Here is a 109097-nt window from a genome sequence, read left to right on the forward strand (position 1 = left end):
TGATTGAGGAGTAATACCTAAGCACATTGTTTTCTGGATCTTTGTCAACAGACTTTGTTTTATTTGCCTCTACCTCCAGGGCATAGAGTAGGCACTTAATAAAATTTGATAAATGAATGAATAAACCTATAGGTCTTTTTCAACATTCTTACAAATTTATTTTCTTTTTTTTTTTTTTTTTTTTTTTTTTTTTTTTTTTTTTTTTTTTTTTTTTTTTTTTTTTTTTTTTTTTTGAGACAGAGTCTCGCTTTGTTGCCCAGGCTAGAGTGAGTGCCCTGGCGTCAGCCTAGCTCACAGCAACCTCAAACTCCTGGGCTCCAGTGATCCTTCTGCCTCAGCCTCCCGGGTAGCTGGGACTACAGGCATGCACCACCATGCCCGGCTAATTTTTATATATATATATCAGTTGGCCAATTAATTTCTTTCTATTTATAGTAGAGACGGGGTCTTGCTCTTGCTCAGGCTGGTTTTGAACTCCTGACCTTGAGCAATCCGCCCGCCTCGGCCTCCCAAGAGCTAGGATTACAGGCGTGAGCCACAGCGCCCGGCCTACAAATTTATTTTCTTAGTCTTAACTTAGTCCACATTTTAATCAGTGATTTCATTGAAGATATATTTTTAAAAGGGATTACCACTTATTGTAACTGCACACATATTGAAACAATGTGTTCATGGATAGATAAAATACAATGGACGAAAAAGACATAGGTTAATATGAATATTACAAAATTTAGTATCACTAAATGTGTATTCAAAGCATGCACAAATGAAAAATAGAAGGGCTTTCAGCTTGAAATAATTTACTTTTTAAAAAGACATGACAGTGGCCAGGCGCGGTGGCTCACGCCTGTAATCCTAGCACTCTGGGAGGCTGAGGCAGGTGGATTGTTTGAGCTCAGGAGTTCGAGACCAGTCTGAGCAAGAGCTAGACCTCATCTCTACTAAAAAAAAAGAAACTAGCTGGACAACTAAAAATATATAGAAAAAATTAGCCGGGCATGGTGGCACATGCCTGTAGTCCCCACTACTCAGGAGGCTGAGGCAGAAGGATCGCTTGAGCCTAGGAGTTTGAGGTTGCTATGAGTAAAAAGAAGACCAGCCTAAGCAACATAACAAGACCCATCTCTACAAAAATAGCAAAATTAGCTGGGCATGGTAGAGTGCATCTGTTGTCCCAGCTACTCAGGAGACTGAGACAGGGGGATCATTTGAGCCCAGGAATTTGAGGCTATAGTGCACTATGATCATGCTTGTGAATAGCCACTGCACTCAGCCTGGGTAACACAGCAAGACCCATCTCTATAAATAAATAAAAGACCATGAAAGCACTAATTAAAAAAAAAATTTTTTTAAGCTGGAGTGTCCATTTAATAGCAAAGAAGAATTCAGAGCAAAAAAATTATCAGGAATAAAAAGGGTCATTACCATTACATAAAGAAAAAAGGTTCATTAATCAAAAATATATAATAATCCTAAATGGGTATACAACAATGGGTAAACAACAAAGTTTGAAAATACATAAAGCAAAAATTAACAAAATTGGAAGGGGAAGTGGACAAACTCACAATCATAGTTGGAAACTTCAACTCTCCTCTTTCGGTAGTCAATAGAACAAGTAGACAGAAAATCAGCAAGAATATAGAACTGACCAACACCATTAAGGAACTATATCTAATTGACATTTATAGAATGTTCTACCCAACAACAACATAATATAGTCTTTTCATGTGCACATGGAATATTCACCAAGATAGAGTATATACTGGGCTGTAAAATAAACCTTACCCAATATAAAAGAATTGAAATCATAAAAAGTTTTCTGACCATAAGAGAATTAAACTAAAAAGCAACAATAGCAAGCAAAAATTTCAAACACTTTGCAATTAAACAATAGACCTTTAAATATAATCAATGAATCAAAGAGTAAGTCGCAAGGAAAATTAGACAATGTTTTGAATTGAATGAAAATTAAAATACAAAATGTATAAATTTGTGGTATAGGCCGGACACAGTGGCTCATGCCTGTAATCCTAGCACTCTGGGTGGCCGAGGCGGATGGATCGATTGAGCTCAGGAGTTTGAGACCAGCCTGAGCAAGAACGAGACCTCATCTCCACTAAAAATAGAAAGAAATTAGCTGGACAACTAAAACTATATATAGAAAAAATTAGCCAGGCATGGTGGCGTATGCCTGTAGTCCCAGCTACTCAGGAGGCTGAGGCAGAAGGATTGCTTGAGCCCAGGAGATTGAGGTTGCTGTGAGCTAGGCTGACACCATGGCACTCTAGCCCAGGCAACAGAGTGAGACTCTGTCAAAAAAAAAAAGAAACATCTGGAGTGCAGTAGCTGTTCACTGGTTCACTGCAGTGAAACTCCTGGGCTCAACTGAGCCTTGCATCTCAGCCTTGCGTGTAGCTGGGACCATAGGCATGTACCACCACACCCAGCTCAAAAGCTAGTTCTTTGAAAGATCAATAAAATTGATCATGTATATGACATTCTTGAAAAGGCCAAACTACAGTGATGGAAAACAGATTAGTAGATTCCAAGGGCTAGGGATCACTGCAGGGTATGATTACAAAGATGTAGCAGGATGGAGTGATAGAATTTTGGGGGTGATAGAACTTGTTCTGTGTGCTGATTGTGGTGGTGGTTACACAAACCTATACTTGTGTTAAGACTCAGACACTAAAAATGTTGATTTTACTGTATTTTATTTTTTAAAACTATATAAACTTTTTAAAAAGATATGACAGTTTTTGTTGACCACAGCTCAGTATATGCCAAAAGTATGATTTAACCACAAAAAGAAACAGCTTGAGCTGCATTAATGGAAGTATTAAATCCAGACCAAAGAAAATTGTAGACCCATCGAATACTAAACTGATCAGACTGCATCTGTCGTATTCTGTACTGTTGGGGACATTGATAGAATCAACATCTGGGCAGCTGTGCACACTGGCTCATGACTGGCACTTTTGGGAGGCTGAGGTGGAAGGATGGCTTGAGGCCAGGAGTTCATGCTGAAGCTGACCAAAAGCGATACCCCTTCTCTACAAAAATAGAAAAATTAGCCTGTCATGGTGGCATGTACCTGTAGACCTTCAGGAAGCTGAGGCAGAAGGATCTCTAGAGCCCAGGAGTCTGAGGTTGCAGTCAGCTCTGATGACACCACTGCACTCTAGCCCAAGCAACAGAGCAAAACCCTGATTCAAAACAAAACAAAACAAAAGAATCAATACCATCTAGAAGAAGGTGCCAAAATGGTTAGAAGATGATAGAGGATTGGGAATATTTAGCCTGGAGAAGAGAAGAACTGACATGGTAACTCCCCTACTATATTAGAAAAATTGCACAGTAGTTTACTGAGCCTTATTTTGTATTACTTTTAAGGGAAGAACTGGGTCCCCTAGGGAGTTGTAACAAGAAGGCAAACCTTGAGTCACTAGAAAGAAGCTTTCTAATAATTCAAGTTGGGAATAAATAAAATGACCTGCCTAGATAAACAGTGAGCTTCTCATCATTGGAAATCATTGAAAATGTTCAAGCAGATGTTAAATAACCATTTATCAAGGTTATTGCCATATGGATTACTTCACTGAGTAGGAGACTAATCTATTTAACCCTAAGGTCTCTTCCAACTCTCCCTCCTATATTCTAAGTTATAAATGATGTTGTAAATCACCCTCACCCTGTATGTATCTCCAACTCCCTACAATTCATTATATTGTACCTTATATACAGGGTACTTACAAAATCTCCATGGACTCCTGCTGACACTGACCATCCCAAAATAGCTTTCAAGGCTGCTTTAATGATTTCCAACCAGCAACAGGGAAGAAGATATGCAGAAGGACATGTGAAATAACTAAAATCTGTGCACAGAATGGATAGATAACTTTTAGCCAGGATATTTTTGAGAATTTCTGACTCTGCTCTATGTTTGATGAGTTATTGTATCAGACCCAAAATGAACTATGGTGAGATTTAAGACCTATATTTAACTTCTTTCCACAAAGTCTAAACATTAAAAAGAAAAATAATGTAAAAATTTATTTTTTTAAATTAAAAAAAGACCTATATTGACTTCCTTGATCTTAAAAATTACCAATATGCTAAAATAAATACCCTTATTCTTTCCTGTACTTTTCAAATCTTTGAATCTCACTGTTTATATTTTCCTCTCCAGTTTTCTCGGTATGAATTATCTAGGCCTGAACCTTTCAAAAGTCTAGCTACGAATTAGGAGCAGGAGTCACTATTTAAGATCACTGTGGGCAAGATCAGGGCAGGAAGCAGGCTTAGCAGACATCAAGTTAACAAGGGTTGGGACAACAGGCTATGGAGATTAGTTTTGTCTGGCAGTACATAAGAGTCAGTGCAACTGATTGGTGTTGGGATATCTGAAGTTGGAACAGCAATATATAAGCTGTAGGTCAGGCACAGATTAGACAGGAAATTGATCAAAGGTCACATGACACCCCAATGATTCCAAGAGAGCAAAGTTGCACTGCTCAAGTCCAAGGCCATAATGATGCCTTTCTGCATCAGAGCCCACAGGCCTACCCAGTCAACTTCATTCCCTTGATGGAGCTCTGATTCTAAATCATTTACATTGGATGCAACTTCACCCTTTTCCGGGTGTTCATGAAGATATTATAGTTTCCTTTATCCATCCTTAAATTTAAATATACTCCAGAGGAGTATATTTTCTTTCTTTTCCCAACTCTGACCCAGGTGCGGCTCCAGGGTTTTTTGCTGATGTCACTCTGTAGAAGTGGACTTAATATTCTATTCCTCAGTGTTGGAAAGGGGGTCCTCCTTCTCTCGGTTGATATCTAGGCCCTCTGAGGCAGAAGAAATAGGATAATCTTAAATATCAGTTAACTAATGATACATATGTGTATATTTATGTATATTTCACAAAAAAGAAAAGAAATACATCAAAACGTCAACAGTTACTTCTCCTGAGTGGTGGAATGAATTGTATTTTTTTTTTAAACAGAGTCTCACTCTGTTGCCTGGGCTAGAGTGCCATGGCATCAGCCTAGTAGACAGCAAGCTCAAACACCTAGGCTTAAGTAATCCTGCCTCAGCCTCCTGAGTAGCTGGGACTACAGGCATGTTCCACCATGCCCATCTAATTTTTTCTAAATATTTTTAGTTGTCCAGCTAATTTCTTTCTGTTTTTAGTAGAGACGGGGGCTCTCGCTCTTGCTGAGGCTGATCTCAAACTCCAGACCTCGAGCGATCCACCTGCCTCGGCCTCACCAGAGTGCTAGGATTATAGACGTGAGCCACTGCGCTCAGCTAAGGCCAAGAATTTGAGAGCTTGTTTGGAGGTTCTAGCAGGGGAATGCAGTTACTCATTACCCTTGACCAAAGAATGGTCCTCCTCTATTGGGGAAGGCCTGAATTGGATTTTTAAAAGACTTTTCTCATTTCATTTTTTATATTTTATATGTGATTGTGTATTATTTTCAAGAAAAATATAAATGCTGTAAGTGAAAATATCTTATGTTTGTATGGTACATTATTATTTTCAAATTTATAAGCATAACTTTTCTCAGTGAATTCTTTGTATATTTTGAATATGTCATTTATCAGATGTGTTTTGCAAATATTTTCTCTCAGTCTATGGCTTGTCTTTTCATCCTCTTAACAGTGTCTTGCAGAATAAAAGTCTTAATTTTAATAAAGTCCAACTTATCCATTTTTTCTTTCATGGATTGTACTTTGGGTGTTGCTTCTAAAAACTCATCACCACCAAATGATTCTCTCATATAATTCTCTGTTATAATTCTGTTTATATCAGATAAATAATTCACTATTAAATCTCCAACTTCCAGATGAGGAAACAAAGACTAGAAGATTAACTAAAATGACTAAGCCCAGACATGCAGCAAGTAAGAGATTTGGAGCTGAATTATGTTCCAATGCTCTTTTCACTATATAATGTTGCAATGCCATCTAATCCTATTCTTCTTGCCTTTTTTTTTTTTTTCTGTTTTCTTTTGTCCTTTAAAGTTGCTTTCTAAATGTAGGACAAGCATGTTTTGTCAAAAGAAATGGCAACTTCTGGAGAAAAAAGGCTTAATGAAGCTAGTACAAAATTGATCATAGCGGCATTATTAGAAACATGCTCTAAGAGGCCGAGTGCCATACTCATGGCTATAATCTCAGCACTTTGGGAGGTTGAGGCAGGAGAATTGCTTGAGGCCAGGAATCTGAGACCACCCTGGGCAACATAGTGAGACTCCCATCTCTACAAAAACAATTTAAACACTAGCCAGACATGTTGGTATGCTCCTGTAGTCCTGAAAAAGCCAGGGCTCATTTCCCTAGAAATACACATACACACATTTTTCATACAATCTTAGGGTTTCTGGAATGCCATAGCTGCTCCCCAACATAAATATATGCAGAATTAGTTTAGCACTTCGTCCTCTGGGGAAAATATAAAATAATATAGGGAAATAATAATTATGAAAGCACCAGTGTAGATCCTTTTGTAGTTCATAAGTATGATGATTGGATTTTAATGCTTATGTGTGAGATATGCCTCCCTCAAACCTTGTTGCGATGTCGGCATATTACCCGTCTGACTAGGGAAAAAAAAAAAAGAAAGCACCAGTGTCTTTCCTATGCATAGTAGGCACTTCATAAATTCTTTATATTTAATCCAAAATATGATTAATTTGATTAATAGTAATTTTTTGCTTTCAAATAGAGAATCCATACCCACTCTGCATATATTCACTATTTTAAGAATTGGCCACAGGATGTCACTATTGTTCTAAGGAAAAGCTTGAACAGCCGGCAATACCCCCCCACCCCCTACCTCCCCCACGCCCCCCCCATGCCCCCTTTAATTTAAAAGAACTAAGCAATACCTGTGTGGTGAGGAAAGGAGGGGGAGGGCATTACTTTTGTATCCTGAGAGCTTGTTTTTGTTTTTTTAATAAATGTAATATTAACATAATTCATTATATTTGAATGTTCTACAAAAAATATTACATCAACCTAATATTTCAGAGTTGCTCTTGGTGAAAGAAAAAAAAAAAAGCACTCTGAGTTCAGAGACTTCCTTCTAACCCAGAAAATCCATGGGGAGTCTCAGTCATTCATTTACTCATTCATCAAAGATTTATTAAATGCCCTCTATGTGATAGGCACTGTGGAATCACAGTGTGCCAAGAGATTTGGGCACATCTGGTCACTCTCGCAGTAGGTTTGTAGTTAGGTCCCAGCTTAGGGTAGCAATATCACAGGGATTTGGTCTAAGATCCCTGTAGAAAACCTGGTCCCTCTAAACAGGCTCTTCTAGTTACTCTACCTGAAAAACAAACGTCATAATAATCCTATGTTAAATAGTGCTGCCTGGGGTAGTGCCCATCCATCACTGCTAAAGTGAGTAGCGAACAGTCATCTGTAGAATGGCTGCCTGGCCTGTGGCACCCTCCTTCTGGGCACCACTGAAGACATATCAACAGTCACACCAACAGTTTTGTTTTATAACAGTGTTTCTGAGCTATAATTCACATTCCATAAAATTCATCCTTTTAAAGCATACATACAAGTCAGTGGTTTTGGGCATATTCAGAGAATTGTGCCGTTGTCGCCACTGTCTAACTCCAGAACATTTTTATTACTTCAAAAAGAAACCCCATACTCACTAGCAGACACATCCTACTCCCACCCTTTCCCCAGTCCCTGACTACCACCAATCTACTTTCTGTCTCAGAGGATTTGTTTTTTCTGGACTCATGTAAATGGAATCATATAATATGCAGTGTTTTTAAATGGCAAACAAAAGTAATTCTGTCATGTAAGTCAATAATTCTTTTTTTTTAGACAGAGTCTCACTCTGTCACCCAGGCTAGAGTGCCATGGTGTCAGCCTAGCTCACAGCAACCTCAAACTCCTGGGCTCAAGCAATCCTCCTGCCTCAGCCTCCCAATTAGCTGGGACTACACATTATGACTCACACCAAGAGCATCAGCCTGGCTAATTTTTCTATTTTTAGTAAAGATGGGGTCTTGCTCTTGCTCAGGGTAGTCTTAAACTCCTGAGCTCAAGCTATCATCCTGCCTCAGCCTTCCACAGTGCTAGGATTACAGGCATGAGCCACTGTGCCCGGCAGTAAGTCAGTAATTCTGTCATAACTACCATGGCTTGATTGGGTGGGTTTCTGCTTCCAGAAAAGGACCTTCAGAGTAAGGCCTAATATATAAATCTGTAAATCCTAATAATATAGATCATGGACTCCCTTCGGGATTTTTTTTTTTGTTGTTTACTTGTCTAAGCAACATAGGTATTATGTGTACATTTAGGGGTAAACAAAAGAATCAAAAGAAAAAAAGAAACAATACAGGCAAATTGAAGTGAGGTTGGCTTTACTCAGGATCAAAGTGGCTGAAATTAATCATCTTCTAAAATCATTACTTTTGAAGTATGTTCTATGGAGTGTGGAGTCTGTTCGGGTATAGTGCTTGTATCTATTATCCTATATTCTGAAGTAGGAGACAATAAAAATGATCTACAAGCTTCTACTAGTCTATCTGAATTAATCATTAGATAAAATCCCAAGTTCTCCACCCAGGTACACAGGGTAGAGCAAGCTGACAATAGCTGACCTGGTGGTGGAAAGCAGTATCCACAGAGAGAAACCGGACTAGCCATCTTCCTCCCACCAATCCTTCAAGATAAGGACTATTAAAATTAAAAAATGAGACTCAATGGGATTGAATAACTTAACCAAGGAAGGTTACATCTCTGCTATGTGGGATTGTTTTTTTGTGAAATTGTTGCTTGGATGTGGGATTGTTAAGTAATGGCTAAAAGCAGAATCAGGAGACAAACTTTCTGGGTTCAAATCCTTATTTCTATAGCACACTACTTGTGTGAACTAGGACAAGTTCCTCAATCTCTTTGTTCTTTAAGCCACCTCTATAAGGAAGGGATACTAATAATACCTACTTTATAGTGTGGTTTTGAGGTCCAAATAAGTTAATACCTAAAGTGCTTAGAACAGTGCCTAGCATATGGAAAGCCCTATCTGTATAAGTATTAATTATTGCTATTTTTTTTTTTTTTTTTTGAGACAGAGTCTCACTTTGTTGCCCAGGCTAGAGTGAGTGCCGTGGCATCAGCCTAGCTCACAGCAACCTCAAACTCCTGGGCTCAAGCAATCCTGCCTCAGCCTCCCGAGTAGCTGGGACTACAGGCATGCGCCACCATGTCCAGCTAATTTTTTCTCTATATATTAGTTAGCCAATTAATTTCTATTTATAGTAGAGACGGGGTCTCGCTCTTGTTCAGGCTGGTTTCGAACTTCTGACCTCGAGCGATCTGCCCACCTCGGCCTCCCAGAGTGCTAGGATTACAGGTGTGAGCCACCATGCCCAGCCTACTATTGCTATTATTAAAGTCCAGGTTTGCCTGAATTTGAAGTGTTTGATTGTGCCTCTCTATGCTTACCCTATATTCTTGCAGGTTAAAAATCCTGAGTACTTGCCATATTAAAAATGGTGCCTGGGAAGGACTGTGGCCTGAGCTGAACTGGCAGTGCTGCAAAATGTGGCCTCTCAGTCAGTGTGCAGGCCTGGCACAGTGAGTACACAGGTGGTGCCCCCCTGTTCACACTCTCCATGATGCCTGCTGCATCTTGTTCCTCCATCCACTATGCACAAATATCACAGCTCTGACATGCATCGCAATATCCGTGCATTATAAGGATGGAGGAGGAGGGTTTGAAGAGCTGCTGTCTCTGGCTACAGCTCTATTACATCAATATAGAAACAGACTAGTAAAGTTTCTCCATTTTCCAAAAATGAGAAGCAAAACCAGGCCAATGAAGTGATAACAAAAACTAGTAGACCAGGTGCAGTGGCTCACACCTGTAATCCTAGCACTCAGGGAAGCTGAAGTAGGAGCATCACTTGAGCTCAGGAGTTCCAGACCAGCCTGAGCAAGAGCAAGACCCCCATCTCTACAAAAAATAGAAAAATTAGCCAGGTATGGTGGCACACTGCCATAGTTTCAGCTACTCGGAAGGCTGAGGCAGGAGGATCTCTTGAGCCCAGGAATTTGAGTTGCAGTGAGTTATGATGATGCTACTACACTCTTGTTGGGGTGACAGAGCGAGACTCTGTCTCAGAAAAAAAAACTAATGGCCAAAAGGGTATTTTCCTGTCCATGTGCCAAAGAAATAGGGGCAATTAAGCTGATTTATGGCAACAGTGATGATGTCAACAATATCTTTATTTTAAGAGGACTAAGTCCTTTAAGTCTTAGGTCCTACAAGTCTGCCCAGATACCCAGGAGAAGGAAGCAGGAGTTGGGGGACTGGTTCTCCGAAACATAAATAAAGAAGGCAAACTTGGCCGGGCGCGGTGGCTCACGCCTGTAATCCTAGCTCTTGGGAGGCCGAGGCGGGCGGATTGCTCAAGGTCAGGAGTTCAAAACCAGCCTGAGCAAGAGCGAGACCCTGTCTCTACTATAAATAGAAAGAAATTAATTGGCCAACTGATATATATATAAAAAAAAATTAGCCGGGCATGGTGGCGCATGCCTGTAGTCCCAGCTACTCGGGAGGCTGAGGCAGAAGGATCGCTCAAGCCCAGGAGTTTGAGGTTGCTGTGAGCTAGGCTGACGCCACGGCACTCACTCTAGCCTGGACAACAAAGCAAGACTCTGTCTCAAAAAAAAAAAAAAAAAAAAAAAAAGAAGGCAAACTTGACTTTTAAGGTTTTTTTTTTTTTTTTTTTTAGACAGAGTCTTGCTTTGTTGCCCAGGCTAGAGTGAGTGCCGTGGCATCAGCCTAGCTCACAGCAACCTCAAACTCCTGGGCTCAAGCAATCCTACTGCCTCAGCTTCCCAAGTAGCTGGGACTACAGGCACATGCCACCATGCCCGGCTAATTTTTTCTATATATATTAGTTGGCCAATTAATTTCTTTCTATTTATAGTAGAGATGGGGTCTCGCTGTTTCTCAGGCTGGTTTTGAACTCCTGACCTGGAGCAATCTGCCCGCCTCGGCTTCCCAGAGTGCTAGGATTACAGGCATGAGCCATCGCTCCTGGCCTAAGTTTTCTTAATAAAATATATTATCTCTATATTTGCAAAACTTTCTGCTTGCCTCCCTGGAATTGTTTTAGAGAAGAATTAGTAGTCAATAAATAAGCAAATCCCTGCTGTTTGTGGCCTTGGAGCTGCCGTGCAGGGTTGATCACATAAGCAGAAGCTCATTAACAATCCCATACCTACAATTTCCAGCACTTGCCATTGTGACTATATTTTGGAAATCTCTGTTGTTTCTATAAATACCTAGAGCATCTCTCTCCTTGTTCTCAATTTTGGCTATACATTAGAATCACATAGGGAGTTTAAAAAACCATTGGTGCCTAGGCCCCCAGAGAGTCTGTTTCCACGGGTCTGGGATGTAGCCTGAGCATCAGGAATGCCAAACGCTCCTGAGTCATAGGCAACCAAGTTGAGAGCCGGAGCTTGGCTGACAGTTACATGGGTCTCTGGTCCTGTCTCAGTTTCAGCTGTTCTAGAGGATGGCTGCCCGTATTTTGAGGTCACCCTTGAAGTCCTTTCACTACTAAGTGAATTTTAATTTTCTGTATGGCCCATGGCTTATATTTTATGTCAGATCATCCCAACCTGAGCCTTCAGGGCAGGTCTCCTAAATTATCACGAGTTAGTGAGAGTTACCTCTCTCACAACCTCAGCTGAAATGAACCCTGAAAGATACCTAGGTGTCTTAGTCAGTTAGTACTACAACAAATTACTATAGACTGAGTTACTTAAACAACAAAGATTTATTTCTCACAGTTCTAGAGGCTGGAAAATCCGATATCAATGTGTTAGCAGATTTGGTATCTGCTGGCGCCTACTTCCAGGTTTGTAGACAACATCTTCTCCTTGTATCCTCACATGATGGAGACAGAAAGTTTGGTCCCTTCATCCCTTCATAACAGCATTCATCCCATCCACGAGGACTCCGTCCCATGACCTAGTTACCTTCCAAAGGCCACTTCCCAATACCATCACATTAGGGTTTAAGATTTCAACATATGAATTTGGGAGGGGGTGGTCATTGGGGGAACATTCAGTCCATAACACCAAGTAATAGAGATTAATTAAAGGATAAGTTTGACTATAAACTTAGAAAAGAAACTTGGTTCTGGTAATATGTGGATTGTTTAAAAATTATATTCAATTCTTTTGTTTTTCTTCTTACTAGACTAGGCTAGAATTATATTATTTCAGTACAGGGTCCTATATAAATATGTAGTGTGACTAAAGTTTGTAATTTAACTCTAAAGCAGTGTATTTCCTTTTTTGCTGTCATAGAAAGATGGAAATCAAAAGGAAACTACCAACCAAAGAAAGAACATCTTAGAAGATGATTGGGCCAATGAAAATGAATACTGAATTGAGCATTGAGCAGTTATTTCCATTCCACAACAGACACTTACAAAGCAGCATAAGTGGCTGGCACTGTGCCAAGAAATGCCCCCTGGGATGACCATCTAGTGAAGGATCAGATAATTTCAACATACCGTGGTCAGTGCTCCACTAGAAAGAAGTGACAGAGCAGGAACCTTGAACTCAAAAGGGAGAATGGTGGAGGGCAGGGAAGTCTCCTTGTGGAGGAAATGCGTTAGCTAAGTTTTAAAAGATAAGTGTTCTCCAAGTGAGGTAAATTATTGAGGTTTAGGAAATAGGGCCTCACTTAATCATACTCCAACTTCCTCTAGGTTCTGAATCAATCAAGAAATTGACCCATGGGTCAACTAGGGATCAAAATCTTAGCTTTACTGTTGTTACCTTGGCATTACTCTGAGTGACCAAGACTTTGCCAGGAGGCTGGAGCACAGTGGTGTGACCCCAGCTCTCTACAACCTTGAACTCCTGAGCTCAAGCGATACTACTGCCTCAGCCTCTGAAGTAACTGGGACAACAAGATGTGCACCACCACACCCAACTAATTTTTTTTTTTTGGTAGAAATAGGAGTCTCACTGTGTTGTCCAGACTGGTCTTGAACTCCTGGCCTCAAGGAATCCTACTGTCTCAGCCTCTCAAAGTGCTTTCTGGTCATACTTCCTGAAATCTATGGTTATGTAGACAAAGCAGTTTGTTTAGTATGTCCAAATTATTCATTATTATTCACCAAGTAAAGCAACTCATAGGAGTCGTTAAAGGACCTATAAGGAGAACATATTTTTATTTCTCACAAATTGTAATTGAAGAGAAACAGAACTTCTTTGTTTTTATTTGAACTCATACCAGAATCAATTCTGAGCTGTGTAGTCTATTTGGCACACACTGATTTATGGACATTCATATTTATAATCAATCTTTTTTTTTTTTTTTTTTTTTTTTGAGACAGAGTCTCGCTTTGTTGCCCAGGCTAGAGTGAGTGCCATGGCATCAGCCTAGCTCACAGCAACCTCAAACTCCTGGCTCAAGCAATCCTCCTGCCTCAGCCTCCCGAGTAGCTGGGACTACAGGCATGCGCCACCATGCCCGGCTAATTTTTTGTATATATATTAGTTGGCCAATTAATTTCTTTCTATTTTATAGTAGAGACGGGGTCTCGCTCTTGCTCAGGCTGGTTTCGAACTCCTGACCTCGAGCAATCCGCCCGCCTCGGCCTCCCAGAGAGCTAGGATTACAGGCGTGAGCCACCGCGCCCGGCCTATAATCAATCTTGATCCTAAAAGCTAAATGGGAGATGTCTAGACCAGCTTCTTCTGGAGCCTAGAGGCAATACAATTACAGAATTGTTCAATAAAAATTTAAGAACTATTGCTGCAGCATATATATATATGCATAATATATATATATATGAAATATTGATCTCTGTCAACCACATGTAAATTTCTGTGGCTGGCCACCTTAGACCCAAAGGCAATCAAAGGCACAGTAGTAAAGTCATCTCTATTAGAGTATATAAAATTAGGAGCCATGAAATGTATCTCCTCTTTCTAATTTCTATAGGAGAGAAACATTCACACAGTCTTTCTGTTTATAGTAGATTTACTTAAAGTTTTGTGAGATGAGTGGGGTTTACATCACACAATCCTACAGGTAACATAAAACTGAGAATTAGTTTTTCATGCCATTTAAATGACCTTCTGCCATGAAGTTGCATTTCCACTTCTGAACCTCCCACCTGGTTTCTCAGCTCTCCTTTCCCTTTTTTCTTCCTCTCCCCTCACAATATAAGTATCCTAAAGCTAGCTACATAAGCTGGCAACATTCTGGAAAGCATTTTTCATGCTGCTTGCTTTTTTATTAGTACACATAGTATTATAGCTTACAAAATGGATTTTCTAAGCTTTAATAGTTATGTTATAATCAGTAAATGCTAGAAATTCCAAGAAATAGACAACTTTTTTCTTCTTAGTATGACCTCTCTAATCTTTAAAATTTAACCTGGTGGTTAATGTACCGGAAATAGTTCCAACATCATCAGATTGTTTTTGTGTTTTGGATTTGGATGAAAGAACAGTAACAATTAAACTCATTCCATTCATAATGCTTATGTTTAATGCTGTGAGAGGTTGCACTTTTATCAGCCCATTGAGCACTGAAGCTCAATTTGAGTGTACAAATCATATTATAAGACAAAATAATAATCCTTTAAATGTGTTGCTATGTACTATGATGGTGTGTTATTAACATAACTTTGGGCACCTATGGGTTGAAAATGTTTGTAAAAATGTTTTATAAAAATGATTAATAATGGAATATAAATAATTATAGACATTTTCCTTGTTCTTTTTTCTACAGAAGATATGTAGGAGCTATGATGTAGAGCTATGATGTAGATTGACTTAGATCAAGGCCATGTTATGTGTGTAGTACAATGGTACTTCAACATGGATATGAATGATTGTACTTAGTTTTGGTGGAATGGCTGCCACATAAATGCCTATCATTTTGTCAGTGGAGATCAACATATAAAGACCTGTTCATTTTTTAAATGGAGGTTGGGTTAATGTTATAAATGTGAATTTAGGAGTATTATTTGACGGTCTGAAAGGTTTCGATTGGAGAGGAGGATCTATCCAGGCAGAGGACTGCATAAAGAAAAGCACAAGGCATATACTGGGAATCAGAGCTTTAATAGTTCAGGATACCTGGCCATTGGTAAATAGTGAAATGTAAGACTAGAATTCTGTGGTAACCTGGCTTGATAATGATAAGGATAAAGATAATTATAAAGAGAAATTAGCCTGTTACAGGTTAAGGAAGAGACATTAAAGGTATGGTGAATGGAAGTAGAGTGATTCACTTAGTAGTCATTGGTTTGTTTCTTATTTGACCAGATTGAAAGTCAATAGGGCTATTGACATTGGGAAGAGGAGGCCTGGTTCTTCTCCTTAAAACATCATCAACAACAACAAAGCATCAAAACACAGGGGCTACAGCTACCACAAGGAGAACTAGGTATCTTGGAAGAAAGATACAAGGCAAAAAGTAGACAACCTTCTTCTCTTCCCCATCTTACCCTATGTACACCTCCTCTACATAACCAACAACTTTTTATAGAAAATGAACATTTTTTTACAGCATGGCACACTATTCTTAACAACATATTAACATATTAATTGCTGATGAGTTTAGTCACAAATTGAGAATTTTTGTGTGTATAGCATTCCTTTTTCAATGATTTAAGAAAACAGGGCGACTTCTGGGGCCCCCCTCTCTTGGGGCCCTAGAACCTCGTCCAAAAAAAAAATAATAATAAAAAAAAAAAAAAGAAAACACATTTCTCAATGCTGCAACCTCTCTGATATCCAGGAATACAACCATAGAACATCTTGTACATAAGTCACAATGTTTCATTCTATTTTGCATATGCTTGAAGTCTTTAAATGGATCCCACGATTTCTTTTTTTTTTTTTTCTTTTTGAGTCTCAGTTTGTTGCCCAGGCTAGAGTGAGTGTCGGTGGTGTCAGCCTAGCTCACAGCAACCTAAATCTCCTGGGCTCAAGCAATCCTTCTGCCTCAGCCTCCCGAGTAGCTAGGACTACAGGCATGTGCCACCATGCCCGGCTAATTTTTTGTATATATATTTTCAGTTGGTCAATTAATTTCTTTCCATTTTTAGTAGAGACAGGGTCTCACTCAGGCTTGTTTCACACTCCTGACCTCGAGCAATCTTCCCGCCTCAGCCTCCCAGCGTGCTAGGATGACAGGCATGAGCCACGACGCCTGGCCTTAAAAACATCATTGAGGACTCTAAAGAGCTTTTGTTTATATGGCTCATATCTGTGAATATTTAATGAGATTTCTTTATTAATTTAAAAGTAACAATAACTCATTATTTATTAACATATATAACATTTTTAAAATAATATTTTCAAAAAATTGTGAGAAGAGTAACAGTGCTTTACATTTTTACAAATCTTTTTAATGTCTGGCTTAATAAAAGGTAGCTGGATTCACATATATGCTTCCACATATCATATAACCTCTGTAAAACTCCACTGTACATTTATGAGTGAATGAGTGTTAAAAAGGCAAATAATGTCTTCACATTATTATGACTATAGATTGACCTCGTGGGTCCCCTGAAGAGATCTTGCCAACCCCCAGAAGACGCTAGTTCACTCTTTGTGAACTATTGATTTAAAGAATTGTCATGTGTTGAGAGAAGAAAAGCACCTTGATTCATTCGAAAAGCATTTATTGGGTCCTCCTCTGTGCTAGGCATTGCTCAAAGCAATGAACTATTATAGATAGATCAGGTGCCTGTCCTCAGGTTGTTCTCAGAAGGGGATACAAAGATGAGGGGCAGCCACAGTTGACATTTGATTTGAGACTAAAGTGACCAACAGCAGGCCATGCAGAGATCTGGGGAAAGAAACAGCGTTCCAAATAAAGAAAGGGGGCCCTCCAAAGGCTCTGAGCCCTGCCTGCCTGGAGTACAGACAGAAGGAGGAAACGGGGCTTGAGGACGGAGAGGTGGGCAGGGCCAAATCGGGCGGGACTCAGGTAAGGAATTGGAAGTTTTAAGTTTGAATTTCTTGACGGTGCAAAGAAATGGTGGGAAGGGTGGAATGACTAAAGAATGTCTGTGTGGAGGCCAGGAAGGTCGCCCGGAGGTCATGCACACTGTCCTCGGCCCGGGCGGCGGCCGCTCTGAGGCTCCCTCCCTTCCCAATCCCTGCTTCGCGGCTCAAATCGCCTTAATGACGCGGAAGGGCTGGGGGAAGCGCGCGCGCGCTATCTCGCGGAAGCTTGGGTCTCAGCGCCCGCCGTACACGTCGTGACAGAGGCGGCCCGTTGCCGTGGAGCCGGCGAGACGCGGCTGGGCCTCCCGGCTGTGGAGAGCGCCGGCCGCGGGCCTCAGTCACCATGTCGGTGCTGGACGCGCTTTGGGAAGACCGGGATGTCCGCTTCGACGTGTCCTCGCAGTGAGTTTCCAAGGTTCCGCCTGGCCCTGCAGCCGGTAGAAGGCGCCGCGGTGCGAGTTCGAGACCCCGGGGAGTTGGGGGGGGGAGCCTGCACCCCCACAGCTCACGGCCCTGGCCAGCGTGGGAGGAGCTTTGCGCCAGACGTCTGGCCTCGGGAGACCCCAGACTGGCGGGGCCCTCGCGTCCTTTCTGAGGCCGGCGCCACAGCACGAACGCATTTAGATTACATAGTTGCGGCCCCGTGCTGTCTTCAGCCCCATCCTGGCCCAAGAAGCCCATCAGAAATGCGAAACTGAATATGCCTGAGACCAGCCTGGGCTAGGGTCCAGTCCACTCAAGTGGGCTTGGGAGTTCAGTTTTGTGTGGTGGTAGGAATGTAGGGCAGGACTCAGGAAGCTAGGGTTCTAAAACTAGGTCTAGAATAATGACACATCTTGTGGGTCTTTGGACAAATGATTTCATCATTCTAAGCTGGAGTGTTCTTGTCTGTAAAATGAGGGAGGTGAGAATAAGCAGTCTTCAAAATTCCTAACTATGCAAACTTTATGTTAGTACTAAGTCTTCATCTAGTTATTCATGTAAACCACCAAGAAGGAGGAGACCTCTTTTGGAACCTCTCAAAGAGAAGCTTTATTTTTAGAAAATATCATACTTTAAAAGAGAAGACGGTTAGAAATCTGCCCCAAAATCCAGGGAGAAATATGCCCATTGGGATATTAAGTGATGGAATCGGTAAAGCTAAGGTTCTTGGATTAATGGTGTGGAGCTTCTTAGCTACTTCTCACGGTTCCTTATTATGGACAGCACTTCCTTAGATGGAAAAATGAAATACTGATGCATCTCCCAGGCTTGGTTGTGCCTGGATCTAATACTAACATCATGTTAGATCCTTTAAGAAGTTAGGGAAAGGGGCCGGGCGCGGTGGCTCACGTCTGTAATCCTAGCAACTCTGAGAGGCCAAGGTGGGCGAATAGCTAGAGATCAGGAGTTCGAAAGCAGTCTGAGCAAGAGCGAGACCCTGTCTCTACTATAAATAGAAAGAAATTAATTGGCCAACTAATATATATAGAAAAAATTAGCCGGGCATGGTGGCGCATGCCTGTAGTCCCTGCTACTCAGGAGTTGGAGGCTGGAAGAGTTGGAGCCCAGGAGTTGGAGGTTGCTGTGAGCTAGGCTGATGCCATGGCACTTAGCCTGGGCAACAAAGCGAGACTCTGTCTCAAAAAAAAAAGAAGTTAGAGAAAAGAATTTGTAAAATTACAAGCCATAGTTATGTATTACATACATTCAATGACTTTTTTCTGCCATTCTTGGAGGGTTTTAATCCAAACAAAAGTGTATTTCATGAACATTTTTGGTTTATTAAATATTTATCAAATGTTTATTATGTGCTAGTTCTGCGTCCCCAATCCCCAGACCGCAGAGCTCAACCACCACCCCATGAAAAATTGTCTTGCATAAAACTGGTCCCTGGTGTTTAAAAGGTTAGAGACCGCTGTGCTAATTACTGTGCTGATAGCTAGAGAAATAAAAATAATAGGAAATGATACTCATACCCTCCCCCTATTCTAGTGTAGGATATACACATAGACAATGGTAATAAATGTGGTAAGTACCATTCCATTCTGAAAACATGAACAAAAAGTTGGGGACCAGTTTATTCTGCGTGGGGGAGGGCTCAAAAAATATTATTTGAGTTGGTCCCTGAAGGATGGACGTAATCTTGTCAGCATAGACAGGAGGAGGGTATTGCAGGGAGGGAAAAAAGAAAGAATTAAACAAACATTAGAAGCAGAGTCAGGGAGATAGATATAACTTCATTGGCTAGAAGGCAGGACCTCTGTTAGGGAGAGGTTGAAAGTACAAACAGAACGTTAGCCAGATTGTGAAATTTTCAGCTGAGGATTTTTTTTTTTTTGAGACATAGTCTCACTCTGTTGTCCTGGCTAGAGTGCCATGGCATCAGCCTAGCTCACAGCAACCTCCAACTCCTGGAGTCAAGCAATCCTTCTGCCTCAGCCTTCTGAGTAGCTGGGACTACAGGCATGTGCCACCATGCCTGGCTAATTTTTTCTATATATTGTTATTTGGCCAATTAATTTCTTTCTAATTTTATTAGAGACGAGGTCTCCCTCTTGCTCAGGCTGGTCTTGAACTCCTGAGCTCAAAGGATCCCCCTGCCTTGGCCTCCCAAAGTGCTAGGATTATAGGCGTGAGCCACCACACCTGGCCCCAGCTAAGGATTTTAGTCTTCAACTTCTAGGTAGCAGGATGACATGGAAGGCTTTTAAGCAGAGAAGTGATATGGTCATGTCTGTATTTTCAACAGGTGATTGAGTTGGCTCTGTGGAGAATGTATTAGAAGGCTCTACGAGATATTTTGCTAGTTTTTTTCAACACAATGGAATGTATTCTATCAGTCAGCAAGCTATTCTTCTTTCTTTATTTCCTTTTGTCTCCTGTATCTATTTATTTGTCAAGTCCCAAAGATGCTTTTCATGCAGCTCTTCTTTAACCTTGCCTTCCATAACTACCTGATGTCCTTTCTTTTACTCAGAAACCTCTGGGCTTCTCCACTGTCCACAGGATAAGGCCTATACCCATAAGACTGGCATACAAGGTTCTCTATAATCTGGTTCCTCCCTAGTTATCCAACAGTATTTTTCTCACTCTCTCAATATGGACTTTCTTCCCTAGTCTTCTCACATGCCCTTATTATATCTTGTTTCTGGTCTTTAATCATGGGCTCTCCTTTCTTTCCTTTTTATTTCCCCAAATCCTACCCCTCCTTCTAGTCTGGCTCACTGCAAGTGGCCCTGGTCACTCTGGGCCCCACTGATCTCTAGGTTCTTGAGGTTCTTGAAGATCTTATTTTTAAGTACATGAGCATTTGATACAGTATCATTTATACTCTTGGCTGTTTTATATGCATATGTCTCTTTTCTCTCTAGATAGATTGTAAGCAAGTATAGTTGTAGCTATAAAATTAAAACCTTTAAATTTATTTTAGGCAAATGAAAACAAGACCTGGAGAAGTCCTTATTGATTGTTTAGATTCAATTGAAGACACCAAAGGAAATAATGGGGATAGAGGTGAGTATATTTTTTAATACATTATATATTTTTGGTTTGATTTACAAATGTTGAATCATATTAGCTGGAGAATATATGAAATATAATTTCATATATTATATGTAAAATTATATGTAAATATAATTTTGAGAATGGGAGAGTTAAATCCACGTAAGACTTTTCTCAGACTTAAACAGAAGAAAGAATAATTATTAAACCTGTAGCCAGAAAACACAGGTCCTCCCTCAACTTTGGTCCTTCCATAAATCCTGGTTCTAACATCACCTTTATCCAGTGTAACTGTTAAAATTCCAGGAGTTGGCTGGGCATGGTGGCTCATGCCTCTAATCCCAGCACTTTGGGAGGCAAAAGCAGGAGGATCATTTGAGGCCAAGAGTTTGAGAGCTTGTTTGGAGGTTCTAGCAGGGGAACGCAGCTACTCATATACCCTTGACTGAAGAACAGTCCTCCTCTATTGATAGGGAGGGACGCACTTGGATCAGTGAGGGAGGAAGGGGACACCTGCCTAGCTAGCCAGATCAGCTGAATCAATCCTGGTGATCAATGAGGTGACAGATGTCACAGCCAGATGCCCCTCACATCTGAGGCCAAGAGTTTGAAACGAGCCTAAGCAACATAGCGAGACCCCATTTCTACCAAACCAAAACAAAACAAAACAAAGCCCACTTTTTAAACCCACTCTAGGACCCCTGTTTGCAAGAGGCCTGGGTTAGTTCTGATCCTTGGATCTATGTCCTTAAAAAAGGATATGGGGTAGTAAAACATAAATAGGTCAGTTTAAGAAATCCAGGAGAATTACACAATTGCCTAAGATTGACACCTAGAGATGGACATGTCGACCACAAATTTGGTGCTGTAGTTTGAAGGCTATTTGTAGGTCCAGTACTGGAAGTCCTGTGAGACTTTTCTGTCACTGAAGACTAGCACAGCTGGACTCTAGAGTCCCTCTCAAACCAAATTCCCCAAGGCTGGACCTTTAAAGTCTAGACTACATACAGCAGCTGTCTATGGAGCCAGTGGCCAGCAATCAGCAAGGTCTTGGAAGCATCATTATTGTTCTTCAAGGAAAAAAATTGGGAGATGAGGAGTGGCAGCTTATATCCAAAAAGTTTTTGGTGGAGGAGAGGACGTTTTATGAGAGAGGCACATAAACCTTTTATTACAAGAGGAGTAAGTGGGGGAAAGTAGCAGAACTCACTTGAGTAAGGGAGATCAGTAAATCCTAGAGAAGGAACAGTAACCTATATTGGCAGGACATGGTCACTTCAGCTTTTTGAGTAGTCGCTTGCTCTCTCAGCCTTTATGCTGGTCTGCTCTGGAGTGTTATACAAGTAGTAGATCCTGTTATAAGCCTTTCTTTTCTTTTCTTTTCTTTTCTTTTTTTGCTCCTAAGCCTTTCTTTTCTGAGGGGAACCTGTTACCACGAGCTACAGACAGATCCTGTTAATGGCTAGGGCCTGTCCTTAAAGGAATGCTTAGATCACATTTCTGAAATGCTTCCTGGTGTTGATCATGCCCGAGTGAGAGTGGATTACAAAGATCTAGTAGCAAATAAGAAGTCTTAGTTTGTGCATTTGATAATTCCACTGTCAAGATAGCTGTATCGGAAATCTGAAATAACTTGAGGAAGCCAAGAGAAAACTTGGTTATTCTCATACTGATTGGTAAGAACTCTTATGTAATAGTCCATCCACTAGTCCAAACAAAGACCATGGGTAATAGAACATTTTTCAATTCATCAAATACTCATTGAGTGTAGGATCTTGTACTAGTACTTTGGAATAGGAGGAGCAAAAAGCCTCCCTAGACAAAAATCTGTATCACAATGCCTGAAATCCTACTATTAATAAAAATAACTTTCTATTTTTACAAATAACTTTCCACACAGACCTCAGAAAGCTTTGGACAAATGAAATTTTACAGGAGTGTGCAAAGCTTCTAGTTGATAGGTGGTAGAGAAGGGAATACTGCCTTCTAGCTGTCTCCCTCCTCTCCTTTCCAGCAGTTTGAAAATGACCAAGTTAAGGCATTGCCAAGTTCAGGGGCCCCTGTGTTAGAACTATAAATACCCCAGAAGATTAGCACACATTTAATCCTTCTTCAACTGTAAGTACCCTGACTTGAAATTTTCAGATTAACTTTGCACACTAAAGCCATGTGAGAAGGAAACAGGGACAGCCATATTGCAGTGTTTGGGAGATTAGTAGAAACAGGGACAGCTATATTTTCATGTTTGAGAGGACAGAGAGAAAAGTTCATGCCAAGAACACTTGGTTTGGAGCTGTAGGATGGGGTCCTTAACCAGCACAGAGGCAGCATAAGAATCCTAGAGAATTGTAGGAGATATACTAAGAGCAAAAAAAAAAAAAAAGGTAAACAGAGTTAGTCAGTGGTTTTATAAGGCAAACTGTCTATAATTTCTCCTGGGACCTTCTGATAGAAAAATATTAAAAAATCAATAGATGTCCTGAGCTCATATCCCAGTTGTAGAGATAAATATTGTTTTTTTTTTTTTTTTGAGACAGAGTCTCACTTTGTTGCCCAGGCTAGAGTGAGTGCTATGGCATCAGCCTAGCTCACAGCAACCTCAGTCTCTTGGGCTCAAGCCATCCTACTGCCTCAGCCTCCCAGGTAGCTGGAACTACAGGCATGTACCACCATGCCCGGCTAGTTTTTTGTGTATATATTTTTTTTAGTTGGTCAATTAATTTCTTTCTATTTTTAGTGGAGATGGAGTCTCACTCTTGCTCAGGCTGGTCTTGAACCCCTGAGTTCAAACAATCCACCCACCTCGGCCTCCCAAAGTGTTAGGATTACAGGTGTGAGCCACCACGGCTGGCCTAGATAAATATTGCATAGGTAAACTAGCATAAGAAATATTGCATAAGGCCGGGCGCTGTGGCTCACGCCTGTAATCCTAGCTCTTGGGAGGCCGAGGCGGGCGGATTGCTCAAGGTCAGGAGTTCAAAACCAGCCTGAGCGAGACCCCGTCTCTACTATAAATAGAAAGAAATTAATTGGCCAACTGATATATATATAAAAAATTAGCCGGGCATGGTGGCACATGCCTGTAGTCCCAGTTACCCGGGAGGCTGAGGCAGAAGGATCACTCGAGCCCAGGAGTTTGAGGTTGCTGTGAGCTAGGCTGACGCCACGGCACTCACTCTAGCCCGGGCAACAAAGTGAGACTCTGTCTCAAAAAAAAAAAAAAAAAAAAAGAAATATTGCATAGGTAAACTAGCATAAGACAAACATAAACCAATGTGTCTGTAATAAAAAAAAATAAATCATACAAATGAGTTTGTAAAGGATTAAGATATTTTTAAAAATAGATGTTAATGTTGTACATGTTTACTATTTGCCAGTAACTGTCCTGAATCATTTAATATATCATTATAATATATAATAATATATCATTATAATATATAATCTCATCTAATAATAAAAATAATATAAAATACAGAATAGATACTATTGTGTTTTTTTTCAAATGAAGAGACTGAAGAACAGAGAGGTTATTTAACTTTTCCAAGGTCACATAGCTAAGTAATGAACCAGTCTACCTACATTGCTTTCTAAACTGCCTGGGTCACAATCCTTAAAAATTTTCAATTCTCCCCAATTCCAATCCTAAACCCTACCCCCAACTCCAATACCCCCATTACTAATAGATCTAACTCTGGATTTGTTTATCTAGTATTGAAGAACTTCTAGTTTGTCCACAAACAACTTTTCTTGCTCATGCTGCTGTCTTCCATGTGTCCCTCCAGGTCTAGTGCCCTTCTCCACCGTTTTCCCCTTGCCCTGGGAAGATGACTTCTATAGAATACATCAAAGGGTTCCTTGTACACTCTGCCTTCCATTTTTAAGAGCCACGGCAGAAGATCAAAGGGAGGCAGAAGCATGAAGTCTGGTATTTATTCCACTAGTTCTTTCCCAGTGAGAGGCTGGCTATGTCTCTCTCCTCCCTCAAAACAGTCAGCTGCAGAGGACTGTTGTTCTTTCCAGATTTTGTTAACTGCTCCCTCTTGTCTTTCTGGTCCTAGGGCAGTAGCAGGTCTGCCGACTCACCTATGGTTCCTAACACCATCCATACTTTTACAGTAAGGCCTGGCTGGGCGCAGTGGCTCATGCCTGTAATGCTAGCACTCTGGAAGGCTGAGGCGGGCGGATTGCTCGAGGTCAGGAGTTCGAAACCAGCCTGAGAAAGAGCGAGGCCCCATCTCTACTATAAATAGAAAGAAATTAATTGGCCAACTAATATATATAGAAAAAATTAGCTGGGCATGGTGGCACATGCCTGTAGTCCCAGCTACTCGGGAGGCTGAGGCAGGAGGATTGCTTGAGCCCAGGAGTTTGAGGTTGCTGTGAGCTAGGCTGATGCCACGGCACTCACTCTAGCCTGGGCAACAAAGTGAAACTCTGTCTCAAAAAAAAAATAAAAATAAAAATAAAAAAACAATAAGACCTTTTGCAAATGACCTCAGTTATCCTGATTTGAACGTGCCATCTGTTTTCTGTTGGATCCATAGTCTAATAGGTGCAATACCAGTCTTCTATGATCTTGTGTGAACCTTACACTCCAGCCATGCTGGGTTACTTATTTATTGTCAAACATATTCTGTGATTTTTCACAATCTCCCTTGAGAATTATTTTCTTCTTTTTTTTTTTTTTTTTTTTTTTTTTATGATTCTTAACCTTCCAAGTAATTTTCTTCTTTTTAGAAACTTCATTTCTATCACATCTAACTCCAGTATTCATGCAGGCCTAATTTCTCTGATTTTAGACATTCTAGAGGTTTTCAGGGAGGAAAGAATATGACTTGGTTGTAGATTACTCATCAAAAGAATTCTAAGGCTGGCCAGGCGCAGTGGCTCATGCCTGTAATCCTAGCTCTCTGGGAGGCCAAGGCAAGCCGATTGCTCAAGGTCAGGAGTTCAAAACCAGTCTGAGCAAGAGCGAGACCCCATCTCTACTATAAATAGAAAGAAATTAATTGGCCAACTAATATATATAGAAAAAATTAGCTGGGCATGGTGGCACATGCCTGTAGTCCCAGCTACTGGGGAGGCTGAGGCAGGAGGATTGCTTGAGCCCAGGAGTTGGAAGTTGCTGTGAGCTAGACTGATGCCACAGCACTCACTCTATCCTTGGCAACAAAGTGAGACTCTTGTCTCAAAAAAAAAAAAAAGAAGAATTCTATGGCTATAATTTGTTAGAGAAATAATGTGTTATATTTAAGTGAGTTTATTATTTCAAGATACTTCAAAGCTATCTTAATATGCTAATTGTATTATATATTTCTAATATACCTAGTTTACCATGCTCAGATTCATTTGACTTTTTCTTTTCCTTGGAGCATCTGTAAAGGGTTACTGCTGCACAGGACACACTCTGAGAAATGAAGTATCTAACTTTGTACTTCACTGTAAGAACATCAGTATGATGCTGTAATGAAAAGTACAAAGCTGGGTGCAGTGGCACATGCTTGTCAATCCCAGCTACTTGGGAGGCTGAGAATCACTTGAGCCTGAAATTCAAGGCCAGCCTGGGTAACATAGTGATACCTCATCTCAAAAAGAAAGAGAGAGAGGGAGAGTGGGAGAGGGAGAGAGAGGAAGAAGAGAAGAGAAAGAAAGATTGAAGAGAGAGGAAAAGAAAGAAAGAAAAGTACAATGCCTTAAATAAATAGACTTCAGCTTGGCCATAACTTCATATGAGCAAAAACAGGTTGCTCACAGCAAAATTGGGTATATAAGTATGTGGCTTTTTAAAGTGAGAACTACTAAGAGAGCACTCATATGGTAGAGATTAATATGTATGTGATAGTACTTTGAAAAGTGTGATTTCAGCCGGGCACGATGGCTCACGTCTGTAATCCCAGTACTTTGGGAGGCCAAGGCCTCCAAGGATTGCTTGAGGCCAAGAGTTCCAGACCAGCCTGAGCAACATGGTGAGTCCCTATCTCTACAAATATTTTAAAAAATTAGCTGGTATGGCCAGGCGCTGTGGCTCTCGCCTGTAATCCTAGCTCTTGGGAGGCCGAGGCTGGCGGATTGCTCAAGGTCAGGAGTTCAAAAGCAGCCTGAGCAACAGCGAGACCCCGTCTCTACTATAAATAGAAAGAAATTAATTGGCCAACTGATATATATATAAAAAATTAGCCGGGCATGGTGGCGCATGCCTGTAGTCCCAGCTACTCGGGAGGCTGAGGCAGAAGGATCACTCGAGCCCAGGAGGAGTTTGAGGTTGCTGTGAGCTAGGCTGACGCCACGGCACTCACTCTAGCCTGGACAACAAAGCGAGACTCTGTCTCAAAAAAAAAAATTAAAAAATTAAAAAAATTAGCTGGTATGGTGGCACACACCTATAGCCCTAGCTATTCAGCAGGCTGAGGCAGGAGAAACACTTGAGCCCAGGAGTTTGAGGGTACAGTGAGGTATCATGGCGCCATTGCACTCCAGCCTGGGCAACAGAGTAAGACCTTGTCTCAAAAAAAAAAAAAAAAAGTGTGATTTCAATGAATGGCTTTGTAATTATCCCATATTCATTTTCATTTGTACACATATGACTTCCTGGAACCCCAGAACAGCTTCTACTAAGACAAAAATCTAGTACATAATTCTCTCATCAGTCAGTTTGAGTTAAAGCCAAAGTATTGGCAAAGAATACCTGTATCCCTTCTAAAACTGTCAGATTTTGTTTCTATGTGATTCTGAATCATGTATTGTATCCCTTACATAGAGTAGATATGCACAATACATATTTTCAGTTAATAAGTATAAGAAAAATATCTATGAATGTTGCTGCTGACACTGAGCCAGAAGTTCCATATCCACCTCATTCAATACTGGAAAAATAGGTCCCTACTTAAGCTAACCTATTTTTTATTTGTTTGCTTTTAGGTAGACTCTTAGTAACAAATTTAAGAATTATCTGGCACTCTTTGGCATTACCCAGAGTCAATCTTTGTAAGTATCATTTTTAGATAATTCTAAAGAAAAAATCCTATGTCAAGTGAACTTCAATGGTGGCTTTTTATACCAAAAAGCTATACCATGAAATATGTGGAAATCTTAAATTGATTAAAAAAACTTTAGAAATCCAAGACTAGCCACAGACTACATCACAGCGCAAAAGAAATCATTACTTTTAGTCAGTTCATTTTATGTCTTGGATATATGTGAGATTAGGGCTTTACCTTGAATAGTTTTTGTTTTTTGCTTATCTTTGACAATGTGCTATAACTTGTTTCAAGTGATCCCAAAGAAGGAAGACCTAAACTCTAATAAAGTAAAATCTTTCATTGTGTTAAATTTTGTTTCACTTATTTTTAAAAACTCTTTTAGATTATTCAGCTAGACTTATAGTAGTGCTAAAATTTTCAGTAAATAATGCTGTATAGGTTGTAGAGAAGCAAACTTCCTTTTTCTTTGTTCAGAGGCAGAATTGACTCGTTAGTTCTTTTAATTATTTAACTTAAATGTGTAGTTATTTCATAAAAATTTTTAAATTTCCATATATGTTTAATTTTTAAAACTGTTAAAAATTCTGTATGTAGGGTTTTTTTAGAAAAATATTTTTTCTCAGTTTACTGTGTCCTGTTCTTTAAATTCTTGCTTTTGGATTTTAGCTATCGGCTACAACTGCGTATTGAATATTACAACAAGGACTGCTAACTCGGTAAGTCTAAAATATCTTATTGAAATATATATTTAGTAAATAAACATTAGATATTTGAGGTTGATGTTTGTTTTAACTATAAATGAGAAATTGCTCTTAAAATCTGAACTTTTAAATAAATTTGTCCTTACAGAAATTACGAGGCCAAACCGAAGCTCTTTATATACTAACAAAATGTAACAGCACTCGTTTTGAATTTATATTTACAAATCTGGTTCCAGGAAGTCCTAGACTTTTTACTTCTGTGATCGCAGTACACAGGTATAGTAACCCTTTGTGGGTCATGGAATATTTTTAGATTGTTCTATGATATAAACGTTTAGAGCAGGCATCCTCAAACTACGGCCCGTGGGCCACATGCGGGTGTTTTTGCCCATTTGTTTTTTTACTTCAAAATAAGATATGTGCAGTGTGCATAGGAATTTGTTTAATTCTATAAGTTTTGTTTTAATTCTATAAGTTTTGTTTAAACTATAGTCTGGCCCTCCAACCGTCTGAGGGACAGTGAACTGGCCCCCTGTTTAAAAAGTTTGAGGGCCCCTGGTTTAGAGGATAAAATTTAGAAGTGTGGTACTATCTTCATCCAAGCTCTATTTCAAATATCCTGAAGATATTTAGAAGAACACATTTCATTATCATTTAATAAGCACTTCGAAGGTATTTATAAAACACATAAAACTACTGAAGATTCATAAAAATTTCTATTGAAGATTGGATTAAATTAGCTGCCTGGGTAGGTAAAGTGAAATAAAGAATTCATTCAACGTAGATAATTGAATTGGATAATTCAGTTAATTAATTTAAAATACTGTTTTTTAGCAGTAGAAAGCATGTTTGGGTGTTTTCTCTGATAAGTTGTTTTATTGTTTTGTTTTATGAGTTTTTTGATGTTGTTGTTTGCTAAATTCTTCTCTTTTCACTACCTCTGTTCTCTTTTTAAAAAAACAACCCTTAGTGCTATGATTTTTTTAAAAGCTTTGCTAAGATGATGGGATATATATGTAATTGTTTAATTTGTATTTCTTTTATTACTAGTGAAGTTGAAATTATTCATGTATTTCATAGATTTTGTTTTTTGGTTTTGTATTGTAAATTTCTTAATTACACTCTTATCTGTCATATATGTCTTAGGTTCCTAGTTTGTTATTTGATTTTTAATTTTATTGATGATGTTTTGATCTACATAATGGTTTAATTTTTTATTGAGATATAATTCACATGACAGAATTTCACATAACATAAAATTTGCCATTTTGAAGTACTTTAGAAGTTTAGAAGTTGGTAGTTTTAGTATATTCACAAGACTGTGTAACTATTGCCACTGTTCAATCCCAGAATATTTCTATCACCCCCCCAAATAAATCCCATACCCATAGTAGTCATTCTGTATTACCTCCTCCCCATAGCTTCAGTAGATTACTGAGATAAAATGTGTATATACTGCAATAAAATGACAAAGTCTACAAAAAACTGTAATCACTAAAACTTATTAATAAGAAAAATATAGCCAAGTGCAGTAGTGCACACCCATAGCTCCAGCTACTTGGGAGGCTGAGGCAGGAGAATCACTTGAGCCCAGGAGTTCAAGTCTAGCTTGGGAAATGTGGCAAGACCTTATCTCTATAAAAAATTTTTTTCATCCCCTTAGGGCTACTAAAAATTTTTTTAATTAAAAAAATATATAAAAATCTACCATGATAATTATTTGAGTGATATACATCAATACTAACAACTGTTTATTTTAGTAGATAAGTAAACATAACCTAAAAAAACACATTTTCAGTTTTGGTCGGTCTTTTGTTCTTTTTTTGTAGAGCATATGAAACTTCTAAAATGTATCGTGATTTTAAATTGAGAAGTGCACTAATTCAAAACAAGCAACTAAGATTATTACCACGAGAACATGTATATGATAAAATCAATGGAGTATGGAATTTATCCAGTGATCAGGTATTGTGCAAAGAACTAGTGAACCTTTAAGGAAAGAGTTTTGGTAATCATTTTTCCATTCATCATTGGATTTATATGGTCATTCAACTCTAATTGTTAAAATTAGCATTATAGCTCTTGATATGAGTTAATATTCTGATTTTTATATTTTTATGGTTTTGTGCTTTTTTTTTTTTTATCACTTTTTGTTATGTATAGAATTTAGGGCTAAACCTTAGATATCATTTAATTCAGTCTTCCTTCACTTATAGATGAGAAACTCAAGCCCCAGATAGTTAAAGTGACCTCACATGTAGTTCATCCAAGAATCATGCTTTTCCCCTTGTATTATGCTGCCCTCTACCTCTTGATAAACTTATGCTGATGGGGGAGAACCATGATGTGTATAGTAACAGAAGCCTTATAAATCCAGTCTTTAGGGAACTAAACATATAACTCATTTGGACTCAAATCCATTATTATAACTTCTTATTCACTCTTGAAATTATAACTAGTTGTAGTTCAACCTCTGTGGAAAACAATATGAAGATACCTTAAAGCCATACAAGTAGATCTACCATTTGATCCAGCAATTCCACTACTGGGCATCTACCCAAAAGAACAAAAGTCACTTTATGAAAAAGACACCTGCACTCGAATGTTTATAGCAACACAATTCACAATTGCAAAGTTGTAGAAACAACCCAAATGCCCATCAATACGTGCGTGGGTTAATAAAATGTGGTATATATATATATACCATGGAGTACTATTCAGCTTTAAGAAACAATGGTGTTCCAAGTGGTCATGTTTCCAGAAAAAAAAAAAAGAAAAAAAAGAGAAAGAAAAAAAAAAAAAAAAAAGAAACAATGGTGATATAGCACCTCTTGTATTTTCCTGGATAGAGCTGGAACCCATTCTACTAAGTGAAGTATCTCAAGAATAGAAAAACAAGCACCACATGTGCTCACCAGCAAATTGGTATTAATGGATCAATACCTAAGTGGACATATAGGAAAAACATTTATCGGGTGCCGGGCAGGTGGGAGGGGGGAGGAGGGGATGGGTATATACAAACACAATGAGTGAGATGTGCAACATTTGAGGGATGGTCACGCTTGAAGCTCTTACTCGAGGGGGGAGGGAGGGCATGGGCAATATACGTAACTTTAACATTTGTACTCCCATAATATACTGAAATAAAAAAAAATAAAAAAGAAATTATGACTAGTTGAAACCTGTAAGCAATTAACAGAATAAGAAACATATCAATTTCTAGAGAAAAATTTATCCTTACTGTGTGTTACAACCTAGGTTAGACTCATAACCACTGTGGTAAAACTATATCATTTGAACAAAGAGCTTCTTGCTAGGTATTGAATCATAAACAAATTATAAATGAACTTTGTTCATTTGAAAAGTTCTAGTTTTAAACTATGATAAAGGTTCTGTAAAATTTAGACAGCTCCCCACCTGAATAACTCTCTCTCATCCTTTAGGTTAGTGATTAACAATTTTTTCTCTATAAAGGGCCAGATAGTAAATACTTTAGGCTTTTGCAGGCCATGCAGTTTCCCTGGCAGCTACTCAGTCTGGCCATTATAGTGTGAAACCAGCCATAGACAATATGTAAACAAGTGAGCATGAATGTGTTTCAATAATACACTGAAATTTTCATTCAAAACAACTTTTAAAAATTTTAATTTTGTTTTTAAAATTTTTTTTGATTTTTAAAAATATTTTTAATTTTTATTTTTTTAGTAGAGACAAGGTTTCACTCTTGCTCAGGTTGGTCTTAAACTCCTGAGCTCAAATGATCTGCTCTCCTCGGCCTGCCAGAGTGCTAGGATTACAGGCATAAGCCACCATGCCCGGCCTTAAAATTTTTTTAATTGACAAAAATTGTATCTTTCTCATATGCAACATGATATTTTGAAAGATGTATACCTTGTAGAATAAATACATTGAACTAATTAACATACACATTACCACAAATGCTTATTTTTTGTGGTGAGAACACTTAAAAATCTCTCATCAAAAATCAGCCTTGGCAAGTGGGGGAAAAAAAAAAGTAAAAAAAAATAAGTAAAACTAAAATAAAATCTCTTAGCAACTTTCAAGAATATAATACATTGTTATTAACTATAGTCATCATGTACAATAGATCTGTTGAATTTATTACTTCTAACTGAAATTTTGTATCCTTTGATCAACATCTCCCTAATCCTAACCCCTCAACCTTCACCTGCCCTCCACCACCCAGTGCTTTTGGATTCCACATATAAGTGAGATCATGTAGTAGATGTCACTTTCTGAAAGATTCCTTCTGTGTGTTCCTTATGCACCTTGTACTTAACAATTACACTCCAAATTAGTATTACTCTAAAATATATAGGTTGTCTCTAAACCCACTTTAGATTGTAGGGTTTATAAGGGTAGGTATGGAGTTACTCTATTCATAGATAGATCTTTACCACCTAGCATAGCACCTAGCATTTTTGATTGATTAATTAATTAAGGAGATATTACAGGATTATCAGATATATCATTTTATTTAAAATAAGAATGTTATTGTCAACCTAATTTGTATTTATTGAAAAATAATAAATAAAACATGCTCTCCTATTGCTTTAAAAAAGTCTTAAAGAGTTTTATAAGTTGTTCTCTTTTTTTAAATAAGAGAAAATAGTGAGAAAAAAATTATTCCTTGCTTGGATGTGGTGGTATGCACCTATAGTCCCAGCTACTCAGAGGCTGAGGCAAGGATTGCTTGAGCCCAGGAGTTTGAAGTTACTGTGAGCTAGGCTGACACCATGGCACTCTAGCTCAGGTAACAGAGCAAGACTCTGTCTCAAAAAAAAATTAAAAGAATTATTCCTGGCCAGGCACAGTGGGGCTCACACCTGTATATAATCCTAGCACTCTTGGAGGCTGAGGCTGAAGGATTGCTTGAGCTTGGGAGTTCCACACCAGCCTGAGCAAGAGGGAGATCCCATCTCTACTAAAAATAGAAAAATTGTTTGGGCATCATGGCACACTCCTGTAGTCCCAGCTACTCGAGAGGCTGAGGCAAGAGGACAGCTTGAGCCCAGGAGTTTGACATTGCAGTGAGCTACGGTGATGCCACTGCACTCTACCCAGGGTGATAGAGCAAGACTCGGTCTCAAAAAAAAATTATTCCTTATAAAGTTACACTGTATTGATTAATGAGCAGGGAATAATGGGGTTAAATTTTTTTGTTGTATAACAATTTCTTGCAAGATGAGAGTGGAAGAGAAATACATAAGTAGATTTGTTTATAACTGGGGAATAGGAGTAGGATGGTCATCCCAGAAGAAGGCTTTTAGAGGTTCTGGGTTTGATTGGGAATATTAATTCCCAATCTTATGCCCAACCTCAAAGTATAAAATTCTTCTGGATATGTGTGTGGTGGGCTAGGGGAGAAATGGAGGTAGAGAATGATAGATAAATGGTAGAGGCAGGTAATTTTGGTGCCATGTTATTAGGTCTTAAAGATTTTTTGAGAACATTTAGCTATCATCCTGAGATAATTTTGAATAAATGTCGAGGGCTCATATAACTGGAGAACAGTTTTGCTCTATGTGTTAAGTGTTGAAGAGCCATAACATATGTCTTGTGGATTGAAGGGGGTTATTACATGTGCCACAACTCCTTTGCTTTGACTTATCCCAGGTTTTGAATAATAATTATAGTAAGATCTAACATTTGTAAAACGCTTACTATGTGCCAGGCACTGTGCTAAGAGCTTTATTTATATGAGTTATTTAATCAAATCTCCATTTTATATTTGACAAAATATACCAAGAAGAAATTTCTACATAGTAGTTACTGATGGTTTAATGATTAGGCAGTTTGACTTCAGAGTCCAGACTCTCAGTCATCTATCTAACTGCACTGCCATCCAATGAATGATGAAATCATTAATACTCCATAATACTTAATTCTGGTATTATCTGCTGCTGTAATTATCAGATTTATTCTGGTGTTTAGGAAATGAAGAATAGGTATCCAAACAAATGATCACTGATGTATCTTTCTTTACTGTCTTTTACAGGGAAATTTAGGAACCTTTTTTATTACCAATGTGAGAATTGTGTGGCATGCAAATATGAATGACAGTTTTAATGTCAGTATACCGTATCTGCAAATTGTAAGTACATGCATTTTGACCTTTTTAAAAAGTAGAATAAATAATTTCTATTCAACAGTTAATACTAGTTTATAATAAGCAGTTAATAATTTGTGTTCAATAGTAATTTGAGGATTAGATAAGTTCTCTCTCTCCTTTTTTCTTTTTTTTTTTTTCTTTTTTTTTTGTGCCAGTCAAATTTAGCAGTGGGGGGTTGAATACCAACTTCAGTGACACTAATGTTAATAAGTTCTGGTAACCACTACCATCGGACCAGCCATCTCTCTCCTTTATTGAGTGGCAGCAGTTATTAGCTGAGAACATATTTTAAAGATGTAGATAAGTTAATATGAAATATCCAAACATAGAAAAGATCTAATTGTACTTATATTCAAGGGAAAGAGCACTATTATCAACTTGCTATTAGGAGAGAAATATACCGTATTCTAAAAATTTAAGTAGTTATCATACGAGTAAGGTGTCTCTTAGATTCCATCTGAAGGCCTTTAGCTATAAAAAGTTTTTTGTAACCTTTTCATGAGGCAGGTATTTGGTGGTTCCTTGGCATGGCTTTAGCACACTGATCCACACAATTTCTCCTGGCTTTCTTGCCACTTTCTACCCCAAACTCTTTTAAAAACTAGAATGAATTCATTAATTGTGTGAATGAACTGCTTTCATTGTTTTTAGATACAGAATATAATACAAGCTGGATTCATATGATAGGTTTAGTGAAAGGAATCAAGATTATTTTTAGTGATAATACTTTTAGCTTAAGTTCAATTAAAACTATTAAAATCCAAAATAAGAACTGACTACAGCTGAGACCAATTTGTTTTGGAAGTAGGTAAAGATAGTTCTTTTTACTCAGCTGCTGCTATGATAAATAATGTGATTCAGTGAAACAAATAGTAAACTACAATGCACTAAAGAATTTCATTTTTTAAATTTTTTTTTGTTTTTTTTGGATGTTTTGCAGATGTAAAGAATTTCATTTTATATAAAGAAACTACTTGCAGAATTCTAATACAAATTAGAGGGAACATAAAAATAGTTCATGAAAATCCTGTGAGGTTATCCTATGATAAATGCCTTTACTGTAGAATATATAGTCTTAAGACTAAGCAGTTTTATTTATAGTTATTGAATAAATATGATATATGTGATATCTGGAAAATGTCATTTTTTTGAAAAATAGAATTGTTGGCCTATGATAAAGATAATTCTTTGTAAAATATTCCTAAGCCCATCTTTTGCTAAATTATTTGATTTCTAGGTTTCTTTAAAATATGTGATCATTCATTCATTCATTTGCCATATATTCAGCACCTACTCTGTACTAGGTACTAGAGATACAATCATGAAAATCATGATCCAGTACACAATTCCTGCCATCAAGGAGCTTTCAGTCTGGTGGAGAAAAGCAACACATTAAATAGAAAGTCATAGAATCTCATAGGAAGAGAATTATCTCTGGCCATCTAAAGAAATGTAAGAATTTATAATCAAGGCTGGGAAGATGTGACAGAGTCTACATAGGTGTTTGACAAATTGGTGTTTGTATTGTTCACTGCTTTTTTTATATGAGATTTACATGTGTTACAGCTTTCCTAACCTAACTTCTATTATGCTGAATAATTACTGAGTAGTAAACAACCTTGTGCTGTTCTGTTCTTCAAATAGGATACTTTTTGTTATTTAAGAATAGAGTTGCCTCTCTCCTATGTTTTACCTGTAACAAAAAGAAAAAAGAAAAAAAAAAAAAAGAATAGAGTTGCCAATTATTGCTCTGGAATGAATTCAGCTTGTCCCAAACAACTTGCAACCTGATATGATCACAGTCTGTCACTGCAGCAGTCATATTCTAACTTCAGCTCTACAACCCAGTACCCTGACTCCACTCCTATAGATATGTATCAGATTCTTGCTGGTTTCTGTCTTATCAGCCTGTATCAACCATAGTCACCTTGTTAGATTGTCTGTTGACAGCCAGAGTGCCAGTGTTCTATGCTTCTCAAGAGGGATTGTGTATACTCTTGGTGGGGTATAAAGCAATGTAGATGAAATGCCAGGTTTTCATAAAAATTACCATGAGAACCTTTCCCTCTCTATTCTTTCTTCTCTCTTCTCAATCTTTCTCTCTCTCTCAACTTGTAATACCCACTATCTGGAAGTGTGATATCACTCGCCGGCCTACCTTTCTCTGGGCTGTAAGTCTGCTGGTCATAATGTTAGGTCCCACATGGTTCTTCCCCATCCTGCTAGCAGATACATTTTGTGTCACTTTCTACAGGCCCTACCTGCCATTTTCTATTCCTACCTTTTCCCAGGCCAATGGTATCACCACCCCATCTCCTGCTGACCAAGCTTACTTTTCATGTCATATTTACCAGTTGATGTGAGTTACACTTGATCTATCTCAACCTTCCTTGATGCCCAGTGATGAATGCCCATAAACTTTATTTTAAAAAAATAAAAAGAATGGAGGTTCTTTAAGAATTTAGCCATCTATGATATGAGAAACAGAAGACACATGTGACTTTAAAAAATTAAGCCAGCCATAGGAGGCATGAAAGACACTGGTTCACCATAACTAAAAGATTGCAGGCCTTTTGTTTAAGTTCAAAGTTGATTCCCTAGAAGTGAGGAATATTTGAATCAGAGAATTTTGTACAAATTTCAGAGATGTCTTCTTTGTATTGCCTTACAAGTTTGCCACCTATTTTCAGTATGAGTCTTGGTTCATTTACTTGATATATGTGGGAGTTTAATTAAGGAAAGAGGGAGAAGTCTGTTCTCAGCAATCCCCAACCTTTTTAGCACCAGGGACTGGTTTCACAGAAGACAGTTTTTCCACAGATCGGGGCTGAGGGGTATGGCTTAGGAATGATTCGAGTGCATTACATTTATTGTGCAGTCAAACATCTCTAGTAATGATAATTGTGTTTGTAGCCACTCCCCAGCACCAGCATCACTGCCTCAGTTCCACCTCAGATCATGAGGCATTAGATTCTCATAAGTAGTGTGCAACCTAGATCCCGTGCATGTGCAATTTACAGTAGGGTCTGCGCTCCTATGAGAATCTAATGTCACCGCTGATTTGATAGGAGGCAGAGCTCAGGTGGTAATGAGTGATGGGGAGTAGCTGTATATACAGATGAAGTTTCACTCACTCCCTCACCTGCCACTTATCTCCTGCTGTGCGGCCTGGTTCCTAACAGGCCTTGGACTAGTACTGGTCCACAGCCGGGGATTAGGTACCCCTAATTAGACTGTGAAAAGTATTTACTGTGTAAAAGTTTAAAAACTGTGTTAAAGAGTCACTACTATCAGATAATAAAAACATGCATTTTTTCTTTTTTCTTTTATATCTAGCGTTCAATAAAGATTAGAGATTCAAAATTTGGTTTAGCTCTTGTCATAGAAAGCTCTCAGCAGGTAAGATATTTTACATTTTTATTAATCTTTGATAGATTTTTAAAACTGTGACAGTGTAGATTTTTAGTTTTATTTAGATAGTAAGCAGTTTATATCTGAGAAGAATATTAGCTATAATATGAAGTTATATGAAGTGTTTGAAGTCTTATAGTAATTGCCCCATAGGAAGAATCCTGTTTGTGTTTTTTGGTTGAATAGACATAATCGTTATTATCATTATGATTGTCACTTCTGTTAATGACAGAGTCAAGTCACTGTTCTAAGGGCTTGTCATGCATTATCTCAATCTTTATACAGTTCTATGAACCAGTTACTATTTTTTCCCTATTTTATAGTCAGGAATCTTGTCCATGATCTCACAACTAGCAAGCAGTGGGGCTAAGTTTGGATTCCAGGTCTGACTGAATTATAAGACTTTGAGAAACACAGATACACACACACATACACAGACACCCTATTTGAGATTTTATATTTACAGACAGAGATTATATGTACCTAATTATAACCTGCTATGCTCCATAATGCCAGGTTTTTGAAGAAACACATTTATTTGTTTTCTTTTTTTTTTTTTCCTCCAAAGACCCAGAAGGGAGGAAATATATTTAAATAAAGCATTTGTGCTGGTCTGATGATAGTGAGTTATCAGATATTATTAACATTAGTGTTACTAAAGTTGGTATATAACTTCCCACTGCTAAATTTGACTGGCTTAAAAAAAAGTTTAAATATATTTTTAAGAAGTAATTTATAAAATCACTTGTCTTTTGAATTCTAAATTTAAACATGAATGTCTGCTTATTTCTTTTACCCTGGTCTATTGCTGCCACTTATTGAGTGTTTGCTCTGTTCCTGGCACTATACTAAGTTTCACATATATGTTTACCTTATTTTATACAACTGATAATGATTTTATGGTTAGAAAATTGAGGCTTAAAAAGTTTAAGGAAAGTAAGCATCTCAGTATCACACAGCTAGTAAATTAGTTGCAGAACCAGAATTGGAACGCTGAAGTATGCCCTCTTAACCTAAAACATATGCTCTCAACTATTACAGTATGCTACTTAATTTAACACTGTTCTCCAACACCCTATCATGGTCAAGTTTCTTTCCTAACGCTTCAAGGTAATAGCCTCAGGCCATTTCCTTTCCTCTTCTGTTCTTTTTCAAGGCCTAGCTCTAGAAAAACTGAGTTCCTTTGGCCCTCACAGTCTACAGTGTATTTTCAAATCTTGAAAGATCAGCTTTGATATTTACAGATGAAGTGATGTTATATTTGGATATGCTTCAAAATAATCCTGAGAGAGGAGCAGGGATTTCAGTTGAGGGAGAGGTTACAGATGAAACAGTTAGCCACATATTGCTACTTGTCAAAGTTGGTTGATGGCTTCATGAAAGCTTACTGTACTCTTCTAGTTTTGTATATTCTTGAAATTTTTCATAATAACAATTTAATTGAAAAAATCAACTTACATATTTTGCTCTAAAATATGGACAATTAGAGCTATGGTTTATCATATAATATAAATACTGTTCCTCAGCTGAGCTTATTTTTTTATTATTATCATTATTGTAGAGTGGAGGATATGTTCTTGGCTTTAAAATAGATCCTGTGGAAAAACTACAAGAATCAGTTAAGGAAATCAATTCACTTCACAAAGTCTATTCTGCCAGTCCTATATTTGGAGTTGATTATGAGATGGAAGAAAAGGTAATTTGTTGAGTCTGTGAAATACAGTGTTTGCTGAATTGCTTTTATATAATCTATAAAATTCAGATATAAACACTACTGTGTACAATTTAATTTTAAACTGTTTTATAAATGATGGATATACAGACTCTGTTAAAGTGAGCATGGCTCTTGGACCATCACTAATTTGTGCCTACCTCCTGTCTTCTAACTAGCTGCTTCGTCATTCATTCCTGCCCTCCATACCTGCCCTTCTAGGTGAGCAGCCATCCAGATAAATCTCCATGTGCAATGCTCTACTGATGTAGACAGACTTGAGTCACTTATTCTGTATTTTTTCTACTTCTGCCCCCCAGTAGCTTGAACAGACTTTACAGGCCTCATGAGTACCATCCTTTTCCCTGGTACCCACAATATAACAACTCCAGGTGTCTTCTATTATTAATGTGCTCTGCATTCATGCTATTGATCAGTGCCTCTGTCATACCAGTTAAGAAATATTTTGAATATTATGCCCACATGTCTGCTCTTTGCTTTCCTCATGATTTCTGGTTGATGCACAATTCCCTGCTCTCTGACTATATTATCACTCTTTTGCCTTTACTTGTCTCTCCAGCTGTGACACTTGTCATCTCATCTATCACTGCTTTCCTCACCACTCACTCCATGAGAGGTGTGCTCACTGTCCATTCTTTTTTTTTTTGAGTCAGAGTCTCACTTTGTTGCCCGGGCTAGAGTGCCGTGGCATCAGCCTAGCTCACAGCAACCTCAAACCCCTGGGTTCAAGCAATCCTCCTGCCTCAGCCTCCCGAGTAGCTGGGACTACAGGCATGTGCCACTATGCTTGGCTAATTTGTGCTGGTCTGTGCTGGTCTATATTTTTTGTTGGCCAATTAATTTCTTTCTATTTTTTTAGTAGAGACGGGGTTTCCTTCTTGTTCAGGCTGGTTTCGAATTCCTGACCTTGAGCGTTCCTCCTGCCTCAGCCTCTCAGAGTGCTAGGATTACAGGCGTGATCCACTGTGCCTGGCCTACTCACTGTCCATTTTATCACCAGCACTCTTGCTGGAGACTCTATTCTGGTGCCTTGCTGTCTGCTCTGTCACTGGTACAGTCCCTGTCCATTCTATTAGAGGTGCCCTTGCTATGAGTTCTATTGCCATTACCCGTGCCGTCCTCTCTGTCCCAGTCCCTTCACTGATCACTCTGTCGCAGGCTCCCTTGCTCTTGATTCTTTGGCTAGAACCCTCACTATGCACTCTGTCGCTGACACTCTTTATTCACTCTTTCATCAGTGCCCCTGCTGGGACTCAGCATATTGAGCCATCTCACAGCCATTATCTATATCTCTCCTTCTGTTCTTGGACTATAGCATGTGACTAGAGAGAATCAGGAAGCAGACTGGGCAGCAGAGTACAAATTCATACCCTTTGACTTCAGTGAGGCCATTATTGCCTGACAATGTCTCTTGTACTAATTTTTTTCTCCCTGTCAAATTCTACATATATCCCTTTCTAGCTAAAACTCTCTGGATTGCTGACATTGTATTATACATACACTGTATATATTTCATCATCTCAACTGTCCTTTTCTTTTTGTCCCAACATGCTTTTCTTTCAGCATTCTCCCTTTCATTCTATCTTCTCTGTGTAGTCCTCAGTAATATGACTTGCTCATTAAGCTTTTTTTTTTTTCTAATCCTTTTTTTTTTTTTTTTTTTTAGAAAGACAGGGGTCTCACTATGTTGCCCAGGCTGATCTTGAACACCTGGCCTCAAGCGATCCTCCTGCTTCAGCCTCCCAAAGTACTGGGATTATAGCCATGAGCCACTGTACATGGCCTTCATTTAGCTTAACTTGTAGTGTTTTGGATGATACCAGATCTTTCATTTTATCATGGGTTCAGATATTCTTGAATATTTACACATAGATGAGCATCTCAAATAATATAAATTGAATTTCTCATTACAGGGTTTATGTTAGTACTTTTTTTTTTTTTTTTTTTTTTGAGACAGAGTCTCACTTTGTTGCCCAGGCTACAGTGAGTGCCGTGGCATCAGCCTAGCTTACAGCAACCTCACACTCCTGGGCTCAAGCAATCCTACTGCCTTAGCCTCCCGAGTATCTGGGACTACAGGCATGCGCCACCATGCCCGGCTAGTTTTTTCTATATATATTAGTTGGCCAAATAATTTCTTTCTGTTTATAGTAGAGACGGGGTCTCACTCTTGCTCAGGCTGGTTTCGAACTCCTGACCTCGAGCAATCCGCCCGCCTCGGCCTCCCAGAGTGCTAGGATTACAGGCGTGAGCCACCGCACCCGGCCTATGTTAGTACTTTAAGCAAATAATTATATAATTTTTTATTTTTATTTTTATTTTTTTGGAGACAGAGTCTCACTCTGTTGCCTGGGCTAGAGTGCCATGGCATCAGCCTAGCTCACAGCAACCTCAAACTCCTGGGCTCAAGCAATCCTCCTGCCTCAGCCTCCCGAGTAGCTGGGACTACAGGCATGCGCCACCATGCCTGGCTAATTTTTTGTTTCTATTTTTAGTTGCCCGGCTAATTTTTTCTATTTTTAGTAGAGACAGGGTCTTGGTCTTGCTCAGGCTGGTCTTGAACTCCACACCTCAAGCAATCTTCCCACCTTGGCCTCCCAGAATGCTAGAATTACAGGCATGAGCCACTGCGTCTGGCCTACTCATGTACTTTTAGCATTGTCAAAGTCAGCTGTCCTTGAAACCTTGGAGTATCCTTTCATTTTCCCATTACCTTATTTTACACAGTGAGTTATACCAGTCTCTTCCCTGTTCCTGTCTGTTTCTTTCCATGGAATAATGTTGTAGAACAAGCAGGGTTCTTGGAACCTGATTTTCAATCCCAGTTTCACATATAAAGTTCTTAGAGCAATGAATGAATACTTGTGATCCTAAGCAAATCTGAGCTTCAGTTTTTCTCATTATAAAATGGAAATAATCTCTCACAAAGTTATTGGTCATGTCCATAAAATGGCTGGACATTTGCTATGTTAGTTTCCCTACCCATTCTCTCTCTACCTTTCATTTATTCTCTTCTTTGACCCCAGTACATAGTAACAGCCTGCCATAATAGCTCACTCTCTCATCTCATGTAAGTCCCCTACTCAAATGCTATCTCTTCAGGGTCTTCCCTGAATATTCTTATAAAATAGCAACCCCTATCACTTTTTGTCCCTTATTCTGCTTGCTTGCTTGCTTGCTTTCTGTCTCCCTCCCTGTTTCTTTCTCTCTCTCTCTCTCTTTGGTAATACTAATCAGTCTCCTCCACTATAAGTGACCTCCATGAAGTCAGGGGATTATGTCTATTTTGTTAGACGACCATATCTCCAGCAGTCAAAACTAGCACATAATAGACTCTTAGTGAGTATTTGAAGTTATTGGATAACTATATTAAATATCTACTGCTTGCCAATCACTGCTCTAAGAACTTTATATGCACCATTTCATTTAATATTCCCAACAATACTACGAAGTATATTATTATTATCTCATAGTTAAGGAGACTGAGGCTTAGTTAGGTTAATTTGCTTGTGCACAGTCACACAGCTCTGAATGTGATTGAGGCCATCCTCGGATTTGTTACAGCTGCTTTTCGTAGGTTGAACCATATGATATTGTTAATATTTTATCATTTTTGACTTATAAAAATGGCAATTTCATATGGTTCAGCATAATATTTAGTTATTATAACTGTGTTTTATCTTTCTCTCTATTCTCAGTAAATTATAAACCCTTCATGGGTAAGGGTTAGGATTTTTATATCCCTAACAGTACTAGCATAGTACCTAATATAACAAAGATCCTCAAATATTTGAAAAATGAACAAATTAGTAAATATCTTCACTATATTTTATCCTTTACTTCAGAATATTCCAGATAAATATTCTTTTACTTTTTACAAATTCTATTTAATGACTATTTTAAAGAAAATTGAAAGTTTGCTGTTTTATAAAACTTAGTTTTTATAACAATGTGAAAAACTCATAGTGAGTTTTTTAAATTTAAGGATAGCTCTAGGTATTGCATTAAGTATGTGTAAATTTGCCATTTTAATTCTTTTGATGATATTGACTTCAAATTTAAAAGCTTGGATTTAACTGACTAGTTTTATTGCTTGTTAGTTTAAAAATAAAAGAATATAAATTATATAGTGATTTTTTGTAAGACTTGAATAGTTTGTGTTATTCTTTTACAAGTATTTATACTCTCACATTTAATATTGTCTCTGATGCATTTTACCATATACTGATTGATTTTTAGCCACAGCCCCTTGACGCTCTGACAGTTGAACAAATTCAAGATGATGTAGAAATAGACTCTGATGATCACACGGATGCTTTTGTGGTGAGCATCACAAAGGAGAGCCATTAAATTTCTTATGGTTTTTGTCTGAGTCTGTTTAATTAAATAATGGTTTAAGTGTGTAAAAATAGAGCTTTTGAGAATTTTGACAGTATCTTAAAAATGAATTTGAAGTTAATATTTTTAGTGAGGGAATTTTGGGGGGATGACAACACTTTTAAATTACCAAACTGGGAAATAGTTTGAGAATACAATTATTCAGAGGATTGTAGATAATGTGAAAAGTTTTTTCATACCTTAGAATAATAGAACATGTTAAATATTATAGTCAATTAATTTAAACTCTACCCTTTCCATAATTAATCTTTATAAAATGGTCTTCTCTGAATTTATAGGCATATTATTTGTAAAAAGATATGTATTTGAACAATAAACTTTCCTATTTCCAAATTGGTATTATTTAATTAATAACCAAAATTATAATAGTGCTTTCTCCATACTGTGGCCTATGAACCTGACCAGAATACCTGTCTGATAACAAATATTTTGAAACAAAGGTGTAAAATTAATATAAAATATTTAATTATAAACTACTACTATCTCAAAGTATATGCATTTATTTTGTTTTGCCAGCATCTTTTGAACCAAAAGTAGGAAAGAAATTTTACAGTTTCTTTTTTTTTTTGAGACAGAGTCTCGCTTTGTTGCCCAGGCTACAGTGAGTGCCGTGGCATCAGCCTAGCTCACAGCAACCTCAAACTCCTGGGCTCAAGCAATCCTGCTGCCTCAGCCTCCCGAGTAGCGGGGACTACAGGCATGTGCCACCATGCCCGGCTCATTTTTTTTCCTATATACATTAGTTGGCCAATTAATTTCTTTCTATTTATAGTAGAGACGGGGTCTTGTTCTTGCTCAGGCTGGTTTCGAACTCCTGACCTTGAGCAATGTGCCCGCCTCAGCCTCCCAGAGTGCTAGGATTACAGGCGTGAGCCACTTCGCCTGGCCTGAAGTTTTATAGTTTCTAAGTTATTCTTTTTATCTCTTTTGAATTAACAATGCTAATCAAACATTAATTACAGAGCACATTTTTTTAGAGCTTAAAGCATAATTCTTATAGACATTAATAATGATTAACAGAGTGAATTCTGCTACCACCATTGTAGAGATAGGTGAAAAAAAATTAGACACACAGTTACAGAACTTGAAATACATTTAATTACAACATTATTCTATAAATTAATTACCTATTTCTTAGCCCACTGATCTATTGGAGTATTATTTGTCCAGTAGGTAAAATAGAATTTTCTTTGTTTTGTAGGCTTATTTTGCTGATGGCAATAAGGTAAGGATATTTTACCTATAGTATATGAAAAAAAGTTTCTGTATTCCAACATTTAGCATTCACAAACTTATGTGAAACCTATTTTTTGTTTTTTTCTTCTTCCTTGCCTACCTTCTCTATTCCCATCTCATTCTCTTATCTCCCCAAAAGCAACAAGATCGTGAACCTGTATTTTCAGAAGAACTGGGGCTTGCAATAGAGAAATTGAAGGATGGATTCACCCTACAGGGACTTTGGGAAGTAATGAGTTGATCTTGAGTTGAGCTGCATTTCTATTTAAAGATATCTCAAGATTAAAGATATTAGTCACCTGCTATAAGCCATGGAATAATTTTTATATATACAGCTTTTATATTTAAAGCTTTTAATAGTTTTTTAATGATTAAGGAAAAACTAATTTAGAAAACTGCCAGTTTTCTAAAAATTATATTTAAAATTGTAATCAAAATGTACCTGGTTTGTAAATGTTTACTTTGTACCTAATACTTGTAAAACATTAGTTTTTCAGATATTAAATGACTGTATCATGGTGGGTTTAATAAAGAATTTATGCAGCACCACTTAATGTTTTGAAAGTATTATTTAAAAGAATAAGAGTATTCTTATAGAATAATCAAAATACTGCTTTAATTATAAAAATCTGGTTTAAATATATTATCACATAGCTTCAAATGCAAACCAACTCTAATACAAACTACAGACTTTAAACATGTCATTTTTAGAGGATCATTTTTATAAAAACTAATAATTATAACTAACTGTGGGGTACATCAACCCCCCTATAAAGTTTTGGGTGCTATTTTATAAATAATTTCAATACAGTTTAGGTAAGAATACATCTATTTTGTAAGGAAATAGTGTTTTTCATTTAATAACTTTCTCCTTGTTTGTATTAATTGAAACTTCTTTGAAATTTTCAAAAATAGGATATTATTTTTCAAATAAGATTAGGTGACTTCTCTAATGTCATTCAGTGTTTTTAGCCACTGCTTCAGTGTAAAAGCATTTTAAGAAGCCTTTGTCAAATAATTGATACTAGCCAAAAGAGCCCTCTTTTTCTAGAGGGAAAGGAGTGTGTAAAAAAATTTTAAATAAGATGGAACTATATGTACTACATAGACACAGTACAACAGAATGATAACCTGAGTTGATTAAAAAATCAATGAATAAAAGCTACAAATGGGTTTCTTCATTTAAATGGAAAAGGATGTCTACATGTTTAAGGGATGGGGTTACAATAAACCACCAATATGGGGAAGAAGATTGTTTGAAAAATTGATATGAGTGACAAATAAAATGCTGCCATAATATTTAAATACTGTTTTTCAAGCAAAAAAGACTTTATAAAATTGCCCACTAGTAAGGAGTAATCTCAAATGTCATGTCATGGTGTTTGCATCTGACTCATTAATCTTTTCAAATGTTAGATGTTACGTGTAGAGAGAAATGAGTCATTTATTGTTTAAACAAGGAAGCAGCTGCTAGTTTTTTCTAGTGTGTTAAAACCTTTAGTGGCATCTATAAATGGAAAAAGAGTCAATGAGCTCTTCTTTCAGCTGTTGTTTTAGCAGCTGACAGTACTACTGACTTCACTGTGATGTAAAATAAAAGAAAAAGCTTTTACTCATGGATAGAGACATTGAAATTTAAAAATACATAATTCCCTGAGCTGGAGGCACATTCATTCATTCAACAAATATTTAAAGAGTACCCTTGAGGCTATACAATTGAATGTAACAGACCCTAAAAAAAAAAAACTGTCTTCACAGAGCTTATGTTCTTTTGGGCATGTTTAAGAATACCAACCTTTGAAATTATAGTATTTCTACAGCCTTGCTAACAATATGATTATGTAATAAAAGTAATGAAGAACTATATACCATCTATATATAAACAAAGAAACAGTTTTCCTTCAAATCATGACTTCTGCATTCCATAATTAATATGTTCTATTATAATCAACAACTTATTCTGGTTATATATTCTTTCTTAAAAAATATCTAAGGCCTATTCTTCAAATTGTATAACTCAGGCGTCCTCAAACTATGGCCCGTGGGCCACATGCGGGTGTTTTTGCCAGTTTGTTTTTTTACTTCAAAATAAGATATGTGCAGTGTGCATGGGAATTTGTTCATAGTTTTTTAAAACTATAGTCCGGCCCTCCAATGGTCTAAGGGACAGTGAACTGGCCCCCTGTTTAAAAAGTTTGAGGACTCCTGGTATAAACTGATGTAGGACTTGCTGATTTTGCTGTGTTCTGGTGATAACATTGTTCTCATGGAGTTATACCAATTTTTTAACCTTTTATTTAATGGAAGATAATTTTCAGCACAAAATTACACAATATCTTTAGTGATTATATTTGTGTGTGGGGGGGGTTCTTTTCCTAGTGTTAACTTTTAACTTTTTTTTCTGGTCTTGATTCCTTTTAACCATTTGCCTTTATTTTACTTTTTCTTATTACTGTTTGCCACATCAAATCTTTAGTACAGCAAGACAGAATGTGAATAAATTAAATAATTTTATAACTTAATTCAATATTAATTATAGCTTTTCCACTTAAGAATAAAGATAATTTAGAATGTTTTAGAAAATTAGCAGTTTCTCTGTATTTATTTCAATTATGATGTAAAAGTTTTATAAAATTTTAGTACATAAGTAAATATCTTTAAGTTTCCTACTTCTAAAGGAAAAAAATCTATATCCCACTGTTTTGAGTGGAAGATAAAAATTTGTATTTAATAACTATTGGAAATAGGATCTTGCTTATGAGTATTCAAATGAACTCACCTCATATTCTTGACCTCTGCATCATTAATTCAGAGAGCTAAGTAGCTTGCCACTAGAACATTTTTAGAGGAGTGACTCACTTTTATGATTTGTTTTTCTGTTAACTCATTATTTTCTTGCAGTAGCCTTGATTAGCATATCTTCTAATGCTGTATGTATTTTAAAGCTTTCTACTTAAATGTCTAGTTTCTTAGCTGTTTCGTTAGTGATTAAAAGTTCCAGTTGTTACTTTCAATCTATAACAGCTGCAAGAACAACTCTATCCAAACGGGCTCTCCTAAATTCCCGTTGTTAGAGTTGGTATCTATATTTAGCTGGTGGGATTAAATTGCAAAGACTTCAAGCTGGGCAAAGCACACTGATCTGCCTTTTTACAGCTAGACCTGTGTGCTACAAGGAGCTAAGGCTTTCAGTGTCCCCTTCCTTACCCAGGTTACTCACAAAATGGATTCCCAGCGAGAACTCGCAGAGGAACTGCGGCTTTACCAATCCACCCTTCTTCAGGATGGTCTAAAAGATCTCCTGGATGAGAAAAAATTCATCGATTGCACCCTAAAAGCAGGTGACAAAAGTCTTCCTTGCCACAGATTGATTTTGTCAGCTTGTAGTCCTTACTTCCGTGAGTATTTTTTATCTGAAATTGATGAGCAGAAAAAAAAGGAGGTAGTGCTAGATAATGTGGATCCTGCTATACTTGATTTAATCATCAAATATCTGTACTCTGCCAGTATCGATCTCAATGATGGAAATGTGCAAGATATTTTTGCATTGGCCAGCCGCTTTCAGATTCCCTCGGTGTTCACAGTCTGCGTTTCTTATCTTCAGAAAAGACTTGCTCCTGGTAATTGTCTAGCCATCCTGAGATTAGGACTACTTCTTGATTGCCCGAGACTTGCCATTTCTGCCCGTGAATTTGTGTCTGATCGCTTTGTACAGATTTGTAAGGAAGAGGACTTTATGCAACTGTCTCCGCAGGAATTGATCTCGGTCATTTCAAATGACAGCCTAAATGTAGAAAAGGAAGAAGCAGTGTTTGAGGCAGTGATGAAATGGGTGAGAACAGACAAGGAAAACAGGGTTAAAAACCTTAGCGAAGTGTTTGATTGTATCCGTTTTCGCCTTATGACAGAAAAATATTTTAAAGATCATGTTGAGAAAGATGATATAATTAAAAGCAACCCAGAACTCCAGAAAAAAATCAAAGTCCTAAAAGATGCTTTCGCAGGCAAACTCCCAGAACCTAGCAAAAATGCAGAGAAGACTGGGGCTGGTGAGGTGAATGGTGATGTTGGTGATGAAGATTTACTTCCTGGTTACCTGAATGACATTCCCAGGCATGGAATGTTTGTCAAAGACCTCATCCTCTTGGTTAACGACACAGCTGCAGTGGCTTATGATCCCACGGAAAATGAATGCTACCTTACTGCACTGGCTGAGCAGATTCCCAGAAATCATTCCAGCATTGTTACCCACCAAAATCAGATATATGTGGTAGGAGGACTGTATGTGGATGAAGAAAATAAGGATCAACCTCTACAGTCATACTTCTTCCAAGTAAGAAAGGCTATTTTTATATAAGTAGAGGCATACAGGGAAGGTTGGTTATTTATCCAGTTAGCCAATTAGTGAATTATTCAGGCTGTTTGCATTTTACTCCAATTGATGTCCTATTCTAGTCCCTTGCACTTTCATTACTTAAAGGGTTAACAGAGAAAAATATTTGACAGCTTGCTAGCATTTAATAAAAGGTTTGATGAATAACGGAGTTCTAATTAATGTTTAACTCATGACTTAAGATTTTCTTTATACTCTTTTACCCAAAATGTCTTATTTATAGTTTATGGTGACTGTAATTCTTCAAAGCCTAGTATTTTAGTAAAAACTAAATTCAATCTTGGACACTCTTGCCTATTAAAATTAGGTGAATGTATTTCCCTAAATCAAATTATTTCCCTAAATCAAAGTACACATTACAAAGAAGTAATAATTGGTCAGACTGTCTACCTTCTTCTAAGTTTCCTTGAATTGATTTGAAGTTCTTAGAGGTAGCATTTCATCTCTTATTTATGGTTACTGCCTAACATATAATTTTATTGAAAATGAAAAGAACTGCTTATATATTCTAAACACTTTGGATTATCTCCTAGGAAAAACTGTCTTATACCAGTGTCACTAATTTGCATAGATGATATTTATAAGTTTTTATGACATCACATTTATCTGCATCAGAGATGTACTTAGACTTTATTACAACTTAACAATTTTTTTTGCTTCTGGGATAGTCAGGGTATTAATAATTTGTTTTGTAAAACCACATAAGTTTCCAGAAAAACAAATCCTCCTAAACTAATAGACCCTTTACAGTTTGTTTGAAGGGAGTTTGTTTCATATTATCAATGCATTATACTTTATCAGTTTATGAAGGAGTCAGCTTAACTTTTATCTTCAATAATGCCAATACTGATATTTTGCAGCTTACAACTAGCTCAAAAGAGTTGGTTTAGGTCATAGCTAATCATGGCATAGGGCTTATGGAGACTTGAATTGGAAAGGCCAAAGATAAGCAAGTGTAGAATGTCATACCACAGTCACAGTATGCTCTCAAAGTGGTGACATACTTTGCATTCACAAGTAACTACCTTTAATCAACTTTTCTAATCTTGAAAAATGCAGTTGTAATAATACATATTATTTCTTAATTTTCAAAGTTCCAGTGAAGAATGTTATCATACATATTTGAATGTGGGCCAGAACATTTCTTAAGTCCTAATTTTAAATTCAGATAAACTTCAGAAAGGGCAAAATCAATGAAAAAGAGTATAAATATATCCAGGAAGTAAAATAATACCCAAACAGATAGATAACAGATAGTTACCTAGAAATCAGATTCAAGGAAGTTATAGCCATAGAATAAATTCCCCAAAACTCCTAGAGATTTTTTTATTTTCATATTTAATTTATTAAATATATTCATAACACAGCCCCTTTATTTTCAAGTGTTCAGTTTAATCTTTATTCTCTTCCCATCCTATTACTACCCTCACTTTTACTGAAACAGCTTCTCCTTTCTGGTTCAACAAACCTGCTTGATGTTCTTTATAGCTACAAAAACAGTTACACAAAATTGGAAGGTCAACTTCCTGTCATTACCCATGTCTTGCTGCCCGTAAAAGGCACAAAAAGTAGAACAAGATGCCAGGACAAAAACACCTGACAATAAAAGAGAGTTTTGACTTAACAAGGGAATATTCATTTGAAAATTTAAGGCTCTTTATTTTTCTGCTTGGTCACAGTTAATTTAGAAGTAATTTGACCTTTGATTATATGCTGTAAATAGATTATGAGAATTTTTTACCTAGGTAAAAGAAGTTTTTTCCCACCCCATAGAATTAGTAGATTCATCAAATTTTTGAACAGGTCTTAAAGTAATCTAGGTTCAAACCTAATTTTAAAAATGAGGAAACTGGAACCCAGAGAGGTTAAATAGCTTGATAGCTCATCTGTAGAGCCTGGCAGGTAGTCTACTAGAAAGTGCCCTAGGAGTGGTAATATGGGAAAGTAAACAATGCTATACAGTGTGGGAATTAAGCCCTCAGGTTTGGGATTATGATGGCTGCTGTTCCATTCTTTAAAACAAACTACGGACAGATAGCTTAGATTTGAATACCACCTAAAAGCTCTGTGAGTTTGGGCAAATTAATCTTTCTGTGCCTCAGTTTCCTCATCTGTAAAATGATGATAAAAGTGCCTACTCTGGAGGATGAGATTACCTGTGTAAAACATTTAGTTCAAAGTCTATGACAACAGTCTAAACTCCATAAATGTTCATTATTATTTCCACTACATTACACACCATCTTCTTTTGTTGTTGTTGAGACAGTGTCACTCAGTGTCCCTGGGTAGAGTGCAGTGATGTGGTTGTAGCTCACTGCAAGCTCCAACTCCTGGGCTTTGAGCGATCCTTTGGCCTCAGCCTCCCCAATAGCTGGGACTACAGGTGCATGCCACAACACCCAGCTGGTTTTTGTTGTTTTGTGTATTTTTTTTAATTTTTGTTTTTCTTTTTTATTTGGTAGAGACAGGGTCTCACTGTGCTCAGCCAGGTGTCAAACCCCTGAGCTCCAGCGATCCTCCTGCCTCGGCCTCCCAGAGAGCTAGGATTACAGGCATAAGCCACCGTACCCAGCCCACACCATCTTATTGATCAAATAATTTTTTTCAAAAATGAAAACATAAAGTATCAAAGTCTAAATGTTGAAATTAGTGAATGTAAAGCTAACAATGCATGTGTGGGATTAAACCCCTCATGTCATCTAGTCTTAACTGGAGCATTGTTTAACTTAGGTTACTAGATCAGAGATAGGCTTCCACAGACACCCCTCCCTATACCACAGCCATATATATCCACATCTATTCTTGGTATCCAGTGAATCTGGGTTTTATTTATTTTTTTTTCTGCAATCTAGGAGGGCACCAGAAAGAACAACAAATCTACTGCTGTACTCTCTCAGAAAACAGTTTTCTTGTGCCTTGGTGTCCTAAAATGCAAAGTAGAAGATCTTAATATTACCAGTAGTAAGTGCAGAGACAGATACCAGCCATGCAGAATCACCTACCTCATAGTATGGACACTAGGAGGGCCAGCTTAGGCTTGCAGAAGTGCAATAGCAACAACAAGCAAAGCTGCCTCTTAATATAAATCAAAACAATAGAGAAGGATATTTCAAATAGCTCCTAATAAATGACTCGAGAATTCACTTTAACACCTGCTTATATCAGAAATAGTAAAGCAAAACACAGAGAACCTAAAATTTTTTTAAAGAAAGAGAAAAGATTGCCTAACCTCCCAGTTGTCTGTGGACTGAGCGACAGGTCCAGCTGTCTCAGGTGCCAGCTTGGGGAACATGTTAAATATAGCATGCAGGGGTCATTCACATACTGTGACTGTCCCTACACTGACAACTCTCTTTCCCCAGTGTCCTAAAAGTATCAGTCAGAATCCCTTGTTTCAAAGCTGAACAGGGAAACATGGAAGAAAATTTGACGAGAAACCTCACAGTTCTAATCTCTGGTGATTCTATTTTATATTCTTTCTTTTCTTTAAGTCTTGAAGATGTTGGTACTTTTATCTATTTTGGTATGTGAACTAGATTTTCTCATTCTTCTTGGTAATTATAAGCTAAGATACTTTGGGATTATACTTTCATCTTGCTTCTGAGATCTTTGACTATCTCAATGAATTATAAACAACACACAAAATATAGAATTTTTTTGGTACACTTGTAACTTTTTTCTAACAAGCTCCACAATTCCTCTTCTTTTTTTTTTTCTCAGCTTGATAACATAGCATCTGAGTGGGTTGGACTTCCACCTCTGCCTTCAGCAAGGTGTCTCTTCGGTCTGGGAGAAGTAGATGACAAAATCTATGTAGTTGCAGGCAAAGATCTTCAAACAGAGGCTTCATTGGATTCAGTGTTATGCTATGATCCTGTGTAAGTTGGCATGATATTCCTGTTCCCTAAGCATTCAGGTATATAAGTGCCTACAACATATTCATATTTTTATACCCTGAAATTTACTGAAAGCTTATCAATTCTATCATCTAATTTTAGGGCTACAAAATGGAATGAAGTAAAAAAACTTCCTATCAAAGTCTATGGACATAATGTGATTTCACATAAGGGGATGATATATTGTCTAGGAGGAAAGACAGATGACAAGTAAGTACCTTGAATTCTCCTTATGATTTATATCCAAATGTGTTTTTTTTATTAGGTTTCCTGCCTCTTTTCATTTGAATCTATATACTGAAATGGGACTTAGTTCCCATCATATTTTGGAGGTAAAATTTCAAAATAAAATTTCAAAAGTTATTGAAGGATATTATAAATGATTTCCAAAGGAAAACTATACAATTTAAAAGTTACTAAAGTCAATATGTGGACACCCAGCATAGTATTAGGAACAAGCATATCTCAATCATAAGCATTCTCAAAGTGGAAATGCAGCATCTAGGAACAAAATCAAGTCTTTAGCTGATTTATAAGTGTATTTTACTACAATAAAATCAACAAGTTTCTTATTCATTTAGCCATAAATAGATAAAAATTAAATGTACTCTATAATGTGGCATTTATATCTTCTTAAACAATAATGCATAAAAATATTGTGGATTTATACTTTATGTTCATAAGAGGGAATTTAGATAGGTCAATTTAAAACCAAAAGTATGCTGATTTGAAAAGAAGGCTGTTATTTCTTCAACAATGTTTTACTTATTTACTCCCTGACAGAGGTGATATTCAAAATATTTAATAACTAATCAAAAACAGGCTCTCACTAGCACCCAGTCTCTTATGAGAAAACAAGGATAAAGTTTCATATATTAACCTAATTTGATTTATAGGCACTTCTCAAGGAAGAGGTAATTAGGAAAGACATCTTACAACTTAGAGAGAGGAGAAGTGAGCTCAGAATGCTCACAGTCAGTTAAGCCACTGGCCTGTCTGGTAAAATGGGCATTTTCAGTTTAGGTAGTAAGAACTTATCTCCTGCCCCTGGAAACTCTGCCTGATTTGGCTTATCATCATTTGGCCACTGTTTAATTAATAGAGATGTCCAATCCTGGAAAGGAAACCAAAATTAAGAATTTTAAGGACACACCAGGAGAGTAAACTATGCAAATGTGTTAGATATAAAGAACTCTTTTCTGGAGTTAATAATTAATGGTTCTGGCCAGGCGTAGTGGCTTGCGCCTGTAATCTCAGAATTTGGGAGGTCAAAGTGGGAGGATCACTTGAGACCAGGAGTGCAAGACCAGCCTGGGCATAATAGCAAGACCCTTTCTCTACAAAAAACAAGAAAAATTACCCAAGCATGGTAGCATGCACCTATAGTCCCAGTTACTCAGGAGGCTGAGACAGGAGGATTGCTTGAGCTCAGGAGTTCAAGGTTGCAGTGAGCTGTGATAGTGCCACTGCATTTCAGCCTGGGTGACAGAATGAGACCTCACTTCTAAAAAAAGTATAATAATTAATGGTTCTCATTCAATTAAAATTATATATATAGCATATAGTACAGAAAATGTGATTTTAAAAAGCAGTGGTTTTTATATAATCTATCCACATTCAAATATATTATGAAATTTTTATATTTCCTTAAACCCAGCTATTCGTATCAAAGTTAAAGGAAGGTATATTATAAGGTTAACCAGTTCCTTTTTTTTTTTTTTTGAGACAGAGTCTCGCTAGTTCCAATTCTTATTTGGGGCATTTTTCCTGTGTAAACGGAATGGAAAATCTCTACTAAACAGTGTTCTGACTTTGGAAACACAGGAACCCTGCCAAATGATTTAAATTGTTTCCTTCAAGTAGCATTAGTAACTAGGAAATTGATATGTCAGTAAGAAGCATACAGTTCTTGTCAGTGAGAATATATTAATCTTGAGAATATGATTAACCAAGACAACATTGCTTGATAAATGTCAAAGTCAATAACTTTGAAATGAGTCATTATCTAAAAGTAAGTGCTTAACGGCACTAGTTCCCACTAATGAATTTGAAGAATATGCTTTTTGTATAATGCTCTTAACAAGAAGTTTTCAAGTTATATCCATAGTCAATTATTAGAGGAAATGCTTCTACTCCAGATATCTGGTCTTTTATAAGAAAAAAAATTGTCCTCACAAAAAGCTGGGCTTTTTTTTGTATTACCAAATATATCCAGTTAATCAATTATTATTTGGAATTCTGAACTCCTATCACTAAATTATGGGTAACTTTAAGGAACCATAGGAGCATACTAAGAAGAATAATTCAGATGAATCCAGCTTTTTCTGGCAGCATTAGCACATAAAACTTTTCTCATTACTCATCAGCCCAGATGATTAGTTTTCTAACCTATGGTCTCAGATTTCTTAAAATGCATTGATATACTAGTGACAGTGTAAAATGAAATGAACTATCATATTAAATTTAAAATAGGTATTTTTGAATTTAATCATTTTTTAAGTTGCCCAATTCATTCTTAGGATATTCATATAATACACATATTTTTGTTAACTAAGGCATAATAAAAGGTTTGTTTTTTTACTCAAATAGAGTAAAAAAAGTCTTCCACTGAATTTAGTAGTATATGGGACTAAAATCTATCGTGCCTGAGCTTCTAAGCAAGTTGCCTAGAAGTAAAAATACCCTACCTTCCAGTAGTATAATTATTATAAAATAGTTTTGATCCCTACATTTGCAATTGTCCTTTGCTTAGTGGCATATGTTAAAATTAAAAATTCTTTGGAGTTTTTCTGATCCTCTGCTATATGACATTTCTTATGAGAAGCAAAGCCAAATTATTACTGAAAGTGCTTTCAAAAAAAGAAGGTTCTAAAAGGAATATTTGTTGTTTTTTATATTTGCAGAAAATGTACAAACAGGGTATTTATCTTCAACCCCAAAAAAGGAGACTGGAAAGATCTGGCTCCAATGAAAACTCCTCGTTCCATGTTTGGAGTGGCAGTCCACAAAGGCAAAATTGTGATTGCAGGAGGTGTCACTGAAGATGGTCTTTCAGCTTCAGTTGAAGCTTTTGACCTTACAACTCATAAGTGAGTTGCTGTATCTTAATACAGCATATAAACCACTGTACATTTTAATTGTTAACTTTGGCTAAACACTAAGTTTTCTAATTAGGATGTGGGGAGGGGAGGACAGGGAGCCATAGATTAAAGAGAAAGTGTTTTCATTTGTGTTTCTTTTGCTGTTACTAGGTATAAAACTCCTCTAACACTGTGATGCATTATGTGTTTGCAATGTAGAACCCATGACCCTCAAGTTAATGTTGGCATGTTCTGTTTGTCTTTACTTATTATTAATTTTGTGATTTTAGTCATACAAAGGTATTACTTCTGAATAACTGCATACATGTAGATAGATATACATATAGAAATATGTTTCAAATCAAAGTTTAAGGATGAGAAGATCTTTACTTAATTTAATGATTAACATCCATAGGCTGGGCGCGGTGGCTCACGCCTGTAATCCTAGCTCTCTGGGAGGCCGAGGCAGGCGGATCGCTCGAGGTCAGGAGTTTGAAACCAGCTTGAGCAAGAGCGAGACCTCGTCTCTACTATAAATAGAAAGAAATTAATTGGCCAACTAACATATATAGAAAAAATTAGCCGGGCATGGTGGCGCGTGCCTGTAGTCCCAGCTACTCGGGAGGCTGAGGCAGGAGGATCGCTTGAGCCCAGGAGTTTGAGGTTGCTGTGAGCTAGGCTGACGCCATGGCACTCACTCTAGCCTGGGCAACAAAGTGAGACTCTGTCTCAAAAAAAAAAAAAAAAAAAAAAAATTTATAAAGTATGAATGCTTCAAAAGTTCTAATTCCTTTATGCTCTTTACAATTTTCTTAAAATTTTCATTTTTAAGCTTTTATTGACTTAATGTGAAAAGACATTTGAAAGATATTCTTCACATAAAATTGTTTTTTTTTAAATTATTGAGCCCACACATTTGGATTAGTATATACTTTGTATGCTATTTTAGCAATGAGGAAAAATTAGAGCTATTATTATTATTATTAGAGCTATTATTATATATTATTATTATTAGAGCTATTATTACTCTTTTTAGGAACCATATATGCCGGATTACAAAATAGACTTTAGTATCTAAAAATCACAAGGAACTTTTATGAAACAGGATTTAAATAAACCTTAAAAATGTTTTTGGGCCAGGCATGGTGGCTCACGCCTGTAATCCTAGCACTCTGGGAGGCCGAGGCAGGAGGATCGCTTGAGGTCAGGAGTTCGAAAGAGCGAGACCCCATCTCTACTAAAAACAGAAAGAAATTAATTGGCCAAATAACAATATATAGAAAAAATCAGCCGGGCATGGTGATGCATGCCTGTAGTCCCAGCTACTCAGGAGGCTGAGGCAGAAGGATTGCTTGAGCCCAGGACTTTGAGGTTGCTGTGAGCTAGGCTGACGCCATGGCATTCTAGCCCAGGCAATAAATACAGTGAGACTCAGGCTCAAAAAAAAAAAAAAAATGTTTTTGAAGGCTATGTAATACAGGTAAACATTCATGATATAAAGTGAAAGAAGCAACACATGAAATTGTAAATAATCTATCTTCTTAGTTTGGTTCGTATGTATGGATGCTTGTATGTACATGCTTTCTTAAAAGATGACAAAATTACACCAAAATGTTGCTTATGATTATGTCTAGAAGGTGTGATTATGGGGATATTTGTTTTCTTGTATACCTTTTTGTACTTTTCTGATTTTCTACAATGTAAATATATTATTTTTATAATTAGAAAAACATGTTTAAAGAAAAACTATTAGGGCCAGGCGCAGTGGCTCACACCTGTAATCCTAGCACTCTAGTAGGCCAAGGCGGATGGATTACTTGAGGTCAGGAGTTCAAAACCAGCCTGACCAAGAGTGAGACCCCATCTCTACTAAAAATAGAAAGAAATTAATTGGCCAACTAAAAATATATAGAAAAAATTAGCCGGGCATGGTGGTACATGCCTGTAGTCCCAGCTATTCAGGAAGCTGAGGCAGGAGGATTGCTTGAGCCCAGGAGTTTGAGGTTGCTGTGAGCTAGGCTGACGCTATGGCACTCTAGCCAGGGCAACAGAGTGGGAATGTTTCTCAAAAAAAAAAAAAAAAGAAAAGAAAATAAAAGAAAAGAAAAACTATTAGGTCTACTTCAATGCCAGGGTAATATTAATAGAGAGCTACCCAAATAACTAATTCATTCTAGATTCTTGATACTTCCAACTAATTTGATTTGATTTGATCTCAAGTTGTGCTATTTCAGATAGCTGTTAACATTAAAAAGTTCCCTTGGGCCAGGTGTGGTGGTTCACACCTGTAATCCTAGCACTCAGAGAGGCTGAGGCGAGAGGATCCCTTGAGTTCAGGAGTTCAAGACTCGCCTGAGCAGGAGCAAGACCCTGTCTCTACTAAAAATAGAAAGAAATTAGTCAGGCACATGCCTATAGTCCCAGTTAGCTGGGAGGCTGAGCCAAGAGGATAACCTGAGCCCAGGAGTTTGAGGTTGCTGTGACCTAGGCTGATGCCACTGCACTCTAGCCTGGGCAACAGAGCAACCTCTGTTTCAATAAATAAATAAATAAAAAGTTCCCTTAAATCCTTTATAAAAATAGATGAAGTATAAATCATTAAAAAGAAATTTTCCATTCCTAGTTTCAAAACTGTCCTTATCATATGCTTTTAAAAAAATTTCTCTTCTTTCAATTCTTTTTTTTTCTTTTATTTCATTATATTATGGGGGTACAGATATTGTTAGGGTTACATATATTGCCCCTGCCACCCCTCCCCACTGCTGTGCCAGAGCTTCAAGTGTGTCCAACCCCCAGGTGATGTGCACCACACCCATTATGTAAGTATACACCCTTCCCCCCTCCCCCCTACCTGCCCACCACCCAATAAAAGATTTTTTTCTTTTTGGCATTTTGGTTACCTTGTATATCTTTGCCTCTCCCTAAGAAGGCTTAGAAGCATTCCTTTCCCCCCTACAATGCTTGCCACATCTCTAGGATGTGGGTCTCCCCCTGCCCCAATCCCTGGTGAGTACTACCACCATTTGAGCACCATAGTTTTAATCAGTCAATACCAATTTGATGGTGAGTAGATGTGGAACCCATTTTCCTTGTCTTGTGTTGCCTCACTTTGGATAACAGGCTTACGCTTAATCCAAGATTGCATAAACGGTGCTAGCTCACTGTCATTTCTTAGAATTGAGTAATATTCCATTGTGAGCATATACCAAATTTTAATTATCCACTCCTGAATTGACGGGCACTTGGGTTGTTTCCATGACCTTGCAATATTGAATTGTGCTGCGATAAACATTCAGGTACAGATGTCTTTATAATAGAATGTCTTATGCTCTTTTGGGTAGATGCCCAACAATGCTATTGCAGGGTTGAATGGTATTTCTATATCTAGCTGTTTGAGGCATCTCAAAATTCTTTTCCACAAAGGTTGCACTAATTTGCAGTCCCACCAGCAGTGTAAGAGTGTTCCTGTCTCTCCACATCCTCGCCAGCATTTGTCGTTTTGGGATTTTTTTATATAGGCCATTCTTGCTGGGGTTAGGTAGTATCTCATTGTGGTTTTGATTTGCATTTCTCTTGATTAGAGATGTTGAGCATTTTTTATATGTTTGCAGGCCATTATTCTGTCTTCTTTGAAGAAGTTTCTGTTCATTTCCATTGCCCATTTCTTGATGGGGTTGTTTGATTTTTTCTTGTTAATTCTTTTAAGTTCTAGATAGATTCTTGTTATTAGACCTTTATCAGAAGTGTAGAGAGCAAATATTTTCTCTCATTCTGTGGGTTGTCTATTTGCTCTAATGATAGTTTCCTTGGCTGTGGAGAAACTTTTTAATTTGATCCGATCCCATTTGTTTATTTTTGCTGCTGCAGCAATTGCCTTGGGGGTCTTCCTCAAAAATTTTTTGCCTAGACCAATGTCTGACAGGGTTTTCCCAACATCTTCTTCTAGGATTCTTAAGGTTTCATACCTTAGGTTTAAGTCTGTTAATCATCTTGAGTGAATTTTTGTGAGAGGTGAGAGGTAGGGATCCTGGTTCAATCTTCTGCATGTAGTTAACCAGTTTTCCCAGCACCATTTATTCAAGAGGGATTCTTTTCCCCATTGTATATTTTTGTCTGCTTTATCAAAGATTAGGTTACCGTATAGTGAAGGTTTCATCTCTGGTATCTCAGATCTATTTCAGATATTGATCCTTCTGTTCTTATGCTAGTACCAGGCTGATTTAACTATTATTGCTTTATAATACAGATTGAAGTCAGGAAGACTGATGCCTCCCAATTTGTTCTTTTTACTTAAGATTGCTTTGGCTATACGAGGTTTTTTTCTGGTTCTATACAAAGTGAAGAATTATTTTTTCTAGATCTGTAAAGAATGCTCGTGGTATTTTGATGGGGATTACATCAACCCTTTGCACTCGGATGTTTTTTTTTTTTTTTCTTTTTTTATCTTTCCTTTTATACGTAACTTTTGCTGTGATACACTCGGATGTTGAGTGTGGATAATGTCGAGTGGATAATGAGAAAAAAGTAAGCGAGTGCAAAGAGTTAATTCTGTAGATCACTTTAGGTAATATTGACATTTTAACAATATTAATTCTACCGATCCATGAACAAGGTAGATTTTTCCATCTGTTTAAATCATCTGCAGTTTCTTTTTTTAGTGTTTTGTAGTTTTCCTTATATAAATCTTTTGTATCTTTCATTAAGTATACTCCTAAATATTTAATTTTCCTTGGGGCTATAGTAAAGGGTATTGCGTTTTTGATTTGAGTTTCTGCTTGAGTTTCTGCTTTGATTTGAGTTTCTTGGCATATATGAATGCTTCTGATTGTGTATGTTGATTTTATAACCTGAAACTTTACCAAATTCATTTATTAAATCTAGGAGTCTCTTGGATAAGTCCATGGGGTTTTCTAGGTATAATATATCATCGGCGAAGAGCAAGAGTTTGATCTCATCTGCCCCCATTTGGATGCCCTTAATACCCCTCTCTTGCCTGATTGCTATTGCTACCACTTCGAGCACTATGTTGAATAGAAGAGGAGATAGTGGGCATCCTTGTCTAGTTCTGGTTCGAAAAGGAAATGATTTCAATTTTTCCCCATTTAGAATGATATTAGCAGTGGGTTTGTCATACATGGATTTGATAAATTTAAGGTATGAGTCATCTATGCCTATTTTGTTAAGAGTTTTCTTTTGAGACAGAGTCTCATTGTGTTGCCTGGGCTAGAGTGCCGTGGCATCAGCCTAGCTCACAGCAACCTCAAAGTCCTGGGCTCAAGCAATCCTTCTGTCTCAGCCTCCCTAGTAGCTGGGACTACAGACATGTGTCACCATGCCCCGCTAATTTTTTTCTATATATTTTTTTAATTGGCCAATTAATTTCTTTCTATTTTTAGTAGAGACAGGGTCTTGCTCTTACTCAGGCTGGTTTCAAACTCCTGAACTTGAGCGGTCCTCCTGCCTTGGCCTCCCACAGTGCTAGGATTACAGGCGTGAGCCACTGCGCCCAGCCTTATCATATGCTTTTTTTAAAAAAAAAAATAGTTTTTATTATTTATTTAAAATTTTTTTTTCTTTCTTTTTTTTTCTATTTTTAGTTGGCCAATTAATTTTTTTAATTTTTAACTTTTAGTAGAGATGGGGTCTCGCTCTTGCTCAGGCTGGTCTAGAACTCCTGAGCTCAAATGATCCACCTGCCTCGGCCTCCCAGAGTGCTAGGATTACAGGTGTGAGCCACTGCCCATGGCCATCATGTGCTTTTTTTTTTTTTATTTTTTATTTTTTTTTGAGACAGAGTCTCGCTTTGTTGTCCAGGCTAGAGTGAGTGCCATGGCGTCAGCCTAGCTCACAGCAACCTCAAACTCCTGGGCTCGAGCGATGCTTCTGCCTCAGCCTCCCGAGTAGCTGGGACTACAGGCATACGCCACCATGCCCAGCTAATTTTTTATATATATATCAGTTGGCCAATTAATTTCTTTCTATTTATAGTAGAGATGGGGTCTCGCTCTTGCTCAGGCTGGTTTTGAACTCCTGACCTTGAGCAATCCGCCCGCCTCGGCCTCCCAGAGAGCTAGGATTACAGGCGTGAGCCACCGCACCCGGCCTATATCATGTGCTTTTAATGCAAAAGATTTGGAGATTTCTTGAGAAAAGTTGGAGATCGGGATTTTTAAAAATTTGTATTAGTATTCAAATAAAATCTAACACAGTAACAGGTTTGAGGTCTAGGAGTCCTACACATGCGACAAAACCGCCACTGTTTGTAACACAAGTTTGGTAACCACTACAGAAGGTACTAACTGATGAAGCAGTCTAGGATTGACATTCTTAGGGATTTATAGCTAATATGGTTACATCTTTCAAATTAAGGAATTTTAAAATATTTTCGAGCAGCAAACTTAATCTTCTACTTTTAGATGCCTGTAATATTTGAATTTTTTTTCTTTATCTTTTTTTCTTTTGACCAAATGGTGACTGATGGACATATTGATTTTTTAAATTATAGTTTTCTATAATTGTTCAGTAAATACATTTGGCATTTCTTTTATGTTTTACATTGACTGTGTTTTCAATAATACTTAGATGGGAGGTAATGACTGAATTTCCCCAAGAAAGAAGCTCCATCAGTTTGGTCAGCCTAGCTGGATCTCTGTATGCCATCGGTGGTTTTGCTATGATTCAACTGGAGTCAAAAGAGTTTGCACCTACTGAAGTCAATGACATATGGAAGTAAGTTCAATCCAATTTTCAGAACCACATATTAAATCAGATGACTGAGAACTGATAAACAATTTTGTAGTAAATAATAAGTGAGACTTTACCAACATGCAAACTACTTCTTAGTAGTAGACTAAACATTTGGAACCCATTTGAACTTTTGCACATGCCACTTACTTTATCAAGTACTATTTCTAATGTGAGCTTGGGAAAGAATAGAAAAAACTGGAGATTTGCAGGGAACAAAGAGGTTAGAATTAGCAAAAAGGTGAGATGGGAAAAGGCTAGAAGCAGTTTTAAAAAGGGATGAAATAATTAGGGCTGGGAAGGTTAAGGTTTTTGGAAAAAATGGCCATGTACCATGTATAAATACACAGTGATTCTCAACCCTGACTACATATTGCAATCACTAGGGATGCTTTAAAAATATACCAGTGCCTGGGGTTTTGGGTCTCTACTTCCTAAAACCATCCCAGATAATTCTAATGTGCAGCCAGGGTTGAGACTGATGTTAAGAAATTGTGCTATCAAGGCCGGGTGTGGTGGCTCACGCCTGTAATCCTAGCACTGTGGGAGGCCGAGGCGGGAAGATCGCTCAAGGTCTGGAGTTCGAAACCAGCCAGAGCAAGAGCGAGACCCTGTCTCTAGTAAAAAGAAATTTACTGGCCAACTAAAAATATATAGAAAAAAAATTAGCCAGGAACGGTGGTGCATGCCTATAGTCCCAGCTGCTCAGGAGGCTGAGGCAGAAGGATTGTTTGAGCACAAGAGTTTGAGGTTGCTGTGAGCTAGGCTGATGCCACGGCACTCTAGCCTGGGCAACAGAGTAAGATTCTGTCTGAAAAAAAAAAAAAAAAAAATTGTGCTATCAGCTGAATATCACCCAAGCCACCATAGTTCTTAAGGGTAGTCAAAAGCCACTCTGCCCCAGCAGGAAAAAGTTACAAGTAGTGAAAGAAAGTACAGCATCTTCTGCTAAAAGTGGCCCTTATGTTGCTAAGAGGAACCTGAAAGAGGGATCCTCACTGATTGTGGTTTATTTTGCAATTAGGGCAGTGGTTCCCAAACTTGCCTGCACATTGGAATCACTAAGTTGTTTCAAAAAGTACTAGTGCCTCTGTCCCACTCCCACTGATTGTGATTTAATTGGTCTAGGGTATGGTGTGTGCTTTGGAATTTTTTTTTCATTTTTCTGAGAGAGTCCCACTCTGTTGCCCAGGCTGGAGTGCCATTGCGTCAACCTAGCTCCCAGCAACCTCAAACTCCTGGGCTCAAGCAATCCTTCTGCCTCAGCCTCTCAAGTAGCTGGGACTACAGGCCGGAGCCACCATGCCTAGCTAATTATTTTTTTCTATAAACTTTTTAGTTGTCCAGTTAATTTCTTTCTATTTTTAGTAGAGATGGGGGTTTCGCTCTTGCTCAGGCTGGACTCGAACTCCTGACCTCGAGCAATCTTCCCGCCTCAGCCTCCCAGAGTGCTAGGATTACAGGTGTGAGCCACTGTGCCCGGCCTGTGCTTTGGAAATTTTAAGAGTCCCTGGATGTTTCTATGTGTGCAGAGAAGTTTGGGAATCACTGCTTTGGGGAAGAGGAAGAGGGGGCATTCCTCACTATCTGCTTGGCAATAAAATGTTAAATTTAGATACTAGTATATTCTAATTTGGAGTAATATTTGGAGCATGATTCTCAATCTTTGCTGCATATTAGAATCACTTGGGGAGTTTTAAAAAACCTCATGCCCAAGCTACACTCCATGCCAATCAAGTCAATTTCTGGGGGTAAGACCCAGGTACTCGTATCTTTAACATCGCTAGGTGGTTATATTGTGCAGTTAAGTTTGAGAACTAGGGAACCACTACAGTGGTTTCTAAAGCAGCATCACCATCACCTGGGTGCTTGTTAGAAATGCATATTCTCAGGCCTCCCTTCAGACCTGCTGAATTAGAAACTCTAGAGATGGTGGGGCCCAGCAATCTGTGTTTTAACAAGCCCTCCAGGTGACTAGGATGTGTACCAAAATTGAGAGCCACTGATCTAGATAAAGGTAGCTGCCTACTTGCTCTAGTGAACCTCTCTCTATCCTCACATACAAGAAGACAAAAACTCCCAGTATACCACATTCTAAACCTATAGACCCTTTTCTTATGATGTGTCCATGCTTCTAGCTTTTCTTGAAATCATTCCATTATTTAGGATTGACCAAACTGAAAGTAAAAATATAAGTGCTAGAAAGCAAACATTTTTAAGCCTCATTTAACCTCAACCTCCTATTGCTTAAATATGGTCATTTTTTTCTTTATGCCATTTATAAATATTCTTTATCTCTTATTTTGTTGCCCTAAATTTTTATAATTAAGATTCTTCCTTTTATTAGTAGAACATTTTTGTCTATTTTCCTCTACATAAAAATCACTCATAGCACTCTGGGAGGCAAGGCGGGTGGATTGCTCGAGGTCAAGAGTTCGAAACCAGACCGAGCAAGAGAGCAAGAAAATTAATTGGCCAACTAATATATATAGAAAAATATCAGCCAGGCATGGTGGTGCATGCCTGTAGTCCCAGCTACTCGGGAGGCTGAGGCAGAAGGATCACTTGAGCCCAGGAGATTGAGGTTGCTGTGAGCTAGGCTGATGCCAGGGCATTTACTGTAGCCTGGGCAACAAAGCGAGACTCTGTCTCAAAAAAAAAAAAAAAAAAAAAAAAAAATTAGCACCATAATACAAGTGTTGAGAATTAATTCTGGAACACTGATGAAATTAAGTCAATGTATATTTCTAATTTTAATAATTATTTTGAATTTCATTCATTCGTCTGAGAATGATTTGGGGCAGAGGTGGGGAACCTGCGGCCTTTAAGGCCACACCTAAGGACCTAGAAGGCCACACGTGGCCTTAAGCCTACAAGTTCCCCACCCCTGATTATTTCTTATGTTCTAAGTCTTAATAGCTCCTGGAGGAAAGAAGATATTAAGATAGATAAGTATATTATTTATCCTCAGATACCTCTGGGCTAGTTGAGGACATAGATAGAGGAGAAAAATTAAAATAGAATAATTGCTATAATAAATATAAATATAACCATATAACGAACTGTGTGAGAAATGAAGAGAAAGGAACAAACGCTGCCTGAATAAGGTGAGAGAGCCTTCAGAAAGCAGGTAGCATTTAGGAGTTTTTCACATAGAGAACATACCAGGCACCAGGCAGAGGAGACATGTTAGGTACACATGGTACAACAAGGGAATTCAAGTTGTCTGTCTCTTTATGACCTTAAATATTCAGAGTTGAAGACAATTTCTTACCCAAAGTCAAGTGCAAAGTCTAAGAGTAGTCCTCAAACAGAATAAAGAAGGGGAACAAATTATTATGAAGTAACAACTATGTATCAGGTGCTATGCTAGGCACTAGTGTATAGAACAACTGAAATCATTATTAAGGCTACTATTAATAACAGTCCCTATTATTCCCAGTTCTTACTCTTAGGAATAGTCTGTTTACCTTGACTCAAAGAGACCAGTCATCTTCATCAGTCCAAAGATGAATGATTAATTGCTTGGGTATCTATTACTCCTCTTCTCTGAACAATCTTTGATTCCCAGAGAAGGCTGAACTGCCTAGGCATCCAGATTAAATACTGTGGCAGTAAATGCAGGCATATGCTCATTCAGAGGTGTATTTGGAGAGGAAGTCAAGTGTTATTCAATATGGCAGATACATCCTCTTCTGAGGAAGAACCACAAGGCTTTTTCAAAGATCCACATTTGTATACTAAACATGGGGAAATCTATAGAACTAAGGCTGCTTATTGATTACTTTTTTTTCCTCCATCAGGTATGAAGATGATAAAAAAGAATGGGCCGGGATGTTGAAGGAAATACGTTATGCTTCAGGAGCTAGTTGCCTAGCAACACGTTTAAATCTCTTCAAACTGTCTAAACTGTAAACAAGGTGACAAAACATAATAGATTGGGAGGTAGTTTGTTTGGTAAATAGGGCTTTAATTCATTCTGTTTTTTAAAAGCTTGTACAGAGATTCATGTAGAAATTATTCAGAAAGTTATTGTCTAAAAGTGAGCAGTAGGTATCAAAACCTCAAAGTCATTAAATCTTCAATCTAATGATTAGAGCGTAAAAACATTTTCTAGTAAGAAATTAAATATCCAGTTAAACAAATTATTTATTTCGTCTATGTCTCACTCAATGGATCATAAGGAAGGTTCCTAAATTTGAGCTGTTTACTAATCCTTTCATTTGCATTGTTAGGGTAACTTTACGCTCATTTTCTGTTACAAATGGAACTGGAGAATGAAATATGCACATTTACATTTTTTAAAAAGTTAAAAATATCAAAAGCCTTTCCTTCTGCTTTAAAGAGGACAAGAGTCCTGTGCATTGTATCAAAGATTACCTGCCATAAGAAGACTTCGGAAATGCTTTTTAAAGAGTTTAATAAATGGGTCTCATTTGAAGGGGAAAAGTCTCTAAGTAAAAGTAGTCAAATTCAAATGGTCTTTCTTTTTTCTCCATTCTTTTTGCGACACTGGCATATTATTCGTGATTTCCAAATCAAATTTTAAAAATTTTAAATCTAAAACGAAGTAAATTACAGTGTTCAAGCCATTAACTACAGCGTCTGTGGCAGGAGGGTAGAGGAGCACCCTCAGGAAATGGACGGATTCTTTAAACTGCTGGGGCAGAAGCTGGGGGCAGTGGGTAATGTGAAGAAGGATATGTACTCATTGATTTAAATTTTAGATATATTTTCCATGAAAGGGCTGCCTATTTGCTAAATTTCTGAACTCCTGGGGTCAAAGGATCCTTTCACCTCACCCTCCTAAGTAGCTGAGACTACAGGCGTGTGCTACCAAACCTGGCTCATTTTAGTATTTTAAACATGTACTTCAACTAAGTCGAAACCAAGTATCAATGGAGCAAATTACATGTAGGACACATATTTTAAAGCTGTCACACTCTGGCTACCAACTTATTTGGAACTTAGTGAATTTAGATGGTCGTGGAGTCAAAAGATAGCCAAGTTTCAGATGGCCATTTACCTCCAGCCCTACCGGGTTGCCTGTGGGTGGTTTTCAATGGCTTTCTGCTAAGCACAAATGTGTCATTCTTGGAGAAAGGGTTGAGAATTATATTCACATAGCAGGCCCTTAGTAACTATTTTATTGAATAAATGTGTTATGAGACAGATTAAAAAATCATTATTCCCTCAGCATGTGTAGGATCAGACCAGGTCAAGGTTGGTCCACTCAGCTATTACCCCATTACTTTGCTTCCATTTAGAAGAAAACTCACATCTCCTCCTATTTTCTCTTAAACCCACCAGGCTTTCACATTCAACACTTCACCAAAACAGGCTCTTTTCAAGGTACTAATAATTTTCATGTTGCTAAATTTAATGAACATTTTTTCAGTCCTCATCTTACCTGACCTGTCAGCAACTGCTATAACTACTCACCTTCTCCTACAAATGCTTTTGAGAGTTGGCTTATAGGAAGTATTACTACTGCTTTCTCTGACTTTTCTTCCTACTTCATTGGCCACCCCTGCTTAGTCTCCTTTGCTGGTTCTTCTTTTTCCTCTTGATCTCTTAATGTTGAAGTGCCCTGAAACTTAGTTCTCAGAGCTCTTTTCCATTCATACTCTTCTCTAATCACATCTTAAGTGATATTTATTTATTTATTTGAGACAGAGTCTCGCTTTGTTGCCCAGGCTAGAGTGCCATGGCATCAGCCTAGCTCATAGCAACCTCAAACTCCTGGGCTCAAGCAATCCTCCTGCCTCAGCCTCCTGAGTAGCTGGGACTACAGGCATGCGCCACCATGCCCAGCTAATTTTTTCTATATATATTAGTTGGCCAATTAATTTCTTTCTATTTATAGTAGAGACGGGGTCTTGCTCTTGCTCAGGCTGGTTTCGAACTCCTGACCTCAAACAATCTGCCTGCCTCGGCCTCCCAGAGTGCTAGGATTACAGGCGTGAGCCACTGCACCCGGCCTCTTAAGTGATTTTATCTAGTCTTATGGCATTAAATACTGCTGACAACTTCCAAATTTTTTATCTGGAGCCCGGACCTTTTCGCTGACCTCCAAACTCATTTCTTAAATTTTCTATTTGATAGATCCACTTATATGTTTAAAAGGTATGACAAACTTAATATGTCTAAAATAAAGTTGTGACCTTCTCCCTATCTAGCCCCTTATCTTGCTCTTCCCATAGCCTTCCCTATCTCAGTTAATGGAAATGACATGCTTTTAGTTGCTTTAGGACAAAAATTTAGAAGTATCCTTGACTCCAGTTTCTTTCATACCTCATATCTAATCAATGAGCAAATTTTATTAACTTTACCTTCAAAATATATCCAAAAATCTCACCATTGCTCATTACCGCCAATGCCATTATTCTCTCCAAACCTCCACCCATTTCTTGCCTGGATTACTGCAACAACTTTGTCATGGGTTTCCCTGCTTACACATGTGCTACACTGCAGTCTTGACCCATCTCAACAAGGTAGCCAAAGTGATGCAATTAAAATGGAAGTTTTTACAATTCTTTGCTTGAAACCCTCCAATGGCTTCTCTTCTCACTCAGAGTATCCCTGAGAGCATATAGATTTGTCTCTGTTATCTCTCACCTTTTCTCTTATTATACTCCCACCTCCCTAACCACTTGTTCTGTTCCAGCCACGCTGGATCCCTTGTCATTCTCAAACACACAAGGCATATTCCTATCTTATGAAACTTATACCTAATATTTTTTAATTGAGTCAGGCCATTTAATTAAAACAAGTTCAAATATGACATTCCATGATAACTCATTTTAAATAAAAACTACAATCATGATTTGCCTTCTCTAAATATACGTTCTCTTAGGTAGTCCATCCGAGCATCCTTTGTTGATAGAGCCATAGAGTTCCATTCAAAATGAGGGATCTGTAAAATAAGTAATGCAGTTTGAATGAAAGTTTTAAAAGCAACAACAAAAGACATGGCAGAATATGTATAAGCACTACTGAGCAAAGCTGTAGGAATCCTATGTAAATTAGTTTACATAAGCACAGCCTATGAATCTTTTTTGGAAGCCAAGTGGATCCCTCTTCCCAATATTTCCTGGAAAACTTTTTCTGTCTCACAGCTTCTTTCATCCTCCTGTTCCTAGAATATCAACAATGGAAATTTTTTCCTACATACCTTTTTACATTCATACACTAGTCTTTTTCTCTGATAACTCTATCCACCTTCATACTGCCTCTCTCCTTTATAAGATAAATATACAAACAACAGATCTTCTAAAGATAATAAAAGGAACAATAATTTGTATTTCTTATTCTACAAAAAAAGATATTTTCTTTCAGTGATACTTTAATATAACTTTTTTAAATATAAAAGTAATTCTAGAACTTTCATATTAAAAGGAAATATGTGTGAAACTGTCATTCTCTAGTGAAAAATAAAAAAAAAAAAAGGAAATATGTGTATAGAGAGTATCTCTGGGATTTTTGGAGGCTGAATTACGTAAGTATTTCATACCTGAATTACATGATAGCCCAAAATTTCCAAATGTCTTTTTTTCATAGCAGATTTTCCTTTTATGTGAGGGATGTTCTTACAAAAAGCTTTTGAATCCAAAAATTCCAAAGCAATCCTACATAAGATAAAAATAAACATTTACTTCCAAAATCAAAACAAGAAACAGTATTATAAGCCTTTCAGGAACAAGACTGCATCTTCATAAACTAACAAGCCAAATGAATATAAATTAGTATAACAAGTTATTTTTCCATGGAAGAAATTAGTAACTGATGACAAATCTCTTCATTTACACAAAAATTATGGTAAATATCTACCTGCTTTCATCCATTTGTTTGTCTACTATATATTTATTACACACCTACTGTATGTTAGGGGCACTGTGAGCGATACCAGGATAAAACAACATAGCTTATATTGAGCAGAGAACATAAGCTGTACAGTAAGTCACTGCAATCCAGTATAGGAAGTGGCTAAGTACTATGAGAAAAGTAGAGAGGTTTGGGAGCACAAAAGAAGATAATATTTTACTTCCAGTTGAGGACAATTAGGTTAGCACTTTAGTTGGGGAGATTGCTAGGCTTTGGACAAGAGAAGAAAGGACATTAAGGCATAAAGGGCAGGAAAAGCGAAAGTAAAGAGGTAGAACACATGAGATATATGAGGAACAAATTCTGCTACATTCAATTCTTCATAACTAAGTTCATTACATTATGCCAAATTTAATATTCAGATAAAATCTAAAACTAAAACACAAATACCTTTCAGCTCCTGGTGGCAGTCTTGATCCAACTATTTGAGTATTTGATTTCCAGTGCATTTCTGGTAGTTGTCCCCAAGTTATATTATGGTTTCCATAAGGAAGAGGTTTTTTCCTTTTATCCAAGATACACTCAAAATCTTAATGAAGTATAGAAATTAGCAGTATGAATTAGGTAAATTTTTTTTTTTTTTTTTGAGACAGAGTCTCACTCTGTTGCCCAGGCTAGAGTGAGTGCCGTGGCATCAGCCTAGCTCACAGCAACCTCAAACTCCTGGGCTCAAGCAATCCTCCTGCCTCAGCCTCCTGCGTAGCTGGGACTACAGGCATGTGCCACCACGCCCGGCTAATTTTTTCTATATATATCTTAGTTGGCCAAATAATTTCTTTCTATTTATAGTAGAGACGGGGTCTCGCTCTTGCTCAGGCTGGTTTCGAACTCCTGACCTTGAGCAATCCACCCGCCTCAGCCTCCCAGAGAGCTAGGATTACAGGCGTGAGCCACCGTGCCTGGCTTGAATTAGGTAAATTTTTATAGGAAAAGTTTAAGATATATTTTAAATATATTTATACATATATATGTAAACACACACACATGAAAAGAATGATGAACCTCCCTAATTATCCAACTTACTTTATAAGATCTGGTCCAATGGTACCTCTCTTTGGAATCAATCAATAAAAATCAACCGGCAAGAATTACTAAACTATATTAAGCACAGGACTACATTTAGCACTGTGCTAGGCCAAATCACATTAAAAGGTTTTATTTTAATCTCCTCAAGTCTCTTGGTCATATTTAGAGAAAGATAAACCAACTCATTTGAAAACTAGTAAGGACAAAACAATTCAAGTATTTATCCTGTCTTTCCTATATGAACTGTACATAAGAATAACTGAATAAATGATATAGGAAAGTTGTTTTTAGACAAATTTCAGCTAAAAAATATAGAAGGAATGATAGGTGTAGAATATCGCTACTTTGCCACCCCTAATCAATAATGGAGTTAGGCAATGAGTGATGATTAATAGCTGCTATAATCAGTAGGTGAAAAGCTGAGGAGGGAGGGATGAATGAATGAATCGGCTGACAACATACAAACCCACTGATGAATCTTAATATAATAAAAGACAATCAGCACTGTGTGCCTCCTGATATGATGCAATAAGTACACATCACCTATCAAGTAGCCTAGCAAAAATATAAAACAAAAATAACTAACCTAAAATCTAATTTAAGCCTCTAGATATAATTACTGGTTTATAGGAAATACAGGGGAAATAGGAGCATGTTAAATGATGCCACAGGGTTGTAATAAAAAAAGTCTAGAAAGTGAAAAAAAAAAATTCTTAATTAAATTGTACATGAAAAAAAAGGGAGAAAGGTACAAGGTAGAACTTAAAAAGACAAATTAACCAAATGCAATTTTCGGCTCCCAATTTGAACAAATACACTATAAAATAAAATATAAGACAATTGGAACATAAAAGCTATGTGATAATAAGATATTATTGCTCTCTCTCTTTTTTCATACTGTGGCAAGGGGTCCAGTTGTCATCTGTGGAGTGTGTATCTTGCTCTGTAAACCTACATCTTGCTCGTGCCCTGTAATCCTATTATAATCCTATCTTTCTCGCCTCAATAAATTTCACCTCATGCTTGCCTTAATAAAAAAAAATATTGAGCCGGACACGGTGGCTCACGCCTGTAATCCTAGCACTCTGGGAGGCTGAGGCGGGCGGATTGCTCAAGGTCAGGAGTTCGAAACCAGCCTGAGCAAGAGCAAGACCCCGTCTCTACTATAAATAGAAAGAAATTAATTGGCCAACTAATATATATATAAAATTAGCCGGGCATGGTGGCACATGCCTGTAGTCCCAGCTACTCGGGAGGCTGAGGCAGAAGGATTGCTTGAGCCCAGGAGTTTGAGATTGCTGTGAGCTAGGCTGACACCACGGCACTCACTCTAGCCTGGGCAACAAGCGAGACTCTGTCTCAAAAAAAAAATATTGTTAATGACTATAGGTGTGATAATGATGGTACTGTTGTTATACTTCTAAAGTCACCCTTATCTTTTACATATACATCCTGAAATGACATATTATCTGTGATTTGCTTGAAAAAGAATCAGGTGCAACTCTGGTGAGTGGATGTTGGTAACTGTTGACTGGATTAGGGTTCATTATATTATTCTACTTTTGTATATGCTTGCAATTTTTCCATAATAAAAATAACCCTAAAAGTATTTAAACCAGAAAAAAGAAAGAATGACTGGAAAAGAGGAAATACTAATTATCTACTTTTTACACATAAGAGAAATTGGAGAACTGAACAATCTTCAAGATAATTATGAAATATAAACTATTTAGTGCTCTTATTAAGAATAAATTCTGGAGCTAGAATGCCTAGGTCAAATCCTGCCTCTGTTATTTGGCAGGTATATATAACCTTGGGCAATCAATAGTGTCTTTGGCCAGGCTTGGTGGCTCACACCTGTTATCCAGATGTTTTGGGAGGCCAAGGCAGGAGGACTGCTTGAGGCCAGGAATTCAAGCCCAGCCTGGAGAACATAGCAAGACCCCATCTCTACAAAAAATAAGAAATATTAGCCGAGTGTGGTGGCATGCACCTTTTGTCCCAGTTACCTGGGAAGCTGAGGCAGCCTTAAGCACAGGAGTGTGAGGTTATAGTGAGTTGACTGTACCACTGCACTCCAACCTGGGTGACAGAGTGAAACCTCATCTCTAAAAAAATAGTAATATAATAATAATAATGATGATGTTTCTGGGCCTCAGTTCCCACATCTGTAAAACAGAATAATTTAGGGATATAAAAAATAAGTTTGCCATATATATATATGAAGAGAGAGAGAGAGAGAGAGCCCTTAATCAGTGTCTAACACATAATAAGCAATATGTAAGTATATCCATTATTGTTGTTAAATGCAATAGCAACATTCTTTGACAGATGTATATACGAGCAAAAATCTTACAGATTAACTAAATCATAGCATAGCATACTCATTAAATTAAATATGCAGTCACTAAAAAAGATGCTGTGTATCTGTTGGCACAAAAAAATATTCACAACATATAAAGTCACAGACTGCTACAATCTGGCCAGACTCAGCAGTTCGTGTCTATAATCCTAGCACTCTGGGAGGCTGAGGCAGAAGGATCACTTGGGCTCAGAAGTTCAAGACCAGCCTGAGCAAGAGTGAGACCGGTCTCTACTAAAAATAGAAAAAATTAGCCAGGTGAGGTGCTATGTGCCTGTAGTCCCAGATACTCAGGAGGCTGAGGCAGGAGGATCGCTTGAGCTCAGGAATTTGAGGTTGCAGTGAGCAATGATGATGCCACTGCACTATAGCCCAGACAATAGAGTGGGACCCTATCTCAATAATAATAATAATAACAACAACAATAATGAAGTTTGAAATATCAGGAGAATTACCAAAATGTGACACAGATACACAAATAAAAATATACATCTACATACATACATATACATCCTGTATGTATGTATGCAGATGTTTTTTAAACCTAAATTTAGAAAGTTCATGTTAATTCTCTTAAACTTTTATCTTTTTCATTTAAGCCCAGCACTTGGATTTAGCAATATCTTTTTAAAATTTATATTGCCATCAACATAAGCTAATCCACTAGCTTTGTGTCATTCACAATTAAGTCAGAATGCCTTCTACACTAGACCACCTGAAAAACAAGACTGATCAGGTAAGCATCAAGCACAATACCTCTGGAAATCTTCAACCAGGCTGATAATCAAACTTAGTTTTTGAGATGAAGTTAAAACAAGGGAATAGAGAGAAGTAATTTCCCTTACCTTAGAAAGGACAGAATCTTTTTTTTTTTTTTTTTTTTTTTTTGAGGCAGAGTCTCACTCTGTGGCCCGGGCTAGAGTGTTATGGCGTCAGCCTCCCTCATAGCAACCTCAAACTCCTGGGCTCAGGTGATCCTCCTGCCTCAGCCTCCTGAGTAGCTAGGACTACAGGTACGCACCACCATGCCGGCTAATTTTTATATATATATATTTTTAGCTGGCCAATTAATTTCTTTCTATTTTTTAGTTGTGACGGAGTCTCACTCTTGCTCAGGCTGGTTTCAAACTCCTGACCTTGAGCGATCCTCTCGCCTCGGCCTCCCAGAGTGTTAGGATTACAGGTGTGAGCCACCGCGCCTGGCCGAGGACAGAATTTTTTGAAGATCCAGAAATGTTCAGTGAATCTGAATTTGGGTTTTACATAGAATTGGTAAAAGACTGACCATTTTTTTTTTTTAAGAACAGCAAAATGCTCATAGTTAATCAAACCTGAATCATAGGAACTTGGGAACTTGAGGATTCATTGTATTATTCTTTCTACTTTTGTCTTGATAATAACTTGAAAAAAAATTTTTTTTAACTTATTTTTTAAATTCCAACTGATAAAATTATTCTATTCAAATTATTTTGGTTTTCTGAAAGTAGCTAATGACCTACTGATAACTTACCTATTGTGTAGTAATAAGGTGTAAGAACCGAGGCTTTTACACAATTGATTCCTCCTAGTACCTCTGCTAACATTTTATAAATCTGCTGTTGTGCTCCATTCATGCTGCCAATATCTTTATAAAAATAAAAATAATTAGTACACTTAAGTTAATCGGTGTTTGAATGAAAATTATCCCAATTCTACAAACTGAAAAATAAAGATTAATATATCCAATAAGAGCTTCAATGTAATACCATATGTAATGACACCAAATCCAATATAGGACAAGTTCTTTGCTCTCAACCAGAAGACGTTTCATGTCTCAAATATTAAGAAATTGTTACAATAAAAATCTCACTTAAAAAATTAAACAGGCCATGGCACCCTTGGGAACTCTGGTGTTATGTTTAGGTTTAACAAGAATAATAATGTACTATTTAATATTTACTTCAGAATTAAACTTTGATATCTGATCAAAAGAAAATTCAAACCTTTATTATATTGTTGACAGAAGCGGTCATGAAACCACGGAATCTGAAACTCTGGGCATTCCAAACAGACTGCTCTATTTAACTCCATAAGACGAAACTGGGCCCTCGTATTTAGAGATGAAGGTAAAACTGAAATTAATAAAATAATGGTTTTGACAGCTTAGACCTAACAAAGACAACCCATTTTTTTACATTCATTTATTGGTAGATGTTTACTTTCATACTATCAAATCACTTCATTTGCACATAAATGCTTTATATTTTTAAATTATTACATTCAATGGCATGATTAGAACCAATTCCTATGTTATTTTCACTAGTGAATGTTAAAACTACATTTAAAAAATACTATAAAAGTTTTTCATTGACCTAATATTCCACACTTAAGAATTTATGCTAAGGAAACAATGATTCATGTGTAACAATTCATTATTTATAATAATGAGGAACTGGAAACAATCTATAACAACTGAATTTTATTATATCCATATAACGGTATATTATGTAGCCAATAAAAAATCATGACATCAAAAAATATTTAATGACATGGGAAATTACTCAAAATATAGTTAGAAAAAGGCAGCATATAAAAGTGAATATACATAGGAAAAATTAGCTGGGCATGGTGGCACGTGCCTGTAGTCCCAGCTACTCGGGAGGCTGAGGCAGCAGGATCACTTAAGCCCAGGAGTTTGAGGTTGCTGTGAGCTAGGCTGACGTCACAGCACTCTAGCCCAGGCAAGAGAGTGAGACTCTGACTCACACACACACACAAAAAAAGTGAATATACAAATAATCCAAATTTTATTTTAAAATATATAGACATACGCTGGAGAGCAGGAAAAAGACCAAAAAGAAATACTCTAGTACTTTAAAAGTGGTAGTTTCACTCAGTGGTAAGATTATGGGGTAATTCTTTATTTTCTATTTTATACTTTTGTGTGTTTTCCAAATTTTCAACAATAAGCATGAATACTTTTATAAACAGAAAAAAATTATTAACATTTAAATGCTTCAGTATAGGCAGAGCTGAGGTCTTGGATATAAAGTACAAGTGAGAATTTAATAGATTAAAAGGTAGATACGTACTTTCAAGTTGAGAATCCAATCTGGCTAAGAATTTGATGTTAAAAATTGCCTTTAACAGATCTTCTGGAAAATATTCAAGTGTGGCAAAAGAGAAACCAAGAAACACTAACATTAGAGGATCCAATACACCTAAAAGAAAATTAAGATTGTAAAGCCACGTTTTTAAAAAATGATACAAAGGCAGCCTAGATAAAACTGACCTATACTGTTATAACCTTATTTCCATACACAGTAGGAACAATTATCCCTGCTTTATAATTGATTGTAAGAAAACAAAGAGAAGTTAAATGACTTGCCTGAAAAACAGAGTTATCAAGTGAAAGGTAGGCTTTAATCCAGAAAGTCCAACTCTGGAGCCTAGACCACTATACCATGCTGCTCTCTGGGGATCTCACACACACACACGTTTGAAGCTCAGGTCTTGCCTAGCACCTCCTCCCTTACCTGTCACCCAGCAGCATGGCAGTGTCCCAGAGTATAAGGCTTGAGCTTATTTACTTGATTTGCCTCATCCAAGAGACATGTCTGATATGGGGGTAGGGGTCACCTAAAATGCCCTGTTGGCATCAATATGCTTACAAAGGGCAGAAAAGACAATATCATATCTCTCCTTTTGTATTTTTTGGTGAGTTTATTTAATGAAGCAAGACCAAGACATAAATGAAATTAATAGTGATGATTTCTACCAGCAAAACTAATGTCAAAATTAATCTTTAGGCCAGGCACGGTGGCTCACGCCTGTAATCCTAGCACTCTGGGAGGCCAAGGCGGGTGGATTGCTCAAGGTCAGCTAGGCTGACACCACGGCACTCACTCTAGCCTGGGCAACAAAGTGAGACTCTGTCTCAAAAAAAAATAAATAAATAATCTTTATTCAAAACAAAGAAAATTATTACTCTAGTAGTTATTAAATTTTTACTTATAAAGGTCTCTAAAAATTTTTCTTAGAGAATCTTTTCTAATTCTCTAAGTCTTAAAAAATCAAAGCTATACTTCTCAATCTTTCTTCTCTTAGACCTTCAGTAAAAAACAAACAAAAAATAAAAAAATACTTTCTAAGCTTCTATTTGTAGAATGAGTAGAGATGTACTTTCATTTCCTTTTGATTGTTGACACATGACTGAACAACCAGGAGAACATACTCTAGGTCTCAGTCTCATCTTCCTACCTATAGTTGTGTTACTAAAACAGGTCTAATGGATGCCACACATGCATACATCCATACACGTATATACCCATATATATCACAGCCCCATTTTGTGGGCTGTGACACAGTAGTATCAGACATGGTTAGATACTGTCTGGCCTACAGATCCCACAAAAAGGTAGCAAAGCATGATACTGATACAATTAATATATATACTGGTTTCACAACAGCTTAACCAGAGATCTATATAAACAAACCCTAATGTAGAGCCTAACATCTTATGCTAGATGTGGAAGCTCTCAGTAAGTATCTTGGTAGATGACTGGGTAACTTACTTGGTAGGCATAGCAACAAGTTCTGAATAAACTAGTCTCTGGCTATTTCTCCAAGCTCAGCTCCTACTAAATCTCCCTCACACCATTCCTGCCACACTGAATCCACTATTTCTGGAAGAAACCAAACATGTTCTCACCTCACCTTTCTTTCATTCTATGACTCTCAACCCTCTCTATTGCCATAGGTCAATCCCTCACTTCATTTAGTCCATGGTTAAATGGCATCTTCTCAGAGAGGTAGTCCCTAAATCCCTTATCCAAAATAGCACTCCATCCCACCCCACCATGCACCATCCTACATACTTATCTGCTCTACCATTCTTGAGAGTACTTATCACCATTTGACCTTAGAGATTTGCTTACTGTTTACACCAGTCTCCCCCCATCAGAAAGTAAACTCAATGATGATAGTTTATCGGTTTTTACTTTTTTCTTGTATCTCCAGTGCCTAGAAGAATACCTGACAATAAGCACATGGTGAATGTTAACTGAAAAGGCAGCAACTACTGGGCCAGATATTTCAATTCTAAAACTTCCATATCATACTGACAAGTAAGCATTGTGAGTCTGAGAAGAAAAGTCCCATAAAGCTATGCTACTTGAAGGAAAAACTATACCAAATACAATTCAGGAACCAAAATAAAGAATGAAAAAGAAATGGGAAAAGTAATTTCCTGCCTCTGCTATCTTCACATACTGCTTCTGCTAAGACGAACAGTAGGAAGGACTGTTTCTAGTCTACTTTTTTCTAGTTCTGAAATACTATTTAACCCTTTGCACTCGCTTGCTTTTTTCTCATATCCACTCGACATTATCCACATTCGACATCCAAGTGCACTAAATACTTTTTAAGAGATAAAAAATAATCAGTACCAGAGCAGCCACCCTTCAAACAATTCAAAAATATCTATTAAGTCCCTTATGAAACATTCATTTACTTTTTAAAAATAGACTATTAAAATCAATAGAAATAATCACATATTATGTGCCTCCAGATGTGATCTAAATATAAGGTACACACAGCACCACACACAAGGTATTTTTGCTGAAAATGTTTAATGAACTTAATTAAACTTAATTAAGCATCTATATGTAACTTCTAGTTTACTGGAAATACAACCAGAATGTGGTACTACTTACAAAAAATGGCCAATCTCTTTTATAAAAAATAAGCATGAAGCAAAAAAAGATGGATAAAATGATAAACAAGCAACTCAATGTTGGTTGTTTAAAAAATGTTATATAAATGACAATTTGGTGACAACTGGGAAAATCTGATTATGGACTAGGTCGTGGATGGTACTTGTTCATTTTCTTGGGTATTATCCTGATGTTCTGGTTACATAGGAGAATGTCCTTATAACCTGAAGTATATAGAGATGAAAACTGGAAGGTTCATCATATACACACATGTGCTTGCACACACACGTACTGACAAATATGGTAAGTATTAATCATTATTCAAGCTAGATGACACATTAGATATTAAGGGATTATTATTAAGTTTCTTAGGTATGCTAACAATATTGTAGTGATATAGAAGAATGTCATTATTTTTAGGAGATGCATGCTAAAATAAGTGGGGGTGAAAGGTCACAATGCCAACAGCTTTTTGAAATGGCACAGAAAAAAAGAGCAAGAAAGACAAAAGGATAAGGCAAATGTAATAAAATGTTAACATCAGTGAATCTACACAGCAAATATATATATGTTTCTTATTCAATTCTTTCCTTTTTTTTTTTTTTTTTTGAGACAGAGTCTCACTTTGTTGTCCAGGCTAGAGTGAGTGCCGTGGCGTCAGCCTAGCTCACAGCAACCTCAAACTCCTGGGCTCGAGTGATCCTTCTGCCTCAGCCTCCCGAGTAGCTGGGACTACAGGCATGTGCCACTATGCCAGGCTAATTTTTTTTTTATATATATATATATATCAATTGGCCAATTAATTTCTTTCTGTTTATAGTAGAGACAGGGTCTCGCTCTTGCTCAGGCTGGTTTTGAACTCCTGACCTTGAGCAATCCGCCCGCCTCGGCCTCCCAAGAGCTAGGATTACAGGCGTGAGCCACAGCGCCCGGCCTTCTTTCCATTTTTTATACAAAGTTTAACATTTTTCATAATAGAGAAGTTTTGAAAACAGACACAAAACTTTTTTAGGTAGAATTCATGGTCATTATGTTTACCCTTTTAAATGAGGGTAGCTCAGAAGCAGCAGGTATCCTCTGACTTACTCATTCAATGCATTACCTAATAATATACCTACCTAAGTTAGAATTAAGGTGTCGCATACAAGTTGCAAAAAATTCATCCCTTTGAGGTGGATCATAGTTCAAGATGCTGAACGGAAAAATAATAGCAAGGATTACAAAAGGATGGATCTGTATAAAGAGAAAAAAATTATAATTTAGACTTCAGCAAAGCAAAATGAAATTTTAACCTAATTATTATTTTAGGTGAAGTCTTTTTCTAACATGCTTATCATTAAATAATAAGTGTATCTCTGCTTATTATTTTTTCTACCCTGCTATAGTTAATTTAACCCTACCACTAATTATTAGAACTCTAAAAGTATTAATGCAGAAAATAATAAGCTAGAAAATCTACAAATTTATTTTTTAGGTGCAATATCCTCTTCTAGAATTTATTAATCATTAAAATGATTAGGAAACAGTATCAATAATTTCCATGCTACCGATACATTTTATAAAATAATATAATGTAATTAATGAAGTTTATATATAATCATGAGGATTTATTTTTCTTTCTTTCATTCACTTTTTTTTTTTTTTTGAGACAGAGTCCCACTCTGTGGCCCAGGCTAGAGTGCCATGGCATCAGCCTCGCTCACAGCAACCTCAAATTCCTGGGCTCAGGCGATCCTACTGCCTCAGCCTCCCAAGTAGCTGGGACTACAGGCATGTGCCACCATACCCTGCTAATTTTTTCTATATATATTTTTTTAGTTGGCCAATTAATTTCTTTCTATTTATAGTAGAGACGGGGTCTTGCTCTTGTTCAGGCTGGTTTAGAACTCCTGACCTTGAGTGATCCTCCCACCTTGGCCTCCCAGAGTACTAGGATTACAGACATGAGCCACCGCACCTGGCCTCATTGACTTATTTCATCATTCACCCACTTATTCAATACCAGGCACTATGCTAAGCAAATAAGATAGACTTTTATTTTCATTTGTGAGAAATAATGTCTTCTAAATAAACGCTATACCCTGATATATCTACAATAGTCATTTTGTAAATGAGTTGCTTCTCACATAATTCATAAAGCAGCATTTTACAAGTCCCAGAAATAAATCTGTAAGAAGATACCCTGACAATTTAAGAATAATGATGTCAGTGGACACCTTATAATTTTTCTCAGCTTTCATGTTTATCCTGCACCTTTGAATGTAACTGTTTTTAAATAGTAAAAGTAATACCAAAGCATTATACAAAATTTTAAAAAGATGGTCAGGCATGGTAGCTCATGCCTGAAATCCTAGCCTTCGGTGAAACCAAGTGGGAGGACTACTTAAGGCCAGAAGTTCAAGACCAGCCTGAGCAAGAACTAGAGTGAGACCCAAGGTACCATCTCTACAAAAAAATGGAAAAATTAACCAGCCATGGTGGAATGCACCTGTAGCCCCAGCTACTTAGGAGACTCAGGCAGGAGAATTGCTAGAGCCTAAGGGTTTGAGGTTGCAGTGAGCTATGATAATACCACTGCACTTTAGCTTAGGCAACAGAGCAAGACTCTTGTCTCAAAAGAAAAAGCAAAAATCATTCATATTCCACTATCCTAATGCAATTAGTATCCTCAAAGAATTCTGATTACTGATCTTAATGATATTACAATGAACCAAAGGATGATAGCTGATCTCCCCAAATCTACAATGCTAGAGGAAGAGCAGAAGCCAGAGTTTAATTTTTAAACTTCAAATTCTAATCCATGTTCTCAAACTGCTTATGATAAAAAATTATGCTTCTAGGACAGGCACAGTGGCTCACACCTGCAATCCTAGTTCTCTGGGAGGCCCAGGCAGGAGGATCGCTTGAGGTCAGGAGTTCGAGACCACCCTGAACAAGGGTAAGACCCCTATCTCTACTAAAAATAGAAAGAAATTAATTAGCCAACTAAAAATATGTAGAAAAACTTAGTCAGGCATGGTGGCACATGCCTGTAGTCCCAGCTACTTGGGACACTGAGGCAGAAGGATCACTTTAAGCCCAGGAGTTTGAGGTTGCTGTGAGCTAGGCTAACGCCATGGCACTTTAGCCCGGGCAACAGTTAGACTCTGTCTCAAAAAAAAAAAAAAAAAAAATGCTTCTAGAAGTTGACAACTATATAAAACTAACATGTAACATTTAAAGTTCACCTTTTCAATCTGCTGAATAACCACTGAGGCTATCCTATCAAGTAGCAAAGTACTGAGATAGTTAGTTCTTGAAATAAAAGATGCAATCCCTGCAACATTTTTGTAATTAATTTCTTCCATCAAACGCTGTATAGTAATAATTGTTTCTTCAAGAAGTGACTCAGGAAGCCATTCTCCTTTGAAAGATTTAAGTTCCTCCCATAATAGATCCAAATTATTGCTTTGTTGTAGTCTCTGATGACCATAATGATCTAATTTTTGAAGTAGTTTCAGTTGTTTCCCAGTAATAATATCCAAATGCAGGTGACCATAGTGAATCCATCTTAAAACAGATGTGGCAAAACCATTCAGGTCATTTAGGTCACACTGTGGTAAAACTGCTTCAATTCGAGATATCCCCACTTCATCCAGATGAGGAGAAGGAATCATAGAAACAGCACGGACCAGAATGGAAATCTCACTTGGTATAACACTAATTTTCAAATAACTATAAACAAAGGGGAAAAAATCAAAAGAACAAAATTAACACATTAGCAATAAAATCAAAATATATATGTATTAAAATGTGAATATATATTATTATTACTAGAATTAATAGGTTAGGTAAGGTAGGCCTAAGATACAAGTTAATTTAAGAAGAGTTAGGTAAATTCAAAGACAACAGATCTATAAAGGATTATTAATGGAAGCCTAAGATGTTCTGAAGCACATTTTAAATTTTTTTTTATGCAAAAATAGAGCCAGAGTCTCTGGCAAACAAAAGGTCTGTGTCAGAACAATGTTTCCAGTGCTGTTCCTGGGAAAGAACTTGGGCTCAATTTCTGATAATGATATGGCAGAAATCAATATGACCTCATATAGGCCCTGGCATATAGTGATCACTCAATAATATTGGTTCCCTTCTTATTTCTGGTACATAGAAATCCAACTAAACAAAAACAAACAAACAAGAAAACCACAGGACATAACACTGACATACAATTGACCCCATTCTCTACTTCTTTGCCAAATCCCCATGGTAAGAGTCCCACCACCAAGACTGCAATTGTTAAAAAATAAAGAAAGGCCAGGCCGGTGCTGTAATCCTAGCACTTTGGGAGGGTGAGGCAGAAGGACTGCTTAAAGTCAGGAGTTTGAGACCAGCCTGAGCAAGAGGGAGACCCCATCTCTACAAAAAAAAACCCAAAATTAGCAAGGTGTGGTGTTGTCTGCCTGTTGTCCCAGCTACTTGGGAGTCTGAGGCAGAAGATCACTTGAGCCCAGGAGTCGGAGGTTGCAGGGAGCTATGATGACACCATTGCACTCTAGCCCAAGAAACACAGAGAAACTATCTCAAAAAAAAAAAAAAAAAAAAGTCACTTATTCCCTAGCGTAAATTCTTCTTAACCATAATGGCATATCACTTTATTATGATAAAAATCATTTTTTTTTTTTTTTTTTTTTTTTTTTTTTTGAGACAGAGTCTCGCTTTGTTGCCCAGGCTAGAGTGAGTGCCGTGGCGTCAGCCTAGCTCACAGCAACCTCACACTCCTGGGCTCGAGTGATCCTTCTGCCTCAGCCTCCCGGGTAGCTGGGACTACAGGCATGCGCCACCATGCCCGGCTAATTTTTTATATATATATCAGTTGGCCAATTAATTTCTTTCTATTTATAGTAGAGACGGGGTCTCGCTCTTGCTCAGGCTGGTTTTGAACTCCTGACCTTGAGCAATCCGCCCGCCTCGGCCTCCCAAGAGCTAGGATTACAGGCGTGAGCCACAGCGCCCGGCCAAAAATCATTTTTAACTACATGTCAATCTTTTGATTATGGCAGAGTCCCATGCCTGGTCTTTCAAAAATCACATTAAGAAACCAAACTTGGCCGGGTACGGTGGCTCACACCTGTAATCCTAGCACTCTGGGAGGCCGAGATGGGCACATTGCTCGAGGTCAGGAGTTTGAAACCAGCCTGAGCAAGCACTAGACCCCATCTCTACTAAAAATAGAAAGAAATTAATTGGCCAACTAACATATATATATAGAAAAAATTAGCCAGGCATGGTAGTGCATGGCTGTAGTCCTAGCCACTCGGGAGGCTGAGGCAGTAGGATCGCTTGAGCCCAGGAGTTTGAGATTGCTATGAGGTAGGCTGACACCACGGCACTCACTCTAGCCTGGGCAAGAGCCTGGGCAAAGCGAGACTGTCTCAAAAAAACAAAAAACCAAAAAAAACCAACCAACCTAGTAGTGAAAAATGGAGGGGAAAAAGATCAATTTGTTTGAACTTCATTTAAGCTATTCTGATTTATTGGTCCCAAGTAGCTGGGACTATAGTACCCACCACCATGCTCAGGTAATTTTTCATATTTTTTGTAAAGATGGGGTCTTGCTATGTTGCTCAGGCTGGTCTCTAACATGGCATGAGCCACTGAACTGGGCCCATTGTTCTGATGCTTAAAATAAAAACTGTCAACAGAAAATCTCATGTTAGCCTAATGAAAGTCAATGAAAAATCAGTAGCTTTAAACCTGAAATATAAATGCTATATCCATAGAAAACAAGGTACTTTTAAATTATAAAGAGAAAAATCTATATGAAAACACTTTTTCACTAACATTACCATTATATATCTTAATTTTAAAATTTCAAATTTAAAAATTTAATAAACCTTTAAACGAGCAAGTAAGCAAGCTGAAGGAGTGCTCCCAAATAGAGTTTTGCGGCCTGGCATGGTGGCTCACGTCTGTAATCCTAGCACTCTGGGAGGCCGAGGCAGAAGGATTGCTCGAGGTCAAGAGTTCGAAACCAGCCTGAGCAAGAGGGAGACCCGTCTCTACTATAAATAGAAAGAAATTAATTGGCCAACTAAAACTATATATACAAAAAATTACCCAGGGGGCGCGGTGGCTCACTGTAATCCTAGCACTCTGGGAGGCCGAGGCAGGCGGATTGCTCGAGGTCAGGAGTTCAAAACCAGCCTGAGCAAGAGCGAGACCCCGTCTCTACTATAAATAGAAAGAAATTAATTGGCCAACTAATGTATATAGAAAAAATTAGCCAGGCATGGTGGTGCATGCCTGTAGTCCCAGCTACTCGGGAGGCTGAGGCAGCAGGATTGCTTGAGCCTAGGAGTTTGAGGTTGCTGTGAGCTAGGCTGACATCACAGCACTCATTCTAGCCTGGGCAACAAAGCGAGACTCTGTCTCAAAATAAATAAATAAATAAAATAAAATTGGTGCAAGCTTAAGGAAGAGTAGTAATGAGTCAGGTGCTAATAAGGACAGGAATAATAAAAAAAAAAATTACCCAGGCATGGTGGCACATGCCTGTAGTTCTAGCTACTCAGGAGGCTGAGGCAATAGGATTGCTTGAGCCCAGGAGATTAAGGTTGCTGTGAACTAGGCTGATGCCACAGCACTCACTCTAGCCTGGGCAACAAAGTGAGACTCTGTCTCAAAAAAAAATAGAGTTTTGCCTTCTTTGGGGACTCAACCTTCTGTTATTCTATTCCTGCAGGTAAGGAGAATGGCTTGGCTATTCACCAGTTTACTGCCATTTCTCTCCTAGGGAACTCAATTACCTTTGTGGCCTCATTTTATACCAAACAAGGGCATTGGCAGAATGAGCATGTTTCCATAATGATAAGTGTCTCAACATTTTTAACAATAAACTGTCCAATTATGCCTCTAAAAGTTCCAGCAACTTTGTACATAACTAAACAAAATAATATTGTAGCTAGATTATAAAATGAAACACTAAACACTTATATTTTAATCTTACCTAAGCAGTAATTCTCTGAGTTTCACAAAAAGCTCCTTACTTTGAAAATGTAGAAAATTCAAGGCTTGAGTTATTTTCAATAACTCTATTGGTTTATAGGTATCCAAATGTTTATGTAGAACTGAAGCAATTCTAAAAAGAGTGACAGAACATATAACCAGTTCATTCATTTACTTATTTAAACATTTACTGTGTTGCTTTTATGTCAGATATTCTGCTCTACGCTAAAGAAACAGTAATGAATGAGACAAGATTTTCTATTCTTGAAGAAATCTTTCACGATGGTGCTAGAAATATAAATAATTAATACAGAATGAAGAGTGATCAATGAAGTGTGAATGAAATAATATTCAATTATCAATAGTAAGAAGAGAGCACAGTTTTACTTCCTCACTCAATAAAACAAATCCTCACAGAACAGCCATGAGTTACTCATCCTCCCCATAACAAAATCTTTACCAAGAGTTACTAACAATTAGCAAAACTGATTTAATCTTCTTCCTTATATCCACTGGCTCTGAAATGGAGATGCTTAAAAGCAACAAGGAATGCTAAGGGGTGGTAAGCTAGAGGAAATGGGGCAGAAGAAATATTAAAATAAAGGAAAATACAATAGATTATAGAAAATAAAACATATATAATTAAGCATATATATATAAAAATATAATTATATATTTTTCTTTTCAAATCTCAAGTTATCAAAAAAGCCAATATATGGCAGTAAGGTTTCAAAGTACCATTGTGTTGTGAGACAATTAAAGTTCATATGGATATTAAAGTTTCTACTGAAACTTTCCTTTTGAAAAGTAAGGTCCTTTCTTTAAGCTCTCCACTTTACTAGACTATGATGCTTTGCTTGAGTATAAAAATAGCACCAAATGAAATGAAAGATGCAATAAACAATTTTGTCATCTCTATTTTGGGAAAAAAACTAGAACATAAATAATTCCTTAAGTGTTAATTCATTATTTCTTCAAAACAACAGCTAGATTAAATTTAAAAAATTTTTTCCTCAGAAAAATAGTCTATTTGTGAATGACAACTAAAGTTAACACCATAAATTTCAGAAAAAACTACTTTTTAATCAGATGTGAATTTCTGCTTTCCATCTCTTCCATTGCTCCCAACACTGCCAGGGCTTGCTGGCTGGTCAACTCCTCTGACATCAATAACATAGTTGATTTAAGTCTAAAAGCAAAGAAAAATATTTTTATGTTGAAAAATTAAAAATTAGTTGGAAAAATTGTTTTAAATAACATTTCTTAGGCAACAAATTGAAAAGAAATAATATAAACAAAAATTAAATACAATATATAATTCCAATCTCCTTCTCACATATTTGGGGATAATATAAAATTATTGAATCAAAGAAAAATATATTTTCTTCAAAGTAATTAAGGCCTCAGTATAATCTAATCTTAAACTGTTAGAAAAATACAGATAATCTTTTAATGATTTTCAAATAAGGTTATAATGATAATACTATGATTCTGTGAAGTTACTGAGTACTAGACAGCTAAGGAACTAATAACTGATATTCCAGCAATATCCCAATGTTTTAAAATTGAATGAAAACTAAGCAGGAAGTCAATAAACCTGCATATTATCAGAAATCTTACAAAATAAGCACTTGATGTAACACTATAAACTGAAAATCAACAAAGATGGTCCATTTTGAAGCTATCCAAAATGGTGCAGTAATGAAAGTATCAAGACTAATTTAGAAGGCAAGCCTAAAACATGTAATCTGAGGACAGCAGGATAAACTAATTGTCTATTCATACTGGATAACTTACCACCCTTTTCACCAACCTTTTCAAATGTTTCAAACCCAGCTTCTCTCCAGATTTTCTCCAACCACTCAGTTGACATTTTTCTCTCCTCTGTCTACAGCACTGACTAACTATATCACTAATTGTATTGCTTATTCATAAACTATGTTATGATGTTATGGTATATACATATTTCAATTATTTATTTCTACCCTCTCAACTGGAATATAAATTCCTTGAAGGCAGAGATTCGGTTAAATTCAACTTTTGTACTGCTGTAGGATGTGAGATTTTAATGGTACTTAGTGACAAAAAAAATACAATAAAGTTTTTCTTTGAGACAGAGTCTCACTCTGTTGCCCAGGCTAGAGTGCCGTGGTCTCAGCCTAGCTCACAGCCACCTCAAACTCCTGGGTTCAAGCAATCCTTCTGCCTTAGCCTCCTGAGTAGCTGGGACTACAGGCATGCACCACCATGCCCAGCTAATTTTTTCCATATATATTTTTAATTGGCTAATTAATTTCTATTTTTAGTAGAGACGGGGGCCACCCTCTTCCTCAGGCTGGTCTCCAACTCCTGATCTTGAGCGATCCACCTGCCTCAGCCTCCCAGAGTGCTAGGATTTTAGGCATGAGCCACCACGCCCGGCCTACAATAAAGTTTTTTAAATAATCATCTTATTTCCATCATGATATAATATTAAGATGTACTCTTAAATTTTTTCATATAATTCAAAGTACTCTAAAAAATAAAACTTTCTCCATAAAGTTTTTCCTAAAAGAGTAATGATGCAAAGTAGATTCCTCTATTTTGTAACTCCTCAAACTCCTGCTTAACTGAATCTACTAATCATATTTCTCTATTAGGACTACCATAATTCTAAATATTTCATACACTTATGCTACGTGGGAGAACGTAGCATAAGTGTATGAGAAGCTTTTATCTGTGTGTAAATCACAGAAGAAGCTTTTATCTGTGTGTAAATCCAGTCACATGGCCTAGGAAGAGAAAAATCTTATCTATTAACTATACTTATGTTATTAATTTAATATTTGCTCTTTATAACCCAAATATTTCTATTTACATCAATATCTGGTAAAACTGGAAATTCTTAAACGAGCCAGATAAAATTCACTCAAACCTGACATAGAAACATATATCAAGTACGTAATAAATGCTTTGATGAATGTGATAAAGACAACATAACATAAAATGGTCCATTATTACAACAACTATGATTCTAAATATTCCATACAAATATGCTGGGTAGGGGAGTCTTATGTCTGTGTAAAAATCTAGTCACATGGTCCAGGAAGGGAGAATAAAAACACTTATATGGTGTTTTCCCTCATCTTTTTCTGTGCTGGTCCTGCACCACAAGTTTATTGGACACTTTTCAGAATATAGCAATAGAGTAAGAGTTTGAGATGCAAATTATAATAAGAAGAAAAAAAATCAAAGAGCAGAGCATAACAGATTATTTTCCCTTCCACAATCTAATGGGGTGATTTTTTGTGCCTTCCAGAGCTGCAAGAAGACCTAAGCTCAAAGGCTCCATATATTCCCAACAAACAAAGTAAGCATTTTAAACTGAACTTACCGTTTCTTTTCTTTAGGTCCTGCTATGGGTCCCAATGCTACAAACAATTTTACAAAGCTAGCAGTGTGATCAAACAGAGGAATCATTTCAATTAGCCTCTTTTTAGCCATTGTAACAAACTCAAAATTATGAAACTGTAGAAACTGGTATAGACTAAGTATTTCACTGATGGAATCCAAATCAAGGTGGTTCGCATTACTTAAAAATATTTTATTACACCTTTCTAACAGTGGAGGATAACTATATTTAACATTTTGAAGAAATTGTACTGTTCTTCTTGCAATATCGACCTCAGAAGAATCTGTGGTGTCAAAAAGAAGTTCTATTTTGTTCACTAATTGTTCTTGAAAATATCGTGATATTAAAGAAGATATGTTGACCATCAAGACAGATAAGGACCTGAAAAAGAAAAAAGATGCAAAGATTTTTATATCACCTAAGAATAATGACCAATTCTGAAACTAAATGATTAGATATAGAAAGGAAGTGATAAAAATATTATGAGTTTTATACCACAAAATTTTTCTTTTAAATACTAGTGGGAGTTGAATTCTGATCTCCTAACAATCAATCACCCCTTTGAGACAAAAAGTACTAAAATAATATTTTGCATTGATTGTATAAAGTACCTTTTTCTGTAGCTAAAACAACATTGTCGGAGAATATTCTAGTGAAATTTACTCAGAAATCATTTTGGACCAATAACCCATGAATCAAACATTAAAAGTCTCATTTTGAATTTTTAGAAGTAGACGTTTTTATTATTCCTTTCTCTGCATAGGTATAATTTGCTAATAAAATGTTAGCAATATTTTTCTCACTATTGAATGATTTCATATTTTTTAACATTTTATGCTAGATTGATATTAATATACAACAAGACAGGTACTGAACAAGGGATGGCATTTAATATTTCTTAACTCAATAAACACTTAAGGAGCATAAGTCACTTTTCTAGGCACTATGGAAGACATCAAAATTACTAAGTTATGGTGCATGCTTTCAAAAGACTATTCTTCCATGATACAACAGAGAACTATACAAATACAAGAATGTACCTATAATGAATAAAGTATGAAAACAGAAAAGAAATAAAACAAATGCTTGGGGAAAATTAGAAAACAATCTACAAAAAAGACAAAAATACAAATCTAAAACCATCTCAACTATTAGGATAGTGAGACTGTTGGTATTTTTGTTCGTCTCTGAATTTCTCCAATCTTTTCAATAAAATAAATATTTTTGTTAAATTTCCAATTGTACAATATTTTGCCTTTTCCAGGTAAAATGTGTACTGTTAATATTAATTAATATTAATTAAAATACCATTGCTATTTAGTTTAACCACAAACCTCCAAAATTATTTTTTTAATTGTGTATTTATTTCTAATTGCAGTTTGCAGTGGAACAGTGTCCAAAGATTAGATTCTCAAAGGGGTCTATAAGATTTTTAAAAGCTAAAAAAATTACAGTTGATTTTCATTGTCACCACTTTTACAGGCTACTTTCAGGGCTGGGATGGGGGATAAATATACATAACAAAATTTTACCATTTCAACCATTTTTAAGAGTATGCTTCAGTGGTATTAAGGACATTCACATTGTTATGCAACCATCAACACCATCCACCTATAGAAGTTTTTCACCTTCCCAAGCTGAAACTCCTTATCTATTAAACAGTAACTCCCTATCCCTACTTCCCTCCATTCCCTGCCAATGACAATCCTACTTTCTATTTCTATGAATTTACCTCACATTAAGAGGAATCATACAATATTTGTCCTTTTGTGTCCAGCTTATTTCACTTAGCATAAAGTCTTCCATGTTCATCATCCATGTTCTTACATGTGTCAGAACGCCTCCTCCTTGGAGAGGAACCAGAAGCGTAAGGAAATTCTCACTTTTTTTTAAGACAGTCTCACTCTGTTGCCTGGGCTAGAGTGCCGTGGCATCAGCCTAGCTCACAGCAACTTCAAACTCCTGGGCTGAAGCAATCCTCCTGCCTCAGCCTCCCAAAGTAGCTGGGACTACAGGCATGTGCCACCATGCCCGGCTAATTTTTTCTCTATATTTTTAGTTGTCCAGCTAATTTCTTTCTATTTTTCAGTAGAGACAGGGTCTCACTCTTGCTCAGGCGGGTTTCAAACTCCTGGCCTTGAGCAGTCCACCCACCTCGGCCTCCCATAGTGCTAGGATTATAGGCATGAGCTACCATACCCAGCTGAGATTCTCACATTTTGAACAGATCATCTAGGAGAGAATACTAGGATTCACCAGGGAAGTGACGAGAAGCACCAAAAGTATATAAGGAGAAGGTTCAGAGTAAGTTGTCCAGCCAAGCACTGGCTAACAGGTAGGAAAAGCTCCTGGACACAGGGACACAGTGAGATAGAAGCCCCCAAAAAGAACTTTTACTATCTTGGGTACAAGAAAACCCCCTGACTCATACAGGACTTGAGTCTCACATAGGAAACTCCTTGGAGATTAAACAGAGACATTGATACAGGAAGGGAATCCATGCAAAATCCCACAGGCATCTGAGCCTACAGCAGCTTGAGCTGAGTGCCATTCTGAGAGCCTAGAAAATGGGGAACCATGGGCGTACCAGCAGTCATTGCGCAGCTGCAAGGAGGGATAGAGGAGCCCAGTGCTCCCATGCACCCCAGGGAAGGTCCCCACTGCCCTGCTTGTAGGCTGCTGCTAAGACTGAAATGTGAATGGAAAGCATTTTCCAGTTTCCTCCCCATGCTGCTTGCCTGGGTGGGGCCCCAACCTTTCCAGTTGTAGATCCAAAGTGCCAGTTTGAGAGTTTGGCACTGTGCTGTGTCCTGCCCTTGGGCTGATTTTGGATTGATGTGGTTGTAGCTGGGTAGAAGCAGTGAAACCAGGCTTTCCAGTATGCATCTGAGATGGTGCCCACCATTCTGCAGCCAGCCAGCTGCCATAGGATCACGTCTCAAGTAAAGTGCACTCCCCACAGTTTCCTGCCAACTCAACCAGCCTGAGAAGGGACCTACACCCTCTGGTTAAAGGCCCAATGTGCCATTTTGGGAGTTTAAAGCCAGGCAGCCCCCTGTCCTCAGGCTGAGCTTGGGCTGACACAGCTGAAGCCCCACCCAGCAGAGGAGGGATAGGGAAGGCCAAGCTCTCCTACACACATGTAGGACAATTCCCACCACCCTGCAACACACCCTTGTGAGACAGAGACATAAGCAGACCACACTCCCCAGTTTCATGCCCATGATGCTTGACTGAAATGGGCCCTGCTTTGTTTGATTGCAAGCCCACAGCCAGTGCCATTTTAAAAGTTTAACAATAACCCATGCCTCACCCTTGGGCAGAGGTACAGCAACCACTTAGCTAAGAAGGGAGGAGGAGACCAAGCTTTCCTAAGCACACTTAAGACAACATCCACCGATCTGTTACAGGCATCTGTGAGACTAGAGACTAGCCTGCCTAATCCACTGCAGCTACCAGAAATATCAACACAGATTACTTAGTTCCTAGTAGGTGGCTCCACCACCACTACTGCCATCTTCCACATCACACCAGCTGCTCAGGGGCCTATGAACCTGCCGACTCACCCAGACCTCTGCTCCAACTACTAGCTTCTAAACAAGCCACCTGAAGACCCAAGAATTGGCCCTCTAGCACACACTAACACCACTGTCAACATAAGTGGGCCTAAAATCAGGCATACTCAGACCACTGCTTCTACCACTAGGGCCCAAAGACTGGCTCAACTAGCATTCAAGTCCCCAACAAAATTTCCACAGCCTCAGCTAATAACTATTCCCTAAGCCATCAAAAATAATCACAGATACTATTGACCCTATGTACTGCCTAAGAAAACATACAAAGACCACACTACTGCAGATGCCCCAAATCAAAGCCAAAGTATCCTACTCAACCAACAACATATATATCTTCAGGGAAAAAAAAATCATCCCTTTCAAAAGCAATTTTTAAAAATCAGAACAAGTGACTACTACATCAGATGTACAGATGTCAGGAGAAAGACACAGGAAACATGAAAAAGCATGAAAATATGATACCACCAAAGGACCAGAACAATTGTCCAGCAATGGATCCAAATCAAAAAGAATTCCTCATTATGCCAGATAAAGAATTCCAAATATTGATTCTAAAGAAGCTGAATGACATGCAAGAGAAATCTGAAAACCAATACAAAGAAATCAAAAAATCAATTCACACTGTGAATGAGAAATATATCAACAAAATAGATATCTCTAAAAAAATGAAATAGGCCAGGCATAGTGGCTCACTGTAATACTAACACTTTTAGAGGCCAAGGCAGGTGGATTGCTTGAGGCTAGGAGTTCAAGATCAACCTGAGCAAGAGTGAGACCCCCATCATCTCTACAAAAAAAGAAAAAAAAAAATTAGGCAGGTATGGTGATGCACGCCTATAGTCCCTGCTACTCAGGAGACTGAGGCAGGAGGATCACCTGAGCTCTGGAGTTTTAGGTTACAGTGAGCTATGATGACAACACTGCACCCTAGCCCAGGCAAGACCCTGACTCAAAATAAAGAAATAACAATTCTGGAGCTAAAAAATTCATTGAAGGAAATACAAAACATATTTGAAAGTTTCAAAAACAAACTAGACCAAGCAAAAGAAAGAATCTCAGAACTTGAAGGCAGGACTTTTGAAATAATCCAGTCAGACAAAAATAAGGAAAAAAGAATTTTAAAAAAATAAGCAGGGCCACGCGTGGTGGCTCATGCCTGTAATCCTAGCACTCTGGGAGGCCGAGGTGGGAGGATCGCCTGAGGCCAAGAGTTTGAGGTTACTGTGAGTTAGGCCGATGCCATGGCACTCTAGCCTGGGCAACAGAGTAAGACTGTCAAAAAAAAAAAAAAAAAAAAAATGAGCAAAGCCTTTAAGACACCTGGGACAACATAAAGCAAGTGAACTTACAAATTATTGATAGTCTCAAGGGGACAGAGAGATCAAAAGTTTAGAAATCCTATTTAAGGAAATAATCTATGAAAACTTCCCAGGACTAGCAAGAGAGTTATACATTTAGATACAGAAGTTCCAATGATCCTCAGGCCAATGCATTGCAAAAAAGACTTCACCATGGCATATTATAATCAGAATGACTAAAGTTGAAGTTAAAGAGAGAATTTTTAAATTAGTAAAAGAAAAGGGTCTAGTCACCTATAAAGGAAACCCTATCAGACTAACAACAGACCTCTCTGCAAAAACCTTATATGCCAGAAGAAAATGGGATGGCATTTTGAAAGTGCTGAAAAAAAAAACTCAATAGATACAGAAAAAGTATTTGATAAAATCCAGCATCCGTTCATGATAAAAACTCTCAAAAAATCTGGCATAGAAAGAATATGTCTCAAAATAATAAAAGCCATGTATGACAAACCCACGGTCAACATCATTCTAAATGCGGAAAAGTTGAAAGCATTCCCCCTAAGAATTGGAATAAGACATGGATGCCCACTTTCACTACTTCCATTCAACACTAAACTGGAAGTCCTAGCCAGAGCAATCAGGCAAGAGAAAGAAATAAAGGGCCTGAACATTGGAAATGAGAAAATCAAATTATCTGTTTGCCAATAACAACATCTTATACCTAGAAAACCCTAAGGATGCCTCCAAAAAGACTCCTAGATTTGATAAATGAATTCAGCAAAGTCTCAGGTAATAAAATCAATGTTCAAAAATCAATAGCATCTCTATACACCAACAATGACCAAGCTGAGAACCAAATAAAGAACTCAATCCCATTTATAATAGCTAGAAAAAATAAAATAAAATACCTAGGAATAAATTTAACCAAGGAGATGAAAGATCTTGCAAATAAGGTCAAATCTCAAACCCTGCACAGAGTTCAACGATATTATATTATACTCTATGTGTACCTTATGTGTAATCCCCAGAGCAACACTGCAATAGTATACTATTACTACTTCTATCTTGTAGATGATAATAAACTTCCAAGAGGTTAAGTAAATTAGCCTTACATCGTAGCCAATCTGTGTCTACATCTAAAGCCCTGGATTTTTATACCATAAGACAAGGCCCCTAAATAAATTTACCTTAAGTCCTGTATGGTTTCCAAGTTCTTATGTACAATATCAGCTATTTTTCCCATTAATGGACTAAAATACAAATGTTGATTTGCTAGGCAAGAGGAAAATACTGACAGGACATTAACATCAAACCTATTAAAGGAAATACATGAAGGAGATCATTAGTATTTACTTTTACTTAAAACATATAATACATAGTTATAAAAGAAAAGTAATCAAAAATACTATTAATATAATTTTTTTCTAAAATGTTGATATTATAAAAGTAACAAATCGTAACAGAATTTTTTTTTTTTTTTGAGAAAGAGTCTCACTTTGTTGCCCAGGCTAGAGTGAGTGCCCTGGCATCAGCCTAGCTCACAGCAACTTCAATCTCCTGGGCGTGATCCTACTGCCTCAGCCTTCTGAGTAGCCGGGACTACAGGCATGTGCCACCATGCCGGGCTAATTTTTTGTACATATATTTTTAGTTGGTCAATTAATTTCTTTCTATTTTTAGTAAAGACAGGGTCTTGCCCTTGCTCAGGCTGGTTTCAAACTCCTGAACTCGAGGGATTCTCTGGCCTTGGCCTCCCAGGGTGCTAGGATTACAGGAGTGAGCCACCGCACCCAGCCAAAATGGTTTTTTTTCCTTCCTTTTATATATATATATATATATATTTTTTTTTTTTTTTTGAGACAGAGTCTCCCTCTGTTGCCTGGGCTACAGTGCTGTGGCATTAGCCCAGCTCACAGCAACCTCAAACTCCTCGGCTCAAGGGATCCTCCTGTCTCAACCTCCCAAGTGACGGGAACTACAGGTGCAGGCCACAATGCCCAGCTAAGCTTTTTCTACTTTTAGTAGAGATGAGGGTCTCACTCTTCTCAGGCTAGTTCTGAACTCCTGAGCTCAAGTAATCCTCCCCCCTCAGCCTCACAGTGTGCTAGGATTATAGGTGTGAGCCACCGTGCCCAACCCAAAATGTTGATTATTATTATAAAAGTAACAAATTGTAACAGATAAAAAGTCAGATAAAGAAAGATAAAGATTTATAAAGGGCAAAAAATCACTCAAAATTACTTGAATCATTTACTTATTAATTTTTTTTTTTTTTTTTTTTTTGAGACAGAGTCTCACTTTGTTGCCCAGGCTAGAGTGAGTGCCATGGCGTCAGCCTGGCTCACAGCAACCTCAATCTCCTGGGCTCAGCGATCCTCCTGCCTCAGCCTCCGGAGTAGCTGGGACTACAGGCACGCGCCACCATGCCTGGCTAATTTTTTGTATATATATTTTTAGTTGGTCAATTAATTTCTTTCTATTTTTTTTGGTAGAGACGGGGTCTCGCTCAGGCTGGTTTCAAACTCGTGACCTTGAGCAATCCGCCCAAGGCCTCGGCCTCCCAAAGTGTTAGGATTACAGGCGTGTTAGGATTACAGGCCGGGCGCGGTGACTCACCGCGCCCGGCCTACTTATTAATTTTTTGAGGTGATAGAACAATTTTGACTCAATGTTGTATATTAACAAATATAACGCTGCTACTACAGTGCTGTAAAAAACTTCAGAATTTTTCTATAGGAAAAATGACCCAATTTCTTCAACAAGTAAATGGTAGAACAAAAGAGAGGGAAGAATTGTTTTAGATTATAAAAGACTTTGAATTCAGTAAAAGACAAGCATTAAAGTGGTTCATAACACCACAATATGTAGTAGTAAAAAACTGAAAACAATCTAAATGTTCATCGAGAGTACAATGGATGGGCCAGGCATGGTGGTTCACGCCTATAATCCTAGCACTCTGGGAGGCTGAGACGGGCGGACTGTTTAAGCTCAGGAGTTCGAGACCAGCCTGTGCAAGAGCAAGACCCCGGAGCTCTACTAAAAAAAAAAAAAATAAAGAAAGAAAGAAAGAAAGAAATTAGCTGCTAGGAGGCCAAGGTGGGTGGATCGCTTAAGGTCAGGAGTTCGAAACCAGTTTGAGCAAGAGTGAGACCCCGTCTCTACCATAAACAGAAAGAAATTAATTGGCCAACTAAAAATATATAGAAAAAATTAGCCAGGCATGATAGCGTGTGCCTGTAGTCCCAGCTACTCGGGAAGCTGAGGCAGAAGGATTGCTTGAGCCCAGGAGTGTGAGGTTGCTGTGAGCTAAGCTGACGCCACGGCACTATAGCCTGGGCAACAGAGTGAGACTCTGTCTCAAAAAAAAAAAAAAAAAGGAAGAAAGAAAGAAATTAGCTGGACAACTAAAAAAATATATATAAATTAGCTGGGCATGGTGGTGCATGCCTATAGTCCCAGCTACTTGGAAGTCTGAGGCAGAAGGATTGCTTGAGCCCAGGAGTTTGAGGTTGCTGTGAGCTAGGCTGATGCCACAGCACTCTAGCCTGGGCAACAGAGTGAAGAGTGAGAATCTGTCTCAAAAATAAATAAACTTGGGCCGGGCGCTGTGGCTCACGCCTGTAATCCTAGCTCTTGGGAGGCCGAGGCGGGCGGATTGCTCAAGGTCAGGAGTTCAAAACCAGCCTGAGCAAGAGCGAGACCCCGTCTCTACTATAAACAGAAAGAAATTAATTGGCCAACTGATATATATATATAAAAAATAAGCCGGGCATAGTGGCACATGCCTGTAGTCCCAGCTACTCGGGAGGCTGAGGCAGAAGGATCACTCGAGCCCAGGAGTTTGAGGTTGCTGTGAGCTAGGCTGACGCCACGGCACTCACTCTAGCCTGGACAACAAAGTGAGACTCTGTCTAAAAAAAATAAATAAATAAATAAATAAATAAATAAATAAACTTGGATTTCAAATACATGCTAATTATCCTTGCCATGAGCCATCATATAGTACTAATCCATAATAGACTATCCCATTTGAATCATTATAAATTATAGTTATAAAACATAAATTCATAGGTATTTTGGCAAGGTTATTGATTAATAGCTATTATAGTAATAAAAAATTAACCTCATAGACCACAAAGACTAAAAATTCAGAAATTAATGTTTATTCTATAACTGTTAGAAATTCTATATAGGAAATATAAATTAGGGTTTAAAAACTTTATAACCTAGTATTATTTTTAAAAAGTATTGCTACAAGAAAAAACCACCTAAAGTCATTACTTTCTGAGTTATTTTGAAATGAAGGAAAATTTTCAAGAAATATCTTACTGAGAAGTACAACTGTACGTTTATAATTTAAGTATCTAATACAGTAAACAGTAAGATCCAAAAAAGTTGCATAAATATACATGACATTTAATGTTGCTTTGAAGAGAAATAAAATGTTGTGACCTATTATCAACAATGACTAAATTCAATCCCAAAGATCAATAAGCAAATAATTCTTAGTGTTAGCAAAAACAATAAAATTACTCTGCTTACCCTCAATAAAAGATAGCTACAGGTAGAGAATACAAGAATACAGTAAATGAGAAGACAGATTTAGAGATTAACTGAAATCACAACTCAGATGAATGCATAATTTCTAAACCCAGAGAACTTCTAACCCTTGCTTAATTTAATCTAGCCTATGTGTCTATAATTGTAAGAATTTATCATGATTTCAGCTTTAAGAGCAACATGCTAAAAAACCAAAAAACAAAAATATTAGAATGCTTGCTCCTCTCTATCTATAAATAAATAGCTGTTTTTTTCTTCTTTATCTTAATCGAGCCTTTCCTTTCTGGTCTAGGTTTCTATTTGGTTTAGAGGGAGAATTCCTCTGTAGTTTTCAAAAACCTTCTCTCTCTTACCTTGATTTTCCCTTTCCAACCTAACACTTGCCTTATTCCACTAATAATGGACCTAGGTCATCCAGAATACCTAAGTTAAAAAATTCAAAATTTTCAGAGATATATGAAGATTTACCAAAATGAGCTGTGCTATTATCTCAGCTGTTTTATAAATGGAGCTTCTCATTTATCCTTACAAACTTATTTATATTGACAAGCGTACCCTGAAGAGATTTCCCATTTTTATACATAATTATCAATTACAGCAACATGCTGAAAATATAGCTGTGCATAGTATAGAAAATGATCAGGTCCACAGCAGTGAACCTGAAAGCTTTTCTCTTTAAAAAGCTTCTAAGTCACTTATAAGCTCTAGTCATTGCCTCTCCATAAAAATGGAGTGACAGACAAATAGTTACATGGTCTTCCTTTCTACTAAACCGGTGTCTTTTTTTTTTTTCTTCTATCATGGCTCCTACACTTCTAGGTTTTTATTGACAGCCAATCAATTGAGAATCTTTTCTGAGGCTGAATTCTTCCAGAAAAAAAGATTCAAAAAGGGTAGTCTTTAAATAGCTATGACTCTATTTTACTTTATATTTTGATTAATCTTATATATGGAAAAGCACACTGTTCCCCCCTGTTAAAGAGGGAATATTTAAAATGCTTTCTTTTCTCTCTTTAAGAAACAATACACATTACACAATAAAAAAAATTCTTGATCTAAACTGAGTTTAAATATATTTTTTTCAATGATGCTTGATAGGCAGGCAGCAGCTCCTTGTTCTCCTATTTCACTGTACTAACCCTGATCTTAGAAGCTGAACCCAGAGTACTTGCCTTTCCAGCCTTCTCCATGCTTCTGTAACTAGTGCTTCAACTAGTGGATCATGGGCCTCAATAGCAAACCTCAATAAAAACAAGAGATAAGCTTAGACATGGAATCTTTAAAAAAAAATAAAATAAAAATAAAATAAAAATAAAAACAAGAGAAAATAATTTTCTAGACATGAACATATTTATTTATTTATTTTATTCATTTATTTTTTGAGTCAGAGTCTCACTCTGTTGCCCAGGCTAAAGTGCTGTGGCATCAGCCTAGCTCGCAGCAACCTCAAACTCCTGGGCTCAAGCAATCCTCCTGCCTCAGCCTCCCGAATAGCTGGGACTACAGGCATGCGTCATCACGCCCGGCTAATTTTTTTCTATATATATTAGTTGGCCAATTAATTTCTTTCTATTTATAGTAGAGACAGGGTCTCCCTCCTGTTCAGGCTGGTTTCGAACTCCTGACCTTGAGCGATCCTCCCACCTCGGCTTCCCAGAGTGCTAGGATTACAGGCATGAGCCATTGCGCCCGGACCATGAACATATTTAAATCATTAAAAACAGATGCAGAAAGAATTATAATGCAAAAGTGAACTTCAATTATTTTCCTCTTACATAGGCAGTCCTTATTTCTGGCCCACTGCCATTTCAGTATTCTGATTTCTTAGTACAACCGAATAAACATTTATACTTTATACACTCTCACTCTTTTAAATGCTCCTTTCAAAATGCCTTTCACTGACCAATGAAAATATTTAATGAGGCAGGACGTGATGGCTCAGGCCTGTAATCCTAGCACTCTGGGAGGCTGAGACGGGAGGATCGCTCAAGGTCAGGAGTTGGAAACCAGCCTGAGCAAGAGCAAGACCCTCTCTCTACTAAAAATAGAAAGAAATTAATTGGCTGACTAAAAATATACAGAAAAATTAGCTGGGCATGGTTGTGCATGCCTGTAGTCTCAGTTGCTCGGGAGGCTGAGGCAGGAGGATTGCTTGAGCCCAGGAGTTTGAGGTTGCTGTGAGCTAGGCTGATGCCACGGCACTCATTCTAGCCTGGGCAACAAAGTGAGACTCTGTCTGAAAAAAAAAAGAAAAAAAGAATAAAAAAACAACAAAAAAACTAATACTACTAATAGGTATCAAAGAATATACTCCAAACATCTTTAAGTTATTAAATTATCAAGAAAACTATTTACTGAGTAAGAAAACATTATTTTTCATTTTAAAGAGATTTTTACAAAATTAAAATATAAACTATATAATCATTTCCATAAAATCTAAAAGTAAATTACTTACTGTTGTGTGATGTATAACACTTTCACAAGGGTATCATCATTCATTAATTTGAATTTATTTGCAGTTAAATTATAAAGAGTACGAAATTGAGGATGATCTCTGACATACTCAACATTTTTTAATACGCTGGTCTTCTGCTGTTGAAGCTGCCAAAGTATATTAAATGCACATCCCACTTGCCTTTCTGAAAGCATAGCTTTGTTTCTTTCAATAAGATCAAATATTTTCTCTTCATCTGTACACTTATTCATCTGGATAATTAATGGTTCACAAGTGAAGGGTCGAAATTGAAATGCTCTCCAGGAGAATGGACAAATAGCTCTTAGACGAAGCATATTTGTAACCAATGAGTCTAGAAAAAAAGGGTTTTTTTGCATTTATATCAAAAATTTTCTTAGGTAAATAAAAACCATCTCTAACTAGTAGTCAGGTGCAATATGATGATATAAAAATAATTGTTTTTCCTTCATGTATTTTGTTTCCATTATGATGGTTCTAAAGCATTCCAACAGTTTCTGTAAAAGAATTGGTTTAACACGGTTAGGTTTATATCATTAATATCAAATTAATTCCAAAGTTAAAATTAAAATAACAAGTTTTTTCTGCATTAACCAGAGAATTTTCTTAGTCTAAAGTAGGTAGCAAGATTTGATCCAAAACTAAATGTCCAGAAAAAGGAACTTCTTTCTGCACTCATCTAAAAAATGTTTACCCTTAGCCAGGCATGCTGGCCCATGCCTGTAGTCCCAGCTACTCAGGAGGCTGAGGCAGGATTTTGAAGTTGCTGTGAGCTAGGCTGATGCTACAGCACTTTAGCCCAGGCAACAGAGTGAGACTCTGTCTCAAAAAATAAATAAATAAATACATGCATAAAATAATGTTTACCTTGTTTACATATTAAATTGATATTTACATAAAGTCTTCAAATTTGTCCATAAAAGCAGAAGGAAAGAAAATATACAAACTCAAAATATCTTTTTGAATAAAAGAGTAAAATTGTTTGAAATACATAAATATATCACCTTTAAAGTTTCTAAAAATAGTAGTTATTAATTCAGAGCCATAACTTAAAACTTTTTTTCCAGAAGGATGGTCTCTACTATATTTGCTTTAAGGATAATTTCTTTTTTTCTTTCTTTTTTCTTTTTATTTAAATAAATTTTAATTTTCTTTACTTTTTTTTTCTTCTTGAGGGTGTTAATACAGTTGTGGGTAATTTCTTGCTTCTTTCTTCTTGTGCCCTGAAAGAACTCAAACAATTTAATCAATACTGGCCTTAGACAGGATTTAAACAATAAATGAGACAAGTAAAGCACCAGTCAAGAAATATTAAGAAATCAAGTAATATTTCAAGACATTTTGAAGCAATATATTAACTAAAGATAATTATGAAAAACAATAATCTTTTTAAGAATATAGTATAAATGTTTACATTTATAATTGAGAAGCAATGGTTAGAAAAGCAGGAACTAAAATTATATCATCTATTAGTTCTGCAACATGTTACAATTTACAAAGAACTTTTAAAATACATTATCTCATTAAATTCTCTCAACTAACCTTCCAGGTAGATATCATCATTTCCATTTATTCCATTTTACAGATAAGGAAAACTAGGTTCAAAAAGGCTAAAAAAAGGCCGGGCGCGGTGGCTCACGCCTGTAATCCTAGCTCTCTGGGAGGCCGAGGCGGGCGGATTGCTCGAGGTCAGGAGTTCGAAACCAGCCTGAGCAAGAGCGAGACCCCGTCTCTACTATAAATAGAAAGAAATTAATTGGCCAACTAATACATATAGAAAAAATTAGCCGGGCATGGTGGCGCATGCCTGTAGTCCCAGCTACTCGGGAGGCTGAGGCAGAAGGATTGCTTGAGCCAGGAGTTTGAGGTTGCTGTGAGCTAGGCTGACGCCACGGCACTCACTCTAGCCTGGGCAACAAAGTGAGACTCTGTCTCAAAAAAAAAAAAAACAAAAAGGCTAAAAAAAAAAACTGCTCTAGTACTACTTGAGGCTGGGACTACAACCCAGTTCTTTCTACTTGAACAGCCTTATCACATCAACAAACCAACACGTAGGTATTGTATCAGTAAAAGTATGCCTGAGACCCTCTCTATGGCTTTGCCAAGCTGTCTGTTCACAAACAAATATGATGCAACTGTACTAGCTATTTTGTGGCAATCAATACAGCATCCTGACCCAAAGTGACCTGGGTCTCATACCAACACAAAAAGCTCTGCAAAGCAAGGTATCCTCAAGACACTATCCATCCCACAACTCATACTGGAGGCCATTCAATGGTTAGAATACCCCACCTGAATGATCCTGGAGAAGTAACCAAAGAAGGGGCCTTGGGACTATTAAGTGAAGGACAGGTACGACGGTAAACAGGTATACTGCAGGGTAAACAGTGACACGGTTTGCAAGAGACAGGGGTACTCTCCGCCAGGCATACAATAGACCTGAACATGAATGCGGTCTCCACCGTCCTGGCTAGGAATGGGCTCAGGCCAGCCCTAGTCCTCCACGCTTCAAAGAACCCAATATCCCGACGGAAGCCTCCGTATCTCGATGGAATCCTGCGTCCCTGCCCCGAAGCCGCGCTGGGTGAGAAAAGAACCGCCACTGCTAACCGGCCCTAACTTGCCAGCAAGGCTTTCCCTCAACGCCTATTAACTTTTCTGGAAGATCCCGGAAGAAGCCTGCTTACAAAGGCTCAGAAGTCAGGGTTATAGGTGCCTAACAACGAATGTAACAGGCTCAGTTGTCTCGCTCACCCCTCTTATCCCGGTGTTTTTAGCCTTTCCTTGAGACCCATCACCTTTCCCCACGTAGAGTCTGCCCCAAATCGAGGGAAAAAATGCCGGGGGAGAGCCGCATGCGCAGCGGAAGGCACACACTACATATCCCAGGAGGCGTTGCGGCGAGGTCGGCGGAATGGGCGTCCCCTACGCATTTGGGGGAATTCTGGACATTGTAGTTCTTCATTGAGACAGACTAGCTCAGGATGTCTCAACCTGTTGAAGAAGACATAGGTCTTTCAGGTCAGTGTTTCTCTACTATCTGAGGGATTTTTTCCCTACTCCTTAGAGGACTGATTTTTTTTTTTGAGACAGAGTCTCACTTTGTTGCCCAGACTAGAGTGAGTGCCATGGCGTCAGCCTAGCTCACAGCAACCTCAAACTCCTGGGCTCAAGCAATCCTACTGCCTCAGCCTCCAGAGTTAACTGAGACTACAGGCATGCGCCACCATGCCCAGCTAATTTTTTCTATATATATTAGTTGGCCAGTTAATTTCTTTCTATTTATAGTAGAGACGGGTCTCGCCCTTGCTCAGGCTGATTTCAAACTCCTGACCTGGAGCAATCTGCCGGCCTCGGCCTCCCAGAGTGCTAGGATTACAGGCGTGAGCCACTGCGCCGGGCCAGGACTGATATTTTATAATATGCAAAAAAATAAAAATCTGAAGAGGGAAAAATAAAAAAATACCATTGAAGACCAAAAATAAATAAATATATTTTTAAAATTTAGGAAAATGAAATTTAAAAGTGTAAACATGGAAATGACACGTATATATTTTTATTTCTTATTATTTTCACAATATATAAAATAATACTATCAAGTAGCTATAAAATTATCAAAATTCTGACTCTCAATTTCTGTTCTTATGTTGTGGACAGGTATCAGTTCTCAAATACTCTTTTTAAAAAAATTACAATAGTACTTTATTTTAACAGTCACAAGACTTGACATTTAAAAAAAGATACTTTAATAAAGGGGCCGGGCGCGGTGGCTCACGCCTGTAATCCTAGCTCTCTGAGAGGCCGAGGCGGGCGGATTGCTCGAGGTCAGGAGTTCAAAACCAGCCTGAGCAAGAGCGAGACCCGTCTCTACTATAAATAGAAAGAAATTAATTGGCCAACTAATATATATAGAAAAAATTAGCCAGGCATGGTGGCGCATGCCTGTAGTCCCAGCTACTTGGGAGGCTGAGGCAGAAGGATTGCTTGAGCCCAGGAGTTTGAGGTTGCTGTGAGCTAGGGTGACGCCACGGCACTCACTGTAGCCTAGGCAACAAAGCGAGACTCTGTCTCAAAAAAAAAAAAAAAAAAAGATACCTTAATAAATAACAAAAGAGGAATGCTTATCAAAGTTACAACAGACATAATGTTCAGGTGAGAATCCTTTCAATGAAGTAAGAGTCTAAAGATACAAGAGAAACTGATACTTCTTGGAATATGCCATGCAACTTTCTTACTGTGTGAGTTTTAGAGGCAGCCCTGGTTCTATGTGGTCAGGGTTATAGTCATATAACCGGTTTTAGCACAATTGGTTTTGTCTGATGTTGGTGTTCTGTGAAATTGTTTATGTTGAACAGGAGAACACCAAGACTAAGCTGTGAGTGACAGACCAGCTCCTGGTGACACTAAGGCCTAACTGATAATGCCAGGATAGTTTTTTACTGTTTGAGGGCTGTTTCCTTCTCATCTGTGGAATTGTGAGGAGACTGGCCTGAGGAACAAATGCCGGCAGTTTGTGTTCCTGGAATGTTTTTGTGAGAAAAGGAAACACTTTTTGTTTAGTCACTATTAGTGTCTTTTTTATTTTTCTTTCTTTCTTTTTTTTTTTTCTTAGCCCATCTCTGCCAAGTGACTTTTTTCTTTACCGGCATTCATAACATACATATTTGTATACAAATCACACCTTAGAATAAAATTAAGGTAATAATTTAAACCTACCTCCTGTTATATGTGGTTTTGTCATTAAATAATTGCAGCATTTTGGTCATGTTTAAATATTCCTTGTGGAATTCCACATCAGCCTGGGCAACATAGCAAGACCCCATCTCTAAAAAAAAAAAAATTAAGAAAAATTAGCCAAGCATGGTGGTACATGCCTATAGATCCAGCTACTGGGGAGGCTAAGGCAGGAGGATCACATGAGTCTGGGAGTTTGAGGCTGCAGTGAGCTCTGATCACACCAATGTACTCTATTCTGGGTGACAGAACAAGATCTTGTCTCAAAAAAAAAAAAAGAATTTGTGAACATATATTTTTTGGGGTAGGGGGCCCACTATGTTGCCCAGACAAGTGCAGTGGCTATTTACAGGTGTACTCTTAGTGTACTATAGCCTCAAACTCCTGACTTCAAGCATCCTCCCTTCTCAGCCTCCCAAATAGCTGAGGACTACAGTTGTGTACCATCATGCCTGGCTATGTGGACATATTTTAAAGCCACCACACTGTCCATTAGTTCTGTTTCATGAAGTAATACATTCCCCTTTTTACCTAAGATGGTTAACATTAGGTTTCTGTTATTTGTAAATGAGACCTCTAATACTATCACCAAAAGACATCCATAATAAGAATATAAATTGGAGGCCGGGCGCTGTGGCTCACGCCTGTAATCCTAGCTCTTGGGAGGCCGGGGCGGGCGGATTGCTCAAGGTCAGGAGTTCAAAACCAGCCTGAGCAAGAGCGAGACCCCGCCTCTACTATAAATAGAAAGAAATCAATTGGCCAACTGATATATATATATAAAAAATTAGCCGGGCATGGTGGCGCATGCCTGTAGTCCCAGCTACTCGGGAGGCTGAGGCAGAAGGATCACTCGAGCCCAGGAGTTTGAGGTTGCTGTGAGCTAGGCTGACGCCACGGCACTCACTCTAGCCTGGACAACAAAGCGAGACTCTGTCTCAAAAAAAAAAAAGAATATAAATTGGAACAACCACTCTTTGTAAAAACTCTTTGGCATCATCTACCAAAGCTGAATCTACCCATACCTTAGAATCTAGCAATTCTATTCCTAAATATATTTCCAACATATATGCAATATATGTATTCTAATACACTAAGTATAAGAATGTTTATAGAAGCTTTATTCATAATAGTTAAAACCTGAAAACAAAAGGGTACATATGCATAATTCCATTTATATAAGGTTCAAAAACATGCAAAACTGGCCAGGAGTGGTGGCTCACGCCTGTAATCCTAGCACTCTGGGAAGCCGAGGTCGGCAGATTGTTTGAGCTCAGGAGTTCTAGACCAGCCTGAGCAAGAGCGAGACCCCGTCTCTACCAAAAATAGAAAAAATTAGCTAGGCATAGTGGTGCATGCCTGTAGTCCCAGCTACTCAGGAAACTGAGGCAGAAGGATAGCTTGAGCCCAGGAGTTTGAGGTTGCTGTGAGCTAGGCTGATGCCAGGGCACTCTAGCTGGGGCAACAGAATGAGACTCTATCTCAAAAAAAAAAGAAAAAAAAAAAAGAAAAACTAATATATACTGATGGAACTCAAAATAGAGGTTATTTTTGGCAGGGGTAGGGGTCGGGTGGTGAAATTAGTGGGAGGTGGCATGAGGAAGGCTTCTGGGTTGCTGATAGTGCTTTTGCTCTCTGCCTTAATCTAGTGGAGGTTATGCCTGTATTTTCACTTTGCAAAAATGTATTCAACTATATTTGTGATGTATGAATGAATCTTAAACTTTAATTTAAAATCTTATCTTAAAGAAAGGCATGCAAATAAGACAAGAGCTAACTAACTAAAGCCACACTTGAAAATCCCTGTTTGTTTTTTTCTTAAGACAGAGTCTCACTCTATTGCCCTGGCTAGAGTGCCATGGCCTCAGCCTAGCTCACATCAATCTC

At 37.6% G+C, this 109097-nt stretch overlaps 3 protein-coding genes and 1 non-coding gene across 10 annotated transcripts; 3 read left to right on the plus strand and 1 right to left on the minus strand.

Annotated features, from left to right (window-relative positions):
- The first annotated feature begins 6503 nt into the window (after positions 1 to 6503).
- LOC142872461 (small nucleolar RNA U13) lies at positions 6504 to 6607 on the plus strand. The gene has a single exon (XR_012920718.1). It is a non-coding gene; the product is annotated as a small nucleolar RNA U13 (small nucleolar RNA).
- A 10677-nt stretch (positions 6608 to 17284) lies between these two features.
- BBS5 (Bardet-Biedl syndrome 5) lies at positions 17285 to 45663 on the plus strand. Of its 2 annotated transcripts, none has more exons than XM_012781885.2 (12): positions 17285 to 17442; positions 20453 to 20535; positions 27442 to 27507; positions 28170 to 28219; positions 28353 to 28480; positions 30034 to 30169; positions 34224 to 34319; positions 37674 to 37736; positions 39310 to 39444; positions 43720 to 43803; positions 45080 to 45103; positions 45254 to 45663. In XM_012781885.2, the coding sequence occupies exons 1-12, from the start codon at positions 17384 to 17386 to the stop codon at positions 45353 to 45355; spliced, it is 1026 nt and encodes a 341-aa protein (XP_012637339.1). In that variant the 5' UTR covers positions 17285 to 17383; the 3' UTR covers positions 45356 to 45663. The 2 variants fall into 2 exon arrangements, with proteins under 2 accessions (XP_012637339.1, XP_012637340.1); XM_012781886.3 differs by lacking the exon at positions 17285 to 17442 and adding an exon at positions 17474 to 17492.
- A 2582-nt stretch (positions 45664 to 48245) lies between these two features.
- Positions 48246 to 67705, plus strand: KLHL41 (kelch like family member 41). The gene is made up of 6 exons (XM_012781884.2): positions 48246 to 49447; positions 53228 to 53385; positions 53506 to 53613; positions 56307 to 56492; positions 63066 to 63212; positions 67031 to 67705. The coding sequence occupies exons 1-6, from the start codon at positions 48338 to 48340 to the stop codon at positions 67140 to 67142; spliced, it is 1821 nt and encodes a 606-aa protein (XP_012637338.2). The 5' UTR covers positions 48246 to 48337; the 3' UTR covers positions 67143 to 67705.
- Positions 67569 to 105447, minus strand: FASTKD1 (FAST kinase domains 1). 6 transcript variants are annotated; one of them, XM_012781889.3, is made up of 16 exons: positions 105231 to 105447; positions 103634 to 103699; positions 102459 to 102973; positions 101176 to 101244; positions 96631 to 96756; positions 90550 to 90948; positions 88255 to 88365; positions 87178 to 87309; positions 83420 to 83906; positions 81311 to 81425; positions 77571 to 77699; positions 76482 to 76610; positions 76010 to 76123; positions 71502 to 71640; positions 70741 to 70855; positions 67569 to 70143 (listed from the first exon to the last, which is right to left on the minus strand). In XM_012781889.3, exons 3-16 carry the CDS (start codon positions 102833 to 102835, stop codon positions 70048 to 70050), a joined length of 2538 nt encoding a protein of 845 aa, XP_012637343.1. In that variant the 5' UTR covers positions 102836 to 102973; positions 103634 to 103699; positions 105231 to 105447; the 3' UTR covers positions 67569 to 70047. The 6 variants fall into 6 exon arrangements, with proteins under 6 accessions (XP_012637343.1, XP_012637344.1, XP_012637346.1 ...); XM_012781890.3 differs by having other exon boundaries at positions 103481 to 103699; XM_012781892.3 differs by having other exon boundaries at positions 104769 to 105447.
- Positions 105448 to 109097: the final 3650 nt, after the last annotated feature.

This window comes from Microcebus murinus, chromosome 8 (assembly GCF_040939455.1).
Source record: "Microcebus murinus isolate Inina chromosome 8, M.murinus_Inina_mat1.0, whole genome shotgun sequence".
Classification (NCBI taxonomy): Eukaryota; Metazoa; Chordata; class Mammalia; order Primates; family Cheirogaleidae; genus Microcebus; species Microcebus murinus.

Coding starts and splice junctions, on each gene's coding strand:
- BBS5 (XM_012781885.2), top strand. CDS start 17,384: ATGTCGGTGCTGGACGCGCTTTGGGAAGACCGGGATGTCCGCTTCGAC. Junction 20,536..27,441: donor AGGAAATAATGGGGATAGAG/GTGAGTATATTT, acceptor GTTTGCTTTTAG/GTAGACTCTTAGTAACAAAT. Junction 34,320..37,673: donor GTATACCGTATCTGCAAATT/GTAAGTACATGC, acceptor TTTTATATCTAG/CGTTCAATAAAGATTAGAGA.
- KLHL41 (XM_012781884.2), top strand. CDS start 48,338: ATGGATTCCCAGCGAGAACTCGCAGAGGAACTGCGGCTTTACCAATCC. Junction 49,448..53,227: donor TACAGTCATACTTCTTCCAA/GTAAGAAAGGCT, acceptor TTTTTTTCTCAG/CTTGATAACATAGCATCTGA. Junction 56,493..63,065: donor TTTGACCTTACAACTCATAA/GTGAGTTGCTGT, acceptor AATAATACTTAG/ATGGGAGGTAATGACTGAAT.
- FASTKD1 (XM_012781889.3), bottom strand. CDS start 102,835: ATGCAAAAAAACCCTTTTTTTCTAGACTCATTGGTTACAAATATGCTT. Junction 88,366..90,549: donor GGACCTAAAGAAAAGAAACG/GTAAGTTCAGTT, acceptor CTTTGCTTTTAG/ACTTAAATCAACTATGTTAT. Junction 76,124..76,481: donor CTGTCAACAATATAATAAAG/GTTTGAATTTTC, acceptor ATTTTTATAAAG/ATATTGGCAGCATGAATGGA.